General features: G+C 29.3%; 11 protein-coding genes across 23 annotated transcripts; 6 read left to right on the top strand and 5 right to left on the bottom strand.

Moving 5' to 3' along the window:
• Positions 1-10,094: 10,094 nt before the first annotated feature.
• On the bottom strand, positions 10,095-10,830 carry LOC137830397 (uncharacterized). Its single transcript, XM_068637711.1, has one exon. The coding sequence runs from the start codon at positions 10,612-10,614 to the stop codon at positions 10,408-10,410; it is 207 nt and encodes a 68-aa protein (XP_068493812.1). The 5' UTR covers positions 10,615-10,830; the 3' UTR covers positions 10,095-10,407.
• Positions 10,831-22,817: 11,987 nt separating this feature from the next.
• On the top strand, positions 22,818-25,562 carry LOC137832737 (transcription factor MYB83-like). The gene is made up of 2 exons (XM_068641065.1): positions 22,818-23,174; positions 24,225-25,562. The coding sequence occupies exons 1-2, from the start codon at positions 22,888-22,890 to the stop codon at positions 24,850-24,852; spliced, it is 915 nt and encodes a 304-aa protein (XP_068497166.1). The 5' UTR covers positions 22,818-22,887; the 3' UTR covers positions 24,853-25,562.
• Positions 25,563-32,692: 7,130 nt separating this feature from the next.
• On the top strand, positions 32,693-43,187 carry LOC137832719 (protein DETOXIFICATION 43-like). 2 transcript variants are annotated; one of them, XM_068641031.1, is made up of 13 exons: positions 32,693-32,852; positions 33,233-33,405; positions 34,016-34,137; positions 35,694-35,981; positions 36,607-36,782; positions 37,463-37,598; positions 37,696-37,792; positions 37,880-37,980; positions 39,223-39,386; positions 40,402-40,590; positions 40,676-40,771; positions 41,586-41,707; positions 42,865-43,187. In XM_068641031.1, exons 2-13 carry the CDS (start codon positions 33,329-33,331, stop codon positions 42,917-42,919), a joined length of 1,623 nt encoding a protein of 540 aa, XP_068497132.1. In that variant the 5' UTR covers positions 32,693-32,852; positions 33,233-33,328; the 3' UTR covers positions 42,920-43,187. The 2 variants fall into 2 exon arrangements, with proteins under 2 accessions (XP_068497132.1, XP_068497141.1); XM_068641040.1 differs by having other exon boundaries at positions 32,720-32,852; positions 33,314-33,405.
• Positions 43,188-47,063: 3,876 nt separating this feature from the next.
• LOC137823653 (protein DETOXIFICATION 43-like) lies at positions 47,064-55,199 on the top strand. The gene is made up of 12 exons (XM_068628875.1): positions 47,064-47,186; positions 48,069-48,190; positions 48,594-48,911; positions 49,709-49,872; positions 50,215-50,350; positions 50,711-50,807; positions 51,225-51,325; positions 51,685-51,848; positions 52,561-52,749; positions 53,577-53,672; positions 53,763-53,884; positions 54,884-55,199. The coding sequence occupies exons 1-12, from the start codon at positions 47,113-47,115 to the stop codon at positions 54,930-54,932; spliced, it is 1,632 nt and encodes a 543-aa protein (XP_068484976.1). The 5' UTR covers positions 47,064-47,112; the 3' UTR covers positions 54,933-55,199.
• A 3,867-nt stretch (positions 55,200-59,066) lies between these two features.
• On the bottom strand, positions 59,067-62,775 carry LOC137823641 (zinc finger CCCH domain-containing protein 30-like). Of its 2 annotated transcripts, none has more exons than XM_068628861.1 (2): positions 62,361-62,775; positions 59,067-61,831 (listed from the first exon to the last, which is right to left on the bottom strand). In XM_068628861.1, the coding sequence occupies exon 2, from the start codon at positions 61,735-61,737 to the stop codon at positions 59,614-59,616; it is 2,124 nt and encodes a 707-aa protein (XP_068484962.1). In that variant the 5' UTR covers positions 61,738-61,831; positions 62,361-62,775; the 3' UTR covers positions 59,067-59,613. The 2 variants fall into 2 exon arrangements, with proteins under 2 accessions (XP_068484962.1, XP_068484969.1); XM_068628868.1 differs by having other exon boundaries at positions 59,067-61,821; positions 62,361-62,499.
• Positions 62,776-78,536: 15,761 nt separating this feature from the next.
• On the bottom strand, positions 78,537-80,201 carry LOC137830298 (uncharacterized). 2 transcript variants are annotated; one of them, XM_068637562.1, is made up of 3 exons: positions 80,057-80,201; positions 78,928-79,146; positions 78,537-78,842 (listed from the first exon to the last, which is right to left on the bottom strand). In XM_068637562.1, exons 1-3 carry the CDS (start codon positions 80,111-80,113, stop codon positions 78,705-78,707), a joined length of 414 nt encoding a protein of 137 aa, XP_068493663.1. In that variant the 5' UTR covers positions 80,114-80,201; the 3' UTR covers positions 78,537-78,704. The 2 variants fall into 2 exon arrangements, with proteins under 2 accessions (XP_068493663.1, XP_068493670.1); XM_068637569.1 differs by having other exon boundaries at positions 78,537-78,830.
• A 1,822-nt stretch (positions 80,202-82,023) lies between these two features.
• LOC137829283 (cellulose synthase A catalytic subunit 3 [UDP-forming]-like) lies at positions 82,024-90,283 on the bottom strand. Its single transcript, XM_068636088.1, has 15 exons — positions 89,765-90,283; positions 89,078-89,236; positions 88,762-88,957; positions 87,769-87,989; positions 87,561-87,675; positions 87,203-87,380; positions 86,679-86,945; positions 86,223-86,568; positions 85,987-86,124; positions 85,617-85,742; positions 85,305-85,517; positions 84,916-85,177; positions 84,569-84,771; positions 83,986-84,336; positions 82,024-83,150 (listed from the first exon to the last, which is right to left on the bottom strand). The coding sequence occupies exons 2-15, from the start codon at positions 89,099-89,101 to the stop codon at positions 82,566-82,568; spliced, it is 3,225 nt and encodes a 1,074-aa protein (XP_068492189.1). The 5' UTR covers positions 89,102-89,236; positions 89,765-90,283; the 3' UTR covers positions 82,024-82,565.
• Positions 90,284-94,080: 3,797 nt separating this feature from the next.
• LOC137823679 (uncharacterized) lies at positions 94,081-101,566 on the top strand. Its single transcript, XM_068628908.1, has 11 exons — positions 94,081-94,230; positions 94,322-94,389; positions 95,679-95,760; positions 96,355-96,438; positions 97,308-97,347; positions 98,018-98,063; positions 98,628-98,686; positions 99,569-99,636; positions 99,801-99,884; positions 99,966-100,030; positions 101,156-101,566. The coding sequence occupies exons 1-11, from the start codon at positions 94,175-94,177 to the stop codon at positions 101,242-101,244; spliced, it is 741 nt and encodes a 246-aa protein (XP_068485009.1). The 5' UTR covers positions 94,081-94,174; the 3' UTR covers positions 101,245-101,566.
• A 5,262-nt stretch (positions 101,567-106,828) lies between these two features.
• LOC137829250 (nuclear transcription factor Y subunit A-1-like) lies at positions 106,829-112,174 on the top strand. Of its 10 annotated transcripts, none has more exons than XM_068636082.1 (8): positions 106,829-107,134; positions 107,400-107,488; positions 107,712-107,873; positions 108,605-108,720; positions 108,976-109,044; positions 109,948-110,112; positions 111,179-111,536; positions 111,877-112,174. In XM_068636082.1, the coding sequence occupies exons 3-7, from the start codon at positions 107,729-107,731 to the stop codon at positions 111,509-111,511; spliced, it is 828 nt and encodes a 275-aa protein (XP_068492183.1). In that variant the 5' UTR covers positions 106,829-107,134; positions 107,400-107,488; positions 107,712-107,728; the 3' UTR covers positions 111,512-111,536; positions 111,877-112,174. The 10 variants fall into 10 exon arrangements, with proteins under 10 accessions (XP_068492183.1, XP_068492171.1, XP_068492166.1 ...); XM_068636070.1 differs by having other exon boundaries at positions 111,179-111,541; XM_068636065.1 differs by having other exon boundaries at positions 106,873-107,134; positions 111,131-111,536.
• A 1,625-nt stretch (positions 112,175-113,799) lies between these two features.
• LOC137810401 (carotenoid 9,10(9',10')-cleavage dioxygenase 1) lies at positions 113,800-120,460 on the bottom strand. Its single transcript, XM_068611644.1, has 14 exons — positions 120,014-120,460; positions 119,218-119,288; positions 118,954-118,968; positions 117,780-117,891; positions 117,567-117,666; positions 117,091-117,153; positions 116,735-116,845; positions 116,471-116,655; positions 116,146-116,284; positions 115,598-115,715; positions 115,405-115,506; positions 115,016-115,267; positions 114,662-114,773; positions 113,800-113,948 (listed from the first exon to the last, which is right to left on the bottom strand). Exons 1-14 carry the CDS (start codon positions 120,233-120,235, stop codon positions 113,919-113,921), a joined length of 1,632 nt encoding a protein of 543 aa, XP_068467745.1. The 5' UTR covers positions 120,236-120,460; the 3' UTR covers positions 113,800-113,918.
• Positions 120,461-124,665: 4,205 nt separating this feature from the next.
• LOC137825704 (structural maintenance of chromosomes protein 2-1-like) lies at positions 124,666-134,686 on the top strand. Its single transcript, XM_068631447.1, has 20 exons — positions 124,666-125,114; positions 125,901-126,581; positions 126,715-126,858; positions 126,950-127,240; positions 127,335-127,520; positions 127,599-127,763; positions 127,855-127,914; positions 128,149-128,211; positions 128,652-128,743; positions 128,914-129,010; positions 129,522-129,638; positions 129,785-130,003; positions 130,949-131,089; positions 131,165-131,332; positions 131,410-131,594; positions 131,696-131,789; positions 131,864-131,952; positions 132,328-132,553; positions 133,408-133,482; positions 134,254-134,686. Exons 1-20 carry the CDS (start codon positions 124,797-124,799, stop codon positions 134,371-134,373), a joined length of 3,531 nt encoding a protein of 1,176 aa, XP_068487548.1. The 5' UTR covers positions 124,666-124,796; the 3' UTR covers positions 134,374-134,686.
• The last annotated feature ends 9,493 nt before the right edge of the window (positions 134,687-144,179 follow it).

Here is a 144,179-nt window from a genome sequence, read left to right as displayed (position 1 = left end):
TGGAAGTACTTGTGTTAATTTTTTCAATGCAATACAAACCCAGAATAAAATTGTCGAAAGTAGGGCGAAATTTCAAAAGTTTTGGCAGAGGATTGCCTTGGTTTGCACAAAATTTCTGAAAAATTCTCTCGAAATAGTTTTTTCGTGAAATTCCACGTAAAAATATTGACTGAATTTGGGACAAAAAGTTATATATTTCAGGTCAAGCGGATGAGTATTCACCTAGGAGTCACACAAACAGTTTCACACACAAACGAACCTTCCTTAAAGTCTTGGCAGTGATGAATAAAAACTTTATTGTAAAACTTGTGGGACGAGTTTAGGGTTGAAGTCTTAGCAAAAATTCAATAGACACAATGACGAATGTCTGGTCAAAATTTCAGACAAAAATACCAAAGGAATAAGGTGTAGTAAGTCCCAGACCGAGAATGAAGAAACAGTATTTTTCTAAAACAAAACGTCCTGGCTTTTCTTCCCTATATGTCCCTTTTATGATTTTTTTATGGACGTGTCTCCTTAGATGGGTGCATTTTGTGTGAATTTTTTTGAAATTTTTCAATGCAAGATGGACCCAGAATAAAATTGCAGAAAGTAAGGTGTAATTTCACAAATTTTTTAGAGGATAGCCTTGGTTTGCACAAAATATTTGAAAAATTCTCCCAAAATAATTTTTTGTTGGAATTCCATGGAAGAATCAATACTGAATTTGGAACAAAACACAACAATTTTTAGGGAAAACAGATGACTATTCACCTAGGAAAATATCAAAACAGTTTCACAAACAAACGAACCTTCCTTTCAGTCCTGGCAGTGATGAATAGAAAATTTTTATTGCAAATCTTGTAGGACGAATTTGGGGCTCAAATCTTAGCCAAAACTCAATACACACAATGACGAATGTTTGGTAATAATTTCAGACCAAAAGAACAAGGAATAAGGCGTAGTAAGTCCCAGATCGAGAATAAACAAAAAAAAAAATTTAAAACAAAATGTCCTTGCTTTTCTTCCGTATAAGGAAGAAAAACTAGGACGTTTTGTTTTCAAAAAATCAAGTTTTCCAATTTTTTTGCTCTCGTTCTGGGACTTATTACGCCTTATTCCTTAGGGGTTTTGATCTGATAATTTTACCAAACATTTCTTATTTTGTGTACTAAGTTCTAGCAGAGATTTGAGCCTCGAGATTTTTCCACAAGATTTGCAATAATTTTTTTATTCATCGATGTCAGTAGTGAAAGGAAGTTTTGTTTTTATGTGAAGTTGATTGATTCTTCTCAAATTGAATACCCATTCGTTTGAGTTAAAATTTGTCGCATCTTTTCCCAAATTCTGTTGGGATTCTTACGTAGAATTTCAACAAAAAATCCTTTCGAGTAAATTTTTCAGAAATTTCTTGCACTCCAAGGTTTTCCTCTTTAAAGATTTGTGAAATTTTTCCCTAGTTTCTGCAATTTTAATCTCAACTCATATTGCGTTGAAATATTTCGAAAAACTTACACAAGTACTTTCATATGTTGTTTGTGTCCAGTCAAAGAGGCACGTCCAAAAACAAAACACAAAAGAAGATATAAGGAAGAAAAGTCAGGACGTTTTGTTTTAAAAAAAAAAAACAAGTTTTCTTGGTTTGTTTTGCTCTCGTTCTGGGATTTATCACGCCTTATTCCTTTGTTGTTTTGATCTGATAATTTTACCAAAAATTCTTTATTGTGTGTATTGAGTTGTGGTTGAGATTTGAGTCTCAAATTCTTTCCACAAGATTTGCAATAAATTTTTTATTCGTTGATGTCAGGGTTGAAAGGAATGTTTGTTTCTATGTGAAGTTGTTTGATTCTTTTCTAACCTAATACCCATTCATTTGAGCTGAAATTTGTCACATTTTGTCCCAAATTATGTTGGGATTGTTACATAGAATTTCAACAAGAAATTCTTGAGAAAAATTTTCATAAATTTCTTGCACTCCAAGGCTTTCCTCTTTCCAAATTTGTGTTTTTCCCTAGTTTCAGCAGTTTTAATCTTAGCTCATATTGCGTTGAAAAACTCCAAAAAAAAATACTTAAGTACTTTCATATGTTGTTTATGTCCATTCAAGGAGGTGCGTTCAAAAACAAAACACAAAAGAAGATATAAGGAAGAAAAGTCATGACGTTTTGTTTTCGAGGAAACAAGTTTTCTAGTTTTTTTTGCTCTCGTTCTAGGACTTTTTATGCCTTATTCCTTAGGTGTTTTGATCTGATATTTTTACCAGACACTCCTTATTGTGTGTACTGAGTTGTGGTTGAAATTTGAGCCTCAAGTTCTTTCCACAAGATTTGCAATAAATTTTTTATTCATCGATGTCAGGACTGAAAGGAAGGTTCGTTTCTATGTGAAGTTGTTTGATTCTTTTCTAACCTAATACCCATCCATTAATTTTTCGTGTTTTGTCCCAAATTCTGTTCGGATTGTTACATAGAATTTCAACAAGAAATTCTTTCAGGAAATGTTTTCAGAAATTTCATGCACTCCAAGGCTTTCCTCTTAACATATTTGTGTTTTTCCTTAGTTTCTGTTGTTTTAATCTTAGCTCATATTGTGTTGAAAAGTTCTGAAAAAATTTACACAAGTACTTTCATATGTTGCTTGTCTCCAGTCAAGGAGGCACTTCTAAAAATAAAACACCAAAGAAGATATAAGGAAAAAAAGCCAGGACGTTTTGTTTTCAAAAAAACAAGTTTTCCAGTTTTTTTGTTCTCGTTCTGGGACTTATTACGCCTTATTCCTTGGTTGTTTTGATCTGATATTTTTACCATACATTTCTTATTGTGTGTACTGAGTTGTGGTTGAGATTTGAGCCTCAAATTCTTTCCACAAGATTTGCAATAATGTTTTTTTATTCATTGTTGTCTGGGCTGAAAGGAAGGTATGTTTCTATGTGAAACTGCTTGATTCTTTTCTAACTGAATACCCATTCGTTTGAGTTTAAATTTGTCACGTTTTGTCCCAAATTTTGTTGGGATTCTTACGCAGAATTTCAACAAGAAATCCTTTCGAGTAAATTTTTCAGAAGTTTCTTGCACTCCAAGGTTCCTCTTTAAAGATTTGTGAAAGTTTTCCCTAGTTTATGCAATTTTAATCTCAGCTCATATTGTGTTGAAATATTCCCAAAAATTTACACAAGTACTTTCATATGTTGTTTGTGTCCATTCAAGGAGGCACGTTCAAAAACATAACACAAAAGAAGATATAAGGAAGAAAAGGCAAGACGTTTTGTTTTCGAAAAAACAAGTTTTCTAGTTGTTTTGCTCTCGTTCTGAGACTTATTACGCCTTATTCCTTGGGTGTTTTGATCTGATATTTTTACCAGACGTTCCTTATTTTGTGTACTAAGTTGTGGCTGAGATTTGAGCCTCAAGTTCTTTCCACAATATTTTCAATAAATTTTCTATTCATCGATGTCAGGGCTGAAGGGAAAGTCCATTTCGATGTGAAGCTGTTTTATTCTTTTATAACTGAATACCCATCCGTTTGAGCTGAAATTTTTTGCGTTTTATCCCAAATTTTGTTCGGATTGTTACATAGAATTTCAACAAGAAATTCTTTTGAGAAAAAATTTCAAAAACTTTTTGCACTCGAAGGCTTTCCTCTTTCCAAATTTGTGTTTTTCCCTAGATTCTGCAGTTTTAATCTGAGCTCATATTACATAAAATAATTTTTTTTACTGAAACAGTGTTATCCTTTTCTCAAAAAATTAAAATATTTTTAAAAAAATAATAGTTTTTTTCATTTTCCAAGTGTTGAATGAAGATTAAGACCTAACAATTATATTATTTTAATCACAATTTTTTTAATGATCAAAATTTATTAAAAATACAAAATGAGAGAATCTTACACCCACTAAATTTAGTAGAAATATTCAATGGATAATCCTAAAATAGGAAATATAAAATCTTACCATTTTTAAAATAGTAAAATTAATTGAGTCTATAGCACAGTAGTAGAATTAATAGTATATAACATTATAAAAAAGTGTAGTTTTAAACCTTAAAATTATTAAACTACAATTAGTTTATGTTCATGTTGATATTTTAAAATTTTAATTAATTGAGCCTAGCTGATTAACACAATAATTTGTGTTATAATAAAAAACGAGTTGCATATGTCTAGCATCAAAGTTTTTATTTTAAAAAAATTATAATAAATAATGGTTAATAACACATTTCTTTCCATAATTTTTTATACTTGTTACAAGTAACTGAAATAAGTTAATTATGCATTAATGTAAAATAAGTTAATTATAAATTTGGACATTCAACTATTATTTTATTTTGTAAATTTAATATGATTTTTTATGTTACATTATAATAGATTTGATGTATTTTATAGACATATTAACTATAAATATTTATCGAAAGAATTATTTGAAAACATTTTGTACACTAGATTTAAAGTGAAAGTCACGTATATATACTCAACTCAACTAGCTGAAAAATCACATTTTTCATAAAAGGTTATTAAATTTATACTACAAGAGTTAAATTATCAAATCTTAAATTAGTAACAAACAAGGTGTTAATTTCTAATGTTCGAAAACAACTTATCAAATTCCAGTCAATTTTTTTTATAATGTGAATATTAAATAAATATTTACTGAAATTATTATATATCATTTGTGTTATATATTTAATTAAAATATTAACTTGCTTTCTATTTAATTATATTTTGATATATAAACATATAATTATTTTAAAAATTGAAGTCAAGAAAGTAAGTAGGTTTCTTAAAACCAACAAATAATATGAGAACGATTTTTTTTTTTTCTTACTTAAATTTATACAAAAAATTTGAATATATACAAACAATACACTTATTATAGGTCTAACTAGAAAAACAGAAAATAAAATAAAGGATTAATAAAAATTAGAATAAAAAAAGACAAAATAAAAGTTAAACATATGTAAAAAAAACAATTAAGAATTGAAAAAGACAAATAACAATGTTTACTTAAAATATTGTTATGATGAGTGTCATGCCTATTTCTATTTTGAAATTTTATGATAATTTTGTTTTAGGAATTTTGGTGGATTGAGAAAAAGTATTTATAAATTAAATTTTGTCTTACATTCTAAATTTGTGACATTTGTGATTAAAACAAAAGTAGAATAATGAAGAAGAAACATATCCAGCTTTGGCGTTATGGGGAATCTATGGATTTTGTGCACCCAATGAGACAGCACATGCAAATAATGTTATTTTGATATCTGTGGGTTAATTTGTCCTTTAGTATGTTTCTTGTAAAACCTAAATCCATGTTCTGAAGCCGCAGTTTCAAGTGTTTATGTCTTATTTTTCATATCATAATTGATTATCACTTTGTTATAATTAATTATATGGGTTTTTTTAAAGAATAATCGGTTATTTTTATGTCATAAGGTTCATTAATCATAAAACTTATTAAGACTCTCTGCCAACAAAGTGAAACTAGATCAAAGGGACCTCAACTTAAAAAAGGAAAATAGATTATAAGATTAAATAACAATTCTAGAAATAAATATAAAAGGTTTATGTTCATATGTGTATAGTGAAGATATCCGAGAGGAATGTGGAAAGAGATAGGAGTTGCCATGACAATTCTAAATGTATATGTTCATGTGTTTATATGAAGAAAAAAAGGAGAATGTGGGAGAAAATAATAGAAATCAAAAGTGAAGCTCTAAACAAAGTTTGGTATGTAATAAAGGACTTCAATATTATAAGAAATGTGGAAAAGGGAAAATGAATAAAGCTCTAGTGGTAGTAATAAAAAGAAAATACAAGATGCAAGTTCTCTTTGAAAAGTTAAAGTTGGTGAGTTTTAAACAAAGAGTCTTTGGAGAAACAAAAGTTATGTGCATTGAGACTCAAACTAAAGGTTCTTTTATTCCATTATTAACTGAAAAAGGGACAAGAATAGGTTAAAAGGTTTGAGTATTAAATGGTGCTTGGTGTAAGGATCAACAAAAATAAAGAGGAAGTGAGAGCCTTCTTCAAAGGTATGATGAGAGTAAAGCTTTAAGTTTCAAGTTAGTCAAGATTTTCTATTTTGTTTACTTTTAGAAGATAATAATATACTTATAACAACATTTATAGAGGAAGAAGTAAAAGAAGTCGTGTGGGATTATAAGAGAGACAAAAGTATTAGACCTAATGCGTCTGACTTTGGGTTTATAAAGAAGTTTTTAGATACTTTTAAAGGAAGGGTGGTGGATGAATAAATAGTTTTCATTAAAATGGATGATGGTCGTAGAGCATTAATGTCTTCTTTATTACTTTAATACCAAAGAGTGAAAGTCCATAATGGTTAGATAAGTGTATATCTATATTATTGATGAGAAACTTGTATAAGATTACTTTTTAAAAGTATTATAAAAAAGGCATGAAAACAATTATTTATATATTTTACTCAACTTTTATTAAAGGTAGAAGCCTCTAGATAGTGTTTTACTGACAAATGAGATTGTAGAAGAGGTAAGGAGAAATAAAAGGTCAAGTATCATTATGAAAAATAAGAAAATCACAAAAATTAAGAGTTGAATTATGATTTAAATAAATTTAATTTTTTTTCGCATAAATCATTTAGTTTATGGTACTTAAGTGGGTGATTTGGTTTGTAACACAATGAAATCATAAAATATTTTATCTATTGTATTATATCAAACGTACTTGAGTAACTCAAGTGAATCATTTATCTATGTTACTTTCTTATTTATCAAAACTAAAAAATAAACTATTTCTTCTAACCTATAATATCTAGTTCATATTTAACCTATACGAGATATGTTACGAAAACAGGATTTAAGACGAAAACTTCTAAATATACATCTTAACATGTTTTGTTTAATAAAAATTAAACATTTTTCTATAGAAAAATTCATAATATATATGATTAGACATATATATTGAAAGGCTTATTTTATATTTATCTCTTATAGTTTAACGAGAACTCGTCAAATAACAATGAATGCAATATAAAAATAGATAAGAGAAAGATAAGCTATACACATTAATTTATATTGATTTATCTATCGTATTAGACTATATTTCATTTTTGACTAATCAGTTAAATTCGACTAAATAGAGTAATATTATGAAGTACACATCGAGTAATTTTTTGACTCATAATCATTCCTAGCTAATCTCGAATATTCTTGACACACGTCACTCTTGGCTTAATTATGTATTTTTTTTGTTTTTGTTTAAGACATTACTGGTTAACAATGAGTATTCTTTACTCCCACACATTTCTACTCAACCGAATATTCTTTCTGGTTGCAACCACTCCTAGTTAATCCTATTACGAAGTATTCCTTACTCAAGTCATTCCCTACTAATCTTGAGTATTATTTGCTAAATATTCATTTTTTATTAAGATTTGGAGGTTTAATGTTTAATAATCTATTAATCATTGATTCCAATAGCTAGGGAAGATTACATCTGATGATAAATATTATGTTTAGACTTTCTCTCCTAATTCGGATTATCTTACTAAGCTCAACCTCGAGTCTAGTTCGGATGGATTGTTAAATTTGTTGACTAAGCTCAACCTTGATGCTAATTCATCTAGATTGATAAATTTATTGACTATGCTCAGCTTCGACTTGGTTATATTATTAAATTTGTTGACTAAGCTCAACCTCGACTCAACTTGGTTAAATTGATAAAAGAAAATTACTAAGCTTAACCTCGACCCTAACTTGATTGGATTGATAAATTTTCTAACAAAGTTCAATCTTAACCCCAACTCGGCTGAATTGTTAAAATTGTTGATTGTGATAAGCCTCGACTCCAGTTTGATTGGATTGTTAAAATTGATAATTATGATTAGCCCCAGCCACAACTTAATTAGATTGATAAATTTATTAAGTTTAACCTTAATCCTAGCTCATTGTTAAAATTTCTGATTGTGATGAGTCTAACCCCAACTCGATTGGATTGTTAAAATTCTAACTATGTTTAATCTTGACCCTAACTTGTTGAATTATTAAAATTGCTAATTATGATCAATCTCAACCTCAACTTTACTGAATTTTTAAAAATGCTAATTATGATGAGTCATAAAACATTAAAAAATGGATATTATCAAGTAGTATATACAAAAATAGATGTTACTAGAGTATTTATAAAAAAAATTCCTTATCAGACGATATTCACATAAATTATGAGGTCAATCTTGTCAAGTGCTATATACAAAGGTAGTACCAACCTAACTCTAACATTTGCTTAAAATTTAACACTATGTAACATAAATAAGTTCGAAACTTAAGCAATTGTCAAACCTTAGTTTATATGGTAATTTGAATATAAGCGATAAAAAAATATCAAGAACAAACACAAAATCATAAATCGATTAAGCAATTTATATCATATTGAACAAGTTAATAAGTTAATATTTTAATATATGATCAAAAGCTAATTAAAGAAAACTTACATTGTAATTTATTTTCAATTTTTTTCCTAAATAAACCTTTTTATTTACTTAATTGGGAATAAAGAACTATATCCCAATAGCTAATCTAATAATTTATCTAAAATTAATTATATAAACTATTAATCATTAGTATAGATATCTATCAAAAAAATTAACTAAGAATAAAAAATATTTACTTATTATATTTGAAATTAATTAATAAAAATAACTTTAAAGATTAGATAATACTAATTAAAATTTAAAAAATAACAAACAATTAAGATCTATAAAATAGATTTCTCGTTAATCAAAATGCATATTAACAATTGTAGATACTTACATACATTATTTACATAAGAAAGTATTATTATACATCCACTTATTTTATATTAAAAATTGTAGATACTTACATACATCATTTACATAAAAAAATATTATTATACTTCCACTTATTTTTTTAGAAACTATAATAAGTATCAACTTACTAATATAACCATTCAAAAAAGAGTGGACACATATTAAAAAAAAGTGATAAAATATTTAATATTCTTTATTTTTTTTTAAAAAAACTTAAAGGATATTATTGTAAACAAATTAATATTTTTAAAAGATCATCTTTACACATACCAAGAACAATAGATCCAAAATTGTCATAGGAAGGACATTCCCTGAAACATTTTTTATTTGTTTTTTTCTCTAAAGAGATAAACCCTAAATTAAACCCACATCTCTATGGAGAGATAAAGACAATTTTAGGTTGTTTGTTTTGGTAAACTTGACCAACATCTTGTGGTATTTCTACAAGTGTGAAAGTGATTTTGGAAGAAATTCAATGAAGATGAAAGAATGCAAAGAATTAAAAAAAAAATATTACTGTTTAGTAAATCCAAATATGTATAAAAATTCTATACCATTTTATTTAATAGCACTTGAAATAAAAACTTACGTTAAAAATTATATATTTTATAATGATAAAATTACAAGTATAATTAAAAAAAATAAAAATATAATATTCTTTCTCATAGAAAGTCTATTTCAGATATAAAATAGCAGTAACATCTAAAAACAAAATTGTTTCTTATATTATTCATATTTATTTCTCTTTTACGTTACCCAACAGTGCTTTAAACTCCATCACTGAAAAATGGGTTTCTCCTTCATTTTTTCTTAGGTATTTCTCTTAAATCTATTATTATTAATTATTATTTTATCTATATCTTTAACGATTCCCATATTCAAAAAGTAATAACGTTAAAACGGGAATAAAAAATAACAAAATAATAATTCAAACAGTATTTTCCTTCTCTCAAAAACATTAAAATATTTAAAAATAATAATAATAATATTGCCATTTTCCACCGGCATTTAATACTTCGCCAAGTGGCAACACCTTTGTGGTTCAGATCTTGAAAGAAGATTAGAACCAAATCAATGAAATCACATTAAAAAAAACATATCATTCATAGAAAATGATAACCTGACAATTATATTATTTTCATCACAATTTTTTTAATGAACAAAATTTATTAAAAATACAAAATGAGAGAATCTGACACCCACTTAATTTAGTTGAAATATTCAATGGATAACATATTTTGGCTTAAAAAAATGTGATTTCATGTTTGGTAAATGTATTTATGTATTTTTTTAAAATAAAAGCAGTTCTGAATCATGCCATGAACACAGAAAATTTCATTATTCTTTCTATGCAAGGTTACACAGTGTGATCATTCTGAACAGAAATCACATCAAATGAACAAAAAACAACTCACAAATTACATCAATAATCCGTGGCAAAGTCAAAAGTGCTGAAGAACAAACTCGAAGCACAGTACAAGATTTATTGCAGATTGGGAATCTATGTTAAACAAAACAAAAAAGCAATCAAGAACCACATAAAGGGTCCATGAAAAAGAAAGAAAAAAGGGGAAAATTATATCTACAACAACATGTGTGTGTGTTCTTTCAATTCATGAAATTTGACAAATCTACCTTATGTTGTTGTTGCAGAGCATGAAATCCAACATCCTTGACCAAGCTACTTGTAGGCGAGGATAAACCCTGTTCCTGTAACTTCTTGATTCTCTGACAACAAATTCCATTGTTTCCACAAACAGATTTAAGCTTCTGATTGGTGGCACATAAAGGGTCAGAGGAACTGTAGAGAAAGCCACTGTGAAGAACAGCTGCAACATTTCTTCTAATTTTTTTATGACCCACTTTGAGAAAGGGTGTAAAGGTGGAAGCTTTGGATTCAGGAGGAAAAAGGGTCTTTGGATTTGGGTTTTGTTTGAGTTTCTGAACTTTGGGAATGAGATTGGAGAAGAAGAAGAAAGAGGGTCTTTGACTAATAAAAGATAAGAGAGAGAAAGAGAGTTCTGGAAACTCAGATGTAGGTTGAAGCAACTCAAACTCCAAAATCTATATATATTATGGTAAGTTTTTTTATTTTTATTTTTTAAACTACATAGCATAGTGAGTGAATTAAGTAATTGTAGAAGGACCATGATAAAGGTAAAAATGGGAAAAATAGAAAGATGTCGGCTATTGGATTTTAGGATATTTTCAGATTTGATTGGATTGTTCTTGATAAGAAAATTATTATATTTAATATTAATAGAGATGGATGTTTAATTCGTGATTATGATTAAATTAGAACTTGTGTAAGATGTTCTAACATGTGTATTATTTGCAGTTGGATATTTAATTTGAGATCATAGTTGGATTAGAACATGTGTCAGTTGATCACGTGTTTGATGATAACAAAATTCTTAATTATGTAATTTTTTATTTATTTCTATTTGTGTTATCATTAACATAATTAATAATAGTTTGGTTTTTTAAATTTATATGATTAAATATGAATTGACACAAGTTTTTAATTATATATATTAAAATGGATAAATGTATATATATATATATATGTGTGTGTGATAATTCAATTTAAAATATTTACTATTTTAATGACATGTAGTTGAAATTCTTATAAAATATAATCATTTTTATTTTAATCCCTTGTTGATTATTTCATTTGTAATCCTTTATAGATTCAAAACAAGAAAAAGAATACAAATTATACAAAAATATGTGTCTTGTTAAATTGTGACAATAAATAACCAGAATTTTTTATTCTTGAAAGTTAATGTATTTTTTGTTTGCTGAGATCGTCTTTTAATATTAATTATATTAGGTGTTTATATTTAGGACAATATGTTTTTATTAATAAGATTATAAATTTTTAAATGAACTAATTATATATATCAAAAGGATATGATATGATATGATATGATATTAATGAGTATATATTTTTAATGTTATTTAATTTTGCTCTTAATGACACCTTTAAGTTTGTGTTAGATTTTCCTTTTTCTCACGAAAAGAAAATTAATGAATAAAATGAAAAAGAAAGATAGAATTTTTTTTAAAGGTTATGTACCAAAATTTACTTTTGTTTTAATGATTTCGTTCATTTTCTTATTTCTTAAAAGATTTGTACAAGGCGTTATGGAAAAACATCACCTAACCAACAAGAAAAAAAATAATGTGCCCTGTGTCCTACCAAATAAAAGAGAGAACAAGAGATATGTGTGAGAAGTGTTCTATTAGAGAAAATATACAACAAATCATACTATAATATTTTTTCAACAAATTGTATTACAATATTTTTTCTTTAAGTGGAATTTTGAATGTTAACTTTGCCATATATAATGTGAAGATTTTAGGAGAGAGTGTTGATAAACTTATTAGTTAATTAAATATAAAAGAAAATAAATGATAGGTGAACATTTTATTTCAATATATTTAATATATTCAAGAAGGATAAGATGGATTGTGAATAGAGTATTATAAAGTTTGATTTATTATCAAAAGTACTCTCATAACTACTTGATGGTGAGGAACCAAGAGAGAAGAGACAAAGTGACTTAATTGCACAACAAAAATCAAATGCAATATTTTGATAGTTAGGTATATTAATTTAAAAGGTCTACAATAAGTTTGAGAATTAGAGAAAGCAGATCTTGATGTAGTAGTTAATTCAGTCGGTCGATGGACTGAATGCATGTTTGGTATCAAACATGTCACTTTCTTCTAGTAATTCTAGATAGTATTTTCTCTTATTAGTTTGAATGTCATAAGACGATATGAAAATCTAAATATCAAAGAAATAATGAAGATAACCAATATTTTTAATGTTAAATTCTCTATCTATATGTGTCTTAACATGTTGAATCACATCAAAAACATAGTCTGGAAGGATAATGTCAATAACACGTACAAGTGGAGTAATAAAAGAGGACCTAAGACCTGATAAAAAAATAGAACGATTTAAAGTAGACAATTCAAATTCAAAGTCGAGAGTTAATAAGCTTTGCATAGGACCCTATCAATTTACACATCTCATTAGGATAAGAGTAAGTCAATCCAGAAAGCACAGTCATATTGGCTTCTTCATGTAAAAAAACATTAGTTACATTTAATTTAGGCATACGTTTGGCAACAATCAAGATAAGAAGAATTCTCATAATAGTAAGTTTTGTCACATGAGAGAATGTATTATCGTAGTCAAACTCCTTCAAGTTGTATGTAGCGCTTAACAACAAATCTAACTTTATGTATTTCTATGTTATTATAAACACAAATTTTATTTTGTAAACTCATTTGCAGTCAATGGGAATCTTACCGAGAAGAAGATCAACTATTTGCTATATATGATTCTGTTCTAGAGCCTCAATCTCAGTATTCATAACCTATCATTTTCTTGAAATCTTTTATGACCAACTATTTAATTAAAAAGTAGAAAAAAAATTAAACTAAATGCAATCTTATCTCTTATTACAAAGAGAAAAGGAAAGAAATAAAAATCTCTTCATTGAGATAAGGGAAGAGATAAAAATCTCCTCATTATGATTACATATAGAAAAATCAATGAACCAACTTTATCATTAATTTATATATATATATATATATATATATATAAATTATTTATTTATTTATTTTAATATTCATTATTTTTTGGTGAAAAATAAATATTTTTTTCTTCTCATAGTTTTTCTTAATTTTTTATATTTTCATATAAAAGGATAATTATTAAATAAAAAAATTCCAATAAATATTCAAGATTTAATGAGGCTGGAGTTGGATGTTTGACCTTGAAGATTCAAATGAGTATATATTACTCAAGATGAAATAATCTTGTATTATTATGTTAACTATGATAAAAACTCATTTATTGAGACTACTAACTACAAAATTAATTCAAATCTTTTTAATATGAAATAAAATAGAATAGATCCATTAAATCGTAAAAGTGGTTTGTATATATGTTTTTTGCTTTAATATTATATTATTTTACATTAAATTTCTTCTCATTTCCTTATTTTTGTCTTTTGTAAATAATGAAAATGAAAATATCAATTTAAATATGTGGAAGTACCAAAATTTCTAAATTCATCCTCAATAGTTATTTTAATATATTTTTTTTCCATACACCAATTGAAATACAAACATAGAAGTCCGCAACATTTTTTTGAAGGAGGAATAGTGGTCATTTTTTATCTATCACCCATCATCCACAACAACCATTTTATCTTATATCTTAATCTTGTTAATAAAATGTGTAAAAATAATTTTGTATGACAAGAAATAATATAAAATATTATTTTTTTAAAATAGAATTAAATTAACAATCACAATATATTGGAAAAAAGTTATAAGATGCACACACATAAGTCTATGGTTCAATTAAAGTGGAGAAAAAAAAATTCTATAATTTCGTGAACATTTATGTGAAGAAAGGAGAACATGAGCAAGACATGGAAGATGTCTTGCCTAAAGATATATTAGCATAACTAGTAGTAAATAAACAACAATTGATAAGTATTTTGGTAGGGCCTTTTGTCTTAGTGATTGTTTAGTGTCTTCGAGGATTAATTGATGAATGTGTATTTAAATTTTCTTTGACTTCAACTTCTAAACATGTGAGTCTATAATGGGTGTACCAGAATAAGCGTCCAGAGATCTAAGGAGAATGAGAGTTCGTCTTTGGAACAACATTTTCATCTCAACACAACGCCGATGTTCCAACTTCAAGTTCGTTGGGATAACATCGTTAGTATCAATCGAAACATCAAAGTTATTGTTTGCTTTGGAACTTTGAGCTTCATCACAATTTTGTTCTTAAAAGACGCCTCAAAAGATTAAGGGAGAAATGTGTATTTAAATATCTCTTAGCTTTAACTACTAAGTAATGTGAGATTATTGAACGTACCGAAAACAAATATCATAAATTACATGGTTAGACTTGGTGTAAAGGAGTCAATAGATATTGTAGTTAGCAGGTTGATAAGATTAGGATTGTCACTTGTGAGTGAAAAATCATCGATGTATTTTTTTTATATGATGTATTTTTTTTATATGAGAACAATGATTATATCAAATTTTATCTTAATTTTTTTTAAAGAAGTTATTCTCACAAATAATGACATTTTTAGAAACATGAGTATGTCTAGATTGAATATCACATGTTATAACCTTTACTACTTCATTGTATAATGAAAATAGATTTTCTAGTCTTAGAAATAGTTTGTTTCTCCTTTATTCCAAAGTGGTGAAATATGCTAAACAACAAAAACATTTGGTAAGGTAATTAATATAGGTAGGTGAAACTTAAGAAAATAGGAGAACATTATTGATTAGGAATGTATGCATTAAGGATCCATTAATTATAGGGTTTAAATAGTGTTAAGGAATTATGTGTGCAAAGTTGGAAAGTATTCTTATATTGCTTGAAATCAATATCAAGAAAAAGTGCTTATAAAAATAAAATTATCAAAAAGCATTTTTAGTTATCTATTATTTTAATTTTTTTTTAAATTTATACTATAAAGCATAATAAAATACCCATCATATGTTGTTTTATTAAAAAAAATAACACTGTGATTACTTAAAAAATTCTACAAGTTTGATCAATTATTGTTTTATGTACTGACCCCAAAGCATGGCAACGTGTGCCCGTATTGCTTGTGTTGTATTATTCATATATTCCTTAATCAGTTTGAAAATCACTTTTTTGTTTGTCTATTATGCTTTGTTTGTTACAAGTGACAATGAATTCAGATTAATATGATAACTTAATCCAAACCAATCTAAAATAAAAATAAAAATAAATTGGTTTTGATGGCAATTTTGGTCGAATTGAAAAAAACAAATCATATATAATCCATTCAATTCAGATCTTGAATTCTTATTTTAGGAATCTGAGTTAATTTAATCGATTGAATTACATGATACACACTACAAAATTATTAAAAAAACCAATTTTAAAAAAATAATTAAATATTATATTGACTAAATTAAATATATTCAGTATATAAAATAATTTTTATTATTAATAAAATTTATAAATTAAATTCTAGATATATCTAATTAACTACTAAAATTTTAATTATTAATTAATTTATATGTTAAAGTTAATAGTTAAGATGATAGTAACTAATTAGATATCAATTTATATAAATTAGTTTATAAATTTTATTAACAATAGAAATTATTTTAGATATTAATAACTTTTATAGTTTATAAAATAATATCTAATTTAATCAATATAATTATTAATTATTTTTTATCTTTAAAATTAATTTTTATTTAATATTTTTTAGTGTAAATTTAATATTTTTATTGATCTTTACTCTGATTCAATTAATTTCATGTTTTTCTATCTTTCGGAATTACAAGTTTAGTTCATAATTTATTTTGAATTTTATAACTTATTTTCACTTTTGTGTTATTTTAATGATAAATCTAATCATTCTATCCAAACTAATTTAATTATAATCGAATTTATTCGTTGAAATAAAATAAAACTAGAAGACATTTCATCAATTTGATCTATATATTTACTCCTAACACACATTACTATTTTTTTATTGGTAAATGTTAAATTTTTTATTGACAATGTACTAATAAATAATGTTCCAAATGAAAACTTCACAAGATCATGTAAGAAAAAATGCAAAATGAAAACAAAGTTAACCAAACAAAGTTAGGTTGATTAAGGTAATTTAAATTTAATTATATGCATATTATATACAATTATTTTATTTTCTTTTTATATAATACAATGATTTTAGGGTACTAGAACATGTTATTTAGTATAAAATTATAAATTCAAACTTGGCTGTCACTGTTTTTAAAAGAAAAAATGTTATTGTCCTTATCAGAAGTCACTAAACTTTTTTAAAGGGTTATTGTGTTAACGAAACGTGTATTAACATTTGTCACAAATAGTGAACACGTCGACAACTAAAAAGGTTCTTTTAGTGATGGGTGGTTGCCCTAAATTAGGTGTTTCATGTGAAAGATGTATCTCGTACATTCGAGGAACAAATTTTTAAAAATGTTAAATTTTCAAGAAATAATAAATATTTAAAATGACAAAAATTAAATTTATAGACTTCATGTAATCACCAAGTTATGAATTGATTATTTACAAAATTCTATCTAACATGAATTTAATTATTTTGAGATCTGAAAGTAAATTTAGGTTTTGCAACTAAATTTAAAAATATAAGATCATATATTTCACTTTGATTAATAATAAAAATATTTTCTAGTATAAGTGAGGTAAGTCACAAGTTTAATTTCTTTTATTTTTTAAATATTTTTTAATTTTTAATATAGGAAGTTTCCAGAATCAATAATATATCCACCACACATAAAAAAAAAGTGAATAAAAAGTTGCTATCAAATTTGTGGCTGAGACTGTGGAAAGCCTTCATGTGCAAAACAAAGAAATGGTGACGTGTCATAGGTAACACGAATGAGAGCTTCATAGCCACACACTAGTATGATTCAAGTTTTCGAGGGTTTATTATTTCACCAATATAAATAAATAATACTAATAATAATAATACATTAATTTAAGGTGGAAAGCTATGAAACTCAGTGATTTCTCTTAAATGGCGTGTCGGTGTCGGTACTCATATCGAACACTGATACTTGTATGACAATTGTAAGACATGTACTCGTGAAGTGTTCAATTCAAAAAATATTTGTTGGATTTCTGATCATTCTAATATGGTTCTAACATAATTTTAAAAAGGAAAAATACATTAATTTTCTAAAAACTCAAATTTATTGTATAAATTTTTATTATGATTATAAATAAGAAACAAATCATTTTGAACCAGTCATGAAAAAACATTTTTCTGCTCCAAAAAATAATCTGGAACATACTTGTGCACATAAATCTTTATTGTCAATTTATATAATTCATAATTGTATAATATATAGATTCGTGTCCCCGTATCCTACATTTTAGATATTATACGTATTTTCGTGTCCATATCTATATCATATCAATGTTCGTGTCAGTGTTTGTGCTACATAGGTGGAGAATCTATAGGTGGAGAATCTACAAGAAGATTTTCTACTATATTACTTTATCGTAAAAAAATTGATTTCACCTACAACTAATATTCATAGCTAAATCAGCATTATTCATAAACAATTCATAGATAAACGGAGTGTAAGTAATTCATCTATGAATAATGAATCAATCTAAGTAATACTAACCAATTTCGTATAATTGTTATAAAAAGTGAATAGGTTATCTTTAGTGAATTTTTCATAATATTAGTTGTGATTGGTTGGAGGTGTGGTAAGAAAAGTGTTAGGGGTGTAGAAAGAGAAACACGCCATAGTATAAACCCAAATTCATGCCTCTATGGGCTCTTTCAACATTATTAGGGCCACTACGCTACACTCCTATAATTTTAATTTGCACCTCTATACATTTAAAAATTCTATATTTACTCTTTTAGAATTAGATTTCTTAAGCTGGGCATTCATTGTGTTGGTGTTGCCTTTGGAGTATTTGTACACATTCTGAAGATTGTGGTGTGCTTGATGGTGGTTTCTAGATTGGGATAAGCCTCACATTGCTATTTTCTCTACTTTATGATTTTTAATTTAAGTTCTCCATTATGAAATTCGAAATCCTTCTCGATAGAACGTTGAACAAAAAACTTTGAGTTTTAGATTAGCCAATTTTGAAAATGAAAATATTATTTGTGATTACAAAATCCAAAATATAAATTACGACTTTCAGATTATACAATATGAAATACAAATTTTGTTTCTGCTAAGGAGATGAGACCTAGAGAACTATTGAAGTCTTCATCTTTCTCCTTCCTTCGGACAGGTTGCTAGGGTTTCGCTGGGATCCTTCTCGTCTTCGGCTGCTCCTTCGACTCTCAGTCTCGGATGAATGCCAAATGGGGGAGGTACCTGTAGAAGGCACTCCGACGCTCAAGTCCGTAAAGGGTGTTCGGCACTCAGATAGGTGTACAGTAATAATGATGTACCTTGTTCCTTGGAATGGTGTGCTATTTATATTATTTTAATGGGCTTACCTCATTGGACCTGATTAGTGGAATAGATCACACTTATGGTTGTATTACCTAATTTTTAATGATAGTTTAACTTCACTGACCTTGGTTTGAGCATTAATGGTTGAATGTGTCGGTCGATCTGGTCGTCCGTGGTGTCTTGATCAGTTAGGTTAGAGTGACCAAGACACGTCAGCATGTCGATCGGCCTTGCCAGTACAAATTTAATTTTTGGATTGTATTATAGATTGCACAATCTAAAAGTTAAATTTGTGTCACATTGCACAATTGGAATGTCATAATTTGATTTGTAAATTATGTTAACGAGAATACAAACATGAGATTTTTTTGAATTCATAATTGGATTCATATTTTGGATTCATATTTTTTTGAAATTATTTTAAGATTTTGTTTATATTTTATTAAGTCAATGCTTGTTTAACGTTGAAACAAAGAATCCGATGAAGTGGATAACATTGATGAGTATGATAGTGTGAAGTTTATGACAACGAGAGATGAATTAGTTGGAGGAGTCTGGTGCCCTTTATAATAGACTAAATAAGTAGAATTTCATATTATTTGTGTAAAAGATATGAAACATGATATATATTTATTTTGTAATGTATTTATGCATGTATTTGATACTGAGATGACTTACTTGAATGAGTGTATAGGATAACTTATTTATATTATATTATTCGAAAAATATAAATATGTAATAATATTATAACTTAAATCATCAGTATTTATAAATTAAAACTTTAATTATTAATTATAATAAAATAATTTGATATATAAAAGTAATCATCATTTTAATTTATATTAAATAAAATAAATAAAAAACTCTAACAGAGCCACTAAAATTTCAAGTCCACTTTACAGCACTCAGCACATACTATTTATTTTAGAGGTTGTCCTTTCGAAAATGTTGCAACAAAATCCATCAAACAGGTGGTTCTGTTCATCCTGAATAGCATCATTTTTTATTTTTCTTTTCAAAAGCTCCAGTGTAATGTGTTTGATTCTTGGTATAGTTTTTTTAATAGAAAGGAGATTGGAATTTAACATGTTTGGAATTTGGATGGCTGAAATTCAGTGATGAACTTCTTTATGCACACTTGATTCTCATGTCCCCTTTGTGATGATTGAATCCATAAACTCACAGACAAAAGCTGAAATAGACAGAGTATGAAAAAAAGAACAAACAGATTCTGTACCTAGACATTTTCCTATGTTAAAATTGGTAACTCTCAACCTTCTATGCTCATGTGTCTTCAATTTTGAGCACTTTCACCTTTTAGATGATGATTTGTGTTAAAGTACTACCACTTTTCAGGCCTGTGCATTTTGCAACATATATATATGCATTTATATATTATATTGTTCGAGTTCCTGCGTCGACTAGAGATGAAAATATTTTATTGTATATAAGTGAGTGCAAACCTCACCCCATGAGCCGATTTTATGGGGTTGAGTTAGGCTTAAAGTCCACTTTGTAATATGGTATCAGAGTTTTTTAAAGTCTATCCTAGCGAATGTTTGTTGGGTTTATCGTGTCACTCGCTATTGGGTCGTTATCGGACCATCTATATTATGTTGTCACACGAGTATAAGTGGGTGCAATATATACAATAAATTTGAATTTTTAAAAAATTAATGTATTTTTTTAAAAAAAATTGTATTAGAATTGTGCTAGAATTATTATAAATTCAACAAATATTTTTTAAATTAGACATTTTATCGATACGTATCTTAAAAGTGTTGTATAGTATCAATGTCCGATACGTGTGTCCAATACAAACACGTCATTTAAGAGTAGTATCTGAGCCTCATTTAATAAAATACTCATATGAGTTGTTTTTTCTTGTCTTTGTAACAAAGTAGAATGTTGCTTGGCACCTCCTCATAAGCATGAGCACTTTCTTTTCAGTTCTGGTTTTGTTTCTAACGTGGCCCTCTTGATTCCATTACAGCTGTTGATGCAGAAAACGATGCCTTTGAACCATTTGAGTAGCTTCAGAGATTTATGCTTCACTTTTTCTCAGAAAATTGTGGGAGTCAGTGTCACAACAGAGACTGAAGCGTGTGAATAACAGTATTGCCCTTGGAACTAACAGAATTCTAATGTGTGTTTCTATTTGGGTTTGGATTGGACAATGACTGAGATTGATGAGCAGGGTTTTTTTTATGATTCATGAAACTTTTCTGTGGAAAATGTTAGGTAAAGGAAAGGGAATCACCCCTCAGAGATAAACCTTGACAGCTAGGAAGAAAGTGATGGATGTGTTCATCATTCCATGCCATGAAGAATTAGTTTCTGACTCTTGAAATGCTTGAGGAAAAAAAATTATGAAGGAAATTACAGTCCTATAATAGTGACTAAAAGTCCTTGCTAAAGGTTTTCAACACAAGTTAATCAACCAGATTTTAACCCTATAATTACGTTATCTTTAAGTTTGAAAGGATAGTGATTTGAATGTGATTTTGCCTTGATTTGTATTGTGTTTATAGCTAGAACTATGATTATGTGAATGTTTCGTAATCGATAAAATACTTGTCTTAATTATTATAGGAAAATTAGGTTTATGGTTACTCATATTTTTTGTGAAGAAGATGAGTGCGCTGATAAGTTGACTAATTTAGAATTTATTCATAGAGAATCATTTCATTAATATAATAGATTTCCATCTAGTTTGTTCTTAGAATTCTTTATTAATAGGTATAGTGTATCTATGTATCATTTTTGTTAACATATGAAGTTTTAGTATAGTTCCCATAGTTTTATTGTATTTTCTTTTTTCTTTTTTTAATATCTTTTTCTGATGACAAATTATTATTGTTAAGTAAGATGTCGGCATAACTGAGATATTAAGTTGTATATTGCCTAAGATGGAAAGTTTATAAAAAAAAAGTTTTAAAGTAGTTTGATTGGTGTAATTAACTACTCAGGGTACATTCATCTCATCACTTCTGCAACAACCAACTTTTGATTAGGAATTATTCATTCATTGACTTTAAAGCAGCTTAATAAACATCCTTAATCAGATTGTTAAACTAAATTGTACACATTGCAAGTGATAGTTTTTGTACTTAAGGTCCCAAAAGCCATTAAAATCTCATGTTAAGTCATTGATGGAGCCGTAATATCCAATTTATGGCAGTGGTAAATTATGCCAAAGAAGATAAAAAAAAAATGGTGTTGCTTGGTTGGAGGTGCACATAATTTGCTTAAGAAATATGCCAATACAGTGGTTAGCCCTTTTGAAATTCATCCACAGAATGTAAGCTACACACAATCATAAAAGAACATGAAAATTAACAAACAAATGTCAAGCGTGCAACATTATGGTATTAAATTAAATCCCAAAAGTAGCATAGTCATCATCTCCATCTGGTCTCAACACACGTGAATTTGAAGTTTAAAACCAAGAGAGAGAGAGAGAGTATTATGTGAAGTGGAAGCAAAATTTTTTGAGCTTCATAAGAATAGAAGATGATGATTACCTTGAGAGTGAAGTAAAACATATGGAAACAAAAAAACAGGAATTGAGTCAAAGACAAGAAGACCAACTATCTCTTTCTTTTGTCTTTTTCTTTTTTATATAAAAACTTTCTCATTACACATCATTATGCAAGTTAATATTTCAGTTGGACTAACACTTCAAATAACAACAATCATCTGTCATCACATGAAAAAAGTATTATTAAAAAAATACAAAAAAAAATATAAAGAACTAGACCAAAATCCATATGTTAACAAAAACGATACATAGATAGATGATATCTATCACTTTTGTCTTCTTTGATGACTCTTCTATGGAGGTCCCCCTCCAATCCGTTTTCCACTCTACCCATCAACCAACAAACACAATCCCTCTTCTCTCTCTCATGCATATTCATATTTTAAGCAAACTCCACAACCATCACTCTCATCATCACCATTTCCCACCTTATGAAGCCTTTTATCTGTCCCTCATAACTATAATTCACCTATATAGGCCTCTATCATATCACACTCAAACCAAGAAAAAACACATAGCTTTGGGATCATTCCACAAGCATTATTGAGTGAGTAGGCAAATGAGGAAACCTGATCTGATGGCCAACAAGGACAAAAAGAGTGACATTAAGAGCAAGTTGAGAAAAGGGTTGTGGTCACCTGATGAAGATGAGAAGCTCTTAAGGTACATGCTCACAAATGGACAAGGGTGTTGGAGTGACATTGCAAGGAATGCTGGTCTCCAAAGGTGTGGCAAAAGTTGCCGTCTTCGTTGGATTAACTACTTGAGACCTGACCTCAAGCGTGGTGCATTCTCACCCCAAGAGCAAGACCTCATCTTTCACTTGCATTCTATTCTTGGTAACAGGTACTCTCTTCCTTTTCAAGTTCTTACCAGTATCAAGTTTAACATGTCTATATATGATCTGCTATTATGAATAAAACTGCAATGTATTTCTATCAATAAGAAACGAATAGATGCAGTGTAAGTGAAGATCTATTCACTAGTATGCAAAAATATCATAGATAGAATAGATATAGAGATCATGAAAGAATGAACTGTACTGGTTTGAGTGGTTTATGAGGCTAATGATTGTAGGGAGGAAAACACAATACAAATTTATTGGTGCAGACTTTAAGTCTAATTCAATCTTATAAAATCGGCTTAAGGTTTGCACTCACTTATATACTATGCAATGTTCTAATCTCTAGTTGAGAGAGACAACATATCATGGGTGGTCCGATAACGGCCCGATAGCGGATGACATGATAAACTCAATAAACTCTCGTTAGGATAGACTTGAAAATGACTCTGACACCATATTATAAAGTCGACTTTAAACTTGACTCAACTTCACAAAACTGGCTTATAAGATGAGGTTTACTCTCATTTATATACTATGAAATGCTCAAATGTCTAGTCGATGTGAGATCTTTTACAAAAGTTTTATATATAGTGATGAAACATGTATTTAATTCTCTCCTGAAACAAAATCTTAATAAGAATATAGATTGTAGGGAGGAAATGAAAACCAAGATAAAGTACTTAAACATCAATATTTGTTTCTTGGATTATTACACAGTGATAATTTTGAGTTTTTGAAATGTGTAAACAGACTAGTTTGGCACATTGAGTCAAGAAATTGTACTCATTGGGCATGTCAACTTTGCATAGGTTGATGCCAAATGGGTTACCTGGTATCATGTCACAGTTTTCACCTAGCTAGCTAGGTTTTGCTTTCTCTTAAATTAAGAATGGCCTATAATATTTTAACTGTTCTCTGGTTTAAAAAAAACTGTTAAGCCATGAACATTTAAATATCAGAACTCTATGTTGGATATGTAGTATATATGAACACATTGGTGTCATTTGCTTCTTTTCTCTTCTCTTTAATCTCTTAAATTCTGTAAATTTCAGGTGGTCTCAGATTGCAGCACGTCTACCTGGTCGCACAGACAATGAAATAAAGAATTTCTGGAACTCTACACTGAAGAAAAGGATGAAAACTAACACTTCTACTGGCTCACTGAATAACAGCACTGACTCATCAGAGTCTAAAGATGTTGTGAGTGGGATCATGCCCTTGAATGAACATGACATCATGAACATGTGCATGGATTCCTCTTCATGCATATCATCCATGCAAGGAATGGTTTTGCCTGACCAATTTGACCCTTTTGCCATGTTGGTAAATAATCAGTGTGACATGACTAATAATGTTTCAGAAGATTTTCTCAACATCTCATGCATGACACAAATTGGCATGGTAGAAGGGCACCAAGGGAATTATGGGACATTGGAGCCAAATAACAAAATGGGGTTAGGAAGAGACTTCTCCCTTCCTTCACTAGAAAGTAGAAGCATTGAAATTGATGTGAAAAGCCATAACAACAACCACTTCAATTATGGTTGCTTCAACAACACTGATAAGATCAAAGGCTCCAAGGTAGAGGACTTAATTGGGTTTGGAAATCATGGCCAAGGGGAATTTTATTTGGAGAATTTGATGCAAGACATAACCTCTTTCCCTTTACTTGAATTTTAAGTTCATTAAGTGCCCTTCTTTTCCTCCATTGGATCTCTCTCTTCTTCTCCTTCTGTCACTTTCCCTCTCACATGTCCACCACATACTTTCATTCCATCTCTTCCTCAAGACCCAGAAACTAATAATCTCTCCAAATATGAAGATCCATTCAAGACTCAAAAACTAATCCCTGGAAATACTGAGATCATTCAAGGACTCAACCAAAGATTTTTCATGCACAAAGAGCAAAAAAAGCTCACCTTATTAGGAAACTTTAGGCATCCATAATTTTTCCCTATTCAATCCTTTCATATACTTTTGTCTCTTGCATCTTGTTTCTTTTACAAATGTTAATTTGTTTTCATCCATCTGCAAATAATGCACACTCCAAATATCTATACAAGGGTCGTAGGCATAGTTGTGTAATGAAAGTTGTAGTATATGTGTAAAGATTTTAGGAGTTAGTTGTGTTGTTTGTGGCTCCTATGGTTTGCTTGTGAAGTACTTTGTGTCAATTTGCGGGAATAGGTTGGTGAAATAATCCAAAGTACCCTTTCATGAAGAGAAATAGGGATGATTTACAAAGTCAACAGAGAAATAAAGATTAGTTGAGTTGTATGGAATAATGTGTATTAAGAACCAAATAATGTGGAGGTTGTGTAAGTTGTTAGTTAGTTTCATATGTAAAGTGATTTACACAATGATGTAAATACATCAGCACTTTGAAATTAGTTAAATTCTTTTATGTTTCTTACCTCTCACTTTTCTTTTCTTTTATAAATAAACTATTATTAAAAAATAAATATAATATTGAAAAACAATATCGATTTTATTGTGTTAAGAATTGGGGCGAGTCATGTGGGCCAGCTCGTGGCCCACAGTGAAAAACGCGAGGTGGGTTGACATTTTTCAACTCGTTGACCCGCATTAGCCCGTCTCACATAACTTGCGGTCCACACGAGCCAGCAGCGGGACGGGGCGAGCTGGCCCGCTAGTCCGCAAAAAACAGAAAATAAAATTAATTGACTTGGCATCAATGGTCGAGTGGAGGAGTGACAACTTTGAATGAAAGAAAATTAGGTTTTTACTCAAAACACAACGCAACTATACTGTTCCAAAAAACGCACATAACACACTCTCATTTGCAGCGCCGCCGCTCGCTTAGCCTGTGACTCCGCGTTGCTTCGCCTACAACTGTCGCGTTGTTGCCGCTCCATTGCATACTGTTGTTGCCTACATTCCTCCTCCACGTTCCAAAAAATAAATAAATGTGGGCTAGTTCGCAAGCCTGTGGGCCAACCCGCATGCGAGACGGGTCATGAAAACCAACCTGCATTTTGCGGACCTAAGCGGGGCAGGCCGACCCACTTTCTCATCCCTAATTAAGAATAGATTTTGAAGGTAGATAAAAAAATATAATGTAACTTTTGAAAAATGTAAGAACATTGGTGATATATAGAGTTTAAAGTTAAAATTAAATATATTATACTTGATTGTTTTAAAATTTTGAATAAAAGATAAGTAACATGACACAAATAATATAACACTATAATTTAGAAATCGTCATTAAAAGCAAATTTGGAAAACGAAGATTGGTTTTGTGGCACATAACCAACTTATTCCTCTAATTGTTCACTTGGAAGAACACATTTTTTTCTTAATGTAAGTTTATTAAACCTCATTATCCTAAATAAATATATAACTATTTGAAATTGGATCTTCCATGTTTCTTTATATACATCATTCTATGTTTTCTTATGCGTGCATATGACAATTTTCCACACACTTTTTTCTACTATTTCGTTGTTGAAACTCTTTAGTCACTCTACAGTGTACAATGTTCTTCATCTTTTTGTAAGTGTTTGATTTGTTTAATAATTGTGACTCATAAGAGTCAATGTTTTTCCTGTGGAAATGGGTGATTATTTAATATTTATCGTAATGAATTGATGCAAGTTTCTTCAGATATGATTTTTTTTTATGAAAACTTTAGGTTTAACTGAGGAAAATATATGGGACTTAATTCAATGGGTCGAATGCTTGGAACTTTCGTAATGAAATTGATGTAAGTTTGTCCTCACACTCTTTTAACATATATTACTTCTCGAATAAAAAATTATAGAAATAAGAAAATATGTGTTTTGAAATCAAATATTCTAAAACACTAAAATAAATTTTATAATTTCTTAACATTAGAAATCATAATAAATGAATTATATATTAACCAAAACTCCAATTTAGACATTCAAGAACCTTCAAATTAGATAATAAAATTAAACCCAACAATCAAAAGCAATTCATGTTATTAGAAGCACTCACGTTAGGTGTTCATAACTCTTTAATTCCTTATTACGTATTTATTTTGAGACTTAGGGTACCCCTTAAAACACATGTAACATAATTCTAGTGAGACTTAAAAATTATTTCTCTATCTACAATTTTTTTAAATTATTCATACTTGAAACATTCTTGGCTTCTCTCTCACCTTGAATGATGATACACAACACTTCATAAATACTAATTAAAAAATTATTCTCCAAACTCTTATATGTGGTATCTGTCAGGATAAAAAAATTGTTCAACCGGCCATTCCAAAATTTTTCATGGTCATAGATCAAACTCATAATGACCATCAAATTTTAAGATGATTGGTTGAACAAATTTTTCTGACCCAGACATCCTTTTTCCTTCTGTTTATTCATTAACATTGTAATGAATTAAATTATGTAAATAATATTTTATATAAAATATTGACAATCACCAATCTTGATTCAAAAGTATAATATCCCTGTCAAAAGTACCTTAAATAAAGATGAACAGACTCAAAAGTTGACATACAAATTGATAGGTTAAACATGTTAGACAAATATGAACTAACGAGTTCAACCTAAATGATGATGGATCCATTTACTTTGTTAGTTATACACTATAAGAAAATGATGAAATAAAAACCAATTTTTAGAGATCAAAATAATTAGTTGCAATAGTAATTAAACTAGAGACCATCTTACAAACTAAAAAGAAATTTGGTTTCTAAATTAGTTTCTATTATTTTTTATTATTGTTAAATAGTTTTTAAATTGGTATGTAATTAGCAACCAAGGTTTTTGCTACTAAATTTAGAAACTAAATGATTGGTAGTTAAAACCTTAGTTGCTAATTAGATACCAATTTAGAAACTATTTAACAATAATAGAAACTAATTTAGAAACCAATTTTTTTTGTTAGTTTCTAAAATGGTCTCTATTTTAGTTCCTATTGTAACTAATTATTTTGGTCTCTAAAAATTAGTTTCTATTTCATGATTTTCTTGTAGTGTATAGTTTATCTGTGTTATTATGATTTCACAACAAAAATTGGAAGAAGTTTAGAAGATAGAATATTAATTTATTTAAATAAAATTGAAACTACATATTAGAATACTCTAATACTCTCATTTATTTAATTATACATTAAAAATATCTAAATACAAAGATTAATAAAATATATTTTATACTTATGGTATGGTGGTATCAGGGGTTTTGTTTACTGAGGAGGGTTTATTTCATATGCTGTCAAGAATCAATCAGTTACTTGGATACCATATGCTTGGAAGCATCCTTAACGTGCTTTCATAAATACCAATATTTTTCTATGTAAATTGCATTTATATTCGCGCCATTTATTCTTCCAACAAAGGAAAAACGTGTTTTTCTTCTCTTCTTTTCTTAACATTATGTTTTAAATTATTTATCATACATCTTATAAGTTTGAATCATGTTTGTTCAAGAAAACATATGAATGTACAAAAAAAATTAATTAAAAAAAATAATGTTTAACGTACAATCATCGTAATTTATTTCATATTTTACACTTTTATTCCTCATAATGCTTCTTATATTTATATTTTAAATTTTAAAACGCTATATTAAATCAAGATAAGATAAATTTTAAGATTATTGTGATTTAATCAAACTAATGTAATTTAATTTTAAATTTTGACCAGTTATTTTTAATAAAGGGAATTTGATAGTTTTGTTCGTAATTTTCTCCTTGAACTTTTAAATTTTCTCTCTATGGTTTATTCCTATATAAATAGAATGTTTACTATTAATATAAAAAATATTTATCCTGTTCTATTTAATTACCTTATATTTATTTAGAAATTTATTTAAATTTAAAAGCCCTTGCAATAAAAAAAAACTACGATAAATTAATAATTTTTAAAATTTGGAAATTTATATAGTAAAAATACGATAAAGTGTGAAGTATTAATTGGATATGTAATATTACGATATGAAGAGAGTAAAATTTGATACATTAATTTATATCTTAGACGAAAGTAAAATTTTAGTTAGTGAGTTTTATTGAAATAGTGTATAAAGCAATTTAAAAATATAATAATTTATAATTTTTGAAGAATTGAATTTGTTCAAAAAAAAAAAAAACACTTATAAAAATGTTTATTAAATAATAAATTGGCCTCTCCTAATACTTTTTAGTTTTTTTTTTCTATCATGAATATTATCAAAGATTAATTTATTTCTAGTACAATGATAATAAAAATCAAACACATTTTTTTATTAAATAAATCATTCCCACCAAATATAAACTCATGATACTTAGCCATTAATTAATCTCCCAAGATTACATCATGTTTATTATATAATATGAGAATTATAAATAACATTTCAATCTTTATTGTCCTTTAGAATTGAATGAAAAGGCCAAAAAGGTTTACCTAACCATGACTTATTCCTAAACGTACTTTTGTGAGTACTTTCTTTTTTCCATATAACGTTGTACTTCCTCACAACACTTGTCAAAATTCTATTGAAAACCTAATTAATTTATTTGGCATGCTCATTGAATCTAGGGTTGGAAACTTTCTTAGCCACGAATTTTTCTGACCTAATTGCATAACTGAGGAAGGTTCAACTATACTATCAAGATTGAAAAATGTGTGAGAAAAGGAAATGCTACCATCACTTTGCACCCATCTTCATAAAAATTGTCAAAATAGATATATTAATTTGACTCTTCATAGTCAGAAAAACCAATTAAGTTAAAAAAAAAAATTAACTATTATATGTATTAAAATATTTTTTTTTAAATTAAAAAATATTAATATTTAAAGTAATTTTGTTATTAATGAAAATTTATAAGTAGTTTTCTAGATTTATATATTTTAATTGGTAATTATTTTAAATTTTAAGTTAATTTTTAATTAAATTAATAATTATTTAGAATATAATGTAGTTAATAACTAAAATCTTAATAGTTAATGTGATATACCAATTTAGAAACTAGTTTAGATATCAATTTAAAAATTAGTTATATATCAATTTAAAAACTAATTTAAATATCAATTTTTAATAATAATAATAATAATAATAATAATAATAATAATAATTAGTTTAGATACCAATATTTTTTTAGTTTATAAATAGTATCTAACTTAACGAATATAATGATTAATTATTTTTTTTCTTTAAATTAACGATAATTTATTCATATTAATTAACATGCTTAAAAACCATGTCTCGTATAAATATCTTTGATTTCTACCTGAAAAGAAAGTAAGAAAATCTTAGTGCAATACCTGGTGAAGCTGGATGGGGTTGATATTAAGCAAATTACACAATAAGAAAATTAAGAACTGATAGTTGAATTTACAAAAAATGAGGTGAAAGAAGTTGTGTGGATTTGCAAGAGTGACAAAAGTCCAAGATGACTTTAACTTCACTTTTATAAAAAGAAACGAATGGTGTAGTATTAAGGATGATTTGAAATCCCAAAAGGGTGCAACACATCATTCCTAACTCTAATTCCAAAGGTAGACAATCCACAAGGTCTCCATGTTTAGCCACTCGAATTTTCGATATTTCTTTTTATTTCTCATCAAACGAATGGCATCTTCTTCTGGAAATCCTAGCTATTCTTAGCATGATATTGGAGAATCTGATTGCTATTACCCAAACAAGCATGAAATGTATGTTTGTGTATTCGTCCATAGGTCAAATCGGATATCCATGAGTTTAGACCTATATCTCTCATATGATATTTCTATAAGGTTCTATCCAAAGTTTTAGCCACTAGGCTAGAAAATGTACTAAGGATCAATCACAATCTGCTTTTTTTGGAAGGTTGAAGGATCTTAGACAATGTGCTAATTATAAATGAGACGATAGGTTAGATCAAACAAAAAAAAATAAGCAATGTGTCATACTTAAAATGGACTTTGAAAAGCATATGATTTAGTCAGGTGGGATTACCTGGAATACATGATCCAGAGGCTTGGGTTTTGTAGTTTATGAATTAAATGGATTATGAATTGTTTAAGCTCGACAATCATATATATCTTAGTAAATGGGAGCCCCACGAAAGAATTCACCCACTTAAAGGCTTAAGATTAGGAGACCCGTTAACTCCATTTTTATTTGTAATAGCAGCACAGGCATTGGTTACGGTAGTTAGAAAAACAAAATCTAAGTCTATGTTGAATGGGATTAAGGTGGATAGAAATGGAATTATGGTGAAAATTCTTACAATTTACAGTTGACACTATTTTCATATGTGAGGTTGAGTCTAGCAACATTATAACTATAAGAAGCATCCTAAAATGCTTTGAATTAGCATCAGAATTAATGTTAAAGTTTAATTTTTACAAGTCAATGGGAGGAGTAGGCTATGGGTAGAAGAAAACCACAAACATAATAGTTTTTAGGAGTCAGTGATCACTAAACTTACAAAAATCTAGCAGCAATGGTTGAAAAAAAAATTAAGGATACAATTGAACTTCTTATAGGAAAAGTGAGAATAAGAAAATATCATGAATAAAATTAGTAGATGTATGTAGTTATAGTAGTTATTAATCCATATTTCATGAGAAGACTCCACATTACAATCAATATTTTATGAAGAAAAAAACTCCACTTATAGAATCGTAATGTCGAAAAGATTCAATTGAATAATTAAAATTTGAAAGATCAAAATTATAAATTAGTTTAAATATATTTTTTATTTTTATAAAAATAGTAAGTTTTGATATTGATCACATACAATTTCTTTTTTTATATTATTAAAAAAATTAATTGTTATTTTTAATTCTTATAAAATAAAATAAAAGTTTAATGTTTATTTTTTTATCAGTAAAAAATATATTAAATGAATTAATAAGAGAAAAAATAATATCTAAAATTAAGTACCAAAATTTTAACTATTAATTATTTTATATTTTAAATTAGTTTTTAATGTATTAAATGATTTTATGTAATGAACACAATTAAATACTAAATTTAGATAAGCATATACTTGGAGGTCTCAATTAATACAATAATAATCTCTAAACCTAGAATAATTTAAACTTAAAAAACTAAAATAAAATAATTTCAAAATCAAAACTAAAATTATACAATAATTATATATATATATATATATATATATATATATATATATATATATATATATATATGTGTGTGTGTGTATGAATGTATGTATATTGAGAGATTCAACTGAGGACGGTGTTTGCTGCTGCAGAATATCACGTTCTTCATTAAGCTAATTAACCCATCTTTGCACATTTAGTATCCCATTTTTATGTTCTTAATTAGTTTTCTAAAGTTTTTTTTTTTTTATCAATTCACACTGCTGAAATTTCCATAGCATCTCAAATGTGCTCATTCCTCTACTAATGTGATCACTGATTAGTAAGAATTTATTTTAGTAATAACTAGGTTTTTTTCAAACACACATTTTTTTATTAGTTAAAATTGATTAAAAAACAAAAAAAATTAGGGAAAAAATTATGAAATCGACCAAGTTAAACATTAGATAATAGGAAAATATATATGTTTAAAAATATATAATTTTTCTTATAATTAGTAGATGAAATGTAGTTGCATAGTTTAGCTGAGGAAGGTTCCAACTTTGAACAAGACAAAAGCTTTATGCTTATAAATGCTTCATTATTTCACTCTTGGAATCCCAAATCACTCCTATAAAAACCATCACTTCTCTAGTCATCTTTCAACTCCAAAAAGGTATCACATTACTATCTTCTTCCTTTGATATGTTGGTTTTTTCTTGACTGTTGTAAAAAGTCAGACTTCTTTTTTATTGATTTTTGGATAAGAAATAACTGATAATTTTTGTTGGGAGCTTGGAATAAATTGGGATGTGAGGAGATATTATTTTATATCTTTTTTTAATTTTTGTATAATGGTTGGGTCATCCTTACAATAATTCATATTTATGGATAGTTTCTTGCTTATGAAAAAAAAAACATTATTATCTTCTTTATCTTCATTCTATTATCCAAAACCTTCATTACTTACTTGCATATCATATTTTTCTTCTGTGTTCTGATTAATGTCAACATTGAACATTATTGAATGATCTCAAACTCAAATTATGATATTAGGTTTTCAGATTATTGAAGGATTTTCTTCTTTTGATCAATTTCTTCAAGCACTTCAGAGTAGTTTTTTTCTCTTCTGCTCAGATTCATCAAAAACCAATGGAAGACAATGGCAGTTCCAATGAACCCAACAACAACTTCAAGTGGCCTCTCTTCATTTTCTTCAAAGATGCAAGGTATAATATTATATTCAGTATATTCATTTTTCTTGTAAGAGAACATTTTGCTATCTAAAATATTGAAAAAAAAGTGATGAAAACAAACTTTTCAATACACTCATTAGACACATTAGACACTGTTTTTTGTTGATCGAAATTTATTAGAAATCGTCAAAAAAAAAATGTTGTGTTCTACATATTTAACATTTTTCTCTTATTTGTGTAATTTTTGAATAAATTTTAACCATATAAAGTGAGTGTTTTGTGAAAAAAAATAAAATAAAAGAGTGTTTCTAGTATGTTCAACAAATAAAATAATATAATATCCCAATTAAAAAATCTGGATGGAATTTTATCCTGATCTCATTGTTTGCTGGTAAAGAGTTAAAACATCTCTTAAATATTTGATGTTATTTATATAATTTTTTTCAGATAAAAAATAATTAAGTAAAAATATCTTATATATACATGTAGAATAAAATTTATATGGGGAAAATTGTTTGACCTAGTTACATTATTGCATTTACATGTGAAAGGTGTTATTTGATAAGCATTAATGTAGTTTTATAAATGAAATTAATAAAATATATATACTCTTGATTCTGATAATTAATTTATTTAAATATAGGCATGTTTTGAAGCTGGATGCAGTTTCAAGAGAGTTATTAGGGATTGCTTTCCCTTCAGCACTAGCTGTTGCAGCTGATCCAATTGCTTCTCTAATTGACACAGCTTTCATAGGCCACTTAGGTATTTCTATTTTTATATATATAATTCAACTGTTCATGGTTATGGGTAGCCAAATATATGAAAAATATTCTGATTATAATATTTTTTTTGAATTTGATTCCTCAAAATTTTAATATTTATTATACAAATGATTCCTGCTGATAGATACCTTGTGGTAACTTAATTAATTGAGCATGTGTTTATTAGAGGTTCTTATCCTAAAAAGGTAAAATTTAACTTATTAATTATTAAAATAAATAAAATTTAAAAAATTATCAAAATGGGTAAGTCGTGTGTATGAAAAAAATCGAACTAATGTCATGATTTCGATGTATTTGAGAATTGAATTTGTAAGGTGACACGATTTTATTATAATCAAATTTCAACTAAAATCGTACTATCTTGACACAACTTCTCTATTTTAATAATTTTTTAAAGTTTTATTCATTTCGATAATTATTTGATTTGTCTTAATTATTGTGAGAAAAGCAGGTTTAGGGTTACTCATATTTTTCATGAAGGAAATGTGTGTGCTGATAAGTTGGTTAATTTAGGATTTATTCATAGAGAATCATTTCATTAGTATAATAGGTTTTCATCCAATCTATTCTTAAAATTCTTTATAAATAAATATAGTTTATCTATCTTTTTTATTAACATATGGGTTTTGGTTTAGTCCTTCCATATTTTTTTCTTTTTTATTTTTTTTAATAATATTTTTTTTATGTGATAGCAAATGATTTTCGTTACTTGAGGTATTAGGTTAGTTGAGATGTCAAATTGCAAAGTGATGCCTAACATGAAAACTTTTATAAAAGAAAATGTCTCCTATGAAATGAATTTTATGGTTTGAATAAAATTTATTAGAGGTTCTTTTACTAAAAGGTAAAATTTAACTTATTAATTATTAAAATAAATAAAATTTAAAAAATTATCAAAATGAATAAAGCGTGTCTATGATAAAAATCGAATTAATGTCATGATTTCACTATATTTGAATTGAATGTGTAAAGTGATACGATTTTATTATAATCAAATTTCAACTAAAATCGTACTATTTCGACACAACTTTTCCGTTTTAATAATTTTTAAAAAATTTATTTATTTCGATAATTATTTTATTTGTTTTAATTAGTGTTAGAAAATCAGGTTTATGGTTACTCTTATTTTTTGTGAAGGGGATGTGTGTACTAATAAGTTAGCTAATTTAGGATTTATTCATAGATAATCATTTCATTGGTATAATAGGCTTTCATCCAGTCTGTTCTTAAAATTCTTTATAAATAGGTATAGTCTCCCTATGTATTGTTGTTTTGTTAATATATGAGTTTTGGTCTAATCCTTCCATATTTTTTTATTTTCTTTCTTATTTTTTTTTAATAATACTTTTTTTCATGTGCTGACAGATGATTGTTGTTACTTGAGATGTCAGTCTAACTGATATTTCAAGTTGCAAAGTGATGTATAACATGAAAGCTTTTAAAAATAAAATGTCTCATATGAAATGAATTTTATGATTTGAAGCATTTCACAAATTTTTGTCTCTTGAAGCTAAGTTTTTGTGTTGATATGTTAAGGGCCAGTGGAACTTGCAGCTGCTGGAGTTTCCATTGCTTTGTTCAACCAAGCTTCAAGAATCACCATTTTCCCTCTGGTGAGCATCACCACTTCATTTGTGGCTGAGGAAGATACTCTTGAAAAGCTCAATAACAAATCCAAGTTCAAAGAAGTGGTTGTGCCAGAGGATCATATGCTTCAAGACTTACAAAAAGAAAAACCTATGGTTGAAAAATGTGAATCAAAGGATCTTCAAGCTTTGGAAAATTATAATGCTACAAGGGACAATGACCCAGAAATTGGAGATAGTAATTTTTCTCTTCTAATCACTTTTTCTTACCATGTCCCTAATATTTTTTTATAAAGTGACAAGTAAATCTTATAATTTTTCTTTTATAACATACTTTTGAATTTATTGAGATCAATTTTTATAATATTTTCTTATAATATAATATAAAAGTCACAGTTTTTAAAATTTAGACTGGGTGGAAATAATGGTTTAACTGTCGTTAAACTGATAATAATAAAATTTTATTTTAAATATTACATTTTCATTTAAAGTAATAATATGAAATTATAAAAATCTGGATTTAAAGATTATAATTAAATTGATATAAATGATTACGTTATATGTTTCACGAGTAAATATATTTGATGAAATAATTGATACAATTATTTGAAATGTTTAATCTTTTACTTTATTTATTTATATTTTTAGTCTTTGAATTTTAATTCTCATTTTTATATATTTTAGTCATTTAAACAATAAAATAGAGAGATTAAAATTATTTCTTTTATTTTATCTTATTAAAACATTGTTTGTTAAATTAAAAAAAACAAAAAAAAGACTGGTAGAATGTAGTTATTATATATGTTCCTACATATTTTTACTGAATGACAAATTATTTACATATTTTTTTTATTACTTTTCAGAAGGCAATAAAAAAATATGCAAGTGTTCAAAGAGTATGGAGAAAGATGAAAAGAAGAAGAGACGTATTGCTTCAGCATCAACAGCTCTACTTTTTGGCACCATTCTTGGCCTCATTCAAGCTTCTGTTCTTATTTTTGCAGCAAAACCTCTCTTACGTGTTATGGGTGTCAAACCAGTAAGTTAGTTAAAATGAGATTAAATAATTCTACTTTACAAATATATCATTTAATAAAAATTAATTAAAATAATTATTTACTATATTAACTAAATTATTAACTATTTTATATCTTAAATTAGGTAAACACTACAAGAAAATCATGAAATAGAAACCAATTTTTAGAGACCAAAATAATAAGTTGCAATAGTAACTAATTAAAGACCATTTTATAAACTAAAAAAAATTGATTTTTAAATTAGTTTCTATTATTGTTAAATAGTTTCTAATTTGGTATCTAATTAGCAACCAATGTTTTAACTACCAATTATTTAGTTTCTAAATTTGGTCTCTAAAACCTTGGTTGCTAATTAGATATCAATTTAGAAACTATTTAACAATAATAGAAACTAATTTAGAAATCAATTTTTTTTAGTTTCTAAAATGGTCTCTAATTTAGTTACTATTGTAACTAATTATTTTAGTCTCTAAAAATTGGTTTCTATAGTAGTGTTATATCTTAAATTAGGTATTATGTTTGTTGGGCTACATAATGTGTTTGATGGTAGTGAATTGTAAATTTTTGGAATTTTTTTTTTGTATAAGGATTTATGTAGCTCTCAAATACTTCAGTTTATTTATTTTATTTTATTTCTTTTGTTGATAATAAAAAGTTAGAATTGATTTGTTACTTTTCTTAGGATTCCCCAATGCTAAATCAAGCAGAAAAGTACTTAAAATTGAGATCCATTGGGGCACCTGCAGTGCTTCTCTCCTTGGCCATGCAAGGAATCTTTAGAGGGTTTAAGGATACAAAAACTCCATTATATGTCATTGGTAGGTTCAAATTATACACATTTTTGTTGATGATCATCATATATATTTTGAGAGATAAAGTGTAATTATACACTCTCTTTTTGCTGGTTTTGTTTAGTTTCAGGATACACACTTAATGTGATCTTGGATCCAATTCTTATTTTCACATTGAAACTGGGCCTCAAAGGTGCAGCCATTTCACATGTTCTTTCCCAGTAAGTCTATTACTTTGTTGTATTTTGAATTTCAATACTAATTGTTCATCATGTTTTGGTGTTCTTACAAAACTGCAACACTTGCAGGTACATGATGGCAATCACTCTCTTATTGATACTAATGAAAAAAGTTCATCTCCTACCTCCAAGCATAAAGGATTTGCAGATTTTCAGATTTCTTAAAAATGGTAAGGTGGTTAAAGATATTGTTCTTACAATTTGAGACCAAATATCCCCTACAGATTTTTTTTGTCTTCTCTCCTGCAAGTTGTCATCCAATATGTCCGAGAGTTGGGATATCTGTAAAGACACTTCAACGTTGAAGTCAGTTTAGATATAGGAGTGTTTTGTGCCTTTAGAACTAGAAAAGTCATCATCTTTTACCATGAGAGTCCGGTCTTATTTGTAACTTTCTATTGGACCTTTTTTTTTATCGGTAATAAAAAATAAATAAATGGGAACCACTTTAGGGATAGTTCAACCCTTATCCATAAAAAACAAAACACCTTACCATACTCCTACCAAGAAACACCTACCTAATTATCTAAGGAACAGTCAAACTAATCACAGAAAAACAATAAACAATCCTCCTCATTGGGTCTTCTTGATTTAATCACGACCCATGTCCAATAACTCCTAATAATATTTAGTTATTTGCTAAATCTAAATTAATCTAATTAACTAGCTAGACAGTTACCTTTACATTTGGTCGAGAGATGTATGGTTGTTTATCTTGTTGGCTACACGGGTTTCCGTAAGCAGATGTGACACATACCATTTGTATATTTTTTCAGTTCTAGAATTATAAATAGACTTCAATTTTTTTTTACTATTTCACTTTTTTTTTTCATATATAACTGTTTGGGAGTCGATAAGAAAATCATGAAATAGAAACCAATTTCTAGAAATCAAAATAATTAGTTGCAATAGTAACTAAATTAGAGACCATTTTAGAAACTAAAAAAATCAATTTGTTTTTATTATTTTCTATTATTGTTAAATAATTGCTAATTAGATACCAATTTAGAAACTATTTAACAATAATATAAAATAATAGAAACTAATTTAGAAACCAATTTTTTTTTAGTTTTTAAAATGGTCTCTATTTTAGTTTCTATTGTATCTAATTATTTTGGTTTCTAAAAATTGGTTTCTATTTGATGATTTTCTTGTAATGCGAGGTTAAAAACAGTTTATATACTCTTTTCTCTTTCAATCCATCAAAATATTTTTAAGTAGAAAATCACGACGAAACTCAAAAACTTAAAAATAAGACAATAACCTTAGATAGTTTTTATATTCTTCTTCCTTCAATTCATCGAGACGTCTTTTAAAGACAAAACTGTCACGGAACTCAAAAACTCTAAAACAAACAATATTTCTCAGATAATTTATATGTTTTGATTTTGTTTTGAATTTGTATGTTGCAGGAGGTTTGTTGATGATAAGGGTAATAGCAGTGACATTTTGTGTGACCTTGGCAGCATCATTGGCAGCAAGGTTAGGTTCAGTTCCCATGGCTGCATTTCAAACATGCCTACAAGTCTGGTTAACATCATCTCTTCTTGCAGATGGTTTAGCTGTTGCTGTTCAGGTAACACTATATATATAACATTTGTTATACAGTTTGAGAGCATTTCATCTTTATACTTTTGGTTTTTGTTTATGTTTACAAAAATGTTATATTATTTTAACTCTATAAATCTTTGCAAGTATTCATATGGGAAATGTAGAAATTCAATTTCTCTTTTCAATAATAACAAGATGTCAAGTAAGTAGTTTAAATAAATCAATACTGATATGAAGAATAAAACTAACAAATGGTGAAAAAAAGCTACAACAATTAGTAATTTTTGGTGAAAATTTGAAAAAAAAAAATTAGTGAGTCAAAGAAAATGTTTAATAAAATTTGATTAGTTTTTATTTTAAAAATTAAATTCATTTTTTTAAAATTTTTGTATGTACTTTATATGTCAATACGTATAAAATTATATTCTATTTTAATTTTTAATTAAAATATTGTTATTTAATATTTGTAGATATCATTTTATGATTATCATTACATTTTTACTTTTTTGGGAAAAAGATATAATTTATCTTGATAATTACTAGAATGGAAAAAAATTACTATAAGATTGTATAAGCCACGTATTGTAACACGATTTTCTGTAAAAAAGAAATTATAATCAACGAAAAATATCGTAATAAATTTTTTTTTGTCAATTATCATTATTACCAAGTCAAATTGCACCTTTTATTAATTATCTTAAAATATTAAATAATAAAACAATATTGGCTAAGTAGCTAGTTTAGTTTAAAAAATATTGATTGCATTATTATTTTTTGTTTTTAAATGAAATATATAATATACATCCATTAATATAAACTATAACATTGAATAAAGTTGACATGTCAAAATCCATCAAACACTTACAATTTTCTCTTAATATATTACCATGTTTGTACAAATTTTAAAACATGAGACAAAATAAAAACAATTTGACATTTTTTAGTGGACAAAAAGATATTTTCTTAATTTCTCAAAACTTCAATGTGTGCAATAAATTAAATTAAAATAAATAACACTAATGAGTTTCCCTTCTTCACAGGCAATTCTAGCTTGTTCTTTTGCTGAAAAAGACCATAAGAAAGCAACAACTGCTGCAACAAAAACACTGCAAATGAGTTTTGTTTTAGGAATGGGACTCTCTCTTGCTGTTGGACTAGGATTATACTTTGGAGCTGGAATATTCTCCAAAAATGTTCATGTTCTGCACTTCATTAAAATAAGCATTCCGGTAATAAACATTATTTAACAATAAATCAAAAATCAAAACCATGTTTTAATTATAATTATCTAATTTTCTTTACATAATCCCTCAGTTTGTGGCTGCTACTCAACCAATTAATTCATTAGCCTTTGTATTTGATGGAGTGAACTATGGAGCTTCTGATTTTGCATATTCAGCATACTCTCTGGCAAGTACAAACATACCCTTTTTCTCATCTTTTTATGATATTTTGCATCTTTGATTATTTGAATAAAAAATGTTACTTTGACAACTGTACATTGAAAATTTTGAAAAAGACAACAGTTTACCAACGTGATTTGGTTAATGTAATTTTAAAATTATTCTATTTTAACAAAAAAGTTATTTCTCTTTCCACTTGTAAACTGGTGCATGCACTACAAGAAAATAACTAAATAGAAACTAATTTTAGAAATAAAAAACAATTAGTCACTATATTAACTAATTAGATATTATTTTAGAGACTAAAAATTATTGGTATCTAAAGTTTTTATTATTCATAAAATTGATAAATTAATTTTTAAATTGATATTTAATTAGCTATTAAGATTTTAGCTACTAATTACTTTAGAGTCGAAAGTTTGTTGCTAAAAATTCGTTCTACTTTGTTTTCCTTTTCTAATTGGTGTTTGGAACCTATAGTATGTATGAGGATGGTGTCTTGAAGTTTGCTTTTCAGGTTTTAGTATGGGCAAGGTTTTTTAGTTAGTCGGTGGTAATCGTATGAAGTTGGTCTTTTTGTGTACCATGTATAAGGATTGAACCATCCCTGAATTGGTTCTCATTTATTCATATTTTATTGTTGATAAAAAAAATCTCAATATTTAATTAGATACCAATTTAAAAATTAATTTATCATTTAAAACTAATTATTATTTTTATTTAAAACTAATTTTTATTTTAATAATTTTTGTGTGTAATGATAGTTGTCAAAGTATCATCATTTTATCTAAATTTTTTATTTTTGGGTACTTTCTTTGCAGGTGGTGGTGTCCCTAGTAAGTGTAGCCATAGAGTTTGTTCTCTACAGGGCCAAACATTTCATTGGGATTTGGATTGCTCTAACCATATATATGACTCTTCGCATGTTGGCTGGTGTGTGGAGGTAATTCAACTTTGCATCTTATTTTTTTTTTTATCAGCAATGAATAAATAAAATTAAAGGAGATACTTCAGGGGTATCCCAACCCATATACAGAAACCACAAAAGGACTACCTATCTCTCTTTTATGGTTGGAACAAAACAACCTTAAAGTGAGAAAAACATACCCAAAAAATACCCAATCAAGATAAACCCTGCTCTCGGGGAGGATCCACTCGGGAAATCCCCATCTCATTGCTCTTATAAAGTTAACAGATATCTTTATCGAACCAGCACAAACCCGGCGATGTGTCTACCTCGGTAATTTTCAGTACCTGATCTTCCGTTCTTCGAATACGGCAATGATACACAACTTCACCGACCACTTCATGGAGATCGCCGCTTCATCGACCGGTGATCATGTTTACCTTTGCCTTCGACGACCACCGACTAGCACATGGAGATCGCCATTTCAATTTTCGACGACCACCAAGTCAACTTTGCATCTTATCACTACTTCTACTCTTCTTCATACTCGTTTAATTTTCATAATATCATCACTTTTCTTGCACTAAACATAAGTAAAAAAAATAGGAACTTAATAACTTTTTTTTTGTAATATACAAGAGTTTTCCTAACCACTATAAAAAAAAATCAATAAATAATAACTAAATTTAAAGACGAAAAATAATTAGTCATTATATTAACTAAACTAAATATTAATTTAGAGATTAAAAAATTATTCATATTTAAAATGGTTCTATTATTAACAAAAAAATTATAAAATAATTTTTAAATTTGTATTTAAATTAATTACCTAAGTTTTAGCAACTAATATTTTAAATTCTAAATTAGTCTTTAAAAGATTAATAAAAAATAATTTAAAATATAAAATAGCTAGTAAGTAGTTAAAATTTTGGTATGTAATGGTTAGATACTATATTTTATAAATTTTTATTAATAATAGAAACTACTTTAAATATCAATAGCTTTTTAATTTATAAGATAATCTCTAATTTAATGAAATAGTAACTAATTATTTTGATCTCTAAAATTAATTTATATTTAATAATTTTGTTGTAATAAACATTAATCTTAAATATATATATATACAATTAATCTTAAATGTATATAGAAGAACCTATTTGGTTGGATCATGGTTGATAATATTGCACATGCAGGATGGGAACTGGGACAGGACCTTGGCACTATCTCAGAGGTTGCTCATTGTCTTAGAACACACTATCAAATAATCAAAGAAATTTTGTTGTTGAATATTACTTGTTTTCTATCAATCACATTCTCACTTTTCCCATATACATAGGAACTTTCTTATATATTTTTGTAATACAGCTAGGTTTCCTTCATTCACACTTATTATTTTACTTTTTGTGATACATCACATTGCTTCATTTACACATTATATATGTCATGTTGTGGTTTTCAGAATATTCTAGTTATATACGGTGTGTTTTCATTGCAAAAAAATTTAGAATGACCTTTTACTTCATTTTCTTCAAGAGACTCTATTGACATTCTCTCATAATACAATAATAGTATTACATAATTAAATCCAAAATTACATTCATTGTCTCGATAACGAACATGTTAAGAAGTGGACTTTAAGTATAACTCAACCTTATAAAACTGACTTATAAGATAAGATTTGCATCCATTTATATACTATGAAATATTTTTATTTATAGTCGATGTGGGATCTCCAACCTAACAATTACATATAAAAACAAATAAATCTAGAACCGTTTATGCAATTGTCATATTGATTTCTATTACATCCACTACAAGAAAATCATGAAATAGAAACTAATTTTAGAGACCAAAAATAATTAGTTGTTATAGTAACTAAATTAGAAACCATTTTAGAGACTAACAAAATTTTTGGTTTCTAAATTAGTTTCTATTATTATTAAATGGTTTCTAAATTTGTATCTAATTAGTAACCAATGTTTTAACTACTGTACTAGTATGGGACGAGACCGAGCTGACCGAGACTCGGTCTCCCTGACCGAGATGACCGAGACCCTCACGGACAGTCTGGCCGACCGACACACTTAACCATTAACGCTCAAACCAAGGTCAGTGAAGCTAAATTACCATTAAGAATTAGGTAATGCAACCATAAGTGTGATTCATTCCACTAATCAGGCCCAATAAGGTAAGTTCATTAAAATAATATAAATAGCGCACATTCCAAGAAGAAAGGTATGTCACTGTACACACCCAAGTGTCGAACACCTTCTTTACTAACTTGAGCGTCGGAGTGAGCTGAAGGAGTAGCGTGAAGACCGGAAGGATTATAGTGAAACCCTAGCAACCTGCCCGAAGGAAAGAAGAAGACGAAATCTTCAACAGTTCTCTAGGTCTCATCTCCCTAACAGGAACAACTACCAATTATTTAGATTCTAAATTTGGTAGCAAAAACATTGGTTGCTAATTAGATACCAATTTAGAAACCATTTAACAATAATAAAAACTAATTTAGAAACCAAAAAAAAATGTAGTTTCTAAAATAGTTTCTAATTTAATCACTATAACAACTAATTTTTTTTTCTCTAAAATTGATTTCTATTTCATGATTTTCTTGCATTGAAATTCATCAATATCGTATACCAATTCATCAATATCGTATACCACTCGCTGCCTTGAAGATTGATATTGTTTCAATGTCCTTGTTCATTACTATTAGCCATTCGGTTGACTTGTTATTGTCTATTGCATCATGATACATATTGCACCATTTGTTGTAGCAAAAGAAAATGCTAAGATCTGTATCTGACTAGTTAAGTGCACAAGTGACATAATTCAAATATCTTTGAGGTCAATTGCACAAGTAGCAATACTTTAAGGTTCTTGTCTCTTTTTTCACTAGGATCCTATTATCAAATTCATCATATTTTTCTACTTCAGGTTGATTTGTCTATTCTTCATAAAATTCTGTTTCTTATTTATCAGTCTCCTTATCAAACTTAACATCTCTACAAATTTAAATGAAGAAGATGTATTCGTATAACAGTTTATAGCCCTTCAACATTTCTTTTTTCATCTCCATACATTTCTTTTACACCCTCATAAACATACAAATCTTCATTCTATTGTTTCATCTAAATTATGTAATTTGAAAAAAAAAATGAATTTATTTAATTTGGAAAACCTTCTGAATTGCTCCATTTATTTGTCATTTTTAACTTTTAAATTATACAATTTAAAAATCATTTTTTTATTTTTGGATTCACTACAAGAAAATCATGAAATAGAAACCAATTTGTAGAAACCAAAATAATTAGTTGCAATAGTAATTAAATTAGAGACCATTTTAGAAACTAAAAAGAAATTTGGTTTCTAAATTAGTTTCTATTATTGTTAAATAGTTTCTAAATTGGTATCTAATTAGCGACCAAGGTTTTTGCTACCTAATTTATAAACTAAATAATTGGTAGTTAAAACCTTAGTTGCTAATTAGATACCAATTTAGAAACTATTTAACAATAATATAAACTAATTTAGAAACTATTTTTTTTTTAATTTCTAAAATGGTCTTTATTTTAGTTCCTATTGTAATTAATTATTTTGGTATCTAAAAATTGGTTTTTATTTCATGATTGTCTTGTAGTGATTACTTCCTAGGAGTTATTTTTCTTAAAAAAATTCTAAATTATATAATCTAACAATTAATTTTAATTTCTGAATTATAAAATGATATAATCTGAAAGTTAAAAATAACTTTTAATTTTTTCAATTAGAAGGACTGAAAGTCAAAAATAAATTTTAATTATATCAACTAGAGGATAATAATAACTTTTGAATTCAACTATGTAAAAAACAATGAAAACTTGTATATTTATATGAATGAAGAAGAAATGTACGGTGGAGAAAATGTAGAATGAAGCATGCTCGATGTACTATTTCACAAACGTACACGATATGAATTCTATTATTTCAAATTATATATAGTTTTTATTTACATTTAACTTTTACATCTTAAAATAATATACACTTTTACACTTTTTAATTTTAAAAGAAATAAATACATGAAAGTTACAAAAATAATGAATAAAGCTTACGCAATATACTTTATTTCCCCATTTAGGGCATTTATAAAACCGTTTTTTATCATTTATAATAGTAATAACAAAATTTATTATTTAAATATGTTTAAACTCATTATTTGATGTCCAATTTTTTAAGTAGTTAATTAGAATCTTAGTTGTAAAGATTGTTTATTATTTGTTAAAATTATTATGCTAATTTTCTCTTTCTCGTTAAAGTTAATAAGTTGAACTGAATCATCATCATATACGAAAAAGTACGTTGATGCCATAGTACGAAAAACTATACCTTATATGCATGACGTGAACGCAAGTATATGTGAAATATAAAAATACAATTTTGAAAATATTATTTTTAACACACGTTTCAAAAATAATTAAGAAAAAATTTTAATTATAAAATCTCATAAAAAAAAACATTACAAAAGGAAGATAATATATGAAATATGAGTAAAGTACTTTTTTTTCTTTGCAAAAATAATATATTAATAAATGAGTAGTGGAACAATAAAAAATTATTAAATAAAAAAATTATACACTAGAATAATTAATTATTATTTAACTAAAATAGAAACTATTTTATAAATTTAAAAAAAAAATTGGTATTTAAAGTATTTTTTATTATTAATAAAAATTTATAAAATAATTTTAACCATTAGCTATCAATATTTTAGTTACTTTCATATTCTAAATTAGTCTCTATTAATATTTTATAGATTAATTTAGAAATTAAAATGTTAGTAGCCAAAACTTTAGTACTAGATATTAGTACTAATAGAAACTTTAGTATTTTTTTTATTTAATTTGTTTATTGTTGATTGAAAAAAAAAAAACAAAAAATCATAGGTTTGGTGAAATATTTAACTAAGAGTAACCCTGCAAATTTGTTCTTCTCTTCTATCATGGTTCTCCAAATTTGCATTTACTTGTCCATTATTGTTGTTGATTATTTTATAGTAATATGAATCACGCAGTAGTGTCAATTATTTACGTGTTCTAGGGCTTCTGCATGCTTCCCTATTGTATTCTCTTTTTTATTTGGTAAGAAAATGACATCTTTAATTGCATATAATATTATATAAACTCTGCTGAGCAAAAAAAATAATATTATAAACTCTGCTGAGCAAAAAAAATAATATTATAAACTCGTAAAGAGTACTATAAATACATCACTTCTTATTGTGATCTTTCAACGCAAAATTTCAAGGTTAACTTTATTACTTTCCTTTTATTTGTTAGAGAATAAAATGAAACTATTACTTCAATTTTTGAAAGCATGTTTGTAACATAATTTAGTGTGTGTGTTTGAAACTTTTCAGATTGAAAGCACAGGAATTGTCATTGTTTGAGAGGTAGAAGATTATGGAGAACAACAATGGCACTTCCCATAACAACAACAAAAGAATTCCATTCTTGGTTTTCTTCAAAGATGCAAGGTATTGTAACTATGATGTTTTCTTTTTTGTTGTTAAAACTTAGAATGATTTTGCTCTCCTAAATTTAGTTTTTCACATTATGTTATATATCATAGTTTGATTACAATGTAACATACAACAATTTCATTAAAAAATAATATACATGATATCCTAAGCTTTTTTAGAACAAATATGTTAACTAGTTTCCTTTTATGGTTTAAAAAAAATAATTGTATTTAAGTAAGTAAATACTTAACTTATAGGTAAATAACATGCTTAATTAAATTTTAAGTTATTCATTTGAATATTTTAATGGAATTTCTATTAAAAAATATTTTATTCTAAAAAAAAATTAATTGAGTTTCTCGCATTTAATATATTTTTTTGAAGTGGGTGTTATGATTGTTATATTTGTGATATTATTTTAATTGTTTTTGTGTGTTAAAAGATGTGAGATTTTTTTCGGATAATATAAAAAGATAAATGTCATTAATGGAAAATGATAATTATCATTGTCTACAATATTGTTTTTATTAACCATAAAATCTTAGTGAAGAAAATTGTAACCAAAATGAGACGACAGTTAACATTTACTCAATTGAAAAAAATAAAAATGTTGAATACTCAATTAACCAAAAAAATAATAGAAAATTCATTAAAGTTATTTAAATTTATGAAAGAATTATATATATATAATAAAAATATAAAATCAAGTGTTAACTAGTAATGAAAATGACTGATATTTTTTATAACACGAGAGATGGTATGTTATTTTAATTAACTTTTGTCCTTTTCATTACCCTATGTGAGAAGTTATTGCATTTTATATGAAGTTACTAAGCAAAATCAGATGAATTAATGTAGTTTTGTGAAGAACTAACACTGAAATCTTGTAATGTGTAGACTTATCTTCAAGCTGGATGCACTTTCTAGAGAGATACTGGGAATTGCATTCCCTGCTGCACTTGCTGTTGTTGCTGATCCCATTGCTTCTTTGATAGACACAACCTTCATTGGCCACTTGGGTACTTATTCCTTAATCTTCCATAAATATTCATTCATACACCATAATTAATACAATTGTCACAAGAATAAGATATTTTGAAAGGTGGTATGGTGGATCATTCAGAAATTTTCTCATTGACTCAATTGAAGGTTTAGTCTTGGATTACTTCTAAATTTTAATCTGCCAGTTTTTCTTATCCTGATTGGTGCTTGACCCTTTCGTTTGTCTATTCTAGATTTAGTTTGTTTGTATCCGTGTTAGTTTAGTGGGGTTTGGTCTGTAGTAGTTTGGAAGGTTTTGTGTTATCTGACAATTCTGATTTTTTTACAAGGGTTAGGTCACTCTTATTCTTTCTTGCTGATAAAAAAATGCAGATTTTGAATATTTTTTTTCCCTTTTTTTTTTCATTTTCATGTTTATAGGACCAGTAGAACTTGCTGCTGCTGGAGTTGCCATTGCTTTGTTCAACCAAGCTTCAAGAATCACCATATTTCCTCTTGTTAGTATTACAACTTCCTTTGTGGCTGAGGAAGATACCATCCAAAACATGAACACCAAAAAAACTGAAAATGATGACACTAAGCTCAAGCAAGCAACTGTGTCTAAGGATCATATGGTTCCAGATATAGAAAATGTTGAAGCTCCAAAACAAGTAACAGATGAATCAAACAATGTTGTAGCAAAGATTGTTACAGGGAGCATGGACACAAATAATGAAAATGGTAGGTTTTCTTTATATATACATGTAAACCTAGTTTCATAAATCTTCTTTAAACATGCAGAAAACAAGAAAAAGATAAAGAAAAAATCATAATAAAATTAGTTTGTGGTGAGGTTTAAGAAAAATTAAGATGAGACTGTTGCTTTTAGTGGTTGATTTATGCAATTTTATGGAAAAGATAAAATATAAATATTTATGAAAAAATTATTTAAAGAGCAGTGTTTGTCCACATGTGAATTTGTGTATAACACGTTATTAGCACAGTACTTAACATGGCACATGTTTGTGATCAACCACTTTTTGCTATTGGGTTTTTCTTACTACACCCCCGTCAAATTGGGACCTACACCACCATAATTTTCGAAAAAAAACTTTGTACAATATTTTAAAAGAGGATTTTATGCATATATGTTTGAAAAACTGAAATTTTGTAAAAGAAAATAAGTTATTCTTATGTATAGGAAACATTATGATCTAAAATAACATTTTTTCTCTTTCACCTTCCTAGGTGCTATTTTTTATGTAAAAAATAATTTTTAAAACAAAACTAATTATCTTAAAAATCACTTTTTAGTTAACTTATTCAAACAAAATCGATTATTGAGATAATTTACTTTTGACCCTTATTTCAAGCACACCTTTAATTGTTTTTCTAGATTATATTATAATCATTTTAAATTCCATAAAATCTTCTTCAGTTTCATTGTTTTGTAACTGGTGTATGAATAATGTAAAGTATTAATTTGAAACTCTTTCTACTAGTTTGCATATAAATAGTTGAGATATATATTATAATGAATTTTGATTTTTTGGTGTAATTTTCAGAAAAAGTTATGACTAAGAGGAAGCAAAAAGTTGGGAAGAAGATAATTGCTTCTGCATCAACGGCCTTGCTTTTTGGAACAATCCTTGGCCTCCTTCAAACTGCAATCCTTTCATTTGCTGCAAAACCTCTTCTATATGCAATGGGTCTAAAACATGTAACTTCATTTTTCCATCATCAACAACTCAATATAATTCTATTGCTAATCTTTATTTTAAACATAATAATTAATGATTTTTTTATCAACAATAAAAAATAAATAAATAAGAACCACTTTAGAAATAATCAACCATATACAGAATCACATACAAATAAACGATTTCTCCAATTAGAAATTTGTTATTAACTTCGTACTGGAACAAATACCGTCTAACAAATCGTAATAAATCACTTTTTTTCTTTTATATTAAAGTCTAATTCAATCTTATAAAATTGGCTTATAAAATGAGATTTACACCACTTATACACGACTAATTTCTTCATATTTTGTTGTATTTAGGATTCTCCAATGCTAGATCCAGCAGAGAAGTACCTAAGATTAAGATCAATTGGTTCTCCTGCTGTTCTTCTTTCCTTGGCCATGCAAGGAATCTTTAGAGGTTTCAAAGACACAACAACTCCTTTATATGTCATTGGTAGGTTCAAATTCTTTTTTTGATCAGTGTGAATTGTGAATTCAATGTATTTACTCACAATTTTTTCATCTAATTAAACTAATTATGTGAATACATAAGTAGAAAAATAAGACATAAATCTTACACCATATTCTACAAAGTCTTCATAATAGAAGATGGGAAAAAATATGTGTTTTTGATATTTATTATACTTTCAATCAAATTTTGATTTTGTTCCTTAGAGTATTGAATTGATAAATTTTTATTTTACCAATATATATTTAATCCTTTTTTAAAAATTTTAGTAAGAAGTGTCATTAAATTTTGTATTGTATATTTAAATGATTTTCCTAATTAGGGTTTCTTTTTACTTTGACTTAGTTTCGGGATATGCTTTCAATGTTCTGTTGGACCCAATACTTATCTTTTATATGAAATTGGGCCTGAAAGGTGCAGCCATGGCCCATATCATCTCCCAGTAAGTCTTATTACTTTGCCATATTTCATAACAAGCAATTGCTTCTTGCACCCAGTTATTTTAGACATGCACCCAATCAACTCTGAAAATTTAAAAATTGTAGTTTATTTTTGGAATTAAAAAACTGAAATTAAAGAATATATTTCAAAGAAAAAATCCGGAATAGATTTTTGTATTCCATAATAGAATTAGAAACCAAAATACCATTCTAGAAAAAATAATTGTGTAATAAAAAAAATACAGAGAAAGAAATTAAATGAATTTTAGAAGTCACAAAGGATATTTTGATATTTTTCATCAGCGATTGAATGAAGGTCTAAATTTGATGGATTCAGAAAGCAATTTCCTTCATAACAATGGGTATTTATGTGTTGTTCATACAAATAACTGTGTTTAACAAAATGGGTATCCTTATAGGTATTTGATGGCAACCACCCTCCTTTTATTGTTAATGAGAAGAGTGCACCTCCTACCTCCAAGCATGAAGGATTTGCAGATTTTCAGATTTCTTAAAAATGGTAAATGCTTATAATTTCAAATAGTCAGATAAAATCTTAAGGATTAAACCAATTATTATATTATCGGTATAATAAGCTTCCATTTTGTCTTTTTTTTTTTTTAAGAATTCTTTATGAATAGGTATAGTCTATCTATGTATCGTTTTTTGTTAACGTATGAATTTTGGTCTAATCTTCTCATTTTTTTTGTATTTTTTTCAAAAAACAATTATGTGATGACAGATGATTATTGTTATTTGAACTGTCAGTATAGCTGAGATGTGAAATTGTATGATGTTATCTAACGAAAGCTTTTATACATAAAAAAAAAATTATTATTATGCTAACTTTCATTTGTTGAATTTTATAATTTTGAACAGGAGGTCTACTTTTGATAAGGGTAGTTTCAGTGACATTTTGTATGACCTTAGCTGCATCATTGGCAGCAAGGTTAGGTCCAATTCCCATGGCTGCATTTCAACCAGGCCTGCAAATCTGGTTGGCTTCATCCCTTCTTGCTGATGGTTTAGCTGTGGCTGTTCAGGTTTATCCTTTTCCTTCTCTTAATTTGGTTGCATAAACTTATTAGGTTGAAGCAAATTATGCATCTACTTATATATTATGAAATGTCCTTTATCTCTAGTTGATGAACACTCACTCTGATAGGATTCTAAAACTATATTAACACTACAAGAAAATCATCAAATAGAAACCAATTTTTAGAAATCAAAATAATTAGTTGCAATAGTAACTAAATTAGAGATCATTTTAGAAACTAAAACAAAAATTGGTTTCTAAATTAGTTTCTATTATTGTTAAATAGTTTCTAAATTGGTATCTAATTAGTAACCAAGGTTTTAACTACCAATTATTTAGTTTCTAAATTTAGTCTCTAAAACCTTGGTTGCTAATTAGATACCAATTTAGAAACTATTTAACAATAATATAAACTAATTTAGAAACCAATTTTTGTTTTAGTTTCCAAAATGGTCTCTAATTTAGTTCCTATTGCAACTAATTATTTTGGTCTCTAAAAATTGGTTTCTATTTCATGATTTTCTTGTAGTGTAAGGAGTGGACTTTAAGTGTAACTCGATTTTATGAAACTAGATGAGATTTTCACTAACTTATATACTATAAAATGTCTTTATCTTTAGTCGATGTGAGATGTTCAATAATTTAATATTGGAGATGATGATTTATGTGTTTCAGATTCACATATATGTGTATAACTAGTGATTTTCTGTGGTTGACAGACAATTCTTGCATCTTCATTTGCTGAGAAAGACTATAAGAAGGCTACTGCTGCTGCAACAAGAACACTGCAAATGACTTTTGTTTTGGGAATTGGACTCTCTTTTGCAGTTGCTGTTGGATTATACTTTGGAGCTGGAATATTTTCCAAAAATGTTACTGTTGTGCAACTCATCAAAATAAGCATGCCGGTATACACACCCTTTAAACACCAAATCAACAATGAAAAGCTTCTAAAAATTATCACTTTTACACTCTTTTCTAATGCTTGATTTGTATACTATAATTTTGAAGTAACCAAATAGAGAAAAATTATTGCATGATGTGGTTTCCATCAATGTCAAACTCTCATCACATGTAAAAATAGACTCACATCTATACTCTAAACCTATTCTCAGTTCTTCCTGCACCTCCATACCTTCTTTCCTGCAACTCCATAAAAGAAGCAAAATAATCATTTTACCTTTTTCTTCATCTTCTCTAATCAACACCCCTTTTCCTTAAATTAATAGATTTATTGTATTTTGGATTCTAGAATTCATTAGATTCTGGATTCTAGAATTTGAAATACATTTATTACGAATTGTAAAATCTAAAATACAAACAAAAATTTATATTCTGAATGATAGAATTCAGAATAGAAATTATATTCTATATTATACAATTCATAATACAAATTTTTTACTCTAAATAATGAAAAAATTTGTAATCTAAATTATACAATTTAGAATGCAAAATTTACATTTCAAACTTCAAAACAAACAATTTTGATATTTTTGAAATTATAGAAGTGTACGAAGAACTTCCTTAAACATATTCAAATGTTATTATCGTTATTGTGGTCGAAGTAACTATTATTTTTTTTATTTTTTTATGTTTTGAGATGATGAATTTTTTTAAGACATGAATCACCACCATTAGTGATCTAAACACACACTAATCAAAACTTACATAAATTTCAGCAAGATATTAAAGTGTGAAAGAAAGGGTAGTTTTCTAATATCATTTATTTCACCAGTTTGTTGCAGCCACTCAACCAATCAATGCATTGGCCTTTGTCTTTGATGGAGTCAATTATGGAGCTAATGATTTTGCTTATTCTGCATATTCTTTGGCAAGTTTACATGCTTCTTTTTCTTCCCTTTTCATAATATGTTATCTTATAGCCAAATTGATTAACTTTTTTGCTACTCTTTTTGTTTAGGTTTTGGTGTCACTAATAAGCATTCCCATAGAAATCTTTCTCTTTGGGAGCAAACAATTCATAGGAATATGGATTGCATTAACCATATACATGATTCTTCGTATGTTTGTTGGTATTTGGAGGTAAAGGAACCATGCAATCTTCTAACTACTTTCAATACAATCTTTCTCAGTTCTTCACAAAATCAAAACAACATCAAATGCATGATATACCAAACCAGAAGGGTTGATAAATATAGTTTCCAATTATAGGTTTGTTTTAAGAATTTTTTTTTAACAAATTATCATTTATATATACTATTTTCACATATTTTGAATAACTTAATTAAAAAAACACAAGCAGAACAAAATCATTAAACTATTATTTGTCTACTAATAATTTTTTTGAGCACAAACATGTAAGATCTATTCTATGAAATATCTGTAATTGAAAATCTAAAAATCTCTTCTATTTTATGATTTATATATCCACACACTACTAAAAAATTATTAAATAAAATTAATTTTAAAAATAAAAAATAATTAATTATTATATTAATTAAATTATATATTATTTTAATGATTAAAAAATTATTAATATTTAAAATAATTTTTATTATTGATAAATAATTTTTAAATTAATATTTAATTAACTATTAAGAATTTAACTATAAAATTTATAATCTAATTATCGATAACTAATTAAATATCAATTTATAAACTATTTATCAATAATAGAAGCTATTTTAAGTACTAATATATTTTAATTTTTTAAATAATATCTAACTTTATCAATATAATAATTAATTATTTTAAAAAATTATTATTATTTAATAATTTTCTTACAATAATATAAATAATTTTACATTCAGTCATTACTATTTATATGGTTTTTAGGATAACTATTATAAAAAATTACCAAACTTATAATGCATAATGGTTTAGTAAAAAATTTATTACTCATACTCTTTAAGATGATTCAACAAATTTATAATATATAATATGTGAAATTGTTTACATTTTTTATTTTAAAAAGTGTACTACTAGATAAACTATAATTAATAGCTTTTTTATTTTATAATGCATGTGGTGTACTTTTTTTAGAGACAGTATTGATTTAATATTTGTAAATTTTATATGCAGGATGGGAACTGGGACAGGACCATGGTACTATCTTAGAAAAGGACTATGATGTTATAAGAGATGTTATGAAGAAGGAGTAGCACTTTTTTTTTATCAATTTTCTACACATAGGATCTCTCTATTTATATAATGTTCCCTATTTTAATATTTTCCTTTATAACTTTGGTTATAACTAGGAATGAACCTTATCTTGAACTGCTCCACACATGTTATGTTATGCATTGTATTCTGTTTCATCACTTTCAGGAATTAGAAATGTGTAATGTTTATTAAATCTTCATTATTATGTGATTTTTAGAAGATTGTGTTTCCCATTACCAATATCTAAACTTTGAGGTTTACATCTTTTTTATTTACAGTTTTGAGACTCAAATAGCTGAGTTTCTATGTCTTTTTTAATAATAATATGATTATTGAAAAAGTATTTTTTTTTATAATTATCACTAAATATAAACTAATTTTACAGATCAAAATAATTAGTCACTATATAACTAAATTAGATATTATTTTAGAGATTAAAAAAATTATTGGTATTTTCTATTATTTACAAAATTTATAAATTGATATCTAATTAGTTATTAAGACTTCTATTAATTACTTTATATTACAAAGTTGATAGCTAAAATTTTAATATTTAATTAGATACCAATTTAGAAACTAATTTATGACTTTTATTAATCATAAAAACTAATTTAGATAACCAATAACTTTTATAGTATATAAAATAATATTTAATTTAGTTAATATAATAATAAATTATTTTTTATCTTTAAAATTGGTTTATGTTAGTAGCGTATAAAAAAAAAGATACACAATAAAATAGTAATTTATCAAGTTTGTATGAATTTACTCAAAGTATTAAATATTATTATTCAACCTGCTAATCCGCATTAGTCCGTCTCGCATTAGTCTGCAACCTGCGTGGGTCAGCAGTGGGGCGAGGCGGGCTGGCCCACAAACCCGCAAAAAGAAAAAATTGGCACTTAGCAGAAGCAGGGCAACGTAATTAGGTTTTCACAAAATTTCAAAAGAAAGAAACACAACACAATCGCGCTTTTAGAATTAATGTTTTTGAATTAATGTTTATGTTTAATGTTTTGAAATTAGGTATTTTTAATGTTTTGGAAAGTGATATTTGATATTTATCTTAATGTTTAATGTTTTGATGTTTGACTATGTTTGAAAAGGAAGAAAAGAAATTTAGGTTTGATAGTAACACATATATAGGTTTAATTTGACAATTTTTTAGAAACAAAATGTAAAATAAAATATTTAATTTAAAAAAAGAAAAAAACAGAACGCGGGCTGACTCACAAACCTGCGGACCCGCTCTTATGCGGGGCGGGTCGGAAATTCTAGCCCGCAATAACTTTGCGGGGGGAGCCAACTCGACCCGCATTTTTGTGGGCCAAGCGCAGGGCGGGTTGGTCCGCTTTGCCACCCCTACTTACATTATTAGCCTTTAAAATCCTATAAACACGTAAAGCTAACATTTTATTTGTTGTAAAATAATATTTAATTTAATTAATATAGTAATTAAATATTTTTTTATTTTTAAAATTAATTATATTTAATATTTTTTTTATAGAATTTGAAATAATTTTATATTGGTTAATGGATTTTTGGATATGGTTTACTTCAACAAATTTGTATATGTTATCACACCTAGTGTATTTTCTTGGTCCTTTTAATAATTTTTGCTTAAAAAATAAATCAAGCAGATAGTTATTTAGTGAGACCAAATCATTCCTGCTCCACGCTTATAACCCTACCACAAATATTTTCCATTATTATCAACCAATGTTCACACCATACCATGCAATACTTTGTTTTGTAGAGTAATGAAGTGTAAGGTTATGCTTTTTATTTTATTTATTTATTTATTATTACTATTATTTTTATCAAAAAAATTGAAGTAAAAAATTGATGATTTATCTCTAAGTCAAGTTCTTTCCATATTGATCACATAAAAAGATAATGAAAATTTACAGAAAATATAAAAAGAATTTCTTTTATTTGTTCTGTTGAGATTAAAACAGATAATCAGAATATATAAATATATAAGTATCACATCTAAAAGAGAGAAAATGTAAAAAAAGAAATAAGAAAGACTAAAAAACAAACAAATTGATATTAGAAAATATAAAACAAAAAAAATTAATAAAGACTAGATTCAGAAAAAGTAAATCGATATTATAAATCTCTAAAAAAATAACTAAAAATTAATATTATATTTTTCTAAAATTCTTTTATCCATAACTTTTGATAGAGAAAAAAAAATAACTTTTTTTTGTTTTGGGTGTGGAAAGTCAGAAGCATGAGATTTGGTTGGATAAAGTTGCAGAGTGCACATGATATGAGCCATCATGAAATGAAAATAAAACCACGTGTCACCAAAAATCCACATGTTGCATTTTCTTTTCATACACTTTCTTAAACTTGGTCAAGGGTTTTTCATTTTAAGAGAAAAATAAATATTAAAAATATCTTCACTAATTAATAGGAAAATATATGTATATATAAACATTCTTTAACTTTTCCGCAATAAATTTTTTACTATTAAGTGTTTATTATTAAATCTTAGTAAGTAATTTATACTCATTTCAATTTTAAAAAACAATTTTTAAGGTAAAGTTTACCTTGTTTACGTAATATGAATTACGATATAACTATGTAGTATTTTCTTAGTATGATAAGTATATTTACAAAAAAAAAATCAAATTAACAGTAATTACATAAATTTATTACCGTAACATCCCATTAAAAGTATTTCAAAAAAATTCATGTCGCCCTCACTCATCATCCAATTTTCCTTCTCTCCAAAATTTGAAAATTTAAACACAAATTCTAATAGTAATGCAACACAAAGCAATTAAAACCTATTTAACCTAGATACTAATACTACACGAACACTAATACAACATGAATACTACGATATGAACACTCATATGACACGAATACTAATACAATACGGAGATAATCAATACAATGCAAAATATAATACAACACGAATATTACGATACAAGTATATGACACGAATACTAATACAACACGGAAATAATCAATACAATGCAATACATTTAAGACCTATGTAGCATAAATATTAACACAAACACTAATATAACATGAAATTAATACGATATGACATGAATATACATATAATTTTTAAAATATAAAACATAAAAACACGAATATATATATATATATCATATAATTATAAATTATATAAATTTTTATTGTATCAGTATTATACAAATTACAATAAAAATTTCTATATATCAGTATCTTTCAATTCTTTTTAAAAAAAAATTATGTTTTTCTATTGATTCAAAGAATTTGTTTTTTATTTCTATAATTATAATAAAATTTTATATAATAAATTTAATTTTTTTTTTAAATTAATGTTTTTTTTTAAATTATATTAGAACCATGCAAAAAATTATTATTAATCCTATTGGTATCTAAAACGTGTCTCCTACATTTTTCGAGACTATAGTTTAAGAGAGTTGTTTTAGACTCCAAATTATGGAAGACCTAAAAAATGTTAATATTTTCTAAAACATTTTTCATAATTTCCATTATAATATAGTATGCATTATTGTCTTTTTATGAAGTGACACAGCAACCTTAAAATGATGGATTGGTAACTGAAATGGAGTTGTTAGTTCAGTTACGGTGAGTGATGATAGGCTAGCATACCACAATTTCTGCATCATACGTGGGAGTGGCTTAATGGAGAGATGCAAGATTCAGTGTTTTTATTCAACTATTTGGTATATGCACTTTGCTAAACTACAAATATGCATATATTTGTCACCAAGTAGGTGCAACCATAAACACCAACTATCAGTTAGGGCACAGAAGAATCCCCCAATAAAAAAATCCCAACTACCATTTTCATCACACTAAAGTCCACTTTCTGCAGTGTTGCCCAGCAACATAATTAACACCAACCCCAGATCTTGAATTTTATCATTCAAAGCAACAACAAAAGCCAAAAAGATATATTCCTTCAATGATTTCACAGTTAAAAAAATGATCTCAAGCTTTCAGAGCAGGACCACAAAATCATTCCAAGCAACCACGTAGCTATTCATTCAAAACAATTTGCAGAGAAGAGCATGAAATCAGAGCACAGGTAGTTGCACAAATTTAATGAAAGTGGGTACACAATGATAAGGGATAAGATAAAGGAAATATTGCATTTGAATTTAAAATAAAATGATAAACAGTACAATTCCAGGTAAATATTCAACAGTGCAGATCATCTCTAATTATTCCCTTACAGACCAACGACTTGTTCTTTGGCGACAGCAAGCTTAACTTGGTGAACTTTCAGAAAAAACTTGTAAACAATGGCATGCTAGTGGTTTTTGTTGCATTATAAACCATCTAGCTTGCAAGATAGTGAACTCAGAATCCTGTGACAATGGCCGTTTTGGAAGAAAAATAGATAACCTCGACAGGATTTCTCTCCTATGGAATATGAGCCCCAAGAAAGAGTTTCTTCAGCTCTCCCCTGAAGCTCTGTAGTAAAATAATGAATGACAATTATGAAAGAAAAAAGAGAAAAAATAGAATATCGTTCAGGTAACTTTGCAGCCAACCACCTCCTTTACTACAATTCCTCCTCTCCTTGTTGTCTTCCCAAAAAAATTTCACCAAAAGAATATGTACCTTGGGAAAATTAAATACCTATCTCAACAAGATAATGTAAAGGGTCAATTTTACTAGACTACCAGCTGATCCAGTTGCATTTGCTCAAGCCAGGCTCCTAAAACGGAATGATCAATGGATTCCATTTGGGAGTTAGAATTTGGTCCATCCGCTGATGGTGCTGTAGGCAGAGGAGAACCAAACTTCTCCTTGATCATCTCAGGTGGGGATTCCTTAACCAGAGACTGGACCCATGACAGATCAGGCTCTTCACCGTTGTGCTTAAGCTCAAATGAGGATGATCTTCGCATCTGACCACCAAGCTCGTCTCCATTTACTGACCAATCAACTTTTCCGTTGGGAGATCCCCATTTGGACCAAGCGTTTACAGGGGAGCCAACAATGGAGACAGGACTGTTGGCACCAAGGTCCCTTGAACTGACACTTCGCAGCTGTAGCTGCTGCTGCTGCTGTCTCTCGCGCTGAGCAAACGCCGATAGGCGTGTGCTCATCGGAGAGATTGGTTCCAAACTTCTTGGTGACATCCTTCCAGAAGGAGAGACACCAAAGGAGGCCTGTAAAAGAGGGTGGTCAACACTCTTGGGAGAAAGCAAATTAGTATTAATCGGTGATAACATGCTCTGTATCTGTTGAAACTGGTTGAGAACAGCTGATTTGTGGGTTGGGAAAAACACAGACGCCGCTGCTGGATCCGAATACCGGGGAGAAGATGAAATCTCAGCAGAAAAGAGGTCTTCCAGATTTGCCGGAGTTAGGGTCTTGGACCTGCCGGAACGACTCACACAACCAGAACCGGGGCGAGGCTGTAAGTAACAGCTCAAGTCATTCAAAGGGTGCTGGTGCTGGTGACCATCAAGATCAAGCATCCCATTGAAGTCTTCGGGTGGAATGTCTCGTGCACTAAGGGAAGATCTCAATCGGCTGGATTGAAGATTGCTTCCTGGTAAATGAAGAGCTGGCACGTTTGGCTGTGCCCAAGCACCAGAGGAAAGTGACATGCCATTTGCAGATGGGGACATGGGTTGCCCAAAGTGGGATGGCGACATGGAAGAGACCGACGACGGCGAGCCCGGCAAAAGGCTCATCGCAGCAGCCATGTCCATGACATTAGGACCGGAGGCCGATGATCGTGGCGAAGGAACGGCAGATCCAGTGGAGGCGTAGAGTGGACGCAGCTCCTCTGCAGTGTGAGCAAAAAAACACACCCTTCGATTACAACTGGTACCATCTTTGCAAAGGCGTGTCCGATACTGAGCTGGGTGAAGCCAACATTCAAACACCCCATGAGCATATTCACACATGTCTCCACGCCTGCAAGCCCCTTTCCTAAAATCAGGGCACGGCACACAGCTGTAATGGAACTTCCTAGGGTCTCTCCTCCTTGCATTTTCTCCAGGGTGAACAAATGGGCACTCCGTCCAATCATGGGAGTAGGCACGGGAACAAGGCCTCACCTTGAAGGAAAACATCCGAAACTCGTCGGTGGCGTATATGCTGTTCTTTATATCAGGCAGAGATGGATCAATGGGGTACTCCTTCTTCTCTGAAAAAGAGCCAATAGCTGCTTCAGTAAACTTTGCCACCACTGGAGATGGTGGCGACTCCAACGGAGAGTATGGCAACCCATTCGGGGAACCAGGGCTGGATGAATTAACAGACACAGGAACAGAGAATTCACCAATTGACCCACCAATAAACCCATCGGAAGCACTATCCGATAGAAGATCCTCGAGTACAGGTTTCATTTCTTGCAGCTTAGGAGGAACCACAGTCACATCTACAGGGCGATTACCAAAGGCATCCATGCAACTCGCATCAGCACCTGCGGATAAAAGCAGCTTCACAGTTTCAACAGCATTGGCAGATCCACCAGAAGCAGCACAGTGAAGGGCGGTGGTTTTATTCGCACCACAAGCAAAATTCACGTCCGCCTCAGGGCACATCAGAATAAGCTTGAGAACATCATTGCTGCCGTAGGTAGCAGCAACCATCAAAGGGGTTCGATGCTCAAGAACAATTTGCTTCGATCCGTTTTGACGCCCATACCAGAACCCAACCTCGTTGATTGCAGCAGGATCCTTCTCTAAAAGAACCTTGAAAGCTTCAATATCATTGTTAGAGGCAAGCTCTAGCAAGCTGGAAAAAGAATCTTCGGTGTTAACTGTTAGCGTTTTCATTTCTCTGACGTTAGTTGTATGTCTTTTACACTGAGAAGAAGAAGTTGGTGCAGATTTTGATTTCTCTGGACCACTTTCACATGCCTTCAATTAACTGGACAAAACATTCACATACAAAAATCAATAAACCAAAAAACTTTTCAAAAAAATCAAATTTAGCATATAAGAAAAAAATTGACACACAAGCTTTTCAACGACTCTAACAACGGATTATGCAGACAACATTCTTAGTCAAAAGATATACAAAATGGATGAAATTACTTGAACAAATCACAAAAATAGCTTAACAACTACTGAAATCTTCTCAAAGCAAGCAAGTTGCTGAAAACAACAATAACATATAAAAATGTAAAATTTAAATGTAAACGAAGCACCCACAACGCAGATCTGATGCAAACAAAAAAACCTAACATCAACACAACTGCAAAATGAAAAAGGAAAAAGGAAAAATGAAGAAAAATCATTACAACTACGATTAAAAAAATCGATTCACTAATCATTCTATGATCGTGCAAATTCATGAGCTGACAAACGAAAGTGAGAACATGAACAGATTAAGAAAGGATTAAAATGGCGAGAAAAATAAAAGGAAAAATCATGAGGTAAGAGAGAGAGTAATTCACCGTGAGGATGAAGTTTAGAAAGCGAAAGAATGAGGAAATGCGAAGCGAGAATGAGCGAAGAATGAAGAAATGGCGAGATCTGAGAGAGTGGAGAAGAGTTTAGGCTTCACTCTCCATCGATGAAACTGAGGGAACATGAGAGAGCAAAGAAGAAAAAGAGAGAGAAAGTGTGTATGAAGGTGTGAAGTTAGAGAGAGAGAGAGAGAAGGTAACGTATAGTGAAGAAAAAGAACAGAAGAGAGAAATTGAAATGGAAATGAAATTCGGGGAAATTAAGGGTGAATTTATCTGAGAGGGGAGTGAAATGGTGGTGAAATGCACGCCAAATGCAAGTCCAAATGAAGTCTCTGGAGAGGGGATTCGGGGAACCGGGATGGTGGGTGGGAGGGAAAGCGAGGGTGGGAGAGAATAGGACGGAGAGAGGGAAGGGCTAAACCGGTTACAGGTAAGGTTGGACTTGATTCGGACATTGAAGAAGAATGAAATTTGGTTTGGAATCCGCCAATGAGAGAGTGACACGTGCGCCAATGATGGCAGAGTGAGGACAGTGGTCAATTGTGTTAATTGTGGAGTCAAATCGAAGCACTTCAAAAAAAATCTTCCTTTTTTTATTTAAAAAAACTCTCAGAAATAATAAATACTAAATTACACATCTTCAAAAAATTAATATATTATCCACAAAATATTATAATAAATGAAAAATAACTTCTTTATTAAAAAGTAATATTTTTATTAAATATCATGTACAATTAAAATTTTAAATATACATATTAAATATATTGTACGTAGTTTATAAGATAATGTAAAAAATCATCATTATGTTATGTATATACAGCAAACAACTAAATCATATTAAAATATGATATACAAAATAGAAATGATATTTTTAGTTTTAATATATGTGTAATTACGATTTAGTATATATAATTTGGAGCCAACTATTATATTTATAATCAAATTATAATTTTAAACAATGTAGAAAAAAAAACAAATATTTTTAGTTTATTGTTTTCTCACCAATAAATCTTCCATGTTTAAGTTAAAATTTCATACATAAGCCGTTTTGTGTAATAAATCAATATCAATAATATATAAATAATATTTTAAATAATATAATTCATCATTTAAAATATATATATATATATATATATATATATATTTAAAAAATCTCCTTACCATGTCATTTAAATAAGAATTAATATTTTTTTCATAACAAATTTTTTTCAAATATGTTAAGCATGTTAATTTTAAAATATGATACGTGAATGCATATGTAAAATTTGACCAAATATAAAATTTTGATTATATCTAACTTAGAAAAATAGCATTGTAGTGTAGTGTATATATTGTAAATAGATAAAATTAAATTTAGAATAACTTATATATTAAATAAATATTTTCTAACGTGTGCAATAATTATGTGAAGTTACTTTTAATTAATCAATTATATAGTAAATATTAACTCTTCAATGTTTAATTAAATAGGTAAACATAGTTAATAAATAAATATATATATTTAGTATTTTTCTTAATTTTACTCTAATAATGACTCTTTAGTAGTTATCCTTTGATATATTAAGAAATTATCATAATACCTTAAAGGGGGAGATAAAATTTATTCTGTAATATTACTTAATTATATATATATATATACCAAATCCATTATATATTATTATAAAACAAAAAGTTAGTTAAAAACACAACGAAGAGAAGCGTGAATTGGATAAAAAATTATTTCTAAATTTTTGAATAAATTTGTTCGTAAATTGTTAATGATAAGAGAAATTAAGTATAACAAAATTAAGATAATGAGAGAAAGATGATACAAAACATCACACATAAAAATTTGTGTTGGTTTGATTCTTCCTAAGTCCACGTCAAACTGAAATTTTCACTAAAAATCTTGAATTATTTAATTACAAAAAATATTTGTCTAACTAAAATAAAAAATACAAATCACTCTATAAAACATTATTTAAAAAAAATATTATCAATGAAAATTTTAAAAGAAAATAAAAAAAAATATCACCTAAAACGTGATAGGTTTACAGTGAAAAACCCATAGCATAATCACATTTTTTTATGAATCTTTAACACTTATTTTTCAATCAATCAAGATGTAAGATTCTATTCTTATAGAGTATGAAATGATTTATCAATGAATGAGAGAGTTTCCTTTTTAAGAGTTTTATTATTATTGAGTGATATATATAATTAATTATAATTAAATATAATTTATGATCATATTATTCATGTAACCCACCAAATATTCTAAATCAGAATAATCGATTATTTATTATTCATAGTTAATTATCTACATAACAAACATTTACATTTAGATTTAACTAATATATTAGATTAATTCATTGTTCATAATCAATTATTTGTAAAAATAAACATTTATATTTATCGATATCTATAATCGTGAAATAATTTATCCTATAAATAATTTAGTATTTCAAATTTTATAACTATGATATGGGGGATGAATATTTGTTTGTTTGAAGGAGAAAACTTTAATGATGATACTATATGCTAGAAATAGTTCAATTAAATCATAATTTTAACTCAAATTATATTCACAATTAAAATCAGGATTCAAAAATATTTAAATATATTAAATAGGAGTCCAAAAACTATAGAAAAGAAAGTATATATTTCCACATGATTTTAACAACACTGCTTAAAAAATATTTTTACATATTCTTGTTTTTTCATTTAATATACTCAGCGTGGAAATATTAGACAACATTAAATATGAAAAGCTGTCACTAAAAAACATTATTTTCTTCACTAACAATCTTATACCTAAATACTTCAAAAAAAAACACTAACACTCACACTAAATCTTAAATCACTTTTAAGTACTTAATCACATCAACTTTTTATGCATTAATTAGAAACATAATAACATATCTTTATAAAAACTAAGGTTTAGGATTTAATATTTAAAAAAAAAATATCTTAAATGGATATATTCAAATTCTCACATCACATTACAGAATTATCGATAGACAAACATTATCACCTAACATCATAGTATCACGTAGATAAAATATAAGTAAAGAATAAATTATGTAGACGAACATTCTCACTTCACATCATACACTACAAACAAATTGTGAAATATAAATTAATTTTAGAGACCAAAATAATTAGTTATTATATTAACTATATTAGAAATCATCTTATAAACTAAAGAAATTATTGGTATCTAAAGTAGTTTCTATTATTAATAAAAATTTATAAAGTAGTTTCTAAATTGGTATCTAACCATCAACTACTAAAGTTTTATCTACTAATTACTTATATTATAGACCAGTCTCTATTAGTCTTTCAGAGACTAATTTAAAATCTAAAATATTAGTAGTTAAAACTTTAATAGCTAATTTAGATACCAATTTATAAACTATTTTATTAATAACAGAAACCACTTTAGATGCAAATATTTTTGTAGTCTATAAAATAATATCCAATTTAGTTAATATAGTGATTAATTATTTTATCTCTAAATTTGGGTACCTCTTCATCTAATATCAGACTATTCTATTAATTTCTTCTCGGTGTAAAACAAATGGGTCTATCCCTAGGACTCTTTCTCGTGAACTAGGGTAAAGTTACTATTTAATAATTTTTCTACAAACAAAATAGTATCATGTATATAAAATTTAAGTAAAGAATAAATTATGGTATTTTTGAAAATTTTGAGAATTGAAATGAGAAGTGTTATAGTTTGTTTGAATGAAATAAGTGATTTTGTGTGTGTTGGAGATCCCACATCGACTAGAGATTAGAGTCTTTCATTGTATATAAGTGGGTGCAAACCTCAACCCTATGAGCCGGTTTTATGGGGTTGAGTTAGACTTAAAGTCTATTTTTTTTAATAGTATAAAAAAGAATGAAAATGTATTGACGAGTACAAAGGGCACTAGAGGCCAAAAGAGAAAGGAAATATCCTAGTTGGTGTTAGGCATGGATGAGGTTCCCCACCTAAAGAAGCTTATATAAATGAAGGCGGGAAAATCGCTTCTGCGTTTGGGGTTTGGTTAGGTTAATGCTTCATAAATAGACAATACCTAACCAAACACGGTCCCATCAAAATGAAACCTTCTTTCTATTCAATGTCAATGCAAAACCATGTCTTTTCTTTTGGACTCTTTCAAACTTTCTATTCAGCTCCCCCCAAGGGCTACCATTCCCTTAATGGACCCCACACTACCATTTTCCCTTCTATTCTTATCCTTAAGAAACTCCTACAAAAGTCCTTTTCACAACACATTTTCACAAATTAAATAACTTCATTCTTAATCACTAAATTCATTTTTCAAAAATATTAGTAGGGTTTTATGCCAATTCATTATTATTCCCCTAAAGTAACCATCCCACATGCCTATTTCTCATCATTCATGCATTTAATTAAAGTGCATATCATGATGTTAACCAAGTAAAACTTTAGGATAATTATTCCTTTGTTTATTGTGTCTTTTTTCAGACAACTTCAATTTGTTCTTCTTGCTTCACTACTTTTATCCAAATTTTTAAAAATTAGCAATATTTGCCAGGTCCATCACCTATCACTATAAAAAAAATTATTAAATAAAAATTAATTTTAAAAATAAAAATTAATTAATTACTATATTGATAAAATAAAGACTATAAAACCCTTTATAATTATTTAATAATTTTTTAGAAGTGAATAAACTCTTTTTACATTTATAATTTTGTTTCTTTCTATGAACTTGTTTGTTATTAATAAAATTGAAAATTTAAGATTTTTTCTTTATTATAAGATAAAGTGGATATTATGCAGCATTGAAAAACATGATTTGACTTTGTTTAGAGAGGAATAACTTTGCTTTAAAGCAGTGTACGTTGAGGAGAAACATAAACACAAGTTTGAAAAAGAGAATAGTATCCTAGTAGTCTAGTAGAAAATTAAAGCACCCTACTTATTATTATAATTATTAATTATGTAATGAAGAATGAAGGCATCCTAGTATAAGGTCCAAAAGATTCATGTTCATCTTAGTACCACCGTCTCAAACAAAAAATATGTACCCACTATACTTTCTAAGGGACTTGCTTTGGACACTTGCTTCGAATAATAATAAAATAATAAATAATAAATAAATAAAAGACACCGTCAATATTATTATATATAAGAAATAACGGGTAAATGAAAAATTACCTATAGATCCAAATTCGTGGGAAAACTATTTTTTTTAGTAAGGGTTGTAATATTGAGTAGAAGAATTCATCAAGAAAAAACCAAATTTCTTTGTGTTTACTAGTGATGGTCTAAATTATGTGAATTAAGATATATAGTAGTGAGAAATAAATATGAGTTCTTATATTATTATGATAGTAGTTTTTGTGCAAAAGAATCATTTAACGTCGGGAAACTGAGGATTGTAAATCAAAAGGGTTTGGAATGAGTCGTGTTGATTTCTAGTGGAACATGCTCAACATGAATATTTCATAAAGCCCATGAGGTATTGAGTGTGATAAATTAATCTATATCATTGAGATATAACTCAAGATTCATATTGTCTTTGATGATGATTCTAGTGTATTTTGTTGTAATAATCTTAGAGTAAAAATACAATGTGATACGAGAGTATTATTGTTGGATCAAATGTTTACCACTAGGTCAAAAGTATGTTTACCATTAAGTCAAAAGTTTTAGCTAATAGTTAAGGTGAAACTTTTTTCTACGGCCATCAACCTTCGTCACAGGACAATTGATATACTCTGCAACAATTTTCTCTTAATAATTGTTTCATTAGGAATCAAACCCCTTTATTGTAATTCGACACACAATAAACATAGCAACCCAACCGTCATGATTAAAATATGACTTCATCTGATTGACCTCCACTAAAAAAAATGTATCTAACACAAATTGAATGTTGAAGTTAAAAAGGCTAAGTATTTTTTTCTATCTATGTATTTTTTATGCATATATTTAAAAAAAATAGGATAATTGCACACAAAATGTGTGGAAAAGTTGTTATTTTAGTTTCATTATAATTGTGGAATTGAAGTTTTGGAAATAATATTATTAAACAAATGAAAAAACATATTTATTATCATAATAGTTTTTTCTCTTGGTTAAGCGAGATAGTTTCTCATAATAGATATTTTGAACAGGTGTTAAGAAAGAAAAAAACTCACCTTTTTTTTTATATTATAGTGGTGTGACTTTATTCTTTTTTATATTTTAGTTACACCAATTGAGTTTACAACAATTTTTAAAAGAATTCAAAACTATTTTGTACTATTAAATTTGAGATCGAATTTCATCTGTTTGTAATTATACTGATTAAAATACGAGAATCTAAAATGGTAGAATTTGAAAAGTGAATATAAAAATTGTAATTCAGAAAGAAAGAAAAAGAAAGAGAAAGGAAAAGATTATATTTGAATAAAATAATTGGAGTATCGATTATTTGTGCATTATTGATGGATGTCTTAATCATCGTACACTTGGCGGGTTCAGGGTGACATCAGAAGGTGTGTGTTGTGGGGAACCACATTAAGGTGCGGGACGAAAATGAACCGACACGATTCTCTTTCTCTTCTTCTTCTGGATGAAGGAACCTCATTCATTCATACATTCACTATCTAACATAAATATTCACACGAACTCCACAGATATAGATATAAAAATAAGTATAATATTTAAAATATTGAATAATAAGATAAGATATGAATATATATATATATTATATAATTATAAATTATATAAATTTATAATAAATATTTGTGTGTAAATATGTTTTAATTTTTTAAAAAAATATTTTTTGTTGTTGGTTCAAAAGAATTTATTTTTTATTTTTAAAATAAAATAATAATTTATATAACAAATTTGAATTTTTAGAAGAATAATGTATTTTTTTTATCAGCAATAAAAAATGAATAAATGTGAACTATTTCAAATTTAAATTCTTATACAAAATAATAGACTTAAGCCACTTCCACCTAAAAAAAAACCTTCACCAAACACTTATAATTAAAAACAAGTGTCTGATCCTATGAAGCTCAGACACTTTTCTTAAATCGGTGTCGGATACTCATATCGGACACCGACACTCGTATGACAATTGTAGAACACGTATCCGTGAAATGTCAAATTCAAAAAGTATTTGTTGGATTTCTGACAATTCTAGTACGGTTTTAACACAATTTTAAAAAGGAAAAATACATTAATTTTCTAAAAACTCAAACTTATTGTATAATTTTTTATTATGATTATAAAAATAAAAAAAACATATCCTCTTGAACCAGTCATGAAAAATATTTTTTTCTCCAAAAAATAATATAAAACATACTTGTGCACATAAATCTTCATTGTCAATTTATATAATTCATAATTATATAATATATAGATATGTGTCCTTGTATCTTACATTTTATATATTATACGTATCTTTGTATCCGTGTGAGTGTCCGTGTCGTATCAGTGTCTGTGCTACATCTGACCTCAATAATATATTAAGAAAGAAAAATACTAAGAGAAACTTCGACGTAATCCAAAACCAAACATTTACTTAAACTAAGACAATTACCTTTAAACGATCGACTACTCCTCCTTTTAATGATTACGTTGTTTCTATGCTTCCATAACTCGCTTACTACTGCAGTCCAAATTACTCGTCACACCACATTTACCGAAACAGTCACATTATTCAACCTTAACTGAACAGAATTTAGTGTTTAAAATTATAAAAAATTTAACAAATTTTTTTGAATTAAACATTTTAACAATTTTGGTATAAGTATCGGTATAAATACACATACGATCCAATTTAAAAGACAACCTCATAACATACACTCGTACATGCTGTCATATCATACATGTCATGTCATATCATCCATTCAAAAACAAAAACAAAAACACAATGTGCTGTGGCTAAGGGACGGTGCTCAATGGTGGGTCCTACTGTTTTAAATTTTCTACACAATCTTTTTGTACAGTGAGTCCATTGCACGGGCCAACCAACGTGAACCGTTGATTTGAAATTGCAAAATTGATTACGCAAGTGCAAGTATAATATATATGGTGAGTCATTGTTGTAGCATCGAGATGATGCAATTGAGGTGGGACCCACCATTCCCTTTGACACGTGTGCGGATTTGCATGAGTGCGAGATTAAGAGCATCTCCTACAATACTCTATTTCTCTTTTTGCTTCTCATCTTATTCTTTTTATATTCTTATATTTAAAATCACTATTATACGAATTTGAAAGGAGACTCATATTATCTTTATTTTCTATAGTGTTATAAGAATAATATCTTCATATTAATAATTCTAGTGAAATAATACTCGTAGGATTAATCATAATATTAATATTATAGGGATTATTTAATTTGGAACTTCAAGTTTCATTATTATTTTATCCATTTTGAAGAGTTAAAAAAAAATTAATTATTATTAATCTCGACTCTTAAATAATGTGAAATTATTGGAATGAAAAGGATACTACTAAAGGGTTTGTTATAGTAAATTCAATAGTCTCATATTATTTAACAATTAGGATAAAAACAATTTAAATAATTTTTTTATTTAACCCGATAAATTGATTTTTAAAGACAAAAACATGATAAAACTTTAAACTCCAAAAAAATAATTAATAAGTATATTATCTCAAATAACTTGAATTCAGAACAACAAATTTTACATAATATCTTTTAATTAAAAATTGTTTTCACATAATAACTTCATAAACAACAAAATAAAGGAGGTGAAGATTTTTTACTCGTTTAGTATATTTTTATTAGTTTAATGGTATGAATTACCATTTTTGAATTTGTTATTTTATATTGGCCATTTTATATGATTTAACAATTTGGTGTAAGGAAGCAAGTTTTCCGTAAACTTATTTTTAATTAAAAATTTAAATAAAAATTTAAAACTTATTTGAAAAATATAAATATGTATAATGTAATTCAAATCATTAATATTTATAGATTAAGTGTTAAATATTAATTAAAATGAAATAATTTAATATATCAAAGTAATACTTCTCTTAATTTACTTAGCTACACACATTAATTAAATAACTAAAGACATATAAAGTATTTATATTATTGAGTGTGCTTTTTAAATTATATTGGTAGATCAAATTTTAACCCACTTCTTAGTTTGGTTTTGATTATGTGTTTAAATAATAAAATAAAAAACTTAATTTTAAAAATATTAAGTTTTGTCCATGCAAGTGTCTTAATTAGCATAAAAAATGCAAGTGTATTGTTCTATTTGTTTGGATAATTTTGCTTAAATAGATGCAAGTGTGTATATCATACAGATAATATATATATATATATATATATATATATATAATGTAAATTTTTAATATTTCATAATACACGTCAAATTTATAACTGTTTATTTTATGTTCGTAAAGAATTTTCGATATAACAAGTTAACCTATCTTATTTTTTTAATCAATAATAAGACAAATTAAAACAAGATCGACTCATTATTTTTTATAATTCTTCTTATTATAATAGTTTTAATTTTAAAAGTGAAATAAATATTGAAAAAATGAAATTATAGCTTAATCAATTCTTATTAATATACATTTAAAATTTTGAAAAATTAACTAGAGTTTATAAAAAATAATAAGAACAATCAACTTTTGTTTTTTTACCCTTATTTTACTCTCGTTAACAATTGATTAAAATTCATGATAAATATATTAATAATTATAAATAAAATTACTAACAACAAAATTCTAATCAAGCATTAAATATATACAAATTAATATAAACACCAAATATTCAACCTCGTCAACCAATATTAAAGTAAATAATAAAAAGCAATTCGTCCAAAAAAAACACTAATAATAACTATAAGTTTAAACCCATTAATAACATGAAAGTTGATATATGTCACCTTTTGTATAACTTAGGATATATGGTTGAACATTTATTAATTGGTAATTTATATACACCAACTGAATTCATGCATATGCATCTTAATTATATCATACTCAAACCTAAAACTAAGAGTTTTTATACTATTTTTTATTATAGAACTTTAATTTCAATTAGTTTGATGAAACCCTACAAGAAAATCGATAAATACAATCAAATTTAAAGACAAAAAATAATTAGTCATCATATTAACTAAATTAGATACTAATCTAGAGACTAAAAAATTATTGGTATCTACAGTGATTTATATTATTTATAAAAAAATATAAAATAATTTTTAAATTGGTATCTAAATTAGCTACCTAAGTTTTAGTTACTAATATTTTAGATTCTAAATTGGTCTTTAAAAGACTAATAGAGACTAATTTGAAATATAAAGTAGTAAATAGCTAAATATTATATACCAATTTAGATACTATTTAAAAAAAATTGTTAATAATAAAAACTAATTTAGATACCAATATTTTTTTTTAGTTTATAAAATAGTCTATAATTTTATTTTTTATTTTTAAATAAAAGCTTTCATGTTAGGCATCATTATGTCACTTAAGATCTCAGTTAGGCTGACACCTCAAGTAACAACAATCATTTACCATCACATGAAAAAAATATTATTAAACAAAAGAAAAAAGAAAGAAAATACAAAAATACGGGGGACTAGACCAAAACCCATATGTTAACAAAAACGATACATAGGTAGATTATACCTATTCATAAAGAATTCTAAAAACAAACAAGGTGGAAGCCTATTATACCAAAGAAAAGATTCTCTATGAAAAAAGTTTTAAATTAGTCAACATATCAGCACACACATTTCCTTCACGAAAAATATGAGTAACCGTAAACCCAATTTTTCCACCGTAATTAAGACAAACATTCCATCGATTACGAAGCATCCAAGGAAAATAGTCTATAATTTACTCCAACAATAACTAATTATTTTGATCTAAAATTTGGTTTAATAATTTTCTTTTACTATAAACCTAATATTATCTACAAACCCTAATATTATCCATTGGTTATTTGTGTGGATGGAAATTTGTGTTCCCCATTTGTTGTAATAGAATCTCATTTGGCATTAAATATGGTGTGTGGATGAATATGGTTGGTGGGATACAAAATTGAATTTGAGAAAAAGGAAAAGAGAAATGAATGAAGGTTTGAAGATGGTGATAACTCCTGAAAAGGGGACAAAAGAAAAGGGTTGTGTTTGACTTTAGGGCAAAGACTGACTCCAACCAATGTACCAAAATAAAGAAGATGGCATTGCCCTCACTTCTACCAATATTTCAACCAAAAGGATAATGTTCAACACTTTTTGGTGAGTGCTCATAACCAAATCTATTAATTACCTTTTCAAATCTTCTAAACTACATTTTTATCCATAAATTTCTTGTGAGTGTAAAAATTAAGTCATTCAAGTGTAAAATGTTGAAGTATAAATTATTACATTTTTAACTATAAAAGTCCATTTTAATTATAAAGTATATTTTTTAGTTTAGTAAGAAGTGTTTGATTAATAATTAGCATAAGGGGTTCATGAGTATTATAATTTGAATCTCAATAAAATAATTATTGAAAAATATATTATTAGGTGTAACATGTTGTCGATATTGTCAAATATAATTATAAGTAATGTCAATTACCTTATAATTGATAAAGATCACAAAATTTAAGTCAAAATCAATTATCATCATACAAAATTATTAAATAACAATAAAATTTAAAATAAAAATAATTATTTATTATATTGATTAATTAAATAATATTTTAAAGATTAAAATATTATTGATATTTAAAGTCGTCTTTATTATTGATAAAAAAATATAGAATAGTTTTTAAATTAGTATCTAAATTAACTAACTAAAATTTATTGTTTTTATTAGAAGATCGTGATTGGATCCACATATGTTTGGTAAAAAGAAAGAAAAAAATCTTATTCTTTTAGAATAATAAAAAGGAAAGTGTTCAATTGGAACATGAAAACGTGATTGAATTAGTCATAATTACTCTTCGAAACGAAATAGAAGAAGGGGAGAGATTCTCAAATCAAACTAGGAAACAGATCTAATGACTTAAAAAAAAATTGAACGAGGAGGCATGTGAAGTAAAAATCTCATGTACGGATTCTGTAGAGTGACATGAAGGGTGAATTATCTGTCAACTTTTTCACTATTACACTCAAAAAACCAAACTCTGATATTTTAAATTTTAAATTACTTTTTAAAAGATTAACTTAGAATATAAAGTAGTTAGTAACTAAAATTTTGACATGATTAAATACCAATTAAAAAACTACTTTATAATTTTGTTATTAATAATAAAAGTTACTTTAGATATAATTTTTTTTTTCATTTATAAAATAGTTTGTAATTTAATCAATATAATAATTAATTATTTTAATATGTAAAATTAATTTTTATTTTAATGATTTTTTTTATGGTTTTTAAATATAAATTATAACTTTTGGTTTTTATTTTAGAAAAAATCTACTTTTTATTTTTTATTTTAGTTTTTTTTTTTTATATTTACAAACTGTTGTATTTCATCCTAATACTTAAAATCTTTTATCAATAAACCGACACTAGTATTGGATTCTGTTATTGTTTTTTCTTCATACTCTTAAATCTTTTTTTCTTGTCTCTATTGTCTAAAAGTTAATTTTGATTTTTTTTTTCACTAAAATAATTTTTAAAAATGTAAAATAAAAGCACAATTGAACGATTGAAGTGAAATATTAACATGAAATCTCCTACAATTTTTAACGGCCATGATTGAGTATTTATGGTTGAAATTATTATATGATTTTTTTTGAAAGAATAATAAAGGGAAACAAAATTATAGAAATTTTCTGAGTTAGACTTCTATCAATAATTACTACAAAACAAGATGTTAATGACAAAATATATGTATTGTCGTTTTTATGTAAATTTATTAGTTTATTCCAATTATTTCAGACTCAAAAATAAATTTAAGTATTTTATTTCTGAAATAGAATTGTATTTTATTTTTTAGCTTTAAAACTTTTGATCATTGTAAAAAAGTGATATATATATATATTTTTTTTAAGTACTTTCAACCTATCTATTCTTGTTTTGTTTTAGTTCTTATAATATTTTGTCCGTTTTAAATAAATATCTTTAAAAGGTTTGGAAGTGACTATAAGTAAGTGATGTCACAACAAATACATTAGAATAATTAAAATTAATAAGAAATAACACATTAAATATTATAAAAAAATCATTAAATAGATATCGATAAAAAAAAATCAGTTAATATATTAACTAAATTACATATTATTTTAGATAATAAAAAATTATTGATATATAAAATATTTTTTATTATTAATAAATAGTTTATAAATTAGTATCTGGTAGTTAATTAGATATTAATTTAGAAATTATTTTAGATACCAATAATTTTTTTAGTTTGTAAAATAATATCAAATTTATTGATATCTAAAATAGTTTTTCTTATTAATATAAATTTATAAAATATTTTTTAAATTATATTAATCATTAGTTACTATCTACTTTATATTTTAAATTAATCTTTATTATTCTTTTATAATTTAATTTATAATTTAAATTATTAATAACTAAAATATTGACAACTAATTTAATACTAATTTATAAATTATTTTATAAATTTTTATTAATAATAGAAATCGCTTTAAATATAAATAATTTTTTAGTTTCTAGTATCTAATTTAGTCAATATAATGACTAATTATATTTTATTTCTAAATTTAATTATTATTTAATAATAATGACTAATTATTTTTTATCTCTAAATTTAATTGTTATTTAATAATTTTCTTGTAGTGAATATCATTCAAGAAAAAAAATTAAACCTAATTTTAAAGTAAAAGTTATTTTTCTTTTAGTTTCTAAGGTTTAAACCTAAACCTAAATATATTATATATATACACACATAGGAGTGAATTTAACCACACATTTCTCCATCACAAAATCAACTCATTCACTCACTTACACACATATGAACTTTATTAGGGCACCCTTTTACACATTCAAATAAAAAATGCAATTTTTATTTGATTGGAATGTGTGGCTTGAATCTCTCCACAATAGAACACCACTAATATAGCAATAGCTAGTTATGGGATTTATCTTTTATGGATTCTTGGTTTGTGTCACGGTTTGGCCAAGAAAAAGAAAAGAAAACCAATTACATGCATTAGGGTAACATAATAATTTTGAAAAACACCATTTGTTGAACCAAGTAAAGTAAGAAAAATCACAAGACATAGTTAGACAGCTGTTAAGGCTTGTTTGGCTTCAACTTGATTAATGATAGATTTTATAGGTGTAAAGAAAACCATGCACTTAATTTATTTTTTCCTTAAAAGATAAAGAAAAGACAAGTAGAAGGTATCATTCACTAAAATTGGGTCTTGGTGGCATCAACATGTACATGCACTACCATTATAAGCATAAACATTTGCTTTTGCATGAAAACTTATCTACACACTTTGCTCATTAAAAATGGTATTTGAGAAAACATAGATATCCACAACACACAAGTAGATTAGATTATAAGCTTTGTTCCATAGATTTTGTCTACTATTCCATTAGTTTTTAATTCTAACAAGAAAGATTCTTCTTTTGAAAAGTCAACTTCATTGGTATTTTTTAAAGAAATTACAACTTTTTCTAATAATCAATAACCGAACAATGTCCTAAATTACTTCCTGCACCCCCCACTTTTGAACTTGAACTTCCATAATTAGGTGAAATGACTGAGTTGCCCCGTCTACTTCTCCCTCACTTCGTCCCTACCACCATTTTCGTGTTTCTGCAGAAAAAGAGAAGAAGAGTGCTGGAAAAAATATTTTTCTGAAAAGATTTTCCAGAACATATTTTATGTGTTACAGAAAACTTGTTCTAGAAAGTTCATTTTTGAAAAAAGCATTTTGAAAAATATTATATGAATTCTGAAAAAATCGTTCTAGAATTTCTGTTAATGAAAAACTTATTTCAGAATATATTTAATGTGTTCCAGAAATATTATGTTATCTTATGATTATATTTTAGAAAAATGTTTCACAACAGATAATTCGAAGATTACTTTAAAAAGGAAAAATAGTAATTTCAAAAATTTGGGAATGTATGTTAAATCGAGGGGTGCAGGAAGCAATATGCCCCAAGTGAAAGTGGGTTGTTGATGCCTAAATAAAAGTAAATTCTTTCTACACCCAATTTTTTGAACCTACATTTTACGTAGTTTCAAAATTCCGAAAATACCCTTATTATGGAAATAAAATCCAGAATTAAAAGTAATATGGAAAAGTAGATCCAGAGATTATTATGTCCTGAAATTAAAAATTTGTAAAAAAATCAAAATTTCATTTCAGATAAAAAATCCGCAATATAAAAAGTTCATTCTAAAAAAAAAATCTAAAAAAATCTGGTAACATATTTAAGGGTACTTTCGTAATCTGGAAACATAATTTAAGGGTAATTTAGTCTTTTCATATTTAAATAGGTGCATTGATAGGGTGCAGAAAGTAATTACACCAAGTAAAAACCATTCAATAAGCCCACAAATTCAGAGAAGCTTTGACTCCTTTTCCAAGTTTCTGCAAGCAATTTTACTTTGCAAACTATAAACAAGACAAATTATAATATTTAGTTTTATGAAATATATTTCTTAAAAAACTTATTAAAATTATTTAATTAATATTAATGAAATTGAATAATATTAACTTACCTTCTTAAAAAAGTGCAATATTAATTATTTTTGTTTATATATTATTGTCCTCTTATAAATATTTTTCCTAGACAAAAAGAAAAGAAAATGTCCCATCTTCTTCTCATTCTCGAACCCAAATAAACAAATAAATAAATAAATTCTACCTTGACTTTAAGCAACTTAATTAAGAAAGACAAAAAAGATAAGATTCTTCAACCTTTTATAAAGAGATTTTTCAAATTTGTGGAACACGAGACATTATAATTCTTCAAATAATAATTACACACTCTAAATCCTATTTCTCTCTGTAAAGTTAATGATTAATGATTAAAGAAAACAATAATATTTCACATTGATGTTATAACTTTTTTATACACACAATTATTAATGTTAACATGTTAATTTTTTAGTAAGAAATTAAATTTGCAGAATGATAACTTAATAAAATCTCAGACCCTTTTATTTAATTTTGTTTGAAATATTAAAATTTTGAAAATACAGAGAATAAAATGGAAAGTAGTAGTAGAAAAATGAAAACTAGCTTGAATTGTGCATTTCAAAAAAAGACAATAAATGTACATCAAAACTTCAAAAAAAAGGACTAAATATACATCAAAATTGAAAAAAATTGGCACAAATACTTATAATAAATTAATTTAAACATTGGCACACATACTTATAATAAATTAATTTATGGTTCTTTGATGTTATTATGTGTTGTTCTTCTTGCTCTCACACACTTCTTCACAAGCTCTTTAAAACTTTTCTTTGAGCCATTATTCATTTTATTGCTCTTTGCTAACAAATCTTCCTCCACCTGCAAAAAAACCTTGCAAACCCTATTAGGTTAGAATAATAATAATAATAATAATAATTTGCTATTGATCACACCCCAAATCAGACGGTGGAGATACCTTCAGCAATCGATCCTCCGCCTGATTCAGCCTCTCTATCACCGTTCCTTTTGCTTCCGTCTCCATCATCACGCTCTCCATCGGACGGCAATGCTTCTCCAAACTCCTTGGGGAGAAATCGACGGACGACACGCGTCCATCGCTTCCGCTTGTTGGCGTGGATGCACACGAGCTCTTTGGTGATCGATTGCACCCTCTAATTTCCTCCAATTGTCTCAACTAAAGTGTTTTTATTTTTAAAACATAAAAAGTTAACTTATTTAAAATATTTTTAAAAAATTTACTCTAATACAACAATCTTATAGAAATTTTCTTTTAAAGGGACACTTTATTTTTGTAAAAGTTTTCTCTCAAAGGGTTCAGTTTAAGGTACTATGAAGCATATTCTTAAATTTTATTTTGTCTTCTAATATTGACATAATTTTAATTTTAAGGATATTTCTTCTTGCACCCCTATATTCTTTAAAATACAGAATTATTCTTGATAAATTTAGGTAATTTCAGAATACCAGAATTATTATTTGATACCAGAATACCAGAAAAATACCAGAATTATTATTTGATAATTTTAGGGGATTCCAAAATAGGAATTTCATGCTAAGTGTGTTTCCAAAATATTTCCAAAACACATTTATTTATTTATTGAATAATAAATTCGGAATTTATAAAATTTGTTCCAGAAAATATTCTAAAAAAAATAATGAAAATAGTTTTAAAGAGATAAAATAGTCTTTTCAAAAAATCATGGGTGCATAAGCCAGTTGTTGGGGGTGCAAATGGTAACACCCTAATTTTAAACCTACTTTAATATTTGTCAAGTGAACATATTTCTTTAATAAATAACTTTTTGTAAAATTTAGATTCTAATTTTTTTATGCTAGCATGATATAAACCTTTGTAGTAATCTTTTCTTCAAAATTGTTGATTTAAAACCATGATTACCACTCTAATAATCCAAAATCATGTTTAAAATGGTAGAAAAATGTAATTGAACAATTAAAAATATGAAGAAATAAAATTAAAAAAAATTATATTGCTAATATTTTTGAAAGAAGAATTGCATAACATAATTAACTAACTAAATTATTAAGCTAATTAAGCAAAATAAATTGATTAGAAAGAAACATACCAAATAATCCAAACGATCAATTCTAGAGAGAATTGGTTCCTGAGTTGCAGAAGCCATTTTTCTGTCACTTTCCTCAAAAACAAACACAAAATTTCTTGTTTTTCCCTTCAAATATATGAATGTCTTCTTCAAGTTACAACACTTTTTTTTCAGTTTGGATTTTCATGCTACCTTCTTTATATACATGATTCCATGGTGCCACGCGTTCAACTCTTACTGTGGGGCTGCTACCTCCTATTCGCATCTTCTGCCACGTGTAAAGACGACGTGTTACCGTTTGAGAGGGTTTTCATTGTCAGTTATTGCGCTGCGTCATTGGCTTAACATCACGCACTCCAAGGACACGTGGAAGGCGCGCATGCCGTGCATGAGATTGCCAAGGACACGTGTCTTTCACGTGATGTCACACATTCTCTGCCCTATGATCGATGCTTCTCGAAGATCGCAGATATCTATCTCTTCCATATGGAGATTATTTTCTTTGTTCTATTACGAAGAAAAAGACAACTATTTCATTATATGTGAAAAAAATAATTTTATCCATTGTTAAATTTAATAGCTTTTAGGTTTATTTTCTGCTATATTATATATACATATATGTGTATATTAATGTACTACATGATGTGGAATATAGTGGGCTATTTAGCAACTCAAACCTGTTATGTTAAAATGGGACAAAAATCGGTAATTTCTTCCTGCACCATATCATGTAAGATATGCAACCAAAACAAAATTTCAAATTTAACATTATATTTGTTTTCATTTTTTCTCATGTATACAGAAATCTGGAATTCATTGTTATATACTCCAAATTTCAATATCGGAAATGTCATTTAAGCTTTCGGATAATCATATTTGGAAGTGAGTTATGAGTTCCAGATTTCCATATCTTGTATTGTAAATGGTGTCGAGCACCGATATCCATAACTCATTTATGTTTGTTTACGGATCTTGGTATCCAGAAGATTATTTATATTGTTCAAGTAAACTCTCGGATGACGAAATTCAAAAGTGAGATATTAGTTTTAAATTTGTATATTTGAAATGAAACTTTGTGATTTGACTTACAGATATAAATATTTAAAATCATTTTCTTTAAAAATTATTTAAGGATAAAATGGATATTTCACGTTAATATGTTGGGTGTGAAATTGAATTAACACGGTGCTGGGAGAAATTGCCTAAAAAATATAAAGCCTGCCATGGCGTTTTGCATATGTTGGGCTTTTACTTCCTGCATTATATCATTTATGAGCTGCACTGTATCATTTTTTAAAATTTCATAATTACCCTTGCACTTTTTATTTGAAAGTAGGGAGTTCAAGTATGCAATGCATGGAGGTGTTGCATTAGACTGTTTCTTTCTACACCTCCATTTCTTCTTCTACCACCTCCATACACAATATGAAAATACATTTTTATCCTTTTTTGTCATTCTCATAAACTAGTTTTTGAATTATGTAATCCGGAACACATTTAAAAAAAGACTTTTGGATTACATAATCCAGAAGCTGAATAAGACTTCTGGATTATGTAATCCAGAAAGTAATAATGCATCTGAAAAAAGACTTCCAGATTACATAATCCATAAACTAATTATAAATTTGAAAAATGACTTACACAATCCAGAATATTATAGAGGAACATTTTTGAAAATTTAAAAATATATGGAGGTGAGAAAAGAAGGTATGGAAGTGTAGAAACAGTCATTGCATTAATATGTAAATACTGATTTAGATAGAATTCAAAACTTGTTCCAGAGAGAACCACTTCATGATTTTTCCATGTATTTACATTAATACTTTGAAATTTGAACTGATTTTTCTAACACATTGATTCATTCAACAGGAGTCACAACTCTTGATCCAAGTATTTTTAGCAGATCAGCATAGTGATTATGGTTTCAGAATTATCAGTGTAAAAAAACAGTGTTTATGAATGTAAGTAGAGGGTTTTCAATCACAAGAAACAGAGAAAGATGTGTATACATACAAAACTGCAAGGCTCGTTCCGTATTACAAACAAAACAATGCCACAAAGTTCAGATCTACTACTACTATATTCTTCAGTATCTTCTATGAACTGCACATAACATAAAGTCATGACAAATATTAACTGCTACTACAAACAATGACCATAATTACAACCCAAAACACAATACACACTAAACTACAAGAAAATATGAAATAGAAACTTATTTTAAAAACAAAAAAATAATTAGTTGTTATATTGATTAAATTAGAGACCATTTTAGAGATTGAAAAAATTATTAGTTTCGAAATTAATTATAGTTTCTAAAATGGTATCTAATTAGCTAGCAAGATTTTAACTACCAATTATTTAGATTCTAAATTTGGTAGTAAAAACCTTGGTAACTAATTAAGAAACTAATTTAGAAACCAATAATTTTCTTAGTCTCTAAAATAGTATATAATTTAGTTGATATAACAATTGATTATTTTTTGTTTCTAAAATTTATTACCAATTTAATGATTTTCTTGTAGTGACACTAGCAGTTGATACCACACTCTTCAACATCAGGGCCAGTGACCCTTGTGGTGAAAGGGTCAATTCTGACCCACAACAGAGAGAAAATGGATGCAAGGAGAATGGACCACACCACCACAATGGTTGGTGTTCTGTTCTGGCGCCCCATGAGACCTTTGAGGAAAGGGTAGAGATGGACGATGACCCAAAATGCAAAGAAAAGCTTGCCAAAGAGGGGTCCCCATGATTGGTAGCCACTGTTGATGGCATAGGAGATGCCAGCAACAACTCCTACCATGTTTATTATGAGAAGTGTTGTGGGGGGGATGAGAAGGGTGGTCCATTTGAACATGTAGAGCTCAGCAAAATCTCCATCTTCGTCTGAGGCCTTGGAGGTGACAGTGAAGTTGGTGTCAATTCCAGCAAGCACTTTGAGAAGGCCCTGGAAAACGGCAAAGAGATGGGCCGAGACACCGCCGATGACCCAAAACTGTTCGTTCCTCCACCACTCGTCGATTCCTACGCCGCTCCACCTCATCTCCAGGATTCCGGTAGCAAAGATGGAGAGAAAGAGAGAGATGAACCATATGCTTGCAAGGTTACTGATCTGCAAGAATGGCAAAAAATTGAGTTAGAATACTGATTGTAGTTGGCATTGGTTATGATTATGAAAGTAATTTCTGGGAGGAACATGATAAAATTACAATTCAGGAGATCCTACCAAATGCATTTCCCATTTTAGATGAATTAACCAAAATGATAACAAATTATGAGGCTCAAACACTCCTCTTAAATGGCGCGTCCACTTAAATGGCGCGTACATGTCAGACACACGTATCGGACACCGACACTCATACGACACTCGTGTGACATGTATCGGTGAAGTGTCAAATTCAAAAATATCAGTTGGATTTCTAACAATTCTAGTACAATTCTAACACAATTTTAAAAAAGGAGAAATACATTAATTTTCTAAAAATTCAAACTTATTGTATAAATTTTTAGTATGATTATAAAAATAAGGAACAAATCTTTTTGAACCAATCATGAAAAACATCTTTCTGCTAACAAAAAAACTTAAACATACTTTGCACATAAATCTTTATTGTCAATTTATATAATTCATAATTATATAATATATAAATTTGTGTCTCCGTGTCCTACATTTTAGAAATTATACGTGTCCGTATCGTATAAGTGTTCCTGCTACATATACGACAAATCAAGAGTCATATGTTAAACCCTTTATGGCTGTTCTTCATCATTAACTTGGCTAATAATCCCAAAATCCTAAATTGTATTGTCATCCTTCCATGAACAACACCCCACCCCAAATCCTAAATCCTATATCATGAATTTTTCATCCATTGATTCTATCTGGTGATTTCTTACACATGACAAATGAATAATTCAAATCTAAGTTGTATGAAGAAATCACAAACCTGCGGAATGATGAACTTGTTGGTGAGCAGACAGACAGCAGGCAAGATACAATAAATGAGAAGGGGAATGGCCGTGAGTGGATAGATTGTGGTGTTCACATAAGCGAACCTTTCAAGCCACTTTAGCCTTCCACCATAACCATACCAGATGGGACAATGTCTGCTAAAAAGAATCTCCACAGAACCTAAAGCCCACCGAAGCACTTGGTTTAGACGGTCTGAAAGATTGATGGGAGCCGAACCTTTAAACGCCGGCCGCTTCGGCATGCAGTATATAGACCGCCAACCGCGGGCATGCATCTTAAATCCGGTAAGAATATCTTCTGTGACGGAACCATAAATCCATCCTATCTGTGGCAAAGAAGACAAACAGTGAATTATCTTTCAAGATAATTATATTTTTGAACAGCTGACTCAAATCATTCAAAAGGGTCCTCCACTTGATATCTTCAGCAAAACAAGCATTGAGAGAAGTTTATGCGAAGTTCATAGTTCAATTTGTTGGACTTGTAATGGATTCATTTGTAATGAACAAAAACAAAACTTGAAATCAAATAACATTAAGCATAAGACGACACCACACCTCGGATCCCCATTCTGATTTATCCTCATAACCACAGCTGATAACATGAATAGCCTCCTTAAGAAGAGTTTCTGGAGTAGCAGACTGAGGAACACCACCATTCTCCATAAGGGTGGAGGCTACAAAAACTGCAGACTGACCAAACCTTTTCTCAAGGCTCATTTGTGACATAAGAAGTGATTTCTCATCATCAAATCCAGTACCTGAAAACATAAGTTAGAAGTAAAGGTCTGATTAATTGGAAGAGACTAAAATAAAGTTCTAAACAGACTTCCTCAAAGGGTTGTGTTAAAAAGCATGAAAATTGTTCGCATTTCATGAAGTAAACACAATTTCAAGAGGTCTACCTTCTACTCCTTCTTCTATATCCTCTAGACTGAAGATAGGTACAGTTGGGTCAGCATGCTTGCTAGATTTTTTCTTGTCTGATCCTTTCTTGCTAGATTTTGAACTCTTCCGATTTCCACCACAGAGCGACGACAAAAACCCGGGCTTTTTATGCTTGGGTTTAAGAGGAGGTTCATAACCATATAAAGCTGTCCTATTGAAGACACATCCAGTACCAACATAAACAGGACCCTGAATGCCATCCAAGCCTCTCAAGTTTATCTGTTCCGCAAGTGTCACAAGCAAAAAAAGTATCACAAAGAGGTTAAATCTCATACAGTCCACAAGAATAAAAAAGTGTAGCAGAAATCAACAAAAAAATTAGATGAACATGGCATGAGATACTTACATCAAAGAACACTGTATTACGATTGGCATAACGATCATTTCTATCAATACCATCAAACCTCTGTGGAAACTGGACATAGCAAACATGTTTACCAAGGTTGGGATCCATCATAAAGCACATAGCTTCCCTCAAGGCCTTGCTGTTGTTTATGTAGTGATCACAATCAAGATTCAATAAGAAAGGTCCATTAGTAAGAACAGCAGATACTCTTACCTGCAATTTATATAAATCACCACCAGTGAGATGACAATGTTTGGAATACCTATGGAGAAAAGTTTACTTTCACATTTTATATTGTAAAATGGTACTCACAAGTGCATTCATGGCACCAGCTTTCTTGTGATGTTGGAAACCTGGGCGCTTTTCACGAGACACATAAACTAGACGGGGAAGTTCATTGCCCTCAGTGTCAAGTCCTCCACTTTGGCCCAAGAAAACCTGCAGATAAAAAAAAATGTAATATTGACATGCTAGCAATTATGCAACATTCCAACCAAATTTAACATCTTCACAGTGTAAGACTTGCTCAAATGTAATTAGTAATAGAAAGTTAGAAAATTGCATAAGTATAGTCCATAAGGGTAGTAATATGTATTAAGTAAAACTTTGAGAAATGTCTCGAATGTTAATAGATGAACAACAAATTCTAAAATGTCAAAATCATCAAAAGTATTCAACCAACCTGGATCATTCCTGGATGGTCTCTGATGTTATTTCCAGGCCATGGTGTACCATCTTGCATCACCCATCCTTCTTCGGGAATTTTCTGCGCCTTTGCAACAAGTCCATTGATTCGAACTTTAAATTCCTCATATTCTCTCTGTGAAACATAAATGAAAGGTAATATTAAAAGATACCCCTATGACAAACAAAACTCATGCAAATAGTGCAAAGGCATGTTGTAAGCCAATATCTTACCTTCATTGCTCTACGATCCTTGACAAATGATGGATGAACCTTATCTTTCAAGTAGTCAATCTTTTGTGCAAAGTACCACTCGGGTGCACGGGGTTCAATGCTATACTTCTTGGAAAAGGGAACCCATTTCCTTGCAAATTCTGATGTCTCGGCAAGGGCTTCGAATGTCAACATAGCAGCACCATCATCAGAAACATAGCAGGAGACCTTATCCACTGGGTAGTCAACTGCCAGAATAGACAATACAGTATTGGCAGTCACAAGAGGGGGCTCCTTTAATGGGTCAACAGTACTCACAAAAATGTCAACAGCAGCTAGCTGTGACTGTTCTCCTTCCCGATCATACCTGCAACTCACATGAATTTGGCATTAACAGAATACAAGATTGAAAAAGAAAAACAGCATGCCATATGCCACAATTTCTAGTACAGAAGAACGATAAGGTTCGAGAGTTACCTCAATGCAAGCCTGTCAAGATATGTTTCTCGGTTGACAGGAAGCCACTTGGGGAATTGATCCAATATCCAAGAGATGGCAAACCAAATCTCACATATAACTGATACCAACCACAATGGATAAGCATTGGGCACTGGATTCGTTATCCGATAATGCAAGAAAACGCAAAGAATAACCAGCCGCAACATAATGACCATACGATATGGATTTATCCTGGATGATGAAATAGAAACCTTCCTAGAAAGAGGCTGTCGAGCTTCATCATTCCTACATATAAAGAAGAATGCACCCACATACGATACTTATTCAAAAGATTTTGCATCTTCAACAAACAAAAAAATACTTAGTAGTATTTTACAACAATGTTACCAAACCTTCTCATGCTATCAACCAAGATATATTACCATATCATATTGTTAACTACTGAACAATAGAATAACAGTAAATATACATACAAGTAAAGAAGCTTACAACACAAATAGAATGGCAATGACTCATACAAAATAGATAACTTAATTACTCACAACAAGGAATCATCCACAAGCACGTCTGTAGCAGCATCAATATCTCCAGCTCCTCTCTCAGAAGCAGCTTGCCCGGTACTCATTGGAACAACATTCTTTTCTTGCTTCATCTTCCAGCCATCAACTCTTTCTTTCCATGCAACATTACCCAAACCTGGATCCCCAGCCCTGATATTAGCTGCACAAGAATACATTCAAGTACTTCAAATCACAATCAGTTAGCTAGATAAAGAAATGTAGCAAATACAAATCACAAATGAGAAGGTCAAGTTGCATACTGATGCCTATCATGAAAACTTCTATAAAAAAAAAAATCATAGATGAGAATGTGCATAGTGAGAAGGGGTAAGATAGATACGAGATTGATTGATATCAGATGAATATGGAATATTATGGACACGTTTTCCTCCACCAACTGCAGGAGATGCCATTGAGAGCCTCTCAGGAGAGGCTGCAGACAACTCTCCAGATACCTGCAATAAAAAATACACTGATTTTCATTCAGACTCCTGAAATTGAAGGTGAAAGGTGGAGAAAACTACAATATCAAAAGCTAACTGAATGACCTCTTGTCCACTGGTCAGCAGAGGAATGTGGTTGTGAGAAACTTCCTTATCATAATTTGGAGCACCAACCTCCTCGCCTCGTGCATAAGTCAATTGCCAGCTTAACATGCGGTCTGAAATCTTCTGCTTTTGGTTTTGATTGTCTGAATCGTAATTAAAGTCGCTGGCAATATCAGTAGCAGCACCATCCTCTTCCGTGTCTCTAAGAATTGCCGGACTTCCTGGAATCATTTAAACAAGTAGTATGATCACTACATACATACAACCAGAAAATATAAGTTCTTCAAATATGGCTGAAGATTAAAGATCAAAACTGAAGGTGTAAAAGCATAAAAAAAACAAGTAGTATGCAAGAATAATATATATCTTGCAACTACAAAATCCTAATGACAAGAACGAAGGGAAAACAAAGTTCTCTATCTAGGCATCACAAACAAAGATAATCAAAGCCAATTATTGAGTACTCTCAACATATGGAAAAGTTGACAACCTATAAATGCAATCTTTGACATATTGTCTATCCACTCAGAAGATTTGGCTTGAAGAAAATGGAAATTGCCCCCATGACTAGTAAATGATGACAGTATGAGTACCTCACTTTTACACTCCTAGAATGTGCTAAAGTTACATGCTTAGTTTAGTCTAATTTAGCCAAAAAGAAATTCTACAAAAACTTTCATGTTAGGCATTACTATGCAACCTGACATCTCAGATAGACTGAGACCTCAAGTAACGACAATCATCTGCCATCACATGAAAAAAGTATTATCAAAAAAAGAAAAAAGAAAGAAAATACAAAAAAATATGGGGACTAGACCAAAACCCATATGTTAACAAAAACGATAAATAGATAAATAGGTAGACTATAGCCAATTTTCTTATAGCTATAGTTATAAAAGTTCTAATTCAGAAGTTCATTGAATAAATGTTCTTGAAGTAAAAGGTTATATCTCTCACTGGTTATCTGGAAAGTGGTCAATTAGCTTCATTTACCTTTGTGCCTCTTGTACCGGGTTTTGCACTGGGGGCAAGACTGATTCCCATCCTTCCTTTCATACTCATAACAAGGTCTGCATACAGGGAAAGCACAAACATCGCACGCAATGAAAGGTTCACCATCCACATTCTTCCCAACGCCATCACCACATATCTGGCACACTTGGGCACTCAATGCTGTCACTGGCTTTGCCTGAACATTTGAAATGTCACAAAAAAAAACTTCTTCAAGCTTCAACCAGCAACCATTTCACCGCAACAGCATCACAAAATATTGGAGGAAATCAAACAGAAACTTAGTATATACACTCACCCCAGCTTCGCCTTCAGACTCCATAGTTCCCCTCTACACAACACTTCTCAAATGAAAATAAGGGACCAAAGGGTAGTATTTCAGGCCACACTCATTAATTTCAACACTTTCTGATACCTGAGAAGATCGATTTGGAAGAGTCCCCTCTCCTGAAACAACCTATAATCACAAAAATAAATTCTAGTTTTTAACAAGCATTCTCATCGGTTTGCAAAGTTGGAAAAAAACTTCAGAACTTCTATCACAAATTGAAATTATAATCATAAAAAACAAAGCCTAGCTTATAGCAAGCATTATCAACAGTTGGAAAATGAAAATAAAAAGACTTTTGATCACAAATTGATATTATAATCACAAAACCAAATCTAGTTTTTATCAAGCATTCTAAGCAGTTTGCAACGAGGGGGCAAAAAAACCTGTAACATCAAATTTTGTTTGGTGGATGGGAAAGGCTGGGTGAAAGATGAAAAAGGAAGGGTCAGATTCTAAACAATGAAATCTCCTTTATGTACATGGCTGAGAAAACAAAGCACTTTCCTCATCACAGACAACAAAAAAGAACAAAAAAAAAGTCATTTTTCCTTGAGATTCTCGCATGATCAACAGTGAACAACATATATCCACTATCCATTTCCGAAAGGAAAAAAAAAACATGTACTAAAAACCGCACATCCACACCAAACTCACCTTAAAAAAACAATATTTTGCACCAGTTTCCACTGAAAACAAACGGATCAAAGAGAATCCGAATACCCCAGATGAATTTTCAGGCAATGAAGCCAAATCACCCAAAATCTCCCAACTTTGTAGCTTCCAAGTGACAAAAGCAAACACCCCAGTTGAGCAAATCCCCAACAAAATGATAAAAAGAGAAAAACTCAGATCGAGAATTGAGTGGGAGCAAAGAAAAGGTGATGAAAACAATGGATAACTCCCTCTCCCTTTCTCTCTCCCAAGCGTTTGTTTTAGTCAATTGAGTTGCAATGGCTCTATGTATCAATGAATATCTGTTAGCTGTAAATGAGTAGAGAGAAAACGAAAGGCTTAAACAGAGGAAAAAGACAACCACACTACAACTAGTACACTATCACCGACACCTGTATCCTTAAACCATAGACACACAAACATTTATCCCAACATCCATTCTCAACAAATCTAATATTTGTAATTTGTACTTTCATCAAATAAAATATAGCACATGGTGTTAAGGAATAATGAGATAAACAGTAACAATTATATATAATAATAATAATAATAATAATGTAACAAAGAATCTATAAATGGGTTGTAGAGTGCAGATGGGAACTGACACAGAAGGTTTTTTTGTCAGAAAATGTTCTTCTTATGTTAAAAATGTTCTTCTATGTTAAAAATGTTCTTTTTAATGTTAAAAAATGTTTTTTTTAATGTTAACAAAGGTGACAAAGAAAAGAAAATAGAAAAGGAAAATATGTTATTGTATTTATTTTTATTTGGTTAGAAATTAAAAACGCATTAAGAATTTACTCCTCAAAGTTACATTTTTTATTTTATGTTAAAACTTATTTATTTTTCTTCTCATGTACAAAGCAATGCAATGATGTGAAATCTGAAAGAGAAAGAAAACTTATGTTGTTATTTAATAAAATTATTATGCATAATAAATTTACTACTTTTGCAAAAACATCTTAAACTTTAAACTAAATTGAAATTTTAGTTTCCTTTTAACTATTTACTACTACTCTTTGTTTTTTTTATTAAAAAAAATCAATAAATACAAATTAATTTTAAAAATTAAAATAATTAATTATTATTAAATTAAATTAAGATTATTTTATAAATTAAGCAAATTATTGATACTTAAATTTTTATTATTATTAATAAAAAATTATAAAATATTTTTTAAATTAATATCTAAAGTTATCGAGATTTTATAAAATAATAAGTAACTGAAATCTTCGTAAGTAATAGTTAAATAAAAAATTTAAAAATTATTTTATAAATTTTTATTAATAATAAAATTATTTTAAATATAAATAATTGTTTAGTTTTAAAATTAATACCTAATTTAGTTAATATAGTAATTAATTAATTTTGATGTCCGGTTATTATTTAATAATTTTTCATAATATATTTTTATTCTAAATTTTTAAACTTTTAAATTTTGCTTTAATTTTTTAATCTACCTTAAATAAAAAAATATAGAAATTTAGTTGAAGTGACAGATTTTTTTAAATGTGAACATTTAAATTATTTTTTTTATCCAAAGTGAAAGTGTAAGTTTCTTGTAAGAAGAAAAAGTATACTTTGGTTTTTGACTATGTTACGTTATGTGTACGTTAGACTTTATCACGAAGGAATTAAAACTTTATTTTAAAAAATTATATTTTAATTAAATAAGATAAAGTGGATGGGTTAGGTAAGACAAAGGAAAACTCCACAATTTCATCTATTGAATTCGTATTTTTCAACTTAGAGTGCCTTATCCTTAGAATTTGAAGAATGTAAGTATAATACTATTCTAACTTAATGGAATAACTTAATAATTAGTTTAATGTATTTAATTAAAGATATTAATAAATTAATTAAAAATTTAACAAATAATTAAATATATTTTTTAAATAAAATATTATTAGATTAAAGTTGTATATTAATGTTCGTTTTTCTTTTTAGTAATATATATATATATATATATATATATATATATTCTTAAAATCAAACACACAACACGTATTCAATTACATAAATTATTTAATTTATGTGGGACAATCAGGTTTAGGGGAATGCATGTGTTCATAAGTTGGCTAATTTAGGATTCATTCATAGATAATCATTTCATTGGTATAATAGACTTCCATCTAGCCTGGTCTTATAATTTTTTATGAATAGGTATAGTCTACATATGTATCGTTTTTGTTAACATGTGAGTTTTTGTATAGTCCCCATATTTTTGTATTTTTTTTTAATAATATTTTTTTCATGTGATGACAGATGATTGTTGTTACTTGAAGTGTCAGCCTAGCTCACATGTCAAGTTACATAGTGATGCCTAACATGAAAACTTTTATAAATAAAAAATAAAAAATTACATAAATTATTAATGGAGTTTAAATAAAACTAAGTAATTATAATTTTTATATTAAATTATTTTTCCTATTTTATTGTACTACAAATGAAGTATATGAATGTTTTGTGTAAAATATGATGTGTTATGCTTGATAGACGTAACAAATCTATTTGCTTAATTTTATTGAGTTTTATTGATTTTCACTTTATCCACACATCACAGTTTGCACAATTCATCAAAAATGCATATGCATCCATAACAACTCCTCAAACTATTGTGAGCACCCAATTTCATCCGGGTATTTAAATTTTGTTTCTAAAAAATAATTATTAGTTAAAAAAAATTAAAAATTGAATAAAAGATCATTAATTTTAGATATTTTTTATTTTTAAAAATAATATAAATTAAAAAATACAAATAGAATTAACATAAGAAAAAGAGGGAGATAAAATTAGAAAAATATAAATCTTTGGGTGGAAATATTTCCTTACAAAAAATAATAAAATAATATGCTAGTTTAATTTTAATAAAAATTCAAAATATTTTAACAATATACAAATATACAGTTAGGTTTTTTATTATCTATTTTTTTATTCTTTTTTTTAAATAAAAAATATATAATACCAGGGTCCAACTGATTTGTTTACCCTAGTTTTCACCTAAAATAAAAGAAAACTGAAGTAGAAAAGAAAAAGGAACAAACAAGAGAAAAAGGGAGAAGGAGTAGTAAAAAAGAAGAAAAATAGAAGGTTGATAGATTTTTCTCCTATTAATTTCATTGAAATAATTTTCGTTTTATTTTTCTGCTATTTGTTTTTTTTTATTTATGAAATTTTGGTTTTAATAGAACACAACAAACAAAAATTAGTGGTAGTTATAAAGTTTTAGCATGTGAATGAAAAAAAAATGGTTGGTTAGTGAAATGTGGTTTATTTGAAATACATTGAATGAAAAACATGCAATGTTCTTTTATTTCCAACTACATTTTTTAAATCACCTTTACTTTACACTTTCTAATTTTACTTCTTCTCTTTTCTTCATTTATTTATTACTCACATGGAAGACTAAATTATATAAATATGTCAACAAGGAACATAATTATATTAATATTTTTTTCTATAATCATAATTTACAATACCTTTCTATGTTAAAGAGTTATTTAGAAGAAAAAAAAGTTGTTTTATCATATATTAGGAAGATAATGAAATATTTGAATACACATACCTATTATTTATATATAATTAAATTTGAAAAATAAACTCCATATAATTACTTACTTCATAAGTTATATGTTATGTTTTCCTATCAACAATTACATCAAATTATTATTTTATTTCTATCATATACATTATATACCTCTTATCAACTTGTTATGACCTAAGATAATAAGCTTATAAGTTTAGTTTTACTTCACCCGTGAGAAACGAAAGAAGACTTTCATCTCTAAATTTGATTCAGACATAACTCGTTTTTTTTTTTTGTGTGAAGCAGTGTCAAACTATCCAACAAGCATGAGCTTTCCTGAAAAGGAAGTGATTCAACCACACCTTCTAGTACGATTACATACATTGTTATATGACTTCACTCGAGTCACTAACCCTGCCTTCGACATCCCCCTCTGTGCGGTTAAGTGTAACAACTTCGGACATGACCAACTCCCAAAATGTGACGGTGGTGTGCAGAAGACCCCGAAACAAATTCACTATTGTATGACTGATCGTCAATTACTAACGATTCCGACCTCATACGAACGAGTTACAACCTACAATCCGAACTAAGGACGAGTTTATTATTATACTTTTTAGATACCTCCATATCAAAGATATAATAATTTTAATCTATATACATCCATATCAAAAATATAAAAATTTCAATATGTTTAGATATATGTATAGTTATGACATTTTATATCTAGTGTTTATTAATTACATATATATATATTAATAGATTAAAAAGAAGGTTAGAGTTAAGGGCTAAAGAAGTGACGAACCCAGTTTCAGGGTTGTTTTGTGTTCGTTTTGCTTTGCTTCGTTTTGCTTGTTGTCACAACCATGGCATCCTTTGGGTCTCTCAAATCCACCATTTTCGACAAAGAAGAGAGAAAACAGTGAGCACTGTTTTTTTTTTCCAAATATTTTCTTCAATTTCAATCGAATTCTATTTTGATAAACCCGACGTTAACCTAATCGGAATCGCAGGCAGTATCAGTGGCACATTCGAGGCCTCAATGCATACGATCGTCACAAAAAATTCATCAACGACTACGGTAATGTTTCTGCAGCAAAATCTTCAATAATTTTATTATTATTACCAGTATTTTTTTTTTTACTAAATGAAGTTCGTTTGAAAAATTTCCTGTTTCGTGATAAATGCTCCTTTGGTGTTGTATAACAAATGTAGTTTTGTTTAGGGTTGATGGACAACAAGGATCTGAACAAATTTATGGCTGTTGATGTGTCTGGTTCCTTATAATAATGTCCTATAGCAAATGGGTGATGAACAGTTTCCTCCACTGAGATGAAAGGAGGCTACAGTCATCCTTACATATGTTCAATTATGTTATAAAAGCTATAGTAATTTATTATTTAGTACTTATATTACATCTCTCTTAAAAATAAAATTGAAGTTCTTTCGAAGAATTTTCTGTGTCGTGATTACAATGGTTTTGTCTAGGGTTGATGGACTGTAAGGAACTGAACAAATTTATAGTTGTTTATTTGGTTGGTTCATTATAATATGTCCTACAGCGAATGGATGATGAACAGTTTCCTCCACCGAGTTGGAAGGAGGCTACAATCATCCTCACACTTGTATTTGAATATGGATCTCACTTCTCTAAAGTGAAATGTGAGCAAATTAATCTTGATTGTTGATGAGAAAATCGTCTGTTGATATACTTGTTACGACACACATGCATAAGAAATCATGAATGTGCTAATATATTAACAATATGCACCTTGCAACAATACCTTGGTCAATTCACAGGATCTGTATCTTTAAAACTACCCATCTTTACTGTTACCACTGATTTTTCTTTTATTACTAGCAAGTTTTGCTAATTCAGAGCAAAAAGAGAAGCGGTGTAGAGTCTATATACAAGTTTTTTTGTATTCTTCCTTTTTGTTCCTTGTGTTGGTAATAATCAGAATGTGTTAGCAGCTTTCTTTTGTTTGTGTTTCCTGTGACCTGTTGGAAGTTTGATGGAGCGATAAGTGACCAATAAAAGGATACCTTCATCCGAATGGCCTTTTGGGTAATTTAATTTTCTAGAAAACTACAATGACATTGTTTAATTGGTGTAGCTAACCCCAAACTAGTGAGATTAGGGCTTATTTTATTGCTGTTGCTGTTGCTGTTGCCATTGTTGCCCTGATGGATGTTATTATTTGCAGTAGTTTACTGAAGTTATTTTCTATTTATCTGCTTGTAGTTATTTACCATCTAGGTTATACTTCAGTTTTCAGTGAAATTTCAGCTTAGTATTTTTTCTTTGGTTTAACTGTATTCTTTCCTATCCAGAATTTCTTCTTAGATTTTCTCTTTTTGTGACTACAGTTAATTTTTATGGAAAAGAACGACCTTCAAACTTAAAGTTGCCTATTAAAACAGATCAAGATACACTAAGAGAAGGATACAGGTAAGCTTGTTATATTGCCTTATCTAAGCTAAAGCTGGTGGGAATTTCTTTTCTTTTTTTATATTCCTTGAAACTATTGCCTTGCTATAGTTTTTCTTTTCTTGTTCTAACATAACAATTGAGCCTTCCCTCCTTATTTTTTTCCCTGTTAAATTTCAATTATTTTCCTTACTCTCCTTTTTCACATTTAGTGGCTATCCCCCTTATTCACAAGTTTTTTTATGATAGGATCTACCACATTTCCATGTGTTTTTCTAAAACTTGTGGTTTGACCTAGCTATGTGATAATGTGAGTGAAATCATGATCAGTGGAGTACTGGAGGCCTTACTTATGTTTGACACTCGTATGAAATCAGCCTTTTCCTAGCAATGGCACAATGGGTTTCTGTCATTTCAGGCGTGTTCAACTCCATTGAAACTATTGTGAATACGAATTTTTTCCCCTACATAAGATACTTTTGAAGTTTTCCTTGTGAAAATGAATTTCTTTTTTATTATTTGGAACAAATTTTAGCTTCCTGCATTATCATCTCTTCTCTCAATTTGTTTATTTCTGTGTCAGAATTTTAATGTTGCTAATCCAAATATTGCAAGATTCATCCGGTCAGAGGAAGATGATATGAATCCATCGTGGGAACAAAGGCTAGTCAAGCGTTATTATGACAAGCTTTTTAAGGAGTATCCTTTTCAAACATGTTCATTATTTTAGTAGTACTATTTATACAGTATGAGTGATGGTTTCTTTTATTTATTTATGTAATATTAGCATTTGGTTTAGATTTTAAGTTTAATTAAATTAGTTGGTTTTTGAATGCGGACAATGCAGAAGTAAGAGAACAAAGCACATGTAAGATATTTAGAGATTTCTATAGATTAGATTTTGCATCCAATTTACCCAACCTGGTTCTTTTCCATAAAGCATTTTATATAAAATAGCTTATATAGAAGGAATAGGAAGTTATGATTGAAATTGCTTCTGACACATACTGATATGAGAATGATAGTTGTGTAGTGGAGCCTAAGTACTTACCTGCATTTTGTCTGTATAATTAAATCTCGATATTTTCATTCTCTTGAGTAAATTTCTTTCCTTTTCGTTTTTTCCCCTAAATAATTGAACTAAATCTGCAATCTCTTTCTGATGGCACCATGGCAAACAAGACTAAGAAAATACCATCATTAATTACATATATGATCTGTCCTTCCATAACTACAAAACATTGCCTTTTGGAATGTGAACTTATTAGGGCCACTCTATAGAGCACTCCATCCTTTTGTTTCTCAATGATTTATCTCTCTATTGCCTTATCAACTTGGATCTTTTTTACTTGGTACCTCATATACCAGGCATTTGTGAATCTGTATTTGATAAATCTTTGCTGACTTAATTTCTCATATTTACCTAAAAGTAGTTTTGCCCTGGAGTTTGTTGATGGGAAAATATTGTTTATTTTTTTTTTCATGGTTTGCAACTTTGCATTAATCAACTAATTTTACTGCTATTGAATTTTTTTATACTTGTTTGCTTGTACCTTAATCCTTTCAAGATACTGCCTAGCTGACATGTCACAGTACAAGAGCGGTAAGGTAAATTATTCATTACTTTTAGAATATATCTTTGTGGATTGCTAAATTTTGCAATCTTTTGTGCTTATTCTTATGACTGAAACTCTAGTTTGGTCTTCAAGAGATATGGTCAGTATCAATTGAGCCCCCTGACAATTTTTTGGCACCAGTTTACTTCCTGAAATTTAATATTGCCATTCTGCATTTTTCCAGATGTAGCAAAGTGTACAGAAGGATTCAATCTATTGAGGGCTTGAATGATGCTGACCCTTTCTCTTTGGACATTCAAAATAATGGTTTAATCATATTAATTTAGTTTTGGTAAATCACCCTGGTACCTATGTGCACGGATTTTTGACCTATTTCTCAACCTTTTTGCCTAAACACGTTGGCGAGCTGCCACTAGTCAGTAGTCATCATTATGCCTTATATCTTATCTTACTGTCTCAACTATATTCTTAGATTCCTATTAAAAAATATTGTAATCCTTTTTTTTTAAATATCAAAAGTTATTTTGCATTATTATTTTGTAAAGTAAAACTGCTTAAAGTTTTGAGGCAAAGAAGAGGTGTTTTCTTCATATCTTTTTGGTGGGATGTTGGTGATGGAGGGGTTTTATGAAGTCTAGAAACACATTTTAAGTAGAGTGCATCATTAATTTTGTGCTGATAAATTGCATTTTTCTTATTAGATTGGTCTCAGGTGGAGGACAGAGAAGGAAGTCATGTCTGGCAAAGGTATTAAAAATTCTTTCACTGGCTAGTATTAATACCAATTTCATAAGTACCCAAACACTTGCGGAACTCACCTCCAAAAGCTAGTTATTAAGGGGGAATAACCAAACACTTAAATACTTCATCAAACATCCCATACTACTTATTGTATAAGTTTTTCTACAGTGATTTTCTAAAAACTAGATTTGCAACTAGATTTGATTTTAGGTAAAGTGAAACTAGATTAAACTTAAATCAATTAGACATTAATTTTTAATCGACGAGTTTCTCTTGCCAGCAATTTGATAGGAACTTGGGTATTATGGGGTGTCCAAGTCTTTGAAGCTCGGACACACATCTTAAATGGTATTTTATAGAGGAACAGAACATCACAAAGGAGTTACAATTTGATTTTAAAAATAGACCAAGTGCAAGATAAAAAGTTACCCAAGTCAAGGGGCAATGTTTTTTACTAAACCAGGTTTCAAACTTTGTCCGCTATAGAGTGAGAAAAAAGTAGTTTTTTATCATTTGTTCTGTTTGGAATCCTTCTCTATCTTTAAATTGATTAGTTATGCAACTTTGCAGGCCAGTTCATATGTGGTAACAAGCATTGCAATGAGAAAGATGGTTTAGCAAGCTATGAGGTAAGCATTTTATTCTGATAACTAAACAATTGGCTTTGGGTACTCTAATTGCATCAATTGATCCTACCTACTAGTAGGTAAAGGATTTGTTATTTTATTTTTGTCTTCTTTTTGGAAAGTGTTATGTTTAATATATTTAGTTTCAGTATAAGTGTTTCGGTTCATTTTATAATGGTAATATATAATTAGAAAGAGAAACACTAATAGCACAATCTCAAATAAACTCTTTATTATTGATTGAAATTTATGTGGGTTCTGTTCCCAATTTCTAAATTTCAACTTACAATTGTGATTCTAATAAATTTCAACCAATGATAGCGTGAAAGAAATATGTTCTTAACACTCTTCTAATTATGAATAATATATGTTTGCTTTATTATATGAATATTAATGTTGAATCCATTGGTATAGTCGAAACATGCATTTTTCAACGTCATGGCTAGTTCAGTGTATCATGTTAATATAATAACTTGAAAGAGAAACACTAATACACACTTTCCAATACATTATTTTATTGGTTGAAATTAACTGGAAATAATTAAATTATGTGGGTCCTGCTCCCAATTTCATTAGTTCCACTTATAATTTTGTGATTCTTAATAAATTTCAACGAATAATAGTGTGTTATTAATGCGGCTCTAATTATGAATATTATATGTTTGATTTATTGCATACATTCTATAAGTATAAATGTTGAATCCATTGGTATTGTTGAGACATGTGTTTTTCTGCGTATGCTTATATTTTCTCTCTCTCAACACACTTCTTTGTTGGTTATTCTATTATCGGCAGCTTTGTTTGTGTTTGAGGGCCAAGGAGATTAATTTGTGAATATCTCATTACGTGTTCCCACTCCTTTATTCTATTTGCTTCATATTACAGGTGAACTTTTGTTACTTTGAAGCTGGAGAAGACAAACAAGCCCTAGTTAAATTGGTAACATGTGAGCGGTGAGTCAGTATGTGCCAATGCTGGTTTTGTGTATATGCCATTGTTTTTCTTCGATACTGAATGTTAGTACTTGTGCTATTAAGGGCTTTGTGTGACTTTTTTCTCATTGAAGGTTGTGGAAAAATCAACTGTTTTTCATTTTTTTCTTGGTTATTTTTAATAGATGTGCATGCAAACTCAACTACAAGAGGCAGAAAGAAAAGGAGCACTCAGAAAAAATACAACAAGATCAAGATAGACGAAAGAGGTAAGAACAATGCTCTTAATCATCTTATTTTTCCCACTTTTTTGGCTAGAAGACATGAAGATTAAGTCCTTTAATTTATAGGAACCGTTCAAAGAGTGATGATGATGTAGATGACTACCAAGAAAGCAAAGAGAGAAGGAGAAAAGGTTTGAAGTTGAACTGCCTTTATAAGCTTATTGTCAGTTTTACATAATCGCATGAAAATCTTTGTATTTTCAATGTTATCATTTATTAATGGTGAAGAATCGACCTGGATAATTTATCATTTGTATGAGAAAGATTAAAGAGTTTTCCCCCAAGTATCCCAGAGTTCAGTTCCTTCAGGGTGTAAAGCACCTGTGCTCATCTTTCAACCAAAAGAGAAAGAATATAATGCCAAGCCTCTTTCCTTCTCTTGCCACTACCTTGTTATACTCATTAAATGTGATAGGTTCTCTCAGCCCATAGATTTCCTTCCCACCCCTTCTTCAATATACTTGCCAAATCTTATGCCCCTGATTTGGTTGCACCTGTAAATGCCCCCGTCTCAATTGGGTCTTTGCATCTGTGGCCCTAACACATTCCATTCCCGTCGATTCATTCTGAATGTGTGATGCACCAATTGTTATGCTTGATGCTCTAATTCATTTAACGAAGTGGGACAATGCATTTCATATCTTAGTAGGATTGTTTGGTTTTGTAATGATTCATTTTCCATCCTATTTTCTTAAAATGCGATTGAATTGTACTTGAAAGGGACACTGTATGATGTTGAGGGGATTTGCAAAGCTTTCAAAATGTATGGGGATCTGAGGTTATTGTATTGTAGCTTCTACTCTTACAAGAATATCTGCCTAATCTTTGGTCATCGTATTAGCCTCTTTTTCAAAGTTTGTTCAACTTGTTATACCTAATCTTGTTGTAAATTAAGACATGTCTAATGAGCAGCTTGATTATAAAACTGTTTAAAAGCCTTTTTCTGGAAATGAAAAACATTGGGACTAGTTACTGATCACTACAATATGACATGACACGTTGTTGTAACAGGATAAAAAGATGACTCGAAATAATGGGTCAAATTAAAACATACATATCTCTGATTTGAATGGCGATTCTAGGGAAATTTGGTTCTATCTGTGTTTAAGCATGATGAATGAAAACTCACTGACTGCTTGACTTGCTTCTCTATTGCTCCATCTAAATGTTTGCAAATCCTTTATATGTTTCAGAAATCTTGTCCTTAAATTTAGTTGTATGTTACAAACTTAAACTTTCTTGACCATGTATTACAGGGAAAAAGGCTCTGACTTCGTCTAGTAATCATAATATTGATGATGATGATGATAACTTAGATGAGTTTCTTGAGGGCATGTTTCCTTGATTTTGGCTGATTGACTGTCACTCCTAAGTGCTTCTGTGAACCAAAGCTGGGCAAACAGAAAAATAACAGGCAGCGATGGAGGCAAGTGGATGATCTGGTAGTAGATTTCTGTCTGAAATATAGGAACAAGGTGATCTTGAATGCTTTCAACGAAATTGTTCATCCTCTTGTACCCTGAAAAATGATTTCCATTTATGCAGACTATAGTTATTTGACATACTTGGCGAGTCTGTATTCTGTACAGGTTGTATGTGTATAGTGTTGTGTCTGAATAATGAAAATTGCATAGTACCACCCCCCATAAATTTTTGTATTCCAAAAATGTCCTTATGTAATATTCTTGATTATGTAATCCAGAATTTTTTTTCCAGATTCATAATTAACTTTTGATTATGTAATCCGGTAGCCTTTTTTCAGATGCATGATTAGTTTCTGGATTACATAATCGAATAGTTTTTCCTATATAAGATTAGTTTATGGATTACGTAATTTGGAAGCCTTTTTCCGATGTGTGATTAGTTTTTAGATTATATAATCTGAAAGTCTTTTTTAGTGTGAGATTAGCTTATGGATTACGTAATCCGGAAGCTATTTTCAGATTATGTAATCTGGAATAACACTTTTAGTTTTTGGATTATGTAATCCAAAATATATATAATTTTTTAAAATTGCTTCTGGATTTTATAAATCTTCGATAGTGATACAAGAAGAATAAAAAGGTATTTTTCATATTTTGTACGAGGGTGGCACAAAAACGTATAGAACTGCTCGAAGAAGCTGTTAGCAGAATGATCTGTCATGACCCTGAACTCGTTTTACCAAATATAATGGACAACTTGGAAACGCATGCACCATTGCACCTGTTGTGTTTTTCATTGTTATAGCTATTTTTTCAGTGAAAAGCAAACACCTAAAGAATGTTTTCTTCATTTCCCTCTTCAGCACTGTTTATCACATAAATATATAATAAGTTTATAAAAGAGTTTAAAAGATTATATCCAATACCAAGGAAATGAAGGATTAGTTAGTTTGTTGTATGACTGTGTAAATTTTTACTAAACTTTGTCACAAACTTATACAAATCTAAAAAAAAAAACATACAAATCTAAAAAAAAGGGTCCATGAGTTTCAATCATAAAATAAAACAATAAACATTAGCATCTATAGCTGACTGGTAATAAGTTTAACATGTATTACACTATTAAATTTAATTAGACTTATAAAGTCTAATCCCAAATTATTATAAAGTCTAATCAGAATGGTCAATCTTAGATTAGAGAGTGAAACATTGTAAAATGTCGATAAAATATTAAATGATCTCAATAAAACATTAGATAATCAAGGAAACACTATATGTAGATCTAAATACTATAGAGTATAGTTGCAAAATATTGGATGATTTATTCAAGTATGTGAAGTATGTGAAGAAGTAAAAATGACTTATTCTTTAAAAATAAGAGATAAACTTAAAAAATGAAAATATCTCCATTCATTTAATTATTTTGATAATATAAAATTAAATTGACTTCTATTTCTCATAATTTCATCATGACATCTCAGTTTTCAATTGTGTCACACCTTTCACTAAAACTAGTTATTAATCTAATTGAATTTCAAACTAAATTATTAAAAAAAACATAAATAATGATTAGAACATATCCTATAAATAGAGAACATTTGTTACACCTTTAATAAAAAAAAGTTGTGTAATAAGAAAGAAAGAAAAAACTAAAAACATGAAAAGAGAAAGAGAATATATATATAAGTTAGTTTGAGTTTGGATCATATTTAATTAAATAATAAATAAAATATAATCCAATAAACACCCCTAAATTATTAAGCCTCACCTAACCAAACAAATTCACATTAAAAAAAGTTTAATCGAATAAAAAGAAAGAAAATTTATATAATGTAGCGTGTGCCATTTTGTCGCATATTGCGTTATATTAAGAGTGTCGTATGTTCTAACATTTTCTGCTCTTGAGGATAAGGACAAAACAAGTTACCTTAAAAAATAACAATTATAGTATTTTAAATTTTGGCATTTTAATTATAAAATACATCACTATTTTACATCCTTTCTAGTCAATAAAAATAGTATCACTAATCTAAGTCGTGGTTATTCACTCACGTATAAAACTTTTCTGCATTCCTCAAATTTAAATTTAAATTTTATATTATATCACTACTTTCAAACAATTTTATTATGATTTAAGTGTTTTATTTTACTTTACATACCAAAAATAATATTCCACATTATAAAGAAGTATTATTTTTTATCATATTAGTTTCTATTATATTTTTAAAAAGCCAGCGAAAGAGTGACAGGAAAGATTATATAATAATTACGATATTAGATAATTTTATTAAATAAAAAATTTAGACAAATTTTACAGTGGATATTTCACAAATGAAGAGCAAATAAAGTTTAAAGATTTTGATGTGTTATTAAAAATTTCAAAATACGTGTATATAAAAATATAATATAAAAAGAAGTACGCGGCCTTTTAAAAATTAATTTCAATTTATTTCATATCAGTTATTCATAATTTTAAAAATCAAAATATTAGTTCATCTTAAATTAATTAATTTTTCCATTTAAATTAGTAACAAATTATTTATAAAAGTATATTTTTAACTGTATTAATAAAAATTCATGAATTGCATGTGGTTCTCAATAAATATATACTCTAGATTAAACTAAATTTAAATTTTATTTTTTGAAATAATATTAAATTTTATCAACAAAATATCTCATCAATTAAAAATATAATTAAATAATAATATATAAGTGGATTTTACTTTTAATATGTATGCTGTCGCAAAACAGTAAGAATAATAGTTTAGCAAGAGAAAATGGTATTTGAAAGTTTTATTTAATAATTTTTTAATTTCTCTTTTTCTTTATTTATCTCTCTGTTATGTTAATCACACTATTTTTGCTATTTTCTATTTCCACCATTATATTTTGTAATATTTTTTTGTATTTTGTTTATTTAGAAAGGATAACCTTTTTTTCATCAATGGTTTTTTTTTTATATACAGATTGAGATGTTCCTAAACTATTTTATTTATTTATTTTATTTCTTGTTAATAAAACAAAAACTCTTTGTTTTGAAGAGGACCCAAACCAAGCTCACACATTTCTTTTTATAAGAAACAAAATATAGATGCTAATGTCAGCAACATTTTACTTTAATATAAACAGATTCTTTGGTCTTTATTTTAGATCAATTATGTACAATGTAAAGATAATCTTAAAAAATAATGAAAAAGTGTAGTGTCATAAAGGTTTTTAATATAAAAAATATAGAATTTTAGGTTTTGTGAGTGAGTGAGCTAAGAGTGTTTGAGATGGTGCCACGTTTCCTTTGTCATTTTGCCACAAAACAGAACAAAATTCTTAATCACAGATTCCATCTTGCAAACTCTGTCATGCCAACTGCAGTTAGTTCCCATTAACATGGCTCACTCTTCATACAACCTGTTCAGATAATCATGCTATTTTTAATTTCTCTATGCTTCACGTGATGCATGAAATTTCATCATTTATACAATAATTTTATTTCGGTACGTTTAATATACTCTCACATTACTTAGAAGTTGACTCAGAAGTTGAGGTGAATTACAGTTTAAATATATATTTCTCTCTTAACTCACTTAGGTGTCTTTTAAGAACAGAATCGTGACGAAGTACCGGTTTTTTATAAAAAAAATTTCATGTTAGGCATCACTATGCAACTTGACACCTCAAGTAACAACAATCATCTGTCATCACATGAAAAAAAAAATTATTAAAAAAAAGAAAAAAAAATAAAAATATGGGAAGACTAGACCAAAACTCATATGTTAACAAAAACGATACATAGGTAGATTATACCTATTCATAAAGAATTCTAAGAACATACTAGCTGGGAGTCTATTATACTAATGAAATGATTCTCTATGAATAAATCTTAAATTAGCCAACTTATCAGCACACGCATTCCCTTCACGAAAAATATGAGTAATCCTAAACCTGATTGTCTTACAAAAATTAAGAAAGTATTTCATCGATTCCGAAACATCCACGGAACATTAGTCCTAGCAATACCAGTTTTTAAAGTGGATAATATTTCAAATACGATGATTGACTATAATGATGTTGTCTCCTGAACTTCAAATCGAAACAAATTTAGTTATATTTTTAAATAACATAAAATTTTGTGATATCATCTTAAAAAACTTAATTATTTAAATTTTATTGTAATCTTCTTCTAGTCATCTTACTACTAAGAACACACGTTAATATTATGTTACACATTTCACATAAATTGATAAAATGTGTATAAGATATGTAAGAAAAAAATTTAACTAGTAAAGTTCATTAATGGTACTAGTTTAATGATAAAATATGGAATTAAATTATATAATGATTTTTTTTTTCTAAAGTGATATAATTTATAATGTTTTTATCAATATAGAAAAATGCTCTTAAAAGATTATTTATTGAAATGAATAAAGTTAGATAATCTTAATATATTTTATTCATATAAAAATATAACTATAACATTGTAATATGATTTTAATAAAAAGTGGACTTTAAGTCTAACTTAATTTTTTAAGAAGCGAATATCCAACACACTCTGTCACGCTTAGAATATTAACTCGTGTGTGAAACTATATATTATGAGTTATCCGATTCGATATGATAAATTCAACCAACCCTCACTAAAATAGACTCTAAATTATAAAATCAAAATTTACAAAATTAAATTTATATCAATTTATATATTATAAAATATTATAATTTCATAAAATATTATAATTTCTAATCCGACGTGAAATTTTCAACATTATAACACGATTTATTAACGTATGACACAACTATTTTACAATAAAACCGTGACGATAACTCTATATACTAATCTTAATAATATTTTAGAAATTTGTCCATTTCCATAATAAGTGAGTGTACAAAATTATACTCTTTTTGAGAGAAAAAAATCCCAAATAATGACAATGAACTAATATTAATTGAATTTAGTATGTAGAAGGAGACACGTGGATGGGTCTTCGTGGTGGGGGCATGCACGTTGTGGAATATATACAGGTGTCACAGTTAGGTCAGACTTTAATTATTATATATTTTAATATTACTTCATAACTTTTCTTTTCATCAATTTTTTATTTTATTATTTTATCCCCGAAGTAAACGAAAAACTTGCTCCTAACCAAAGTATAAACAATGTTATTTCTCATATTGATTTTTTTTAATTGTTTTTATATAGGATTTCTATTAGCTAAGAATGTAAAACTTTTTTTACATATATATATATTTATTGATATAATATAGTTTGCTTTTAAATTTTTTATTAGCATAGTTAAGAGTTCAAATTACATTATAACACCTAACATATGAAAACTTTATAAAAAAAATGTAAAACTTTTTATACTTGTATAATGCTTAGGTGTTTTGAACTAAAAGTAAAACATGAAAATTGAAAATATTATTCCATATTGAGCTAGGTAACATGAAGATGAAGCTAGATATACTTTTCAACAATGTTTCTTCTTAAGTCTCATTCTATAATTGATAAAAGGTGCCATTTTTGTCAACACATCATTGTTCTTACATTGCACTCAAGTAATTAGGTGAAGCAGGTTTCACATTTCATTACATTTTCTCTTGTTTTCTTCCAAAGGGGAGACATCAGACACTGACAAAGACCTTTGCGTGAAGTAGAAATTAAATATATTTCTTACATTTTCATCTTAGACAACAACAAAACATTATTTATTTATTTCCTAAAAGTTAATTCTTATTTTCATCACTGCATCATGTTCTGTTGTCTCTCATGAGGTTGCAGACTAGATGCAATTGGGATTCTGAAAACCAAAGCTTTTCATAGTAAGTTCCTCTGAAGTTCCTGCCTTTATCTCTTAAATCACAGCATCTCTGGTTTTTTGTTCCAATTTGACTTTAACTTTCTTAAGGGTATTTATTTCTCTGCTTTGTTTGTTTCTTTGTTTGTTTTCTTTTTCTTCATGATAATTGTTTGGAAAATTTTGTTTTCAGCATGTGAGTTAGGTTGGGAAGAAAACATGGGAAAAGAAATTTTGAGTTTTCAATGAAAGAGGGTAGTGAATAGCATTACTTTTGTTTTTTTTTACAGTATAGGATTCCATGCTAGCAACAATCCCTACTGAAGAACAACAACAGAACCTGATAAAGCTCAAGTCTTTCTGGGATTTTGAGTGAAGGGTAAATCTTGAAAATTGTTTTATTTCTGTTATAGATTCATTCTCACAGCATGCAATTTAGTCTCAGCATCATTAACCTTTTCCAGCTTTGTAATGGAGTTAACAGATTGAGATTTATCTGATCCTGAGCATCTTTCCATCTTTTATAGCAAGCTTTTTCAATTTGATTATGTTCTTGTGCTTCCATGGTTTTTGAGTTTGGTTGTATCTCTGTGTGGTTCCAGGAAAAAGTTGTTCTAAGATGCCAGGAAAACCTGACACTGATGATTGGCATGAGCAGATTCAGTTTCATCCTTGGTGGCGCGCAGTTGGGGAAAATGCCTCCAAATCATCTTCAGCTGATCAGTTAAATGGTTCTTCTTCAGTCCCTGGAACTGATAAGACAGGTGCCATTATTTTGGCTGTCATCTTATAAGACTTGTGCTTGATAATAATGTTACCTTGTTACTTCTTGTTGGAGATCCCACCACATCTACTAGAATGAGGCCAATCTATAGTATATGAGTGAGTGTAAACTTCACATCACAAACCGATTTTGTAAAGTTGAATTAGGCTTAAAGTGTACTTCTTAATATGTTATCAGAGTTATTCAAAATCTATCTTAACGAAAGTTTGCCAGACTCATAAATATCTAATCTCGTGCACTAGTTGACAGTCTTGGCATAAGGGGATGTGTTAGGTCCCACATACACCTATTTTGGAGTAACCAATGCTAGTGTTAATTTTCCACCATCTATGAGGTAATTGAGTGATCCAAGGGATGAAAGAGGTTTTTTAACCAAATTGGCATTGGGATTCAATTGATTGAGATCCCCTTTCTTGCTTTGGATAGCACTTTAACTTCTTTTGTTGTTGTTAGCAAATGACTTTCATGTCTTTGAAATCAGGGGTTAGTTCTAATAACTTTAAGGGAAGAGAAACTTCCATGCACACAACAATTACTCTTTTAAGGGAAATTCACTGACAAAATTCTAATTGTGTTAAAAAAATGAGGAAATTGTGTTTCAAATAATGACTTCTAATTGGTAAATTAAGAGTTCACCTTAATCCTTCTCTCCACATGCATCTGCATTATACATGAATATAATCTATACTGATAAGTTCTTTGTTGGCTCAGGTGGATGTGCTGCTAAAGAGTACCAAAACATCAAACATGACATGTCTTCAATTCCATTTACCATGGACAAACACCTTGCTCCCAATCCCCACACGGAATTTGTTGGTCACTCAGTTGTAAGACCTTTTTTCTATATAATGCTTTCATGTTTGACAAAAAATGGACTTTAAACCTAACTCAACCTTATAAATCGGCTTACTCAGTTGGAAGGCCTTTAAAATTACTTTTTGTAAGATATTTAGGCAGAGAACTTCTGTCACACACTGCATGAACCTTTAATTTATGGTTATAGCTCCCTAATCTCTCCCATATGTAATTTTTGTTAGGGATGTAAAAGTTAAGATTATAAGCTTTCTCAATATGTGATGCAGGTTTTAACATCTCCTTATTTAGATGCACAGTATGGTCAGATGTTGACTACGTACGGCCAACAAGTTATGGTATAATAACTTTGCAATTTTCTGTACAGTATTTATGAAAATCTCATCCATCTGAAAGTCTCTTAAATCTGTTTTTAATAGGCTTCCTTCTAGTCTGTTTTTAGAATTATTTATGAATATGTATAGTCTACTTATGTGCCGTTTTTATTAACATATGGGTTTTGGTCTAGTTCCCTCATTTTTTTATATATTTTTCTTTAATAATACATTTCGTGTGATAGTAAATGATTGTTGTTACGTGAGGTGTCAGCATAGCTAAGATGTCAAATAACATAGTGATGCCGAACATGAAAGCTTTAAAAAAAAAGTCTCTTAAATCTGCAGAGCAGAATGGACCCTCCTTTGCTCCAGTGGAAGGAGAATTTGTTTATACATTTTGTTGGTGTCTAGGGGGTGGATATTTTTGTGCACTTATATCTGTGTATAACCAGCTTATTTATATAAATAAAACATCATAGGTTGATGCAAATAAGTATTAGTTTTGCCCTTGCAAGGACAAGTAATATGCTTATTTATTATTTTAGTGAAAGAAATATTTTTTTGGACTTTTTGTGATTGTGTGTCTCTAGTTCTTTTCTTTTCTTTTCTTCTGAATATGGTTTATAGATATTTAAGTAATGATATATTACTTTAGTTTTATAATTTGAGCATGCAAATTAATATAATTCATTTTCACTTTGGTATGAACTTCTTATAAAAAACTTATTTGCACATCTTTTCATGATTATGTGCCATTAGTTCTGTTCTTTGTGAAGATTACTTCTTCATCTAAATTTAAATTCAACCACCCTTTCCTTTCACTCTTTTTCCGGAGACTTTTTATGAGTTCTAATATTCTTGTTGAACCAAGTTAATGCAATACAACTTTATTGCTAGTTCTAACAGCTATTGGTATGATGCTAGATAAACCCTCCATTGTATGGAATGCATCAAGCTAGAATGGCTTTGCCACTTGAAATGGAAGAGGAGCCTGTTTATGTCAATGCAAAGCAGTATCATGGTATTTTGAGGCGAAGACAATCACGTGCTAAGGCTGAACTTGAAAAGAAAGTAATTAGAAATAGAAAGGTATGATTCATATCCAACTTTTTTTTTTTACCAGCAAAGAATAAATAAACTAAAATGAGGCGCTTCAGGAATGTTCCAACCCTTATACAGATAATCCCTACACAAGCTTTTTATCACCCACCAGCTGGGGATCCAATAGACATTACAACACATTAGTCATATTAACATACCATACGATTCATATTCAACTTATTTAGGACAGCTAAGGGGAAAATCTTCATGTTGGATAGGTTTTTATGCATTCAGTGTTCATGTTGGATAGGAAAAGCTTACCCTGAATTGGTTCAATATTTTCTTGGTAGGAGGGTTTATTTATCTTTTCTATTACTTTTTGCACTTCATTCTTGTGAGTGATCATCTCTTTACCTTAGTAGCAATATAAATTTAGGAAATTTTGTTTAGCTTGTCTTGGATTGTATGTTGACTTGCTGATGTTGTTCTATGATTTTTGTTCTATTCTCAGGATTTCTTTGGTTGTTTTGCTTATGTCTGATTGTTGTGGCTATCTGATTAAGAAACAATGGAATATTAATTCCATTTCCTGCTGTGTTTCTATATGATGCAACAAGCATTAGGGTTCAAATCCAAGCAGTCTAGTTGAGTGCTCTGTTTGTGTGTCTAGCACTGATCTCTAGTTGTATGTGAATTTCTCCTTCTAGAGAATAAGAATCCAAATGATCTGATTTTTGTATCAGTTTCACATCATGTCACCCTGCACTACAAGAAAATCATTAAATAGAAGTTAATTTTAGAGACAAAAAATAATTAGTTGTTATATTGACTAAATTAAAAACCATTTTAGAGACTAAAAAAATTATTGGTTTCTAAATTAGTTTTTATTATTGACAAATAGTTTCTAATTGGTATCTAGTTAGCTACCAAAGTTTTTACTACCAAATTTAGAATCTAAATAATTTATAGTTATTTAATGATTTTCTTGTAGTGCTGGTTACTGATAAGGTTTTTGTGAAGGTTTTGTATTCATATAGTTTTATCTCACTTCATGCCATTGTTGTAGAATTGGTCATTGTCATGGCCTCATAGGTGTTTGATTCATTTCTTACAGCCATACCTCCACGAATCCCGGCACCTACACGCCATCAGAAGGGCAAGAGGCAATGGTGGTCGCTTTCTGAACACAAAGAAGCTTGAAAATAACAGTTCTGACATCACTTCTGACAAAGGCAACAATGGTGGTGCAAACCCCTCAACAAACTCATTTCACACTCTACATGTGCTCTCCAACAATGAGAATCTAGGCTCATCAAAAACAGTTCAGGACATGCACAGAGTGCAGAGTTTCAACAATGGCTACCATAATGAAAATGGTCTTACAGCACTATACCTTCCACAAGTCAATGGAAAGAAGGAGAGAGACCCTCTTGGGGCTTTCAAATAGCACTTCCCTCTGCCATACAGCAACAGTTAGGTACCAGAAAAAAAAATTATATACTAAACTAAGGTTTATATATATACTAAACTAAGGTTTAATGCTTACTTGAGGTCTCAGCTGAGATGTAAGTTGCATAATGATAACTAAAAGCTTTTGTGGAAAAAAAACTAAGATTTAATTGAAACTTTGATCTTTAACCAAGTTGAATATCTGTACATTAGTTTCTGCATGCTAATTTTAGCTTATGGAGAAACTCATTTCATTTTTTTTTTCACTCCCAGAAGTGCTTATAGAAAAAATGTGTTTGTTGTTGTACACAAAGCTTTTGTTGAATTTCTCTGATGTCTGATGTGAGGTTTCATATTTTGCAGGTGAAGAAGTGCTTAATCTCATCCAACTTATGATGCTGTATTGAAGGCAAATCATTCTTGGCTCAGTTCAGTGGTGAGAGAGCAGTGGCATGGTGTACTCTATTCCTTGTTTGGTCTCTCCCCTTGCTTTTGCTTCTCTTTGCAAGTCCATTTGTGAATTGGATGACAAAGAAAAGAAAAAAAAGCACTTTGGTTTCAGAACTTTTTTATGCTTTAAACTATGTGACAGTTGATTAAACTGTGAACTCACTTGTGACATGTGTTCCACAAAACCTTAAAATCTTTCTCTATTTCGTCCTATATTGTCTTGCAGATTATTATGCTTAAAGTTTGCATGCATCATTTTGGATGAGAAAAGTTTTGTTCATACTATGAACAATAAATAATAACATACATTTGACATTTGACATTGTTTATAATAATATATTTAAAGTAAAAAATAAAATAAAAATATTAATTTATTAAGATGTGAAGTTTATGTTTTTACAGGTAAGTGTTAATATATTATCACCCTTTTTGGATCTTGTTGGCAAGTGCTGAATAGGAATAAAGTTTTAGCAGAAAACCATGGCTTGCTGAATCAGATTACTAATGATATTTATTCGGTCAAATTTGAGTTTAATTTATATTGCTTTCTTGCCAGATGTGTAATTCAAGATTTTTATGTATAAATTAAGAATAATGATAAATATGTTTTTTTATGAATTTATTTTATTGAAATACTTTCATATTTTTTATAAATATATTATATTTATTTCACTTATTAATTATTTATTGAAGTAGTTTATGTGAGGCAAAAAAATGAATGTAATTTATGTGAAAAAAAATTAATATTACAATGTAAATTGTGAACATTAATTATTTTTTTATGTAAATTATAAATGGCAGTCCTTCTAATCCTTTATAACCGTGTTTAAGGCTCTTAACACAAATTAAGTACTTAATTTTTTTATTTTTAGTCCAATTTAAAGTGAGCTATGTATTACTTTTCTGTGGTATTACTTGTTTTTTTAAAAGAAAAAAAAATCCTTTTTATTCGTCATCTTTAAAATTGTAAGAAAATGTTTTTTTTTTAATTTGACTATTATTTTCATTTTTATTGTATAATTGAATAGGGAAAAATGAAAGCATTATAATAGGTAATTTATTAAAAATGAAGGCTTTAATATTTTCCTTTGAATGAAAGAAGCTTAAAATATTATTATTATATAGAAATAGAGAAAGTATAATTTTGTGTAGTTTTCCCATTTCAGTGTATATGCCAATATATTTTTATTTTATGTTACCATAACTTATTTTCTCTATTCATGTTAATTAAATCAAAGGTATAATTGAAAAAAGAATGTAGTATCTTGAAATGCAAGAAATAACAGATAAAAACAAATATTTCTTTGTTAAAAAACTGATAATTAAACAGAATAAAGGAAATAAAATTGCAGATGCATTAATTTCTATATATATATATATATATATATATATATATATCTTCCATTAAAATTTACCTTATTGTTACATATTCATGAATGATTTGACCAATTCGTGAGATGTATTAATATGTATCTATATTAAATTTTCTCAATTTCACTTTTCATTTTCTCTTATTTTAGTGGATTTTAGTGACTTTATTAAGCAATTACTTGTAAAGGTTAAGGAAATGAAAAATAAAAATGTGGGTTTAATTAATGTTATTTTTTTTAGGCAGAAACCCTGTTATAAAAAATATCAATAATTATGAAAATGAATTTTTCATATGAATATTTCTTATTAAAGTTGTGTTCTTGTGAATACCAAGTATGAATATTCCATTATCTTTTAACATTGCTTAATATATTATTATCTTAAAATTAAAATAATATTTTATTATTATCTATTAAAGTATTAGATCACTCAACCTTCAAAATTAGTGTCTTCATGGACTCATGATTTGATTTTGTAAACATTGGTTTACTGTGATACTCGATAATATGAAGTACATTCCATTATTTGTAGAAAGATGTATACAAAGTTTGAGGCAGAACAACACAGTGAAGCTGCCAACATTATCACAGTTTTGCTTGTTCTTGCAATTGTTCCTGCTCAAAGAGAAACAATAACAGTAACTAGTAGCATTCTCTAAAAATTGGAACAAAAAATAAGGGTAATATTTTGTAGTATAAACATTTTCAACAGAAGAAAGGTAAGCAATGAATGAGCAACAACTCAATACTTTAAAAAAAAAAAACTATCAAAAGGCATTTATGCAACTTAACATCTTAGCTAGTTGACACCTTAAGTAACAACAATCATCACATGAAAAAAATATTACTAAAAAAGAAAAAAGAAAGAAAATATAAAAAAATTGTAGAACTAGACCAAAACACATATGTTAACGAAACGATGTATAAGTAAACTATACTCATTCATAAAGAATTCTAAAAACAGATTAGAACAGACAGATTAGATGGAAACTTTTTATACCAATGAAATATTCTTTTTTAAAAAGTGGTTTTTATCAGCTCATTCAGCAGCTAACCCTGATGCTTGTCCATGGAAATAGTGATTTTGGCTGAATGAAGAAAAGGGTACAATTTTTTTTACTTTATTTCCTGCATATTTCCATTCATCTCTATCTTTTTTGTTTATTTCTTTACTGATTTTCTTCAGCCAAACACTCTTAATTTTCACTTATTTCACTCACATTTTAGATTCCCAGAAGAAAATGGTTACTTGATAAACATTCTGAGTAATGTGGAGGAAAGAAAGAGAAGAGGAAATGCAATGTAGAAATACATGAAGCAACACAAACCTCAGTCACAAAGAAGGCATGGAAACCATATGGAACTCTATTGGGCAATTCCACAACCGCAACAGGATCTGCTGACATTGTTTTTGCATCAATGACATGCACAAATGATTTTCTGCAGTTTTGTAATTTGAATTCTGTTAGTAAGTAATTATTAAACAATTTTAAGAGGATTTCACTGTCTTCTTAATACTATAGAAGGCACTTTCAATTTGTTTAAACTTAAAAATAAGTTCCGAGAAGTCACTGCTTAAGTCACTTCTTCTTCTTCTTCTTCAAGTGTGTAGAGAAATGTTGCATAGTAATGCCTAACATGAAAACTTTTATAAAGAAAAAAATTATAGAAAAAGGTGATACCCGGCATTTTCATCATGTACAAACAACACCAAGTATCCATCATCTTCTTCAGACTCAATTCCGGGGACACGAGGAATATAAACAGCTTCAGAGCCAAATTTTCCTGGTCCTAAGTCATAGAGACCCTGAACATTTCCTCCAACTTCAAGTTTCTCTTTTTCATGATCTGGTTCAGCATGCAAATCAAATTTAATAATACCAGTAACTTTTGCAATGCTGTCTAATGTGGTCCCATACACATATCGCTGCTTCCTGGTGAAATGAAAGACTAATGTGTGACCATGAAGATTACAATTATCAAATGATAGAGAGATGGACTTGTTCATAAGTTATTGAGTAATTTGACTTCACTAAATTAAATTTTCTCAACTTGGAGAGAATGAGCTTACCTGCCAGTGTAGTTTTCATTCACCCTGGGAAAATCTACAGTAGATGCTGATAGTTTCTTTTGAGAAGCTTCACCAGTTTTCATGTTGAATCTCATTTCATACCTGGAAAGAGTTCAATTATCATAAATAAAGAACAATTATGCAGTAAACTCTTTTTTTATCAAAAAAATATATGTAAGAATGAGTCCTTTACAGCTCATTTGAGAAATTTTCAAGCTTTTCCTGGACAGTCCCACCAACATTGTCCAACTTTGGATTCTGAAGGCGGCATGTGATCAGAACAACTTCATCTTCCTCCTCCCATGCATTGGCTGAAAAAAATGGCATGAAATTTTACAACTGAGAAATCTGTAGAAATAAAGAGTTCAAAGCACAAATTGAACCTGCTTTAGAACTCAAACATTTTAAGCATATAACAATGGACAACTTTATGCAATGTTACTGCAGGAACTGTTAAAAACTTTGACATTATATGATATACAGCCTGAACACATTGTCATCCTGTGGCAGGAAAAATATACCAGATTGCCTAATCTTTATTCTTTTGAAGGACAAACACCACATCTAGCACATTTTGATAAATAAAAGGAGACCCTTTTCGAGGGACCAAGAACAAACATGGCACTTCAATTCTGGACTGTTGAATTTGTACAAAAATATACCATCGCATAATATTAACATATCATTGTGGAATCTCGATGAACGTATTATATTAAGGAGAGACGAAATAAACAATCATACCATTGTGGAATATGAAGCAGTTTGGTAGCTCAAACCATCTAATATGCTGTTCATCCTTAGCATACCGAGGTAGCACACCGAAACGAGCTTTCTTGGTTGAATCAAATGAGAATATCAATGTCTTATTCTTCACCATTTCCTGAAAAAGGTTTCAGTGCACAATGAAATTCATTAATTGCCACCAATTGATGTGCAAAATCAATAGACTCTATATTATCGAACCATCCTTGACACAACCCTCCCCCTGTCCCACACACACAAAAGAAGCTCGCATCCTTTAATATAAGTTTTTTCCAGAATATAAGAACAGAGACACCTGCAATACCTTTGGCCTAAAAATCAGAGGAAGATCCATGAATACTGCATAATTCTCTGTGATGGCAAAGTCATGCATCATGATGGGATCTGAAATTGTTATGGGTACAGGATCATGCATATAACCATCCTTTGAAATTACTCTGTATGTGATATATGGTGGTGTATGTGCATAGCCAAATGAAAACATCTCCCCTGCATACATAAAATTTATTTGTTGGAACAAATATTCCACTAAACCAGACAATTTAATCACTCATTTAAAGGGCTTCACCAGTAAAAGGGTCAACTTTGGGATGAGCAGTGAAGGAGTGACCCAATCTTTTATCATAATCTAGCATTCCAAGTGTCTGCAAATCACCATCTTCAAAAACTTTAATAGCATCTGCAAAATTCAAAATGAAATTATTTCAGTCCTGGACTAGAAGAGGTAAAAACAAGTATAACTAGCAAGTCTTTAATTGGACTGCAGTTACTTCCTCCATGAGAAAGGAAAGAACTCTGGCCGCTTAAGATCAGAACTTGATGAATCTTTTGATTCCCTCTGTTCTATACAGTCCATGGCATTTCAGATATAATCAACAAGTTTATATCATTCATAAAAAAAAGGTGGACACAAATGGTACTTACAGGGTTTATCTGCTTCTGAGAGAGCTAGAAGCTTCCCATGATGATATACGAGAGCAGTATTGGCTGGTAGAAATTGGAGTATGAACACAAGTTAGTTTAAGCACTTCCAGTGTTACACAAGAACTTAATATTCCCAGTCAAAAACCACCAAGAGAATTTCACCAAAACATGTATATCAGTAATCAGCAAAGCAAAGAACCACGTAATGCATTCTCCAGTCATTTAGTAATGAAAAGTGTGCGAGTGTGAGAGTGTACGTGCATGTAATTTATATGAGCATCCGTGCAATGGAACGATAACTTAGACATCATGCTTGTCATATATTTTGTGAAGTATCAATACCTATAAAATGCCACGACAGTTGAATCTTCAAATGGTACTGAATAAAATACTATTTCAATAGTACTGAACAAAATTGCAGAATGTAAGAAAGTCCTGGGACCTTAAATTTGAAAACAACCATAAAGCAAAATTACCTGTTCCACCTCCATAAGAAAGATCCAACACTTTCAATTTAGTTCTCAGCATATGAATGTTAACCATTAAAAGTCCAAATAGACCCTTGAGATCTCCAATCTGAAAATGACACAACAAGCTATGTTTGTCTAGGGAATCTAAAACAAATTATTTTTAAATTCTAAGACTACTAAAATTTTCACTGAGCTTCTAGGCTTTCACTTTCATTTTACCTTCATAAATTTGGACCGTCCAAAGTATTCTTCTTGTTTAAGACGAGAAGTTTCCACAAAACGTGAAACATATGTAGCTTTTCCATCTTTGATGCGCAAACCATGAATCATTCTGCAATTCATTGTTACATAGATCAATACCGGAGGAACAGACACCAGAACTATGAATTTTGTGCTGTATAAACTGACTGCCCAAAACTAAAGAAAGTCAAAAACAGTGAAATTGCCATTTTGGTGAGCTGCAGAACGTCAGAAAATGTATAATTGGAACTGAACTGGTGTTTGATTCACAATTGAACTGAAATGTGTATGAGAATTGATTTGTTATCTACAATATTATGTTAGGCTTAGTTAAGATTGTGGACCCTATACTTTTACTCTATGTTTAATTTAGTATCTATTTGCTACTTCTCACATGATCCTCATAATGCCCCAATATACTTAACAATCATTCAATATAACAAGCTCTATCATACTTCAAAAGAATACATCATAAGTAAATTAAATTTCAAATTAACTGTGTCATAACCATGTTGCATTAAATCAAAGTGGGAACAGTAGCCACAATCAGCTTTATCATTTGAAACGTTGTATACTCACAGTATGTTAAAGGATACAGTTATCTGAACTTTGATGGCCAAACATAAAAAAATATAGCAAATGCTTTGAAAATAAGTTAATACAAACAAACACATGAGTGCCTTGTATGCAATTGTCATGAACGAACTTCCCAAAAGTTTGAGTTGTTGACAGTTTGTGAACAGTATGTATCAATCACAATGAAGCAAGAAAAAGAATAGGCATACATGCCAGATTTCAACATAAAATCAATTGGCCTTAATGGAAGTTATCCAACATATATACAAGTCGCACTCCAAGAATTGAGACAGGCAGCGCTGTGGGACAAAAAGAATGCAAATATGCATATCCTAGGGAATGTAGCCGTGTAGCTCTAAGAGAACTGGGACCAATACAAATTAAATTGTAATCACTGATCCAAAATGCAAAAAAGGGATTCTGCAAAAAAAGTGTGGAGATTGATGCTAAACAATATCCCCAAGCATTTCCAAATTCCAATGAGATCCAGAAAATATGGCAGTCTATTCACACAAAAACTCATTTAGAACAAACTTGGAAGAAATATATGTCTGCATATATGAAGAGAAGCACACACCCATCTCCATCAAACCTGCAAAAACAGTGAGAGAAAGCATAGTATAAGCCTCAAATTCCACTTTAAGAACACATTTTTTAATACAGACTAACTTAAAAAGTTCCATCTTAACACCAAACCTTTTGCATAATAAGTAAATATGGGAAAAAGAAAATCAATATACTTGTAAGCTACATGGATCACCAAAAAAGGCATCTTTTTGCCAGGATTTGTGCAATATCTCATAATATAGAGTTCAAAATATACAAATAAATAAAACTGCACCAGTGATATCCAGCAACAGGAGCAAACTTTGGATTAGGTCCAACTCTGACAAACTCCCCGTTCAAGCAATCCTGAAAGACACTTCAAACGGTATAGAATGAGTGGCTCTAGACTATAGAGCTTGAGTGACAGAGTGTATTACATTAAAACGCTTCAATTATATATCAGTGAATAGCATGGCAACATTTTTCAAGAACAGTAATCAGAAAGCCAAAGATACACCACACATTTTTCATGAACAGTAGCACAACAAGGTGTTGCATTCAAACAGAAGCATAAAGCAGCATTATACAAGTGAAGTTATAAAAATCAAAGAACTGCCAGAAAGATGGACATGGACTACTTCCACGGTGATAAAAAAATTACAAAAATCTAGACACTGTAATTCTTAAAATAACGAGATCTTGGTCAATAAAACAACTAACATTCAACTTTGAAAATGATGTATAAATCATGGCATGATTTGATGTTTGATTAAAGAACTTCACAGCATGTTAGAGAATCAAAATCATTTTTTTTTCTTTTCTCTCTTCCCACTTCATCTATATTCTTTTCTTTCCCTGTCCAAGCATTCAACTTTAAATTCAGAAGGACTTAAAATTGTCTATCAACTTGTCAGAAATTATCCTGAGTAGGATTTTTCAGATAACTATAACAAAAAACAACAGTTTTTCCCTGCATGACAAAATCTATGATTAGATAACACTAAACACTGTCAAACAATCTATACAGCATGAGTACACTTCAATTGAGTTGAATAAAGCAAAAAATTCAACAAAGAGGCAAAAGTACTAACAGGGAGGTGCCCTTTGACAGGAAGATCCTTGGTGGGAGGGGTCTCAGTAACAGGACCAAAATTACCAGTGAGGTAGTGGTGGGGCAGTGAAGAATCATACAAAAACTTCACCAGCAGCTTCTCCAACAAATCAATGACTTTTGAGGTGAAGCCATTGGTTGGTTTTGGGTCCACCTTCACCAACCCCCCCTCTGCACCGTTCTTCTTTCCATCATCCCCCATTTGTCAGAATGATGAAACTGCCACAAAGCTTAGAGCTTTACGCAAAAGGGTGTGGAAATTGGTGAATGGGTGTCACTATTTGAACAATTGTTTTGGCATGATGTGGCTGATCTTCCAATGGTTCATTTTTGTTAATGCCTTGTTTGGCACAGCAATTGCCACGTTTTGTCACAATCACATTCTCCAGTATTCTGAACTGTGTGGGGATACAAATCCTCATCTTACAATTTTAGTTTATCCTCATTTAATTTTTAAACTCTTCATATTTAATTTAATATTATTACAAAATGTGTTTTTCTATCGATAAGATAAATCATCATATTTAATATATTATATATATTATTCTTTTCAAAATTAATAAAGAAACATCAATCATCATATTTAATGTTTTTTTTCAATTTAAAATTCCGTCACAATTTTATTTTTAAAAAACGTTTTTATGAATTTTAAAAAAAATACTAGACCCATAAACAATGTAAAATTATTGAAAAAAAAAACAAAATATTTCAACATTTAATATTATTAATAAATGGTATATTTAGTTTAAAATGCCCTTATATAATATCTGTAATATTAATTATTATTCAACCCCATGATACAAAAAATATGACAATTTGAGACTTGAAAATTGTAAATCACACAAAATTTAGAAACAAAATTAAAAATTAATATATAAAAAATACAATAAGAATAAAACATTAATGTGTGTCCACATTTTTATTATGTGATTTTATTTTCTTTTATTAGCATGAATTTTTTTAACAATTTAAATCTACTTTTTAAGAATTATTTTTTAATTTTTTTAATTTTTGTATAGTTTTATTTAAATTTGATATATCATTTGATAAATATAAATTTAAGATTAAAAAATTTAAAGTCATTAGTTAGTGAGAAAAAATGTGGAAAAGTTCAAAACTTCAAAAAATATTGAAAAAACAAATCAAACTTGCCTGTAAAAGATAATCAATTTTATTTAATAGAAGATAAAGCGTAATAAATAAATAAAACAATGTTACATAATAAAAACTATAGTATATTTAAGTATAGTTATAAATATATACACTCGAGAGAATAACATCGTATATAAAGTTTATTGTTTTAAAAGTAATTCTACACATGGTTTTGTATTAAATATTTTCATAATGTAATTATTAAATAATTAATGTATTATTAAATGTATGCATTTAATTTTTTTATTAAATGTAATAGGAATTTTTAATTAATGTAACTATTAACATAAATAGGGTAATTTAGTATATTTATTGCATAACTTTTTTATTAATGTAGCTATTAAGTGTGTTTATGATTTTTTATACTTTAATAAAAGTACATAATTATATCAATTATGATAATTATGTGTAGTATACATATTTTACTGAATCTCTTTGTTATAATATAATAACTTACGAACCAAGCTAAACGATAATTATTTTAGTTTGATGCTTAATTGAAATAAATGCATTAGTTTGGTCATATTTATTATTAAGGTTCCTTTCACAAAGTTTTAATTTATTTTTCATGGATTACATATTACATTATTTTAAAGGTATTTTTATATAAATTTTCAACATCTTTAAATTTTATATGATATCAAGGAAGTCTTTTGTAAAACCTAGGTTGCAACTTTATAATTTTTTTTTTTTTTTACTTTTTGCAATGAAAATGATTTTGTTTAGAGTGTAGAATTTAAGAAATTAAATTATATTATTTTTTTTATCAAATATTATGTTATTTGTTGTTTTTATATTGAAGTGTATTTTTTACTATTGTGAATCTTTATAAGATAATTAAAATACGATTAAAATATTTATATAAATTTGTTTTAACTCTTGCTTAGTCAAACTTGTTACGATTTTGGTCTAGTCTAACACGGTTTAACTTCAACATGATTCATCTCGACCTAACTTGGACTCGATTCCTTTTTTCAATCTTTCATTTCTATGTAAGAGTCCAAAAGGGAACAAAGCATTACTATTCCAATTCATAAGGAATTTCTTTCTCATATATTCTCTTGATCATATTCGAAGTAAAACAAGTTTATTACTTTTTCATTTAAAAGAGTAGTCTTTTAAAAAAAAAGTGACAATATCCTTCTCTTTTTTATTTGACTTTCATCTTTGACTCTCTAACGAATATCCACAAATAAAACTAAATTTGACATACGAGTCTAATATCAATCAAGTTAAGTTAACTTGAAATAAATCCAACTTGACTTTATTATACATAAACATATTCTCACGTTATAAAGATTTTTTTTCAAGTAGTTCTTTTGTTATTTTCATTTTTAAAAAATATTTTTTACTTAAAAAAAGTTGACCCATGGGTTTGCCTTGACTCATGGGGCTTTTGATGGCATCTTGGTTTTGTGAATTTTTTTATTTAGCCTTTCTGCTGTGATCAATTTGGAGTAGGGTCAAGCATCGTGGACTAGACAAAATTGACAGATCTACTAATATAAAGTATGTAGAGATAATATTATTGGGATGGTTGTGATTTTATCTTTAAAAATGTCTTGATCGTGAAATGATTGACATTGCACCATCCACTAAAACCTCCATTATGGTGTTCAACAAGTTTAATTTTCAATTGTGAGGGAAATGTTTATTCTATAAAATCTTCACTCTAACAAAATGATCATGTAACCATTATTATCACTTTCTCATTTTTGGTACAATTTTAAGTAAATAGTATTTCTACCGGAGTTCAAATATAAAATATCACCCTTTTTAGGATTTTTAATATAATATTTGTTAATTAGCTGAAAATAATATACTAAAATTTTTATAATTTTATGATAATTTGTGACATACAAAAGGTATTCACATCGACAAGCGATAAAGACGAGTATATAAATGTGGACAAACTTCACTTTACAAACTGATTTGGTAAAGTTTAGTTAAATTTAAAATTATTTATTAAGATGATATTAAAAGAATTTATAATCTATTATAACATGTGTGGAATATCTAACGTCAATTAGCAACAATACACACTTATAATATATAAATAAATATAAAACTCATTTTACAAATCCATAAAGTTATACTTAAAATTTACGTTTATTTTTTTTTTCTTTTCTATCAAAATTTGTATAAAGTTCATTATGGTAGCAATACAATTATTATTTTATGGAATTTAATTTAAAAGTTATAATTATTGTTAAAATTGGTAGTATATATTATAATTAATATCAATAATTGAAAATAAAAATTAAATAACAAATATTTATATACTCTTCTATGAACACTTGGGATGAAAATAATGATAATTTCGATGAATGACATTTTTTTTTCTATGATAATATACGCACAAACTTATAACTTTTTTTTATGAGAAAATAAATGCTTTAATAATTTTTTCTTGTTTACAATTCTTTATGTATTTACTGTTTATAAAATTTGTTTACGAAACTAATATTAAAACAATATTGGATTTTATTTATTTATTTTGACCACTTTAATCCATTTATTAACAATAGTTTTAAGTTCTTTTAATTTTTAGAAAATATAATAATATAATTCAAGTTTTAAGTTATTGAAAACCAATTTCAATGCATTTTCAACAAGTTTCAAATATTTAAGTTGAATATCACCGATGTTATTTTTTACAATTATATCAATCAAACAAATTTTTACCATATAAAACAAATTAAATAATAATATAATAAAATGACTTTTAAAATATGCATATGTTTTAATTGTTAAAAGATAAAATTACTTTTAATTTTTTAATTTATAATTTTGAATCACATAGAATTTCGGATAATGTTTTTTAAAAATGTTGTATTACTTGAAAGTGAACCTCTATTAAAAGTTTCATGCACTCCAATCACTAAGGCAAAATAAATGTTAATAAAATAACCCATCAACTTAAATTTATCCACAAACTTTTTTGTAAGCACTTTTTGCAACAAATAAATGATTTTTTTTACCATAATTTAGGATTATTAATTAATAAATAAATAATTACATTTATCTCATTATCACCATCTTACAATAGAATAAACCTAGAATAGCTAAATCCAACCTAATTTTGAAAATTTTCCCATATTTCTTAATAATAAATTGTTATTGTTTGAGGTATATTTTGTTTATATTTTTTTAATAATTTTTTTTTCATATAATAATGATGGGTACTATTTGAAATGTGAGTTATAAGTAAGATGTTAAATTGTATAATAATGTTAATATAAAAATTTTTGTAAAAAATATTAAACCTCATTTTGAATTTCTCCTCATATTTTTTATATGGTAAAAAAGTTAATACTAATATTTTTTTATATAAAATGATTATTATTAATTAAAATGTACGAGATGTCAAATTAAATAATAATACTAGTATTAAGAAAAAAATAACCTAATTTTGAATTTCCCTAAATTTTCCCGCCTTTGATTTGCTCTTCACTTCCACAGCTTGAAGGCCCCACCAGAGAAAGCATAGCAAAACCCCCAAAAAATCTCATTTTTATTATTCAAATTCAAATTCTTCGTTCTCTTCACTCTCTCTTCCTCCTTCAACCAAACGCCGCCGTTTCCCGTTCCGATCTGCGAACCTTTTCGCCATGCACATCAAGGAGGTTTGCTTGGAAGGGTTCAAGTCCTACGCCACGCGCACCGTCGTTCCGGGCTTCGACCCCTTCTTCAACGCCATCACCGGCTTGAACGGTTCAGGCAAATCCAACATTCTCGATTCCATCTGCTTCGTTCTCGGCATCACCAATTTGCAGCAGGTTAGGGCTTCCAACCTCCAGGAACTCGTCTACAAGCAGGGCCAGGCCGGAATCACCAAAGCCACCGTCTCCATCCTCTTCGACAACTCCGACCGGTCGCGAAGCCCTCTCGGCTACGAAGGCCATTCTGAGATCACTGTCACAAGACAGGTTCCCACCTTTTCCTTTTCTTTTCTTTCTTTCTATTTTTTGTGTCAATTTCACTGTTCTCAGTTAAAAAGCTCAACTTTTTTTTTCTGCTTAAAAATATGACATTATGAATCAAAACGAGTCATTGAAAATAGAAGCTTTGTCTCTACATTTCAGGTTTATTTATTTCTTAGTTTTATGCTTAATTTCATTTTTAGAGACCTTGTTTGGTTGAGAGAAAGAAAAGTAAGGGGAGAGAGGGAATTTTGATATTTGAAATGGTGCGAAAATGGAATGAAAGTAAATAATTGAATTTTTATTGCTAAGTTTATCTCCTTTTTTATTAATTTTCTCTTCAACTAAATAAATAAAAATGAGAATGTATAAATATCTGCGTTTTCTTTTTGTTTCTTATTCAAATATGCCATTAGATTATTTTAGCGAGAGAGAATTATGGGTTCAGTTTAATAGTTTTTTTTTTTTTTAAAATAATTGTGGGTTAAGTTATGTGCTACCAACTTAGCAATTTTTTTGTTGAAATAGTATTTAACTTATTTTTAATATTTAATAATTAACATTAAAAAGCTTAAATTATAATTTGAAATGGAAAATTAATCTTTTTTTTTGGTTTTAAGTTTAGAAGCTGCTGGGATTGATTCACTGCGTTTACCTTTTAAGTTTCAAGTTGTTTTGTTTTGTTCTTGGGTTGAGTCACAGTTCCATTTTAAAAGAAAATTTTAATCATCAATGATTAACTGTGTGCATTATCGTTTTGTTTATTATGTTATGTGTTGGGGTACTATGCAGATTGTTGTTGGGGGAAGGAACAAATATTTGATCAATGGGAAGCTTGCACAGCCTAGTCAAGTTCAGAACCTTTTTCATTCAGTACAGCTAAATGTTAATAATCCACATTTCCTTATAATGCAAGGGCGTATCACTAAGGTTTTGAATATGAAACCGCCAGAGATATTGTCTATGCTTGAGGAAGCTGCAGGGACAAGAATGTACGAGACAAAGAAAGAGGCTGCTCTAAAAACACTCGAGAAGAAGCAGAGCAAGGTTGACGAGATTAACAAGCTTCTTGACCAGGAAATACTGCCTGCTTTGGAGAAGTTAAGGAAAGAAAAGACACAGTACATGCAATGGGCTAATGGCAATGCTGACTTAGATAGGCTGAGAAGGTTCTGTGTTGCTTATGATTATGTTCAAGCGGAGAGGATTAAAGACAATGCTGCTTTGGAGGTGGAAGAAGTGAAAGCCAAGATAGCTGAGATTGATGATCTTGCTAAGACAAATCAGGTGGAAATAAAGGAAATGGAGGTCAAAATAGCTCAGTTGACTGTTGAAAAGGAAGCTAGCATGGGTGGAGAAATGAAATCTCTCTCTGAGAAGGTAGATGCGCTTTCCCAGAATCTTGTGAGGGAAACGTCTGTATTAAATAACAAAGAAGACACTTTGAGGAGTGAAGAAGCCAACAAAGCAAATGTATGTTAGTGTTGTTCTCAATTCATTGATTGCTCAATTTGAAGATTATGTAGTTAATTCTTTGCTACAAGTTTTTTGAGATATTTCTGTTTCATGAAGCTAATATTTGGTTTTTGAACCTTTGTGTTTTAAGATTGTTAAAAACATTGAAGAGTTGAAGCAATCTGTGGAAGAGAAGGCGTCTTCTGTTAAAAAGGCTGAAGAGGGGGCATCAGATCTGAAAAACACAGTTGGCGAGCTTACAAAGAGTCTAGAGGAGCATGAAAAAGAATACCAGGTAAACAGGTTTAAAGTTGTCTGACTCTATGATGTCTATCAGTGGGATTTCTCTTAGTGTTTATTTTATCCTGTTGCTCAAATTTTGACAGGGTATTTTAGCTGGGAAGAGCAGTGGTAATGAGGAGAAGTGCTTAGAGGATCAACTAAGGGATGCAAAGGTAGCAGTTGGGAGTGCCGAGACAGAATTGAAACAACTGAAAGCCAAGATTAGCCACTGTGAAAAGGAACTGAAAGAAAAATCAAGTCAATTAAGTTCAAAACGTGAAGAAGCTAGTGCTGTCGTAAGAGAGCTGAACTCCAGACAAAAAGATGTGGAGAATATTAGAACAGAGTTGGAGTCTCTTTCATATAAAGAGGGTGAGATGGAGGATTTACAGAAGGTTAGATTGGTTTATCTTCTGCTAGTTTTTTTACCAATTTAATTTTTTTATATAAGACTTGTTTAAATAAATTCTCTTGTTAAATAACTCATAGGAGCGTATGACCGAGATGGACTGTGTGCAAAAGTGGAAGGATGAAATACGCAATCTTTCAGCTTACCTGGCGAATGTTGAATTTACATATCGTGATCCTGTCAATAATTTTGATAGGTCAAAGGTGAAAGGTGTTGTTGCAAAACTCATCAAAGTAAAGGATAGGTCCACGATGACTGCCCTAGAGGTTGGATATCATGATAACTTGTACCTAAATTATAAATGAAAATTCTTAGGTTAAGCCCTGAATTATTGCCCTTTTCAGGTTACAGCTGCTGGAAAGTTGTATAATGTTGTTGTTGACACAGAAAATACTGGAAAGCAACTACTACAAAATGGAAATCTTAGAAGAAGAGTGACAATTATACCTCTGAACAAAATACAATCCCATCCCGTTCCCTCAAGAGTTCAACAAGCTGCTGTTAGATTGGTTGGTCCCTGCAATTTTTTTACTTTTTAAACTACTTATCTACTTATTTTTTCGTCACTAGAAGCTGAAGATTTTGTCACTTCCATTTAAGGTGGGGAAGGGGAATGCAGAAGTAGCCCTTTCTTTGGTTGGTTATGAGGAAGAATTAAAGGTTTGTTCCTTGAATTGCAATTTTTTTTATAATAATGTAGTGGTACCTGCTACATTGCTACTGAGCATTTTCCATACCAATTGAAGGTTCTAATAATCTTCTCTGGTTTCATTTTTTGCATTTTATCTTGTTGGCTTTCTTGATCAATGATCTGGAAATTTTGCTGCTCAGATTTTATGTTTCGTTCTTTGTTAAACTACACATTTTCTAACTTAATTTTATAATTTTTGCTAGACTGCAATGGAATATGTATTTGGTTCAACCTTTGTTTGCAAAACCATTGATGCTGCAAAGGAGGTAACGACCGATGAACCTTTTCTAATGTTGAGTTACAATTAGCATTAGATCAAGATGTGGTAAAATCCTTTATTGATATTGTGCCTTCAACATTTTGCAATGTAAATCTGCTTCCATATGCATTTCCTTACTGATAATGTATGACTTGAGCCTTGATGGTCATTTCTTTGAGGTAATTTGGCTATTGTTTACTCAGCTCTTAATGTTTTTTTGTGATAACCATAATTTTCTTATTGTATATATATTTATCTAATGTGAAATACAAATTATTTTAAAATTTGGCGTACAATCTCTCTGTTTAGTTAGGCGAGTTCTGTTTGTTTCCATTATATGATACTTCATCTGGTTATTATTGCCCTTTTACAATCATACTCTTCTAATCTGTCACATGATCATCTCGCTCTTATTCTGTTGCATTTTTTTGTGTGGATGTATAATAGGTGGCGTTTAATAGGGATATTCACACAACAAGTGTCACTCTTGAAGGAGATATATTTCAGCCAAGGGGTCTTCTGACTGGTGGAAGCAGGAAGTATGGTGCTATATGAGAATGTGCATATTGTTTTCTGTCCAATACACTGATCAGTAAAGCATAATAGAATAGAGTTTTTCACATCCTTATAGAATTTCTATACTTCTATGTTTCTTGTAATTGATGCTGCCACTTAGTTATTCAATGTTGTGACTGGTATGTTGTAACAGGGGAAGTGGTGATCTTTTGGGACGACTTCATGCTTTGGCTGAAGCTGAGTCTAAACTTTCAGTGCATCAAACAAGGTTGTCAGAGATCGAGGCAAAGGTAGACTCTGAAGACCCCTTTTTCCAGAATTATATGGAAACTTTGAAAACATAGTAATATACGATTTTACATTGTCAGAAAAATTGTATATTGATATTTCGTTTTATTTTTCTGCTAATGCATTTACGAGTTTAAATATAGGATGATTAGCCTAATTAATTTGGGTTGGGGTCAATTGCTAGTTCGTTTGACTGACATTGTTTCGGCTTAGCATCTGTTAGAAATGGGATTGGTCCAAATAACCCCAAAAGTTCATCTTGGGAGGATGGTTGCCCAAAGCCTTATTAGGAGTACTTTGACCGTGTTTTACAGATTAGACAAACAAAAAAAATGATGCATATATGAATGGATCTGACCAAATTATGATTTTCTTTTGACTTGGTAGTTTTTAGTATGCATTTATTTTGATATTTATTACTTTTGACAACCTTGAAGCTTAGTCATTTTTCTAGGCCCATTTTTTGTATACGAGATATAAATCTTTGATTTGTCTCTGTATCTTGATATCCAGATCTCAAAGCTTCTTCCACTTCAGAAAAAATTTATAGATCTCAAAGCACAATTGGAACTGAAGTTGTATGACCTTTCACTGTTTCAGAGCAGAGCTGAGCAAAATGAGCATCATAAGGTTTTGATTTCTTTTTCTTTCTCTAAATTTGATCTATGAACAAACATTGCAGTTCCATGTAATTTGTAGTTATATTTTTCTCCGTGTTATTCATCCCTTTTGTCTGCTCTCTTTCACCGCAATCACCATCTCATTTTTCTTTGTAGCTTGGAGAATTAGTGAAGAAGATTGAGCAAGAGCTAAATGAAGCAAAATTGACAGTCAAGGACAAACAATTTTTGTATGAGGAGTGTGTCAAAACTGTTTCGTCTCTTGAGAAATTAATACAGGACCATGACAATAGCAGAGAAAGTAGACTAAAAGGATTGGAGAAAAAGATAAAATCTATAAAATCTCAAATGCAATCATCTTTAAAAGATCTGAAGGTATGTTTGAAATATTATTATTTAAATCATATAATGATTCATTTAACTGATTTATTACAACTGGATAAATAACAACCCTAGGATGATGGTCAAGATAGTTAGTTGTACATGTAAAACTCAAGTTGTTAGAATGAGTCAAAATCATGTTAGGACAAAAGGTTGGATTTTCTTTGATGGTCTGCTGGACATTTTCATTATGATCGAGATGGAATGGAGCTTTTCATGAGCCAATATTTAACATTTATTGAAAGTAGTTTTCGTTCTTATTCTGTTCTCTTGAGAATACTTTCGATTGGCAAGTTTCTCTTATTTGACAATGCTGCCTTCAATTGTTGAAAGTACATTGCATAAATGAGTCTGTAGAACTTCTATACGTTTTTGGCCAGATCTGTCTGTCCATCTGCCTGAGACAATTTTTGAATGCATAAACTAGTATCTTGGGCAATATTGATATAGATTGTGGATTCAGCTAGTAGCAAGAATGAAAATAAAATCATGTGCCCGATCTTAAGTTTGAAGTGGGGAATGCGGGTCTGTAGTTTGTTGAAGAAAAAACATGGATACAATTTCAAAAAATTCAGCACTCAAAATTAATGATAATATACATAAATAGTGTAACCAACTAATATTGGTATAGAAGATAAAAATATAGATGATAGAAATAAAAAAGATGAGTAGAAATAGATGAAAAATAAAGTGAAAGTTAAATGTGTTTAGTGTAAGAGAAAGGGAAATGAGATACGGGGAGAGGGAGATAAATAAATGGAGCTAGGTGAGAAACAGTACAACTAATCCTACTATTTTTAAAATTATTTACACCATATTTCTCCCCTTCCAAACACTTCAACTAATTTCCGTGTCCTCTCCCTCTAATTCTCTCCTACCAAACACACCATAAATAATCATTATAGTTTAAAAGTTAATTGGTTGCTTGCTGGTTTTCAGGGGCATGATAGTGAAAAGGAGAGACTTGTAATGGAAATGGAAGCTGTTATCCAGGAGCAAGCATCGTTGGAGAATCAGTTAGCATCATTGGGAACACTGATTAGCAATCTTGCCTCAGAAGTAGAAGAACAAAAATCCACAGTAAGTATTTGTATTTATTTTGATCAAATCTTTTTTTGTAGTGCAAGATTGTTTTCTCAACCCTATGAGCAATAGATTGTTGCAGTACGGAATAATCTTGATCAAGTTCAGTCAGAGTTGAAATCAGTTCGCCTGAAAATGAAAGAATGTGATAAGGAAATCAGTGCTATTGTTAAAGAGCAACAAAAGCTTGAACATAAAATTACTGAGAATAATCTAGAAAGGAAGAGGATGGAAAATGAGGTAATATTTTAACAGCTCTTGCCTGTAACACTTGGAATTGTGTGCTTAAGAACCATCTCTTCATTCTATTATTCCAGGTAAAACGAATGGAGATGGAACAGAAAGACTGCTCTGTTAGAGTAGATAAATTAATTGAGAAGCATGCTTGGATTGCTTCTGAAAAACAATTGTTTGGTCGAAGTGGGACTGATTATGATTTTTCTTCCTGTGATCCAAGTAAATCAAGGGAAGAACTTGAGAAGCTTCAGGCTGAGCAATCTGGGTCTGATGCTTTGAAACTCTACTATTATTGACTAACGTGCTTACTAAAATTATGTTCCTAATTTACTGACACTCTTGTTTTTATTGTTTTGCACCCTTAAGGCTTGAGAAAAGGGTGAACAAGAAAGTGATGGCAATGTTTGAGAAGGCAGAGGACGAGTACAATGATTTGATGTCCAAAAAAAACATAATTGAGGTGAACTTTAAGGTCTTTCCACAGTTTCTTTAACTTTCTAGTATAAGTGCTTAATCTTTTCTTTTCTGGCCTAGAATGACAAGTCCAAAATCAAGAAAGTGATTGAAGAGCTAGATGAGAAGAAGAAGGAGACACTAAATGTTACCTGGATCAAAGTGAATACGTGAGTTATTAATTGTTTAATATAATTGATCCACTTTATTTATGTTTGTTGTATATATTATAAGTTCAGATTTTTGATAGTTGAGTTGGTTAACATGATATCAGATCCGTTGTGCTCAAATAGTCAAGAGGTCGATTCATTATAGAATTTTTTGGAAAGTGGTATTTTCGTTCCTCTCATGAAAAATAGGATCACAGGATGGAGAATAAAGGAAGCTGTACACAAACTTGGGTGCCATAAAAAAGAAAGTCATATCCCTATCAAAGAAAATAAATCTAATCTATACTCTAATCCATTAAAACAGAATGGGTTTTGTAAAAAAATGATCCATTTAATACACTGGTTGAGTATCACGTTTTTTATTTGTTCATCCAGTGACTTTGGGTCCATCTTTTCTACACTATTACCGGGAACAATGGCTAAGCTAGAACCACCAGAAGGATGCAGCTTCCTTGACGGTCTTGAGGTTCGTGTGGCATTTGGAAGTGTGTGGAAGCAGTCGTTGTCTGAATTGAGTGGAGGTCAGCGATCACTGCTTGCACTTTCTCTGATTCTGGCACTGCTTCTGTTCAAACCTGCTCCACTTTACATCCTTGATGAGGTATGTTTTTCTATGTAATTTTTTTGTAGAATCCCAGTTATGTTATTGTTACAGTAATTACAAGAGATTGCATTGAATTCATACAGCGAAATACTGAAATCATATAAGTTCGCCTCTATATACACTGGTGAGATCCTAAAAAAACCTTAGGATCTGAGTTGTAGATGTAGGGCACATAACTTATCCCGAACAAACTTTTTTTTATTTTTTTATTTTCCCTTTATGCATTTTGTGTATGCCTATATTTAACTACAAAAGATGTTTGTTTAAATGTTTGTATTTTGCTGTAAAATTCAGTTCTATTGATCCTTCTCCGTGTTAAACTACAAAAGATGTTTTATTGGAACTTAGAGTGATATGTCAACCTGAGAGGTGCCATCCTAGAGCACTAACCTTTATGTTTACTAATCACAATCCTAATTAATTAGGGGAATATATCGTGATCAGAATCAGAAAACATGGGAACTGATGTCAAGAGAAAATGTCGAAATAGAAAAGCTAATTTTAAAAAAAATATGAAGATATGATTGGACAATTTTGTATATTATCGAATTATCATATATTCTAACACTCCTCTCAAACTAAACCTTACTGTAAGCTTGTTACAGATAAACCCGTTATAGAAAAATGTATAATTGAGTTGAGTTGAGACCATAGAGTGGAGAGAACGGGATGATTATCTGTGACTATTACCTTCAATTTAAGGATTGATGGTTTATACTGGATGGTCTTATGCTCTATACATTAAAAAGCATTGTCTTATTTCTCTACCATTTACACTGGGAACCGTCTTTTTTATGCATTTCAAGCAATGATTGTTGTTGGGCCAAATGTTTATTGTTTAATTCTTGCAGGTTGATGCAGCTCTTGATTTGAGCCACACACAAAACATAGGGAGAATGATAAAGGCTCACTTTCCGCACTCTCAGGTAGAGTATAATTGTTGATATTGCCGTGTGATTTCTTGCAATTCTGTCTTTCTAAATCTACAAATATAATTGCCAAGAATCTCTTATTTCAAGTTATAAAAAATATACATACGTGTCTTCTTGTCCTTTTCACATATTTGATCATGTGAATTTTGATTGTTAACTTGTTATAGTTTGCTTCTTGGTTTGTCAATATATACATGATAAATGATTAACATTAGTGTCTTTCTGAATCCATGTAGTTGAACCTACCAAGTGGGGGTGACCTTGTTTGTTGTATAATTTTCTTTTGTTTTCCTACTGTTAGTGTGTGTTTGAGACCACTACAAAGATGAAATTATTTCAATATTCGATTATATGTATAATTAGTTATTGTTACAAAATATTATAATCTGAATTAATTTATTTTAGGTTACTGAAAAATAATTTTAAGATAATTAATTCCGTCTGAATGTAACAAAAAGAATCAGATTTTTACATTAGAAAAAATATGTACGAGAGTGTGAAAGGAAAAGAAAATGTTAGAAAATAGTCTTATCTTAAGTTACAACTTTTAAGATCAAAGAAAACAATTTATTTTTCAGAAAAAAGACTTGTTATAAATTTAATCTAGTTTCAGAAGACTTTTCTGCTAATCACCTTTATTTTTTTTCACTAAAAGAACATTTGAAAATATTTCAGCTTGCAAGCATTTTTGAAATTCACTGTCTCTTGAGGCTATTTATAAAGCTCCAGCTATTACCTCATTCCTTTGGTTATTTTTACTTGCAGTTTATTGTGGTTTCCTTGAAGGAAGGCATGTTCAATAACGCAAATGTTCTTTTCCGTACAAAATTTGTGGATGGTGTTTCAACTGTTCAGCGAACAGTTGCCTCTAAACAAAGCAAATGATGAATTTGCTTCAACTGTTACAAGTCTTGTACTTAAGTTCATCTTCAGGGATAGCGTAATGTAGGCAATACCTGTAATTTAAGTGCTTATGTAATTTGAACATCAGTATAAGCAAATGATGTATTTGCTTCATCTGTTATAACAAGTCTTGTACTTATGTTCATCTTCAGGGAAAGCAGAAATGTAGGTTATACCTGTAATTTAAATTCTTGTGTAATTTGAACATTAGTTTAGTAGGGTCTCTACATGCTCCTGATGTAATTAACTATTTAACACTAATGATTGGGGTAACATGAATGTGTTTGAATCTGGATGATAATGATCTGATTTTGTACAAGAGAGGAAGTTTATAGAAACTAATGAGCAGAGACCATGGAGGAATTGAAGATAAGATTTGAGTTTTAGCATGAAGATCACTTCTGCATGTGTACATTTCTTTTCTAATTATAAATTTGTCTTTGTTTTCTGTTTTTTTCCTGTTAAAGAATATAACCAAAAATAGAAAAATGATTAAACACTATTTATAATTCTTAAAATGTTAGATCCGATAATATACTATGTATTTAGTTTTTGGATTGGAATTATGAAGTTTAACATAACATGCATAAGAAAAATTAACATGAAATAACAATCAATACTGAGTATAATATTTTGCTTGTGTTATTCTTTGATAGCATCTAAGTATATATAATTTTTTGACCAAATTGAACCAAACATTAATGACCAAAACAGCATTGTGATCCCTTTTTCAAATATATCTTCAAGAAAATTCAATGATATTGGTCACGCCATCCAAAGTCCTTAGGCTTCACAAAATAGTATTTGCAATGTATTTTTCTTTTCTAATTTATTAATCAACGAAATAGAAAGAAAAAAAACTAAACCATTGACCCTTTAATGTACAATTGTTTGTATATGTGTTTTTTTGTAAAAATAAAATAATATTGGTTACTGAAATTTTATTGATCATAATACTAATGGATAATATTTTTTTAAATTGTTAATATATATATATATATATATATATATATATATATATATATATATATATATATATATATATATATATCACTTTCTTAGACAAAATGTTGGGTGTGGTGGGACCATGAAGAAAAAGGAAGTTTATAATTAAGAAAAGGACAATTTTATTGTTGTAATTTTTTAATAAAATTATATTAAATTGTTGACTCTCTTGTTGGGATATTTTTCGTTTTTAAATCTACGAAGCTCAGATACTCCTCTTAAATGGTGTGTCTGTATCGGACACATGTATCAGACACTAACACTCGTAGCAGACGTCCATCACTGTGTCTATTGAGTTTTGACTGAGATTTGAGGCCCAGATTCGTCCCACAAGATTGACAACAAATTTTTTATTGATCACTGCTAAGGACGAAAGGAAGGTTCGTTTGTGTGTGAAACTGTTTGATTTTTTTCGTGGGCGAATACTTATCTGTTTGACCTGAAATTTGTCGCGTTTTGTCCCAAATTCAGTGGAGATTCTTACGTGGATTTCAAGAAAAAACTATTTCGGGAAATTTTTTCGGGAATTTTGTGCAAACCAAGACTATTCTCCAAAACTTGTGAAATTTCGCCCTACTTTCTACAATTTTTATTTTGGGTCCGTATTGCGCTGAAAAGGTTCACACAAGTACTTCCATATGTTGTTTGCACCCAGGTAAGGAGATACGGGGAAGAAAATCCAGGACATTTTGTTTTCGGAAAACCAGTTTTGTTCACTCTCGGTCTAGAACTTACTACACCTTACTCCTTGGGTGTTTTGGTCTGAAATTTTTACCAGACATTTGTCACTGTGTCTATTGAGTTTTGGTTGAGATTTGAGGCCCAGATTCGTCCCACAAGATTGACAATAAATTTTTTATTGATCACTGCCAGGAACGAAAGGAAGGTTCGTTTGTGTGTGAAACCGTTTGATTTTTTTCGTGGGCGAATACTCATCCGTTTGACTTGAAATTTGCTTCGTTTTGTCCCAGATTCAGTGGAGATTCTTACGTGGAATTTCAAGAAAAAACTATTCCGGGAGAATATTTTGGAAATTTTGTGCAAACCAAGACTATCCTCTACCAAAACTTGTAAAATTTCGCCCTACTTTCTACAATTTTTATTTTGGGTCCGTATTGCGCTGAAAAAGTTCACACAAGTACTTCCATATGGTGTTTGCACCCAGGTAAGGAGGCACGTCCATAAAAGAATCACAAAAAGGAGATACGGGGAAGAAAATTCAGGACGTTTTGTTTTTGGAAATCCAGTTTTGTTCACTCTCGGTCTGGGACTTACTACGCCTTACTCCTTGGGTGTTTTGGTCTGAAATTTTTACCAGACGTCCGTCACTGTGTCTATTGAGTTTTGGATGAGATTTAAGGCCCAGATTCGTTCCACAAGATTGGCAATAAATTTTTTATTGATCACTGCTAGGGCCGAAAGGAAGGTTCGTTTGTGTGTGAAACTGTTTGATTTTTTTCGTGGGCGAATACTCATCCGTATGACCTGAAATTTTTCGCGTTTCGTCCCAAATTCAGTGGAGATTCTTACGTGGAATTTCAGGAAAAAACTATTTCGGGAGAATTTTTCAGAAATTTTGTGCAAACCAAGGCTATCCTCTACCAAAACTTGTGAAATTTCGCCCTACTTTTTGCAATTTTTATTCTGGGTCCGTATTGCGCTGAAAAGGTTCACACAAGTACTTCCATATGTTGCTTGCACCCAGGTAAGGAGACACGTCCATAAAACAATCAATAAAAGGAGATACGGGGAAGAAAATCCAGGACATGTTGTTTTTGGAAAACTAGTTTTGTTCACTCTCGGTCTGCGACTTACTACGCCTTACTCCTTGGGTGTTTTGGTCTGAAATTTTTACCAGACGTTCGTCACTGTGTCTATTGAGTTTTGGGTGAGATTTGAGGCCCAGATTTGTCCCAAAAGATTGACAATAAATATTTTATTGATCACTGCCAGGGCCAGAAGGAAGGATCGTTTGTGTGTGAAACTGTTTGATTTTTTTCGTGGGCGAATACTCATCCGTTTGACCTGAAATTTGTCGCGTTTTGTCCCAAATTCAGTGGAGATTCTTACGTGGAATTTCAGAAAAAAACTATTTTGGGAGAATTTTTCGGAAATTTTGTACAAACCAAGGCTATATCCTCTACCAAAACTTGTGAAATTTCGCTCTACTTTCTGCAATATGGACCCAGAATAAAAATTGCATAAAGTAGGGCAAAATTTCACAAGTTTTGGTAGAGGATAGATAGCCTTGGTTTGCACAAAATTTTCGAAAAATTCTCCCAAAATAGTTTTTTCCTGAAATTCCACGTAAGAATCTCCACTGAATTTGGGACGAAACGCGACAAATTTCAGGTCAAACGAATGAGTATTCGCCGACGAAAAAAATCAAACGGTTTCACACACAAACGAACAATCCTTTCGTTCCTGGCAGTGATCAATAAAAAATTTATTGCCAATCTTGTGAGACGAATCTGGGCCTCAAATCTCAACCAAAACTCAATAGACACAGTGAAAAACGTCTTGTAAAAATTTCATACCAAAACAACCAAGGAGTAAGGTGTAGTAAGTCCTAGACCGAGAGTGAACAAAACTGGTTTTCCGAAAACAAAATGTCCTGGATTTTCTTCCCCGTATCTCTTTTTTGTGATTCTTTTATGGACGTGCCTCCTTAGTTGGGTGCAAACAACATATGAAAGTACTTGTGTAAAATTTTTCAACGCAATACGCACGCAAAATAAAAATTGTAGAAAGTAGGGCGAAATTTCACAAGTTTTGGTAGAGGATAGCCTTGGTTTGCACAAAATTTCCGAAAACTTCTCTCGAAATAGTTTTTTTCCTGAAATTCCACGTAAGAATCTCCACTGAATTTGGAACAAAACGTGACAAATTTCAGGTCAAACAGATGAGTATTCGCTCACGAAAAAAATCAAATGGTGTCACACACAAACGAACCTTCCTTTCGGCCCTGACAGTGATAAATAAAAATTTTATTGCCAATCTTGTGAGACGAATCTGGGCCTCAAATCTCAGCCAAAATTCAATAGACACAGTGACGAACGTCTGCTAAAAATTTCAGACCAAAAAACCCAAGGAGTAAGGCGTAGTAAGTTCCAAAGGCTCTCAATAGTCAAATGAGGCTTCTTGATCACAAAGAACATGGCTCATTGAAAGAACATCATAAAGGATAAGACCTTCCTTATCTCTGTTCTTAAATCCTGTTTTGAAAGTTCATTTTAATGTTTGTATAACCTCTTTAAAATGTTCAATTTCATCTGCTTTGAAATCTTTCTGCTCATGCTTAAAAAATTCAAAATCAGTTTTATTGCTACAGAAAAACAACCGATTGTTTCCTCGAAACAACCGATTGTTTTGTGTCTGACAACACTGTAAAGAAATCAATTTAATTCTTTTTTTAATTTCTATCCATTGCAGATCAAATTAAAGATAGAATCCTTGGTCAATGAACCAAGTGTTGAAAGCTGATCACGCTTAGAAAGAAGTTACAACAGTCTTAAAGGAATATATTCCATAATCTTGAAAATTTAAGAGCTTTTATGACTAGTCAAAGATCACATGTGATGACCATGTGATTTTCTGCTTTTTCTGACTTTTTTGTGCAGGGCATGGTCAAGTCCTCTCTCTCTGAAAATCTGGTACCTACTCATGTCATTGAATGCTTTATGATTCTGTTTTTGCTATAAAATCTGTTGCAAGAACAACCAATTGCAACATCTTTTGCAACATCTCTTGCAATTCTGATGTGAACTTGTCTCTATTTCTTCTCTGCCATCATGGAATCAACTCCTCCCACCTTAAAAAGAGTCAAAACTAGAGCAGTAAGGTCTGGAGGAAGGCTAGAAGGATGGTTTTCTGGAGATAATGATCTAATTGAAAGGTATAGGTTTGAGACTAGCACCAAAATGATAAACAACCCCAAAGTTGTTTGCTTTGATTGGCTGAAAAGCCAAAAGCTAGATAATGTCAGAAGACTACTCAAAGATCAATCTCTCAGAAAGTTCTTGGAGATGAAGGGGAACATGTACCCGTATTTGATTAGAGTGTTCTACACAAATCTCAAGTTTGAGGGAAACAACCTTGTCTCTCATGTGAAGGGTGTAGATACGGAGATCACATATGATGTGTGGACTGTAGTAGCTGGTCTAAAATATTCTGGCCTCAAAATTAACAAGGGGAACCTTGGTGTAGTGGAGGATTTCAACAAAGTCCAATACTACAAGATCTGTTTGAAGAATCAAAATGCTCAAGTTAGGACTTGTTCGGTTGGTGGCTCGAGGCTTGATGAAAGGTTGCTGGTCCTTGTTGTGACTTGGATTCTAACTCCAAGGGGGAGCAATCATTTTCTTCTTACAAAGGAGGACCTGATGTATATCTACTGCATTATGAAGAATATCAGAATAAATTGGATCCACATCATCAAAGAGCACATGCAAAAAGAAATGAGGTTAAGTGACTATCACTATCCATATGCTGTTTTGATTTCTAAATTTTTGCTGTATTTTTGAAGTGAATCTGGAGGATGAAATATCTGAGTTGGTCAAGTCAACTCAAGAGTTGAACAATGGATCTCTCAGCAAAATGGGATTCACCAAAATAGGTGGCAAATGGATAAGCAAAGATGGTGACCATGGTGCCTCATCAAGTGCTGCTGCTGATCTTGAAGAAGGTGAACATGCTGCTGATATGGATTTTCAACATGAAGATCAACCTGAAACACATCAAGATGCTGGACCCAGTGCTGGTGTGGAAATCAGGAAGATGGAATGCCAACCATGTCTTCTTTTGAGAGATACATGGTCAATAGGCTTGATGACTTTGCGGAGAACCAAAGGAATCTCCATGATCTGTGTGTAAGCAACTTCCAGAGCTTTGATAACAGGTTTAACAACATGGATGCACGCTTCATGTCTTTGGATGAACAGATTGAGGCAGTCCAGAACCAGAATTTTGATCTTCAATAATGTGATGATGAATGAAGAGGAAAAACAACCGGTTGATATCTCGAAACAACCAATTGTTTTTGGTGTTGTATCAGTTTTTATGCTCTATGCTTCTGTTTTTTAATTCTGAAATGTATTAAGAACAATTATCTTTTCTTATCTCTTCTTTTTATCTATTTGTGAAGACAAATAGGGGGAGATTTATGTTGTGTTTGGTTTTCGTTATTAATTTCTGCAAAACAGTTATATGGGTGAAACCTTATAGGTTTTTGTTTGCTCTTATTTTATTTTTTTCTCTGATATTATGCTCTGAAATTCTGTTTTTGTTTCTGTACTAATCAAATATCATAAGTTCTATGCTTTGCTTAAACTGTGTATTGTAGGAATTGCTTCAGATTCAATCAGGTATAACACAAGCATCAGGGATTTGTCTTCATCAAATAAGGGGAGATTGTTGAACCAAGTGTGTTCAAGCTTTGAAGAATCTAAACCCTTTGAAGGATGATGAAAGGCTGGTTGTGCTTGCTGTTGCTGAGCTGTCCTTTTAGATAGGATCTGGGGTAGATAAAATATGTAATCCACTATTGATTGAATCCAAATCATACACATTCTCAATATTTTTAAAAGAAAAGTGTTTTTCAAACTAAGTGAAAAACAACCTGTTGTTTTGTCGAAACAACCGATTGTTTTATACTTAGGTGGTTTTAGAAAAGGTTGAAAATTGTTTTAATGGTTGACTTGTTGTCAAAACCAAAACAACCGATTGATTCGTGGAAACAACCGATTGTTTGTTTTGGTACCATAACATAAAACTGTTTTGTACTTTGACTGAGTATTAAATGTTTTTCTAACTGTTTACGCTCCAGTTTTTAATGCTTTAACCAATCTTTAAATGAAATGAATAGTTTGTTAAAATTTGATAACAAACAACAACTTTGAATATATACAGAAAAACAGATTTGTGTTTTTTCACTGATTTTGCATAAGAAAAAAAAATTGAGATTGCTTAGAGATTGAGATTGATCAAAGAGTGTGAGATAGAATTTTCTCTTGTATTGATTTCAGATTCGTTCTGTAACAAGTATAATCCTTTGTATTCTTTTGAAAGAACCTTGTGTGGTTGTTGAGAAGTGTTGTGTGTTCTTGAGGGGATCAAGATCAACATTCTTAGTGTTGTTGTGCTGACCAAGAGAAGTGTATGTCTTGAGGGGATCAAGGTCGCATCTTTGGTTGTGTTGTAAGTGATCTAGGTTTGATTGCTTAGTGGATTTCCTCAGTGGTTTCTGAAAAGACTGGATGTAGCTCTGGGTTTAGAGTGAACCAGTATAAACCTCTGTGTGGATTCTCTCTATCCTTAATCTCTTTAAATTCAGTTTTGATATTTGCAAACTGGTATAAACAACCGATTGTTTCTGCGAAACAACCGATTGTTTTTCTAGTACTGTTGTTTTTGCTTTGTGTTTTGGCAAACTGATTTCCTTATCAATTGTTTCTCGAAGTAATTTCATTCTTGGCTTAAAAGATTGCGAAAACCCTCTTTAAACCATTCACCCCCTTCTAGTTTAAAGCCATACTTTCAACCAAACAAAACAGGTTTTCCGAAAACAAAACGTCCTGGATTTTCTTCCCCGTATCTCCTTTTTGTGATTGTTTTATGGACGTGCCTTCTTACCTGGATGCAAGCAACATATGGAAGTACTTGTGTAAACGTTTTCAACACAATACGGACCCAGAATAAAAATTGCAGAAAGTAAGGCGAAATTCCACAAGTTTCAGTAGAGGATAACCTTGGCTTGCACAAATTTTCCAAAATTTCTCCCGAAATAGTTTTTTCCTGAAATTCCACGTAAGAATCTCCACAGAATTTGGGACGAAACGCTCAAATTTCAGGTCAAACGGATGAGTATACGCCCACGAAAAAAATCAAACAGTTTCACACACAAGCGAACCTTCCTTCCCGCCATGGCAGTGATCAATAAAAAATTTATTGTCGATCATGTGGGACGAATCTGGCCCTAAATCTCAACCAAAACTCAATAGACACAGTGACGGACGTCTGGTAAAAATTTCAGACCAAAACACCCTAGGAGTAAGGCGTAGTAATTCCCATACCGAGAGTGTACAAAACTGCTTTTCCGAAAACAAAACGTCCTGAATTTTCTTCACCGTATCTCCTTTTTGTGATTGTTTTATGGACGTCCCTCCTTACCTGGGTGCAAGCAACTTATGGAAGTACATGTGTAAACCTTTTCAGCGCAATACGGACCCAGAATAAAAATTGTAGAAAGTAGGGCGAAATTTCACAAGTTTTGGTAGAGGATAACCTTGGTTTGCACAAAATTTCTAAAAAATTCTCCCGAAATAGTTTTTTTCATGAAATTCCACGTAACAATCTCCACAGAATTTGGGACGAAACACGACAAATTTCAGGTGAAACGGATGAGTATTCGCCCACGAAAAAAAATCAAACAGTTTCACACACAAGCGAATCTTCCTTCCCGCCATGGCAGTGATCAATAAAAAATTTATTGCCGATCATGTGGGACGAATCTGGGCCTTAAATCTCAGCCAAAACTCAATAGACACAGTGACGGACGTCTGGTAAAAATTTCAGACCAAAACACCTTAGGAGTAAGGCGTAGTAATTCCCATACCGAGAGTGTACAAAACTGGTTTTCCGAAAACAAAACGTCCTGAATTTTCTTCACCGTATCTCCTTTTTGTGATTGTTTTATGGACGTCCCTCCTTACCTGGGTGCAAGCAACTTATGGAAGTACATGTGTAAACCTTTTCAGCGCAATACGGACCCAGAATAAAAATTGTAGAAAGTAGGGCGAAATTTCACAAGTTTTGGTAGAGGATAACCTTGTTTGCACAAAATTTCTAAAAAATTCTCCCGAAATAGTTTTTTCATGAAATTCCACGTAACAATCTCCACAGAATTTGGGAAGAAACGCGATAAATTTCAGGTCAAACGGATGAGTATTCGCCCACGAAAAAAATCAAACAGTTTCACACATAAGCGAATCTTCCTTCCCGCCATGGCAGTGATCAATAAAAAATTTATTGCCGATCATGTGGGACGAATCTAGGCCTTAAATCTCAGCCAAAACTCAATATACACAGTGACGGACGTCTGGTAAAAATTTCAGACCAAAACACCCAAGGAGTAAGGCGTAGTAAGTCCGATACCGAGAGTGTACAAAACTGGTATTCCGAAAACAAAACGTCCTGAATTTTCTTCCCCGTATCTCTTTTTTGTGATTGTTTTATGGTCGTGCCTCCTTACCTGGGTGCAAGCAACTTATGGAAGTACATGTGTAAACCTTTTCAGCGCAATACGGACCCAGAATAAAAATTGTAGAAAGTAAGGCGAAATTTCACAAGTTTTGTTAGAGGATAGCCTTGTTTTGCACAAAATTTCCAAAAAATTCTCCCGATATATTTTTTTCTTGAAATTCCACGTAAGAATCTCCAATGAATTTGGGACGAAACTCGACAAATTTCAGGTCAAACGGATGAGTATTCGTCCACGAAAAAAATCAAACAGTTTCACACACAAACGAACCTTCCTTCTAGCCCTTGTAGTGATCAATAAATTTTTTTTTGCCAATCTTGTGGGACGAATCTGGGCCTCAAATCTCAGCCAAAACTCAATAGACACAGTGACGGACGTCTGGTAAAATTTTCAGACCAAAACACCCAAGGAGTAAGGCGAAGTAAGTCCCAGACCGAGAGTGAACAAAACTGGTTTTCCCAAAACAAAACGTTCTGGATTTTCATCCCCATATCTCCTTTTTGTGATTGTTTTATGAACGTGCCTC

The sequence above is a fragment of the Phaseolus vulgaris genome, chromosome 11 (genome assembly GCF_000499845.2).
Source record: "Phaseolus vulgaris cultivar G19833 chromosome 11, P. vulgaris v2.0, whole genome shotgun sequence".
Taxonomy (NCBI): domain Eukaryota; kingdom Viridiplantae; phylum Streptophyta; class Magnoliopsida; order Fabales; family Fabaceae; genus Phaseolus; species Phaseolus vulgaris.
The sequence above is the reverse complement of the archived record's forward strand: the minus strand, read 5'-3'. Positions and strand labels throughout refer to the sequence as shown.

Coding starts and splice junctions, on each gene's coding strand:
- LOC137830397 (XM_068637711.1), bottom strand. CDS start 10,614: ATGTTGCAGCTGTTCTTCACAGTGGCTTTCTCTACAGTTCCTCTGACC.
- LOC137832737 (XM_068641065.1), top strand. CDS start 22,888: ATGAGGAAACCTGATCTGATGGCCAACAAGGACAAAAAGAGTGACATT. Junction 23,175..24,224: donor CATTCTATTCTTGGTAACAG/GTACTCTCTTCC, acceptor TGTAAATTTCAG/GTGGTCTCAGATTGCAGCAC.
- LOC137832719 (XM_068641031.1), top strand. CDS start 33,329: ATGGAAGACAATGGCAGTTCCAATGAACCCAACAACAACTTCAAGTGG. Junction 34,138..35,693: donor AGCTTTCATAGGCCACTTAG/GTATTTCTATTT, acceptor TGATATGTTAAG/GGCCAGTGGAACTTGCAGCT. Junction 40,591..40,675: donor TCATTAAAATAAGCATTCCG/GTAATAAACATT, acceptor ATAATCCCTCAG/TTTGTGGCTGCTACTCAACC.
- LOC137823653 (XM_068628875.1), top strand. CDS start 47,113: ATGGAGAACAACAATGGCACTTCCCATAACAACAACAAAAGAATTCCA. Junction 51,849..52,560: donor GTTTAGCTGTGGCTGTTCAG/GTTTATCCTTTT, acceptor TGTGGTTGACAG/ACAATTCTTGCATCTTCATT. Junction 53,673..53,762: donor CTTATTCTGCATATTCTTTG/GCAAGTTTACAT, acceptor CTTTTTGTTTAG/GTTTTGGTGTCACTAATAAG.
- LOC137823641 (XM_068628861.1), bottom strand. CDS start 61,737: ATGAAAACGCTAACAGTTAACACCGAAGATTCTTTTTCCAGCTTGCTA.
- LOC137830298 (XM_068637562.1), bottom strand. CDS start 80,113: ATGGCTTCTGCAACTCAGGAACCAATTCTCTCTAGAATTGATCGTTTG. Junction 79,147..80,056: donor TTGATCGTTTGGATTATTTG/GTATGTTTCTTT, acceptor AAAACACTTTAG/TTGAGACAATTGGAGGAAAT. Junction 78,843..78,927: donor CGGAGGATCGATTGCTGAAG/GTATCTCCACCG, acceptor AGGGTTTGCAAG/GTTTTTTTGCAGGTGGAGGA.
- LOC137829283 (XM_068636088.1), bottom strand. CDS start 89,101: ATGGAGTCTGAAGGCGAAGCTGGG. Junction 87,381..87,560: donor ATCTGATATCAATCAATCTC/GTATCTATCTTA, acceptor ATTCTTGTGCAG/CTAATATCAGGGCTGGGGAT. Junction 84,337..84,568: donor AATCAGAATGGGGATCCGAG/GTGTGGTGTCGT, acceptor TCTTTGCCACAG/ATAGGATGGATTTATGGTTC.
- LOC137823679 (XM_068628908.1), top strand. CDS start 94,175: ATGGCATCCTTTGGGTCTCTCAAATCCACCATTTTCGACAAAGAAGAG. Junction 94,231..94,321: donor GACAAAGAAGAGAGAAAACA/GTGAGCACTGTT, acceptor TCGGAATCGCAG/GCAGTATCAGTGGCACATTC. Junction 96,439..97,307: donor TATGACAAGCTTTTTAAGGA/GTATCCTTTTCA, acceptor AATCCTTTCAAG/ATACTGCCTAGCTGACATGT.
- LOC137829250 (XM_068636065.1), top strand. CDS start 107,729: ATGCCAGGAAAACCTGACACTGATGATTGGCATGAGCAGATTCAGTTT. Junction 109,045..109,947: donor CGTACGGCCAACAAGTTATG/GTATAATAACTT, acceptor GTATGATGCTAG/ATAAACCCTCCATTGTATGG. Junction 110,113..111,130: donor AAGTAATTAGAAATAGAAAG/GTATGATTCATA, acceptor CCATTGTTGTAG/AATTGGTCATTGTCATGGCC.
- LOC137810401 (XM_068611644.1), bottom strand. CDS start 120,235: ATGGGGGATGATGGAAAGAAGAACGGTGCAGAGGGGGGGTTGGTGAAG. Junction 117,154..117,566: donor TTCTTATGGAGGTGGAACAG/GTAATTTTGCTT, acceptor AATTTCTACCAG/CCAATACTGCTCTCGTATAT. Junction 115,507..115,597: donor GAAAATTTCTCAAATGAGCT/GTAAAGGACTCA, acceptor AACTCTTTCCAG/GTATGAAATGAGATTCAACA.
- LOC137825704 (XM_068631447.1), top strand. CDS start 124,797: ATGCACATCAAGGAGGTTTGCTTGGAAGGGTTCAAGTCCTACGCCACG. Junction 126,859..126,949: donor AGCATGAAAAAGAATACCAG/GTAAACAGGTTT, acceptor AAATTTTGACAG/GGTATTTTAGCTGGGAAGAG. Junction 128,212..128,651: donor CCATTGATGCTGCAAAGGAG/GTAACGACCGAT, acceptor GATGTATAATAG/GTGGCGTTTAATAGGGATAT.